The following is a 133,281-nucleotide window of genomic DNA, read 5'->3' on the forward strand; positions in this document are numbered from 1 at the left end:
TATTACTCCCTTTCTCTTCAGATCTATAAATGTTCTGTTCTTTAAATAAATAACAAATCTTCAAAAGTCTATTTTCCACCTTTTCTACCACCTGTTTTTTTTCATATGCTCAAGTCCTAAACGGCCAGCATATCACTGCTTTCTTACAAACTATCTCTGTTTGTTTGCATACTCTGGAGCTGGAAGAGACCATGTTTATGTTCAAAAAGCAATTACTCCCGCCCTCTTCGATTAGCAACTCTCTGAGAGAGACGATCGGGGGAATACAAGTAAACAAAGTGCATGCACTTTACTGATCCTTCTTCTGTCTCTGCTTTATCTAATTTTAGTCAAAAGGGCAACAGACATTCGATACATTACTAATTTTCCCTGCAATTGAACAAGGAGCCAGCCGAACCATGCCACTGCCCAAATGTTTTATTCCTGTTTGAAGGATTTTCAATATCCAGGTCATCATTGGGACTCTACATCTACTTTTGTATGCCCAATATTTCTGTACATGTACATTGTAGCAGCTTCTTGTAAACATACCAACATAACATGTAACTCTGTCATATTTTTATTCTATTTTCATTTGACTATCAATATCTAATGTATAACATAACATCTGAATGATAATATCTATCCATTCAACTCTGGTAAATATCATGTATGATCTATCATCTACCTTTCTTCACCATCCTATTTCTCCAGTCTCGTCTCTTGCAAACTGAATTTGCAAAATACATAAATCCTCTACTCAGCACATTCCAATATATGCCTATAGAAGATATTAATCTTGTATAGCCCGCTCTCTGCATGGAGACTTCACAGTTTGCTCACCCGACACTTGTTTTTAAAACCAATTTCATTGCCGCCTACATGTATCTACCTCTCTCTTCACTCTTTCTTTCTTTCTCTCTCTCTCTCTCTCTCTCTCTCTCTCTCTCTCTCTCTCTCACTCTCTCTTTCTCTCTTCCTCTCTCTCTCATTTAGTTTGTTCAACCCTCTGGGGGTAGTGACCAGCATATATCACATTGAAATCAAAATCAACAAACAAGGCCTTCTCCTCTGGGTGCACAAATTTAATTTGGGAGGTGGCATCAAATCTTTCAGAGTACTTAGGGTAGCCATTGTTGGTCAGCTTTAAATCTAAATTGAGAATGAGAGCTTAAGAATAAGAAGATGCAGAGCTAGGATGATTAGGAATGGAAAGGTCAGAAAGGAAGAGAAAGAGGTAGACATGGAAAAGAAAGTGGGGTGATGGAATGTAGGAGAAAGAAAGGGTGACATAAAAACTAGGAAGAGAAAATTAGATAAAGGGCAAGAGAAAGAGCGGCAATATATGTGTGTCAGAGAAAACGTGTACAAAAATACACAAGCAGCAATGGAGTGGCAATAACATACATGATGACTATGATATAAATACAATTATGACATGTGTACAAATAATACAATGAAAAATATGTTAACTAACAACACATGCCATTAAAGGTCATTAAATATCAGCAATTCTATAACATAGTTTCATATATAGTGTAAAAGATTTGAGGGGGGATAAGGGAGAAGTGGTATATAAAAGAAAAAGTAAGAAATGACATTCATAAATATATTGAAAAGAAATATAAATCAAGGTGAAGAAGAAGAGTTGAGCATATCCGGGGTAGTGGAAATGATAGGAAAACAGAAAGTTACTGGTAGGATCTGATGAATAAGTACGGCTTCCAAAAGTGCAAGGGGGAGAGTGAGAGGGAGAGTGAGAGGGAGAGGGAGAGTGAGAGTGAGAGAGAGGGAGAGTGAGAGTGAGAGAGAGGGCGAGTGAGAAAGAGAGAAAGAAAGAAAGAGAGAGAGAGAGGGGGTGAAGATGGGAGGGAGGGAGAGAGGGATAGAGAGAGAGAGAGAGAGAGAAATAGAGATGAGAATTTTTTTAAGAGTTGAAGAAAGCTGACCAAGAGCACCCACTCTCTTCCAATTAATATTATAACTGCAAACATAGGTCACCGGGATGATATGTACTTTAAAGGTCAGATTGTCAGAGGAAGCTGTACCGTCTTTCAAAGCCTTCACTCGCTACATGTCAGGTACCTATGGAAATATCACACAACAATCAATTTCAACGATTCCAGCAGGCCCGTTTTCAGGAAATCAAAGAATAACAGCCTCTATTCAAACTAAACATATGGTTATATAGGCTACAGCATTGCATTACCACTGTTGAACTAAAACATATGTCTAGAGCATTGCCACAGGTTTTTTCTCTGAAAAGGTGCATTGAATTTTAATATGATCTTTTCTTTTCACAGAAATAATATCAATATGAATTATATCTGAATGACAAATTCTTCTCTTCTCAGAGATATGAAATGGATGAACAGATGCTTTCAAAGAATATGAACCAAAGAATAGATGTATATGAATGGTTGAATTACTTTTCTCAGAAAGAAGTTCCACAAAAAAAATACATTGACAGAGGGATGGGATTCATTTAAATCCTTACATCATTACCCATATCATCAAAAACAGCTAAAGATACTGGGTAAACTGAAATTCTAAAATTACATAATTTGACTGTTCAGCGACAGAAGGATGATAACTCTGTGTTAAAGTATTTGAGCTAATGCCCTTCTGGCTTCAAACAAACAAGGTATTGCCAGTTTGCTGTTGAACAAGCCCAAGTTATTTGTTGCAATACATTGCCGAATAAATCTATGATCATACTGTTTCTATGGATTATAGCCATTTGATAGCTCTGTTAGAAACTTGGGTCAGGCCAGATAAGAAGCAAAATTTTACTTTTCATGTCAACTTGTTGGTCAGCTTTAATCAGTAGGGTGCTTTCGCAAACACGATGGAAGCAAAGGTGATGGGAGAATTATGGCGATACAGCTCTTCTGTCGTGTTTAGGGAATGAACGCTATCATGGCCACGTACAGTCGTGAAAATCAACAAAACAGAGAAAATTCTGGTTCGCACATGCGCAGATTGTTTTTTTTGCTCGCGTTACCGTCGTCTTTGCCTTCTGTCGTGTTTGCGAAAGCACCCTAGTCTTGGTAATGCATGGGACAGCAATGACCAAATACCTTGGAGTCAAGTAATATATATATATATCCCACTTCATTGCCACTGCACACTTGCATATGGGTACGTATAGTGCAGGTATCTGGTTGAATTGAAATTCAGTTTACTTTGCTGAACTAGATCATCATTCATTTTGATTTAAAAATTAAATATGTTGTTACACTTCACAGCGTACATGTAGGCAACTTAATACAGTGGCAGCGGTGGGATTTATAATGACATGAATGTGCACAGCTACTCACTACAGTTAAGTACATAAATAAGTAGATACTTCTTTTTATAAAAATTTATCAGGGATAGGACAATAGTATTCTTTGCAAAGCAGATGGCAATAATGAGTGCTAAGTTTTAATCTAAAAGTTGTATCTAATAGGATGGACGGGAGTTGGAAGTGTTTTAGTATTGATTTTACCAGACCTTGATGAAACCCAACAGATGGTACTACCAAAATGATGCAAGGCCATTGTGTCTTCTGATAATGTGGTATAACCATGAGCAAATATATGCTAATTATCATAATTATGTTAGTTTACAATATAGTCATCCAGACAAATATTAACATATTTATTTAAATAATGCTTACTATCTCTTGCCAAAACTTTTAATTCTTTTTCATGCATATGCAAGTAAAATTGTATAATATTAGTATTCATTTCAGCAATGCGTATCTTCTCAAGTGAAATGCTTCAATTGACAGAGAGTTTCAAGTGATAAAAAAATATCAAAAAAAATCTACTTAAAAATGTAATGAATTCACACGCAAAATAAAATAAGAGCAAATAACCTTGCCCACTGACAATGTATCAGAGAGGCAGTGGTTTCACTGTATTAAATAGGAGAAAATAAGCCAAACATATCTTGTCTTTTTATCTCCAACAAATATTTTGATACATGCAAACCCCTACTGATATGAACCCAGATTGGCTAGGCCGTCTAACGATACCCTCTTTCAAGACAGCAGAGACGAAAGAGCTGTGTCAAAGTGCAATCTGAGCTATTCCAACCATTCCAATAGGCTTAGCATGTAGAAGGGTTAGAGTTCTGGTATTGTTGCTACGGACAATCTAGCCTAAGGTCAGTTGGAAGAAGGTCAATATGATGAACCACCGAGGTTATAATCTCACCTGGACCCCGTCTTAAAAATAGTTGTGATTGATTTGGATCAATCGTAAGTTTGCAGACTCCTTTCTCTCATGTACATAATTGCAATTGATATCAATTGCAAACGAATTTGCGTTTATCATCAACTTTTTAAACAATTAAAGTTTGTAAGAATTAAGAAATGAGACCGGAGCAGAGTCTCATTTTCATAATTTGGACAAAAAAGATTATAACTGATGGTAGGTCTATACTATTACTTTCTTTAGAGACATCGGAGTCTCTGGGTAAAGCTAGATGTCAGTAGATAAGACTAATTTCTTAAATGCCATGGCTATTTTAGAAGTTTGCCAATTTCCATATGCTACTCTAGTATTTTCCCTAAAAAAAGATCTCACACGAACACAGGAGAAAGTTGTGATGAGCATGTTCTAAATCCTGCGGCATTCGACAGCTTGAATGACAACTCCAATTTATTTTCTACATCTGAGTCATATTGCATATCATTATGCCAATTGCAGAAGGTCGTTAGTACGACCCACTCCAAATTCAAGATAACTCACTTCTAAAGTAGTGACAGCTTTTTTCATGTTATACCATGATATAAATAGGACTGTTTTTTTTTTCTGCTCGATCGCCTGATAATTTATTTTGAATGGATTGCAACTACCTAATTAGTGTAGTTTTGTATCAAATAAGCAAGCATTTTTTGAATTACAGTCATTTTAATGCTAACGCCCTTCTGCTCCTGGCACAACGCACTGACCTCTTCACCCTTTCACTAGCTACATGACAATATTTCTTATATTAGCATCTTTTCCAAAGATGGAATGGCTGCGATACCCTTGTCATGGTGCCATCTAGCCTCCCATTCCTTCAACCATTTTACCCGGCTCCCTATCTCCATGCTGGAAATACATAAGCTTAAAATTAGTCATTCTTTACCCATTTTCTCTACTTTTCTCTCCAGGGTTACTTTTGAGAAATCATTGAATATCCCAGGCACGTTAGGTTGGTGATGAAATCACCCCTGACAGCGATCTTGCATGAATCCGGCCAGCTTGGCTGTTTTTCCTTCAGTGCCACACAAGGTATTATAACACCGCAATTTGAGATGGAGTTGCTGAGCAGCTCAAACCCCTTAAGTGCCATTTTTGTTGGCTTATCCGTAATATCTTGCATTTATTTATAACATGCATTTCAAGGATCGGGCAGGGTTTCTAGATTTACGAACACTGAATTCCTTTCCATTATCTAAGTTATAGCAATAAATGAATGTGTTTAGCACATCTTCTGCATACTTAATACTTAGATGTACAAGTAGTACATGCTTAACATGCAGTAATCGATAAAAGTTTATACTAATAGTAATAAGCATTGCTCTTAGTACCAAAGCTTTATTCATATCTCTTGGGATTATACAATATATCCTGCACGCGTAACAAATATAGTTCAAATAAAAATATGGAAAATCAAGAGTTGAAATAAAGATTTGCAATGTTCATATAATCTTACATTAGCATACAATTTTAAACTCATATTTCAATATTTAAAATGTAACATTTTGTATGATGATGATGGAGCAGTTTCTTGATAATTTTTAAATGATAAAGGCTGTCTTTGATCAGATAACCATAGTGATAAATGTAAAAGGCTATAAATAAAAATACAAAATAAAGAAAGGACATATTCAAACTCTGATTTGAGTAAGAGATAGGATGGATTAAGAAAAGGTCATCGCTATATGACAAAGTCAGTGCTCATATCAATCCATCTTACAGAGAGATTATACAATATTCTCTTGGTGCATTCTTGTTTTTCTGCCCCCTCCTCCCCCCCCCCCTCTCCTCTCTCTCTCTCTCTCACACACACACCCACTCACTTTTGTATTAATCACCTGGAAAGAACCATTAGGAAGTCACATCAATGGTGAGAGCTGGTGAGATAGGAAATATGTATACTTAAAAATGTATATTTTTTGGAAAATCTTATATACTTTTGTTCAGTTTTCATGAATATATAAAACTAAAAGACTAACATTTTGGTACTGTGTGAATTTTCTTGTAAGCTATAAATGATACTAAATCAGTACTAAAAGAGCACTAATGCTCAAAATTCTTAGCTAGTTCCACACCATCTTACATTAATAAACCAGTTCAGTAACTTCAGTTACCAGTTATGAAATCCAACGAGACAATGCTATCTACCTCCCTCATGAGAGCTATGAACTCATTATTCATCTATGCATAAGTATTTCATTTCATTCTGCACTGGTGGAAATATCCTTTTTTCAAAGGAAGCAAAAGCTTATCATGGAGTATCTAAGCTTAATTTGTTCAGACATGATATTCTATGCTCTAGAACTGTCAAACTGTCCCTTTCTGTCTCCTCCTTTCATCTCTCTTTCTCTCTTTCTTTTTCTCATTTTATTTCTTTTTCTCTTTCTCTACCATTCTCCTTTTGTATGAGCCTGAGAAGCCAACCTGTCCAATCTTTTCAATCTAGCATTAGTCTATCTTTTCCATTTATCTATAAATAGACTTCCCTCCTACATAAGCCACTACATCAAAGAATACCAAAGATCAAATGTACCTTAACAAACTAAATCAATACACAGTACAGCCCCATCATATCACATCAAAGAACCACTCAATTTGTTGGCCTTCATCAATTCCGGAGGCTCGTAGGGTGAAAGGGTCACTTCTGCATTTTACATGAACCCACCTGAGCTAGCTTTGAAATAAATGGAATATCAAAGTACAGAGCTTTAATTGATATTCTTAATGCATTCTTAATGACCGAGTTAATCATTGGACATCCAATGATGTCAGACTGATGAATAGAAATCATGCCAAGTGGAATCATAGCTTCAATATTCATAGCTTTATGATTTTGTATTCAAATTATTTTCCAGAAATCTAATCACTTTCATTGACTATTTGTTGCATTATGAATACTGGTGTCTATAGCTTGGACTGAAGTTATATAGCTGAATCATTTTTTGACAGTCATGATATCAACTCTGTGTAAAGTTAAAAGAATATGGCCCTTCTGGCTCTCAGGAAAATGCATGTCGCTGATTTTGAATTGATAAAAATACTTTGAAATTTGGGGCTAATCTGAGAACTTCCTGATAGAAATGTTGCTATTTTAAATCCAACTCTGATCCAATGTTATACTCCACAAGTCTTATGGTGTGCTTCATATACATATTAATTTAAAAGCATTTGTACTTTACTATTTTCAACGCTCTGAAAGTGCAAGCTTATCAAAAACATATGATTTTTTATTCTCCTTTTTATGTTGTTGTAATTCATACGATTTTCCTAATTTTGTTTAAACTAAATAACAGAAATATTAAGCATTACATAGTTGTGCGTGTGTTAAATCATGGTACAGAACTTCCAGCTTAGGCATATCATATCTACATTATTATGGAAGAACTGACGAAAGCCTCTTTAGAAAAAGAAAGCAGACATAGACAAAGATTTTAATCACAAGTGCTATGTGGGTTCTGATTTGCTATCATTGGAATCCGTAGCCCCTGGTCATTTTAATCTCTCAACACAGCTGCTGGTTTGTAATTATCTTCTTTCTAAAGAACCATTTCACTCCCTGATCAGACGACCAAAAGTAATACAAAATTGTATAGCTATACACAATTTAAAACAAATTTAGTCATGAAGTCATATTAAGAAATATTGTATAACAAATCATTGTGTAGTGAAACGCATGTTTGAGCATCAGTTTAAAAACAAACTCAATAAAAAGTCAGGATCCTTTTCTTGTCTGCTGTTGTATATTTAAAAAAAAAGTAAAACTGGGCATGCACTGATGATTGGGCCAACAGACCTCTTCAAAATTTCCGTAGTTTATTTATTCAACGTTTCTTTATACAATGATGTTATTCTAGTGTATATGCCCCTACCCCTTTACAAAGATTCTTTTTACAATGTTTTTTTTTATAGAAGAGTTTCATATAAATGTCATTTCGTCTGAACAGGATCTCAATGCCCATATGACTTGAGCAGTGCAGGACTTGAATGGTAGTCTGTTATGGAATTCATCTTCTCAATCAAAAGATGTGATTAGGGCCACCGTTATCCAAACAGATCAACCCAACTTACACAATCAACACAGCACGACTGGTTGATGAGAAAGAAGGGCAAATCATGCTCAGATGTCAAGCAGCCACATGGATATTTATAATGCAAGCTGTGAAAAAAAATTGTAAAATATTCAAGCTACAAGAAGATATAGTGACAATGAATATATCCACACAGAAATGAATGAGTGAAGTGGCAATTTCTTGTATTTAAGCTACAGATTCTGCTGAGATATTTTGGTGGATTTTGTTTTTTTACTGAGGAGTACTACATGTACATATGAGAGCAATAATGTATTTTACTCCCTATACACCTACTGGTATGTCTTTGACCTCTTTTCTGATTGACTTCCATTCTCCATTCTTGAAAAAGTGGATACCTACATGTACAGTATGATGGCCATCCATGGAATAGTACTACATAAGCTTAGTTTAGAAGACAGGTCAGATATATAATATTTCAATGAATTCATAAATGTTGTATTCATTTAATATCAAGGAGGTTAAACTTACCGTTGTTCGCTCCAGACAACTGAGCAAGTGATGATGTTGGGCTTCGTATGGACTATACTTGAGATTCATGTCATCACTGCTAACTCCACTCTGTAAAAAAAAAAACATGAAGAAGATGTGTTTATATTAACTAAACAAAGATTTTAGTAAGACAGGTTTACCCCACTGCTACGCACAGATCTACCTTGACAGTCATCCATATCTAAGATAAACACAATCGCAACAATTTGGCAATTTCAATACCCTCTCTTATGTCCCAAAGAAATCATGTTTGGATTACGCAATATGTCAGTATCATGTTCGTATTTCTATGCATCATCATTGGTCCTGCTTTAACATACTGCTTTTCACATTATTCAATTATGGAGCCAGGGGTTAAATTGAGGGTAACCATTTCTCAAACCCTAACTCTAACCCTAACCCTTATCTTAACCCTAACACCAACTCCCAATGGGGCATTATATCAAAATAAGTATGCCTGTATAGGACATGCTACTAAATTCTTAATTTGAGCATAAGTATTTCACTGGTATATATATTTAACAGGGCAATGAAACCATTATCAAAATAAACATATGATACACAAATATATTGACTTTAACTTTCCTACTACTTCATCAGAAAGCTTTAATAGTCATAATCTAAAGAAATGATTCCATACAATATTCTCCCAACCATTCTACATCAGGAACAATGACAACAAGCAATGCAACAGGTATTCGCTTATCATCACCATCAGGATCGAGCCATCACCACAAATTACAAGAAGCAAACCTGTGGACATGGCTCAATTAGCATACTTTACGACATGGAAGCTATTTTGACTATCTAAGACATCACATCAATGCTCATTCAGCATCTCACAGGCTCACTTTTCTCTTATCATGGTGACAGATGCTATAGCCTTCCATTAGCATTTACGGGCGCTGCTGCCGCATGCTAATGAACTAACGCATTATGTGACTTATTTATCATGATGTAACAAGGCTGCATGGTCATACTCGAGACCCTTTGCACACATCAACTTTGCAGCATTATAGCATGAACCTACTACGATTATAGTCAACATCCAATCTTCAGACAGAAGGAAAACTTCACTCCATTTATGGAAACGTCCAAAATTAAAATTCGGTTTGACCTGTGCTGTCAGAAACATGTAATCATGTTGAGATACCTTGAATACATGTTATATAACATTATGTATAAACATTACAATACTTTGATTAGTTTATCAGGTTACTTTCAGAGGAATATACTGGTATCTGTGCCAATATATATTTATGTTATAATAACAATTGGCAAGGAAATACATGTACACATACAGTGATCCATTTCTACATAATGTGCAGGTGGTGAACCTATCATTTGTCATTATGAAATGCTCCAGGGCAACTACCAGTTTGTACATTCCTCTCTTACATTTGCTTTTTAAAGATTCCAAAGAACAGTATGATATATATCCAAGATTTTGCACTCATATTGGGTAATATTAAAGATTGTTTTGTACAAGGAAGAATCCTTGTGATGGTATTACTGTATACACTAAATTGCCCCTTTATAAAATACTTTCACTTTCAATGATTTGTGCAAAACAAATTTTTAATAAAAACATAATATAGTCAATGTATACAAAATGACAGAGAAAAATCGTGGTAAGAAAGCACTATGCCATGTTTAACACAATGCTAATCAATTTGTTATCCATAAGTTTGACTAGACCGTAAACCTTGGTGTTTTTTCATGATGGACAAGAACAAAAGAAGCAATTTGCTATTTTAAACACATTATCACAATTCTATTATTAATAAAGGATAATTAGCACAACTGCAGACATTAATTACATTCTTGATCTAATTATTCAATTATGCAGCTGCAGATTTTTCCTCCAAAATTCTGAATGAATTAAGCGTCAATGAAAAAATCTAATCAATACATGTCATTAGAAAATGAAAACTTTTCCTTCAATGATAAGTATTAGCGTGTTATCATGGCAATTTCTGATTTAAAAAAAGAAATTTCTAATAAAACAAAACCACAAGAATTTCATGCAACAAACGTTTTCTGTCGCAAGATTCTCCACAAAAAATAATATATGAGAGGAGATTGCGTTTATCTCTTATTCCTGTGAATGACTATTCTGCACAGCTAGAAGCATCATCATCAGTAGTGTTTACAGACCATAAACATATAGCCTCAACCTGTCAAACTACAGCTGATAAATTACATATTTATGGTGCCAAATTAAAATGCCTTCTATGGAAGGCAGTAAAATTAAAAGAGGTAATGCGCAGCTAATATTTGAAAAAGTGTGACAATCATGCATGTGAGTTATGTCTATTTGTATGCAAACTTGAATAAGCAGCAGCTTTGGAGCAACGATCACTTTTTCTGGCAATCCATATTTCCAGACATTCATGATAATACACATCAAACAGGCTCGGAATGCAGCATATATAATTGATGGACACAGATCCTGAAATTATTAATGCCCTGTGTCGCACGGGAAGGATCTATCAGGAAGGGAGAGATACAAAAAAAGCGATCTTTAGCGAAGCTGTGAGGATAAAAAGGGAAGTTAGGGCCAGAGGCTATGAAGTAGGATCCATCGAGACCGTCGCATCCCTTTTGGAGCAAAAACTGCTTTGGATTTAGCTGAGATTCCCAGCAAAATGTCAATGAGTAATTTCCAGATAAAGATAGTTGCCAATCATAAGACATCCCTTCCTATCGATGAGGATGATGAGAACCCGGGAGGACTTACTATAGGTCAAATGAAACATTAGCGAGATTGATCTACAATGGCAGCCTTCTTCCAATCTAAAAATACAATTTTTAAAGGTGCTTTGTTTTTTGTTTTTGGGGGTTCAGAATGTTTGTTCATGCTGTACATCTTTACGTTCTCTATTTCATAGTGTGTTAAGTTAAAATAAAAACGATGTTCCATTTACACATCACTGACCTGGCAATTATATCTGTAGATGAGAATAACAAGCCCCCACTCCCAAATATTGCATATCCCATCCTATTTCACAAATCTCAATAAATCAAATTCAGGAAACCTCACCCCAAGAAATAACAATACTTATTACGAGAGATATATTATATTCTTGCCCATCAATCTACAAGACTTACCTCCAAAGTGTATGAGAGAGTTAAGGAAGAATAGTGTACAGTTTTTCAGCATGACATGGGCATCGCCATTTTCTTGATAACGTGACGTACTACGTTAAGCCGTTTATCAAGTAAATGTATTCAAATTTATTCATGCTTCTTTCCCAGGTGTGTGTGGTGATGAAGCATTGCAATCACCCGATAATATCCTTTGTAATTACATTGCCAGAACTCGAATAGCATAAATAAGTTGGTGCTCTCCTGGGGTAAAGGTTTTTCATTTCTTGTGAACTGCTATATTTCAGTATTTTAGTTACAATTGTTGCCCTGTTATATATATATTTTTCACCAAATCAGCTGTAATTTTCCTCATTAAAAAGCAAAGGTTTTGTTATTGATTTTAAGGGTCAACTAAAGCTTCTTAAGGAATATTGTACATCAAAGGGCAGGAATACTACACTTATTCTTTGGGGTGAGGTTTCCTTTCACAAAACACTTTAAAAAAAAATTGAAGTCACATAACCATGGTTGTAAATTATTTTTTTGTTTTCTATTTCTGTTTTGCTAACACATTTAGAAAATCAAATTTTTTCAAGGAAATTTATTCTTGTGTTTCTATTTGTCTTTACTGAGTTTTCTGCCACTTACAATATTTTGGATCAATTTTATGAAATTATGAGTCAGAGAGTTTTAAAGTCTATAAGTAGGCATACTTTCATAGTACTGTATAGTCACACAGTTATAAAAGAAACTTTTAAGATTAACAAAGCTATTTCTAATAATGTTCAATTCTCTGATGTACCCTCAGTATGAATGGCCTCGGGTATAATGTACCAATCAAATGAATTTGCAGGCACCTCCGCTGCAAAAATTAAAAAGATAAAAAGCAGAGGGGGAAAAAGACTATTTGAAGAGACAGATGTCGTGATATGAGAATAACACATGCAGAGCAGTTCACTCCATGGTGAAAAGGATATGTACATAAGTGCGTGGGTGGAAGGGAAACCAGATAATGTAGTGTGAGTCAAACACACCTACAGTACACACAATACTGATAGGAACGCAGGGTTAGAGACTCGGCTAACCTAGGAAAAACAAATGCACACAACCGTGTTCTAAGTTAAGTGAGATGAATAATCCTCTCCTGTATATTCCAAGTTCCATTTACATTTAGATATTATTGTAACGTGTCTGTTAACTTGACGTCAGAATAAAAACATGAATTGGGTATGTAATCCATTGGTTGGAGCTAGGGGTGTCGGTTTCTTAGGGGAGTGTGCAAGATGCAAACTAGATCTGGGGTTAATGTGTAAGCGTGATGAGGAATAAATATGTTCAGCTGAAGATGGAGTGTTGGATGGGGACTTGGGAGTCATGGGGGAGTATTTCGCTTGAGTAAACATAAGGGAGGAGTTTGTTCTCCAAAACATTGCTGGTCATACGTCAAGCTTTCCCCGACATGTTTGCTCTGCGGACCCTCGAGTGTAGGGACAACACGATAAAAGACTTTGTTCGATTCATCATCATCAGCTCCAGAATGATCAACATCATTATTAGCCTTCTCATTATTATCGCCATCATCATTCCACTCATTATCATTATCATCATCATCATCATCATCACTATCATCACCTTGAAGTTCATCTTCATCATGGATAGGATCACCACCATCCACTTCCCCTCCAACTCCTTCACTCCTTAATAACCATCTTCATCTTCAAAATCAACATCATCATTTTTTATGATTTTAATCATCATTATCATCATCATCATCACACTTCTCATGAGTATCTCAAAAGAATATAACGGGTTACTTACCCGCTGTAACCTATCTGCTTCTTTCTTCCGTGATACAAAGGCATTTCCGCTCGCATTTTTGGCTAATCTTATCCGTGCGAGTCTTGCTTTCTGCAGAAAACAAACAAGAAGAAAGACAAAGCTTTTGGTTAATTCCTACATACAATAGGTAATAAAATGAGTTCACACATTTCCAAAAATGATGCATGTACAAAATAATTGGTTCTTTAAAAATAATTTCATACAACAAAAATAACTTTACATTCAAATCATAATTATGATTACCTTTATTAGATAACAAAAGCACTTATAAACAAAAGGTACATAAACCATTATGTTTTTGTCACTATTATCATTATCAATAATACTTTGTAAAACATGTATGTTTTGACTGGAAAATAGAAGTAATATGTTATTGTCTTGAAAAACAATATCTCCGATTTGATTAAGATAGGCCTGAAGGCTCAAAGATAGCTTGCACTTCGACATATGGAATAAGCAATTTTTAATATGGACAAACAAAAATTAAGATACAGGAGTAAGTCCATAGTTACACACTGCATGATTCATGAATGCCAAATAAAGTTGAAGTCTACACAATGTGAAAATGGTGTAAGAAAACATAGCCGACATGTCGATGCATTATCCATACTTTTACATAATCGTTACGAAAACATGTCCTTTGTGAGCAGCTACCTAGTGGATTTATCCCATTGAACTTTACTCCAGTGGAAAAAGGGAGGAGTCCAGTACACGGATAGATCGGGATAAATCCATCACCAATTAAGAGCCAAATGAGCCAATCTATGTAGTCCCACATACTTCATTCTGTGTTTCTATAGACACAGCAGACAAGGTCAACACTGCATGTGTTTACACACGATGCATTATGCAGACAGCTAATTTAGTCAAGGAGCCCAGCGTTGAGAGAGATTATCAGTATCAGATGTGGACCTAGTGCCTTGCCGGCCGGCAGCAGATCAGGCGACTGACTCAAAATTGTATGTCTCCATCAAGGACCTTAAGCCACCAATTTGTCCTACTTCTGAGAGAATGTGTCAGGGGTGGGTTTATTTATTCATATTTTGTGTGTGTGTGATTCAGAGTGAAACACCGAGCATATATTTACAGTGTACATATTGGCCTTCTAAAATCTGTGTCACAGCATATTATTAAAGACCGAAAGTACTATGAAATGAAAAGGATGAGAAAAAAAGTTCAATCAAATTTTAGAATGCTTATAGCTTTCATGTTATACCAATTTCGATATGAACGTTGATATATATAAAGATACTATTGAACATTTTCAAGTGAAACTGTAAGTGACTGAATAACCTAACAGGTTATTTATGCCAGAGCAATGTATATTTATTCAATCATCGTTTTTTTTTTTATATTTTCACAAGGTTGAGGGGTTGTGGAAGGGGTCTTGAACATTTCTTTGGCACCATTGATGGACTGAATGACAAAGTCCCCTAACTGTTGAATGGTAGGCCTACCATTAAAACTCTCAGGTTCTATATGTATTTCATGGAAGGGAGAATTAATGCCTAAACATGTAACAGAGTTGTATGCTCAGCACCTCAGATGGCCGGGCTGTGTGAAAGCAGGGAACGAACAAACGCAGATGGCCGTTAAATTGGCATGTTGATTCGTATGTCAGGTTACAAATCAGAGCAGTAAACATTTAATAGTCCCACCGAGCCTTACTGATGAACCCTCAACCAGGCTCGGGATCAAGTTACCCTATAGCGGCTGGCTATACTTAATCATCTGTACACTCTTATCAACATGAAATATGGCCGACATGAGCTCGTACAGGCTCATAGCACCTTTCACAAGCTTTCAATCAGCTAGTTGAGTTGATATGACTCGGTAAGTTGCTCAAAAGCTAAGTCGCATACAAAATTTGGCAATGCTCATGAGGAAATGCCCTATTTGAATGCCGTACATGTACTTTCAAATTCTAATAGCCAGTAGCCTATTGAATTAATTAGTCATTTGTCCAAAATATATTGCCAACTTCTTAAATAACTTCTACACACATACGATGATTGTATCAAGTTTATAGGTCTACTTGAGCATGGATTGATCAGAAACAATATCAAGAAAAGATAATCAATAATTATCTGAAATACAAGATAATGTATGGACATAAAGTTATCAAAGACCTTATAGAATTGCCTCCATTTTTAAGGATAGCATATATGCCAGGCATTTGTACCCCACGCTTGGCAGTTTTTCTGCTGTATTTTGTTTACTGTAGCTGGAATGAAAGAAACATGTTAAAAGTGATAATATATGTGGTACCAAATGATAGAAATGTTTTGCTCAATAATATTAGTAATTCTGTTCTAATTCAAATAAACAGAGATTTGAAAATAAGTGCAAAATACAGTCATCACAGTACACAAAAAGTAATGTTAGCTTCCGGCTCCAAAAAATAATATCCACAACATCTATATTTCACTTTGCCACTTGTGAATGTCCAATCAGAGCGAACCCAGCGAAACATACCCAGGGCATGTAGGCAATCTGTGTGATTGGCAATGCATACGGTATGAGGTTGTACAACCACAATGCCTAGCGCGCTCTAGATTGAAACTCTAGATAACTCACGATATATTTTAATTAAATTTCACTTTGTGAAACACCAAGCAAAGAGCACCCCTGGTGGGTAAATAGAAAGTCCGTTCTTGAAATAAGCCCCTATACCCCTGGGAAACAAAAGGAAGACTCATGCCTACTCTTAATGTAGACTTATTGGGAATCTTAATGATGAAATGATGCCAGACAACAACAACAACAACAACAAATGAGAGAGAGAGAGAGAGATGTGGGTCGTGTTTTAACAATGTACATGTACACAGTATGCCTCTTAAATCACTCATTAATACCTACATGTACTTAATTCAATACATTTATCTCAATCGTGATAATTTGAAATCATTTTTCGAATATATTATGGGAAAGAATTCATTTTTTGAATATATTATGGGAAAGAATTTCTTTTTTGAATATATTATAGGAAAGAATCGGCCACATAACATCATTTTCAGAAATTGGAATCTAGATTCGTGCATCTGTATCAATAAATAAAAGACTTCCAGCACAGAAATATTCACACACACAAAAAAAAATTGCAAATACATCCCTCCCCCCCCCCCCCCCCCCCCCCCCCCCAAAAAAAAAAAAAACCATAGCTATCAACATAGCTATCTATTTTGTTAATATAAAACTCCTGGGAATAGTTGAGTCACAAAAAAATTGTTTGTGTATTTCTTTCAGAATTACACCAACAATATTTTTTGATTCATCAAAGAGAGCTTAACAAACTTTAACATGATAAAATGGAGAAAAACAAAGATACAAGACATTGCGATTATAATGCCTCTAGCAAATAGGTTAATGTCTATAGCTCAATCTCAGATTACTCAGAGAGAGCAATATTTCTGCTAATTTGACATGATGTGCTTCATTAATGATCATCACTGATAATCAATCATCCAGAAATTATGCATGCATTCATGATTTGCACAATTGGCAAAAAATGAAATTCACCAAGAGGTAAAATGGAAGTGGGTCATGCTCATTATCAGTTATTAACCTTAATATCTTAAAGATGATATGATGAATTGTACACATCTTAACTTCTTTTCTATTTCAAGAATTATGACGTTATGAATTGTAAATCCTAATAGGTCCTTAAATGATATACTAATATTAATTTGCAAACTTCACTTACATTCCATGCAGAGTCAAAACTTTACACTGAATTTCATATTTTTTGTCTAAACAAACTTTATTGCTGTTAAAACCATTTGCAGAGTATGGAGCTCTTTATATCTAAGGCCATCCCCATGCACCACCATTGAAAAAATAGTTTGTTTATAACAGGTTTGACTACTCAACCAACCAATCCCTAGACACACATTTGTCTTATTTGCATATAGTTTTCAGGTGAAAATCTGAGGCATAACCTTTAAAGTGAACCAGAAATTATGGAAGAAATGATGCTACGCTCTTTAGCTGTCATTTTTCATCTTGTCCAATCATCCTGTCAATGTTGATTGCAATAATATGCATTGCATTTGCCTTTTAGATGCAAACCAGCACACTGTAGGCCAAGGTCTGTTTTCTACAGTACAACTGAGTACACTCAGCAGCCATCAAACATGCACAAAGAATTGATGACCCAATCGTTACTTTGGTATCAATGACCTATTTATAGGCAATTCTCTCAAATATTCATGCTGTTGTGCACAAGAATTAATCTTTCCTTCCTCCAGGCATGCAGCTACTGTACATCAGCATGCTGTGGTATTAGCTTCACACCATACAGAATGATGCATCCAAATGACATACCAGACAAGAATTATGTTGACAGTTACAAGAACCATTGAATCTTTCTGCTGAATGAGTGAACTCTTCAAAATTTGCAACAATGAATTTATTCTGTTTTGACAAGTTTCTTTGAATTCTTGTACTGGATGAGAAAGGATTGAATATGCTCACATTTGGAAGCTTATGGTTTATAGTCACTCTATTAGGCCAAATAAAAAAAAAACATCCTATAGCGTCCTGTTTTTTTCGAAAAATAGGAAGGAGGAGGCCCTTTTTTTTTTTTTTTCTTTCAAAATGGCCGCTCGGTACATTTTCACTGACAGTCAAGCTTTTTTTCAAGATGACCACTGACATTTTTTTATTTTATTTTTTAAAATCAGAAATGGATCTATTTTAGCAGAGTTTTTCATGTTTTTTTTCTGTAAAAAAAAAAAAAAAAAATTCCCCCCCCCCCCCAAAAAGGAAGCGGGCGGGGCGCTAAACATGTATATTTTTTTTAATGGCCTTATTCATATGAACACAAATACCAAAGTAGGAGAAATCCAACTATATACATCATTTTTGTTGACAACATGAATAGGGAATAACATTTATGTCCATAATTACTCTTTGGCAGAAACACTAAAGAAAACATTAACAGCTTTCAATTTGCTTAAAGATAAAGACCAGTTATGGTCATGCGATTGCATTGTGAAAGAAACATTGTGAAATCGATCAGAAAAGGTTGATCATCTAGCATAGATGTACTGCAAGGTTCTGGAAATTTGGCCCAGTCTTCATACAGTTACAAGCACTGTACACAGAAAGATGTATATGGGACTACGCACACATGCATTTTTATCTCTCACACACCAATAGATAAACTATTTTACCAAATATATCAATTAGTAGGGGGTTTCCTGGCAATTTTTTTATCATCATGTATTATTCAAAACATATTCTTTCACATGATTGGTAATAAGAGCTTCCATTTCATTTTTTGAAATTGGGACATTTCCAATACTGGTCTTTACCTTTAAATCTTTAATATCACCAGACTACTGTACATGTATACACACAGTAGGCCTTCACAGCAGAGTGGCCTTTTGCATAAATTTCATCATCAGAAACTACTAAATTTATATTTCTCCTCTATATCAACTACACCCATATATACTAAGTGCAGTGATGAGATGCAAATTTACATATTTCCTTTTACAGAAGTACCTTTGGGACATAATAGGACAAATCAAGCAAGCATTTTATTTCACTTGTAAACATTTCTTTGTGTTTGGGCATGCAGGCTTGCAAGCAACGTGAACATGAACAGTCAAATTCTAATTTGCTTTGAATTTGTAGATTGTGATGAAAAACTAACGAAAATTGAATGGGATACATGGCTGAACAGTATGTTTGAATGCTGCTGAAGGAAGAAAAAAAGTATTTGATATCCTGAAATGCCATTTCAATTGATATCAAATATCACTTTTCATACAAGAGAGAAAAAAAAGCTTATGCAGAAGGGTTGGTAGCTCTGAGCCTAACTCTGTTTCCTGACGTTTGATAGTGTATGATGATCGTCATAGGAAGCTGCGGTTTTTCAACATTTCTATCCTGGCTTACCGATCATGAACCACAACTCTTTTTCTCCCCCTTTCATATCTACCAGCTCTTTCCAAGGCTCTTTTTTTTGTACTAAAGATTACATGCAGACCGCGCCCACAGAAATACTTGTCTGGAACTCATTAATCAGGGTATTTGGATTGCCATGTGAGTGGGTTGAGGTTAGAAAAGGCCCCCGTAAAAAGTTGACATTATCAATCATGTTGAGACAGCAATCGTGTTGATCGAAGAAAGGCTTTTGACGAAGAACCAAATTATCCATCCCATCACATTCTCAGGAGAAATCTTCGACTGAATACACTAGAGCAAAAAGAAATCTTTTATGTTGAGTGTGTTCGAGACATCACTATCTCATTTTCATGATTTGCTTGCATTGGATATTACAGCTTGTCTACAAACAAAACAATCATGATGGAATCAAATACACCTACTGTACATCAACTGATATGTCCCTGTCATCTTTGAATACCTTAACTTTGATTGCAAAAAACAAAAGACAGGATAACTATGCCCTTGCACAGGACTGCCAGCACTACATATTTTTCTCAGGATGAAAACAAAAGAACCATAGTCATGCAGAACCAATGCAAATATTATTGCCATCACCAAAATATTATTTTTAGCATGTTTTGTTAATACCTCCAGGGTCTCTACAAATAAATAAATAATAAGGCGCAAACCTGATGTGGCTGAAAACTGAGAGGGACGTCTCATCTAACAATGCACTTTAGCCTTTGTCTGAAGACACAGATCTGATCTGATTTTGATTATTGTAGCCTACTCATTGTCCGGATGCATTTACAGTAATCAACACCACCATCTAAATGGATTTGGCTCTCTATTTGCAAATCAGTCTAATGGTGTCAGTAATAAACTTACTGGCTGGGCTACATCTCCAACCACCGTACTGATAGCCATTTTAACCATCATGACCTTTCGCGAGGAAGGTTGTTCGTCGTCGGTGCAAGGATACTGCTGGTTGTGGCTGTGTTGTTATGTCTAAATGCCTCTAAACATCTGTGTCTACCATCTCCCATTTTGTGATGTTTTTCCTTTGTCTATACCGCACATGTAGTTTGCCTTTCTTTCCCTTTCTCTCATCACAGTGTATATTTATTATGTGGAGTGGGACAACATTAATCTAGTGCTTTCCAATATTGATATGTACATGTGAATCACTTAGGACCATGGCGATAGAACTTGCTTTTTAACCTCTGCAAGATTAGTTGAGAGAACCAGGCAGAAAGAATTTAATCCATTCTCTGTTCTACTGATATAAGTACTATGAAATATAAATGTCCACAAATATCAACAAATTGTATTTGCAAAATTTAGTCTGCAAATATGAAATGCAGCATATATTCATGAGAGTAAAATAATATAGGAAGTACATGTAATACTGTTCATGTAAACAAATTCCAGAAAATTGTATGGAGCAGTAAAGTGAAAGGGGTTTATAATTATTTTTTGAAGGTTTCAATATGTTGTAAAGTTCAGATAAAGCTGAGGAAAAGAATTCTATACAAAGTCAAACATACTTGACAAGCATGAGCCAATGTCATTTCACCATAGATTATTCAGTTTAGCCTTTGGTTGCTTGACTTTTGATTATCATCTGCTCTATTAATATGATACTGTTACATGAAAATGAAAATATTAATAACCCTTTGAGATCTAATAACTGTGAGATATAGAAGGGTACTGGAGTAATACATCTAAACAGATCCTTGAAATATATCAATAGGATCGAATATTTAAGCATGGGTACATAAGCAAACAATTTGAACGCCATAAATTACCTTTGAATATATAATAAAACCTTGATGATTAGAGTTGTGTGGAAGCTGGTATTAACAACCGCATGCATTATGCGATCAATAGCATACAGCACGCTACATTGGCTTCACTCTCAGCAAAGGAAATTGCGAGACCAACACGATTTCTTTGGTATCAAAAACCCTTTCTAATATTCCTTTTTGAGAGAATTTTGAAAAGAAATCTACTAATGACTTCAATTTTAATATCAAATGAATGCAATGCAAATAAATGTCAAAAGCATTAATTTTCATAAAAAAGAGACCAGATAAATGAGTACAGCTTACATGTAGTAATTACGCTAGATTAACAGTGGTGCAGTAATTTAGCTTTCCTCCTCCGAAAACTTCTTGTATACTACAATTAAATTTAAATTCACCCTTCATTTACAATACAGCTACAGCTAAATGTCACAGATAAAACCATAATTTTCATGTAGAATGTATAATATACTATGAATGGAATTTCTCTCAGAAAAGAGATTACTGTCAGTCAAAATATTTTTTTTGACTATTTAATTTCTTAAGATCAAGAAAGAAAGATGAGTATATTAAACATGTAGGCCTGCACTGGTAACTCATTTCAAAAGTCATGTATATATCTCGTTGTAGTAGAAAATATTTTAGATGCATTGATATGTACATCGTATTGGGAAATACAAAATTCATTATTCACTTAAAGTGTACCAATCACCTGAAACCTTTTTTTTGCAGAGCTAGAATGTATAAAATCAGCCTCAGAAAATTACCCCAGGGGTCTCAGTCAAATGTAAGCATGCAATGCCTGACCAAGAAAACGTGTGTAAAGGGATGTTTTTTAGATTGGACACGGTCCGCGCGGTGCTGCGTTAAGGGGTTAAAATAAGTCTGTTTTCAAGAAAAATTGTCAAAATTCTGCTGTACACAGTTAAATGGGTATTCTTCTAGATTCCGACTCTGAATTGAAAGCTGGTCAGGAAGCCGGTTGTCTATAACTTTCGGTTACGTCAGCTTGCTAATGTAAAAACACATGAACAAGCCCCTATATTTCACGTACCAGCACGTGACATGCTTGTTGACGACTAGGGTTTCAAAGAAAGAACTGATGGCTGTGCATTATATCCATTTGGAAGTGTATATGTACAGGTTGATGTTATTGCTTCTCTATTGAAATGATTTTTACATTGTGAATTTTACATCAGAAGCGCAATTTTATTCATTTTACACTGTCAACAACTTATACCCTTTTCTAACTGCACTGATTTTCATCGGATGCATCCGGACGCATCTGATGAAACGGCCAGTTAGAAAGCAACAGAGGAGAAAAAGCCGATTAAATAGCCAATGAAAAGAAGAGAAATAGGCGATTAAATTCAATCAGTATTTTCATTGGTGTGACTCCGATAGAAGCCAGTTAGAAAGCAGTATTATAATCCGTATCGTACTTCTAAAATGCTCAAGGGGTTACTATTTTACAATACTTGTTAAGGAGTACACTTTTGTGAAATACCCATTTTAGGTGTGAATTCAGGAAAAAAACAAGCGAAATCCTCATTTATGGTGTATTTTAGCTTCAGAAGAAATCCTTGTTTAGGGGATGTCTGGAAAACATGTGGTCTTGTATATGCAAATTTGTAAAAATTTGTTACCATCTAACTTTATATGTTTCTATTACCCTTGCCCAATATCATGAATTCCTACACCTCTTATTGTGTCAGCAAGATGTCACACATAAATCCCAAATGTGATTTCACAAGAGTTCTGATTAATTTTGTTGTATAAAGTGTTCATCTTGATGTAAACAGTGTCCTATTATATCTGACTTCAGAATTAATTGCCCCGTCTTGAATTTCATAAAGAAACACAAGCTTTTCTTTGTCAATTTTTTTTGTAGAAACCACATTAGATTGTGAGCTGTTAAATTCATCTGTAGCACTAAAAAGGTTAATGCAGGGTACATATATGTATAAACATGCAACTCTGCCCTTTGTATTCCCTTTCATTACCCCTTTTTCTACAATTGTTGATATGTTGTGTAACTTGTGTACATGCATTACATTTGCATTCTCTGTGTTGCATGATAGGAGTGCGTTTCCCACCTGAAGCTCTCCCCATATTCCAATGCCGAAGAGATTCTAAGCCACCATATGGTAGCTTTGTGACTACAGCCAAGCTACCCAGACGAGCTCTTGTTTCTGGGTGGTTTACCTCTATCTCTCTCAGTCTCTTTCTCTCTCTTTCTCCTTCGAGCAAGCCTGGATGGAGAAAATCTATCAATCCTACAAAACACATAGCAAAGATTTGATGAGAAATCACCGGCTAGAAACAATTACTATGATTTATTCTCTCACTCCATTTCCAAATGTTCACCACCATCTCTCTCCCTAACTCTTTCTCCTTGACTCCCTCTCTCTCTCTCTCTACATGTATATCTTGCTCTCCTCCCTCCCTTTACCTTCCCCCTTTACCTCCCCCCTTTTCTCTCTCCCCCCCCCCCCCCATCTCTCTTCTTAATCTCTCCCACTATCTCTATCTTCTTGCTCTATCTTTCTCTCTCTCTCTCTCCCTCTACCCCCTCCCTTTGTTTGTCTGTCTCTCTCTGTCTTTCTGTCTCTCTTTATCTTTCTCCCTCTCTCTCCCCCTCTCTCCTGGTGTCCTGTCTAATTGTCCCTCAACAGGCTCATGCAGTTGCCCAGCCCTGATGCCCCTTCCATACACCTGCCAAACTGTAGGGGGCCTCAAGAATTGGTTGGATTCCCGCGTGATCATACATGCACGTCTGGGGGGACCAGCTGCATAGCTACAGGCCAAAGACACTCTACGCTGCATTACGTTTTATTGCTGAATTCCATTACGAGAGTCATCCATGTACAGTGTGTATTTGTGTATGCAGAGTGTTGTTATATTGCAAGCATACCTGTGTATGAAACATATCTTGTGCAGGGACCTGACGTGTTGGAAGGAGGTTACAAATCTATTTTTATAGATGGAGAACAACAGGTTATTCATCTTAGCAGAAACTAATAGTCTTTCACAAGTCTTACAACAGCAGAAAAAGAGTAAAATTTGCCAAACTTTCCTGTATCACTGAGTTTTTCTTCATCCTTATGGTATCTGAATACCGGTAAATGAAATCTGCAGTAATTTTTTTTTAATTGTTTCATATCTTCAGTAGAAGGGAGTCAAACTGAAGAGATTAAAACACTATTTGAATCATGTAGAAATAAATTATAAAATAATTTTCTGACCAATATGCAAAGCACTACATGTGCTAATTTTTCATTTCTTAGCCTCGTCATCAAAACAATCATTGTAAGAACTTTATATTTAGAATTGCATATAAAGAATATCAATTAAATCCATATATAGGATGAGTATTCTACGGTCTAAGATGGGAGGAATTGACGAACTACCAACAGTATTCTTGGTAGGAAGGAGTTGGCAGTGTCTATATTACGTCACATTAAAACACATACAATGGGGGTGATAACACCACCATACAGCACCATAATCTCAGAGGAATTCCCATTTACACACATGACAACTCAACATCCACACATGCAACATTCAGAATACCAAAGGTCACCGCCTCATGGACGCTCCAACATGGGGAGGGAGGGTTCAATTATCAGATGCCTTGTGAAACCTTAACCCTTGTCTTATAAAGCGTCTTGATATCAACTGTAATTACAGGGCAGCTAATCCCAGCCAGTCTAAAGGAAGATGGTTAATGAGTACTAAATAAAGGTGACACTTTTTAATGGAATTGATGCTATAGCTGGAGTAATTAAAGATGGGAGAAGGGAAGTCATCGTCCCGTTAGGTGGCTCAGGGTTTGAGAGCTTGCCTGAGAGAGAATTTGCTTTTCTTGGGCAATTATGTCAGGCCCTTAAGACATTAGGCATGATTCATGGCCCTCAAAATATTTTTTTTTTAATATTAGGATGAGGAGAATAAGGTGGTAAAAGTCAACATGATAAAGTATCTCCTTGGCAATCTGAATGAGAAATTAATATGCTTCAAATGTCCAATCACATTTCAATTCCAAAACAAGGAATTGGATATGACACGTACTCTGCTAAGAGCTCCGCACATTGTAAAAGGGCAGTAACTCTTTGTAAAGTGATTAGTTAATGCCGTTCTGGCTCTAAACCGACTATGAATCAAATAAACTACAAACCCCATCTACATTTATGCATCATTGCATTTTATATGGTACTCAATGCCAAAACTAGCTAAATGAATTTGGTTTCTTAGGGGCACATCAGGAGGAGGATAATTAATGCGTACTACTATAAATTTGAAAGATGTCAGTTGGTCTAGTGATCTGCTCTCAAGTCTGCCTCAATAATGGCCCATGTTCAATCATGATTTGCATCTTTTACTTTGTGATGTTAAAGGTACTTTGTCTATCTAGACATAGCACTCCAAACCATCAAATAGTTAAAAAGAAAATTGTGTGCAACAACAAAGACATTTTGACTTGTTAATGCATTTTTAGCATACTCACATACTTTATAGAGTATTTTTTTCATCTTAGACAATAAGAGCATATTTTCCATGTGCCCTCTGTTTGCATTACCTGTGATAGTCAATGCATAGCCTGATAGCTTTCATTCCAATGAATGAAAGCTATAGGGTCATCAGAGCAAATATAGAATCAGCAGTGATCGATTTAATCAATAATCTGATATATTCAGTTTGGTCTATTTCAAACAATTTTAGGTCAAGGTATTATACACAACTATGATCATGTGAGCAGTGCAAATAACGAGTACACTCATAAACGCTAGCAATCCGTGTGATCGATGTGATTGTGTACTTTATGTTATCAATGACTGAACTGTCTACAAAGTGAGTTAGAGAACAAGGCTTGTGTACACAAATGTGCCACTCAAAGCTATGATATGCACGTGCCTTCATAAACTACAAAGGCCTTTACACTTTTATACGTCAGTCACACTAAGAGACCAGCACGAGACTGACAACATTACCGGTACGTCAAGGGCCAAGAATTGGTCGGTTTGGCATCAGTTTAAAGATAGTTTAACAGTGTGACTGAGGTTTTACCTCATTAGGAAACTGACTGGAATTACACCCACATTCTGGCCAACGCTCGATCACATTTATGTAAGCACTTGATCACAAACTCAAACACATAGTCCCACGCAAAGCAAATACAATGGCTGCAAGTTACTTGTACCATTGGCAGGCAGGAAGATTTTTCCACCAGTAATTTGAAGATGATCCCTTAAGCATAACGTTCATATCCATGTCAGTTTAAATAAACAGGGGAAGGAGAGTAATACATAGATATGGACATACACACTCTCTCCTTTTCTCACTGTCACTCAAACCTCCCCCTTGTGCTAAGAACCTGCAGACATACATCCACTCACATAGATCTACCCTGCCTGGCATACACACATTGGAACACAGCTAGGCATATAACGGAATAAACAACCTTTCTTTTCTTCTGTGATACTTAGCTGGAATGATATTATGTCAGATGGTGCACATCATCCAAACTCGTCCCTTTGAGAGATCACAGAATATAGGCCTATCAATATTGAATCTTGTATCAATACAATGTTCCCTAGTCAACAAGAGTTTGATTTAACATAGTAATAAAAGGAATCAGGAGGGAAAGTAACAAAGAGGAGGAGATATTTAGGTGATAGATCAATGCACAATTCTGAAATTGTTAAGACCATTAAAAAATCTGGTCAACTGCAATTGAGCAGAGTGGTACGTTATAATAATAACAACAATAAGAAGAATAACAATATTGGATATTTATATAGCGCACATATCTGCCACACAAGGTGCTTAAAGTGCTCCACTATTACCCAATATTACTGGTACTAATTTAATACCTGGATGGAGCATGGCAAATGTACATTAACATATTGCCAAAAAGACATTAGTGCCACAGCGGGACTCCACAGCGAAACGGCTGATCTACAATCCGATGACGTATACACCAGACCACAACACCTTTACATTATTGCATATTAAATTAGTAAAGGAGTTGAGCTGCCATAATGTTCTAAGATGATACGTCTGCGTATTCAGCCCCTGGTTTTTTATTAAAATAATTATTCTGTGTTTTTCTGTAGAATGTAAATTTTCCCTTTTTCAAAGAAACTACCTTTCACAATTTGTCTTAATCAGACACAAGCACATTTCACACTTTATTTCCTTTTCAATTGTGATTCCTGCTATCAAAGCAGGCATTCATGATGTATCTAGGCAGCCAAAAGCTCTGCAGATCATGTGCAAGTTGTATTGATTTTTTCCCTGGGCCTTCAAACAGGGGAGGAGGGCTACAAGACTTTCAGCCTGTGCTGGATATTCTTCTAATTCATCACCATGACATATTATTAGATGAACATATAAATAGTTGTCTTGGAATAACTTACTCTTTGGGCTTTCCTTTTATCTGCTCTTTGACTCTGATGGTAGATTCGGCTAAAATTGGAGACGATAACAGGAACTGGCAACGCTATTACAAGAACCCCGGACAGTGCGCAAACTCCACCTACAATTTTACCTATGATGGACTGCGGCACGATGTCACCATATCTGCATGGAAAAAAGAAAGAAAAAGAGAACTTGATTAATTCATTAATTGGAGATAATGGTGCAAATCTTGACTCAGCCAACACTAAATAATAGTTAAACATGGCACATGTGCATTTGAACTAAAATGCAGGGTCAATATTTTTACAATAGACCTTTTTGCTAATTTATTTCATTGTTTGAATGTTTTTCTTGAGAACCCTTGAAGATGAGCTATGTGTATTCAATTCACCTGTGTTGTAAAAAGTACATGTATGGATAGAATAAAACTTGCAGACATGAAATGTTTTGGAAGCATTCAATGTATCAACAGCTCGTTATTATTAAAGCTCGTGTTGTTAAAGCAGCATGTGTTTGATTGACTTCTTTTGGAAGTCTACCCTTCATTGTATGTTATTTGTGCACAAAACTTTTTCTGACAAAGTTTATAGTGAAAGCACTTGCAGGATGTTTTGCTTGATAAAAACATTGACCTGGGGTGTAGAAAAGTGTACATGTAGACCCTGACAGAAAAGATAATTCATAACTTCATAAGACTTGCATTTTTCCATAACCATTTCATTATCTATGAATATCTAGCCCTGCACATTAGCAATTTTTTTCAGGGAGAGAGGGGTTGTTCTAGTCAGGACATTTTTCTTTGGGAGAGCTCTGTTCACTTTAATTTCCTCCATTGTAGCATGCAAGGGCCTCATGGTATTACTCGTTGGTCTCTTGTAAATGCCAATGCCATTATCTGGGCAATTTACCATGCTCAATTTGAGCAGGGTAATATCAACTATATTGATGGATATATAGCCCCATGATGTTGAATCTGTTTGAGAAACTTAGAGAATAATGTGCAATTGGCATCGTCCAAGAGATCATAAACATTCTATTTTCAGCCAAGCATTCAAACACAGTGCTCCATGTCATTTCTAAGATGAGTTTTTTTTTAGATCATCTTTTTAAAGTTTCAATGAAAGACTGTCATAGTTATGTTACTAAAGAAGATACCTCTTGTTTGTGAAAAAAATTACTTTTTTTCCATTATACATCTTAATGTTGATAGTGCTAATAAAACGTTTTGAAGTATACTATAACACTAAGGGGAAGAGGGAGGGGGATTCAAGCTTGTCTACAAAGAGTAAAGTCTATGGCCTGAGGCCTCAAATGTTGATAGCCATTTGTTTTTGTTTTTTTTGGCTCAAGCAAATTTTGTTCAATTGTACCAACTTTTTAATGCAAACTTTATACTGAGTAGTCAATCAAACAGCAGGGGATGAGACAAGTCATGAAAAGCATGCTACCATGATTGTTTGATGACATTATGTATCCCTTTTTATTGCACATCCTGTTTTCTTAACATTCTTTTGTAATACTTGTTTTTATTCAATTGCACAACAGGTGACATGAAAGAAAGGTTTATTTTGAGTGAAACTGTGAAGGTCGACTGATGAATTAACCCTGTGTCCACACGCAAAAAATTCACCGTATACACCTGTAGCTATCCTGAAACAGTATAGCTATACCGTTTCGGGATAGCCATACAATGAAATTATGTGTATACGCTTACCAACGATACGTCGTATAAAGAAACGTCGTATAATGAAACGCGGGTCTGGGCATCATTTCAAACTAGACCTCGATAAAGAATCACAGAATGTTTGGTGTGTGGACGTATGGGCTTAACCTGACCGTCCACGAAAGGAGACCTGGGCCCGTCTTACAAAGAGTTGATATTGATCCGAATCAATATCAAGTCCTTCAATCAATCACAAGTCTGTAGTCTCCCATCTCTTATGTACATAGTTGTGATTGACATCAATCACAAATAAGTTGCGATTGATATCAACTCTTTGTAATACAAGGCCCTAACCTCTCATTTCCGCTTCTGTTTCATGACCGTGGCACAGCACAGTAGCAAACTGCGCACCCTTACACGTTTCGCTGTAGAGTTTCGGGATTACTTTTTCTTGTGTGTGGACGCCCTGTTCACTATACGATGATTCTTTATCAACGTTTATTGTGTGTGGACGCCCTGTTCACTATACGATGATTCTTAATGCAATGTTTCTTTATAGAGTTTCAGGATAATTTTATTTGTGTGTGGACACACTGCAAGTCTCTTGAAAGATGCATGTACAGTACATGTATATATGCTTCAATTAAGATTTTATAAGATTGATAATTGATATATAGACAAATTTCCCTAAAAATAACACACACCCACACACACACACATAAAATAATATTATGGAGGAATAACAATTCTTGCCATACTAGATAATTAACACAGTCTCAAACAGTATATTAAAATAAACAGCTATGCCATTTTACATTGAAATGAAATTCAAAAAATATGATCAACTTCGATCTACTGTAACTTGGGGAAGAAATGACTACGCAAATACTTAATTGCAATTCCTTCCCGCCAGTACACTTAAATTATCTATGTACATGTAAGAGGAGCGTTATCGTAACGTGAATTGTATTTATATGAGATGAGAGTTAGAGAATCATGTCTATCCATGCATGGGGGAGAGCACCTCATGCAGTGCATTTTCGTCAGCAGTTCTGCTCTGTTGCCTCAGTTTTCAATCCATATACTTGAGGATGATATTATTGGGTCTGGCAGCCTTAGCTGTCTTTTCTTTTGATGACTGAACCCCTCTTGTTGCCTATCCCGTTCCCCCTCCTTTTCCTATCATTTTCATTCATACTGATAATTGTGAGAATTTTGAAGTTTGAAGAAAGTACAAATCATTGCTACATGTAGAAAATTTGTATAATCTAAAAGGTTTGGTAATGCAATAATTGTATCATAAATAAATATTAAAAACAAACCTTAACCTACATGTAAATCCAAGAATAAACCATGATATTCTAAAGCATTACATTATTAGCCAATATCTCTCATTTTCAATTGATATGGTATAGTGAATATGTAATAAATATAGCTAGTAACTGTCAGCGAATTCAAGCATTTTGCCAAAACATTCTAAAGATGAATAAAAAGATCTCCCTAAACGTGTCCATCACGTGAAAGGAACATTTCATGTCAATACTATGTTTTGCAGACACAGATCTACTGCAAATAGTCACACAGGAGAATGCTCCAGGTCCTCAAACAGAAAAATGGCAAACATTTCCACACACAAAGGAGATACAGAATTACATGTACAACGGAAGTAATATTCATAATATTCTTTTGGAGATTCCACCTCCTAACAAATATAACATGCAAACATAATTTTGAATATATCTTATCTTTTCTCATATCAAATATGTAAAGCTATTTGCTACTGAAGCAGTGTATAATGAAGAACTACAAAATATCAGTTACTTAATTGTTTTAAGTAGCATACATTTTCTCTCTATCCCCCTTCTCCTCTCTCTCTCATTATCCTTCTAGCTCTGTTTCCCTGCCTTGACTATCTCTGAGGGGTGTCCCAACACATCTCTTCTGCCATCCCCCATCTATGTGCCTCTTGCCCCAGGTGATGAATATGACGCTAAGTGACACCACTCTATTGAGCAATATGATATGAGTATATAGCAGGCATAGGCATGATTGGGTAGGTGGCTGAGAAATGACTTACGGGAAAAGAGGAAATTAAATGTCAATTTCCACGCTTCTACATCACAGTGTTTTTAGGAGCTGTTTCTTTGAGAATGTCTTGAGCAGTAAATCGATTTGAGAATTGTTATGTAAGCAAAGTAGCAGAGATAGGAAGACTGAAGGTTCTCAGATTCAATATCACATTTCGATATTTTGGTTAAGTCAAAAAATCTGTATAATGTGTAAAGTCATAATCAAACATATAATAGAAGTAATTTAAAAAAAATAAAAATAAAATTATGTTCCAAGTATTTATTTCTTTTACTGATTTATTCATTCCTAAATTGTCTTTTTTCTGCATTACAGCTCAATAAATAATAAATAAATATGTAACAAATGAAATTGTTTCTGAACTGCAAACTCATAGACAAGGTTTTATAAATATTTGACAAACTAAAGCCCCCACCACACCAAACTACATGTAGTTCTCACTACGTTCTGGAAGCATCTTAGTCTTGGTCGGGGCAGAATGTGTAAAAAATGTCTATAATACGATCCTTGTTCGTTCATAAACAGTCCTCAATATGTTCATCTCGTCTGTATCCCGTCCAGTCAGTTCATATCAAGTTCAGATTGGGTAAATTTGCCATTTCCAGGCAGTCAAAGCCAGTCCGTAGTCAGTTTAAACCCATTATTAACTAGTTCTACCTCGTTCCCAGTACATGTACGTCCAAACCCATTCTAACTAGTTTGGCACTTTTTCTAACTAGTTTTTACCCCACCACCCAGTTCAGAGACAGTTCAACTCGTCCTCATCTCTTCTTAGTGCGTTCTCGTCCTGGCTATAAAAACCCAGCGCGTTCTCGCCATTTCTTATTCCCGTTTAACTTCAACGCTTCAAGCTTTTCAGATCAAGACATTCAAGTCAAGCCCCCATCACACCAAACTAGTTCTCACTACATTCTAGAAAATGTTGCCAAACAGGCTCCAACTGTGTTCGAACGGAGTGAACGTATTAGCAACTATTTACAATCTTTTTAAGAACTTAATGGACGGGTTTGGACTGGCTTGGACGGGAAGGGTGCTCTAGAACTTTGAGCCTGTACAAAATTGTCCCTGTCCTGCAATTAGGCGGAGTGACAACGTACTTAAAACAAGATGGACGTACTTCAAACAGATTTGCTGGAGATGAACGGAATTGCCGTACTTCGATCCTACTAGGAACGTGTTACAACGTGATGTGGTCGAGCATCAATTAGGAAAAACGCGCTGGGTTTTTATAGCACTCCAACCAGGATGGGAATGCACAGAACAAGATGAGGAGGTTGAACTGTCTCTGAACAGGGTGGTTGGGTTATAAACTAGTTAGAAGAAGTTCTGAACTAGTAAAAATGGTTTGGACTGCTTGAAAATGTCAAATTTACCCGATCTGAACTAGATATGAACTGACTGTGGACGGGTACAGACGAGTTGGATGTATTATGGACTGTTAATGAACAAACTAGGATAGTATAAGAGACATTAGTCCAGTCCGAGCCCGTCCATGAAGTCCTTAAACAGATCGTAAACAGTTGCTATTACATTCAACTCCATTGCAACATTTTTGAGAACGTAGTGAGAACTACATGTAGTTTGGTGTGATGGGGGCTTTTCCCATGGAATATAAGAGCATTTTTTTTATTTAAAAAAAAGAGATTTATCCAGTTAGAAAACTAACCCTAAAAAGCTGTTGCTCTATTGCAGCTTTCAAAGCTAGGTGATGCAAACCAATAAATGATTTAGTCTTACACCAATTACATTGTAAATGCAACAAAAAAATGTATATTCAGAAGTCCATGAATTTAATCTTGAAACAACGGTTATTACCTAACTCCTATTAAAGGTTTCAAGCTTTAACATTTTTCAAGAGCAAACATGTAGAACAATAACCACAAGAGAGAATAATTTTGTTTCCCAAAAGCATAGATAGATATCTGTTTATATTACTGAGCTATTACTATAGAAATACTCTCCATATGGACGAAAAATTCAATGTTTATATCCCTGTCAGTAAAGGTATACATTCATCATAACTTCAAGCCAAATATTGCGCAGTTTATTATACCCAGTGAATAAAATACACATTTAAGACCTTGTTAGCATTTCTACCTGTAGACTCCCATTGATTACCGTGAATAATAGAAAGCTGATTGGGTACAGTATAGTGACTCACACGCTACACATTCTTGTACTTAGTCAATTAAACCACCAAATACACACCCACAGTTTACCGATACACACACACAAATATACACTCACACCCACCACACACAATAACATGTCTGCGCTTTTGTTTGCCTGATCAATTTGAATAAGAATGGGAGTGAACGCGTTGATACTCTCTCCCATCCACACAACATTCCGGTACGCGATTCTATCTTCTTGCAAGGAAGAAAGAGAAAAAAATATCAATAATATTGATTAGACCTAGCTTGTGGTTCGGTGGCAATATACATTGTTTGTGTTCAAATGTGGACAACTTGGCCAGCCTCAATGACTGCTACAATGACTGCTACAAATTGCTGGCAGCGCATCAAGTGGGCATTTGGGTGTTCGTTATAATAATGCAACTGTACTACTGTCTATGGAATCACATGTGCATGTGTATAGACAGAGACACAAGCGCTTCATTTCATCTCGTATTGACCTTGCCGTATTCAATAACAAAGTACCCAAAGAAAACATGAGAAGTACCAGCTGAAAAGAGTCCACAATGGCTTATTATTTATCATAAAGAGTATGATATACAATATCATACTCTAACCAAGGTCACTATCCTTAACCATCAAGAAGTGACCCCAAAGTTTTAGGGTTCATACAGGTGTCGTACTTACCTACTGAAAAAGCCCTGTAGATGCAATTGATATATAAACAATGGAAGCATTGGCTTGATTAATTATCGTCTTCCTGCTGTGTTCTTTAATACAAACATGTATCAAAAAATAGATTCCCCCAGAAATAATGCCCCACTACAGCGTATCTTCATCAGAAAATCTCCAATAATATAAATGGATCTATTACACACGTAAAATGTCTCTTTAATTCTTAATATTGGAGTGATAACATAGTAAAGTATGTTATTCATAATTATATTGAAATGAAGAAAGTAATTCCTTTAATCAACCAGTGCTCTACAAAACCACTAATAAATTATTCTTGTGTCAACTGCATGAAAGTATGAAATAAATTGGACCTGAATATTCTGGGTAGTACTACACTTTCAAGGTTTAAAACGCTTTGTTGTAAATCTATTGTTGACAAGAATATAGTACATACTGGCCGAGTTACCTTTGTTTAGATTTGTTTACACGGCTGATAGATTCTTACCTTCAGCACTTCGTGGTCATGGTCATGTTTTGACTACGGAATGTTGAACTACAGTATATGGCTTCATCAGCATTTATAATTTTATATACAATTCTCCTTCTTCTCTTGTTCTTGTTGTTCTTCTTCTTCTTTTTCTTCTTTCCATCTACATGTAGCTGTGTGTGTGTGTGTGTGTGTGTGTACCTATGTGTCTTGATGATTGAATATTGGAATTATTATAAGATTTATTTTATGTACTGGGGTACGTATCATAAAATTTGCTCAAGGGGCCCTTTGAACAAGATTTTGCTTCTTTTGGGCTCCTAACCTATATTACTTTGTATATGATTATATTTTATGTAGGATTTTTAAATGGTTGAATAAATAAAATCAAACCAAATCAAATCAAATGAAATGAAATGCAATATCTTTGAAAAATACAATTCAATCTAGATAATACTTCTACACATGTACAGGGCAAGTGAAGATACTTAACAATGTCTTACAATATACAAACTCATCATGTAAAATATAAATTTGTGTACATATGGAGACTATGTAGGGACTATTTTCCCAATTTTGTAATTTCCTCTTATGCAAATACGTATCAAATATATAATTTGAAAAATCGAACTTTCTTGGTTTTCACGAAGCTCACATCTATTTATCATACCACAGATAGATAACATTTAATTCTTGTGACTGCATTCAAGCAAAGAATATTACATCCATAAAATTGTCGGCCCCTGGGAGAACTTTCATACTTGTGAATCATGACACTGACAAGATCATGATTGATGGTTGGTTTGAGACAGTAGGTCCGACCGTTAGAAATCATACTCGACTGTAAATGACCCTGGTTGAAATTATCTTCCTTACCAGGCCTCCAGGCAATCTATTCCATTTTTGAATTATTATTTCGCTTTCCTCCCCATGGCATACATGAACATTCACAGCACATGACTATTTCTGATAAATTAGGAATAAATGTTAACCCTCTTGCACCCCAAACTCTACACAGGTCTTCACGGTAGCTTGCCTGCCATTTCTTGTGGATATATATATTTACAATGGTAAATCATCACTTCGTCTAAAGAGCTGGTCACATTTCACAGATAACAACAACTAAAATATCAGTCTATGCAGAAAGGGTTATGAATCTGAGAAAATAGGTGCTGGGGGATCATAATCATAAATGGGAGAGCAACACCAATTTCCAACTATTTTTGACACAAAGAATAACAGTAGTTGGTACATGTACTATCATCATTACTGGTCATGTGACAGGGCTTTAAGATTCAGTCTCTTCAGGATTAAACGTCAGTACATGCTTTAATTATAATGATACTAGCAGGACCCGTGGAAAATCCACGGGATTCTAGGGGAGGGGGCCAAATAGATAGATAGATAGAGGCCTATGTGCTATCCAAAAAAAATTTAGATTATCTTTATATAGAGAATTTTTATAATATATGCTGTTTGACCATGAATGGCGCATCGTAAAACAAACTATGTCAGATAGGATCTCGATAATTACTATTTATTTGCATTATTATTGTTGTGATTTCAATGTAGTTTCATGAAAAGACTACATATGCAGAGGCTTGGATTATGATTATGTTGGCATTGTTCACAAAATGTGTATAATTATTTTCAAAGTAAAGATTTTACGCGAAAAATTGGACGGTTTGTGCACAAATTGACTCGACTGTGTGTGGGACTGTGAGCGTAGAATCCAGTGAAAGATTTTTTTTTTTTTTCGGGGACTCGATCTATATCAAATTTTGGGAAAATTTTTGGGGGCTACTTTTTTTTATCTTTCGGGGGCTCATTTTTCTTGGGCTAATTTTTCATTAATTCATTTAAAGATGCAGTTTGTTTAGTTTAGTAGCGTAGTGTTACGTAAAAAAAGGCGTACTTTCTGCGTCAAGTTTCTACGCCGAAAGTACGTGAATTTTGTTAAACATATTAAATTGTTTGCGTCCATCTTGCGTACTTTTTTGCATCCCTCAGGGTATAGTAACGTAGGCCAGCGTACTCTCAGCTCAGCGTAGTTGGTACGCAACTCTACTATGGACCCCACGCCAATTAGTGATCGACCTGCCAGTGTCACAAATAAGGCATTAAAAATATGCTCATCTGACCGTAATTAAATGCCTAAAACCCCTGAGCTTTCGGGGGTTCAGCCCTTTGTACACGTGGACACCACGCCTGCACTCAAATCGCTTTGAGTTACCTGACCCCCCCCCCCCATACTTTAAAAAATGATTTGATGCAAGAACTTTATCATACTAAAAGTATTATCATGTTTTTAAACGACCATGACGACCGTCTGATTTTCTTGTGAAAATTTTACTTTGAAAAATGATTGTCGAAATTCAGTATACAACTATACATGGCCAGAATAATCACAATCCAAGCCCAGGTTTCATACATCTATTCACGAAACTATATTGAAATCGGGGCAATAATAGCAATTTCAAAGTGTTGTTTAGACTCTCCTCACACCACGGACAGACCTGGCTACTCCGGTCACCGCTACTCCACGCTCACACACTCAGCTCCGACAGCACCCCCGACAACAGCGCTCAGCTGCCGTGGCAATACACTGTGGACTCAAGGCAGTTTGCAACTGAACTGTCATGTGAAGGCGTACTATCACAGATCTATTTGCGCTATTCTTGTTGTGATTTCGATGTAGTTTTCATGAAAAGACCAATAAAACAGAAGGTTGGACTATGATTATGTTGGCATAGATCACAGAATTTGTATAATTATTTTCAGAGTAAAGATTTTACGTGAAAATAGGTCCATGGTTTGCGCCAGTTGTCGCAATCGCCTCGACTCGAATCGACTGTGGTGTGTGCATGTGTGTGACCTGAGAGCGTGTAATCAGAGCTGCCAACCTCCAGAACAGAAAATCAGTAATCACAAGGCTCAAAATCAGTAATTTGGGGTATAAATCAGTAATTTCTTATGCGGCGCTATGAATCTAAAAAAACGGCACGCCAACACTGCGCGGACGCATGATTATCTGAAATATTTGGTGATTTTACTCACACAAAGATGTTAAATATTGAATTTCAGGTCATCACAACACAGTTTATCTTGAAAAATGGCTTCTATTCACAGCACTCGCTACGATAAATCATATTTAATTTATTTATAAAAAAAAAATTATTAAAAAAAAAAAAAAAAATTAAAAATTAAAAAAAAAAAAAAAAAAAAAAAAAAAAAAAAAAAAAAAAATCATTTTTTTTAAAAAATCCGTAATTTGAGACAACATTCCGTAATGGTCGTTAATTTCCGTACCAATTACGGGAAATCCGTACTAGTTGGCAGCTCTGTGTAATACACGTACACTGTGGGCGCCTGGCCTACAAAGCATATCCTATAGAAAGACGCATAATACGGGTACGCTCAACCCGTTGAGCGTACATATTGGCTACATCCCATCACCTGAGTGAGTCATCTGTTAATGTGTATTTCTCTTACATGCTACAAAGCGTATCCTATAGCAAGAGGTCTAATTCGGGGACGCCGCACACCCTTTACAATAGGATTTGCTACACCCGTTGACGCGAGTGGATTCTCGTCCATCGTGTGTCTCTTCGTCTCTTTGATAATTAGACAGAGGGCGGGTGCACGCCTTGTCGACTTGCTCTCGCGGGTTCGTCGCCTCCTCGCAATCCACGACGCCCGCCGTGCTCTCGCCCGCCCGTCCTCCCCGGCACCCCGAAACCGCGTTTAACGGCGTGGACGTCGATCGCAGGGTCGACGTGGCACGCGGGTTACGGGAGACAGGCCTCGTGGAATTGTGCCGCCCTCCCCGCGCCACGGCGGAGGCGGGCGGGGTCGGGGAAAGACGTTTTTGAGGAACCGTTTTGGCCCGTGTTGGACCCCCCGCGGCGATTTTGCGTATTAGTAATATAGATTGCTCGTTTCATTTATGTTTAGTGAGTGGACTGCTATGAATAGGGTGTTCCACACCACAAGATGTAAATTTTAAAATAGCATTTAATGATTTGCATCAACATTTACTGCAAGAGGGAGCCATAGTTTCAACTTTCAAACAATAAACAAATAATAATCTGGAATGTAATAAAAAGATAAAAACCAAATCCAATTCTTTGAAATGTAAAAATGCCAAACAAACCAAGCTTTTGCTTTAAAAAAAACAAGCATATGCTCCTCTTTCAAAATAAATGATGGGATTCTCATTGGAGAATATACATGAAAGTGTAACAGGCTATTGATAAGTTGTGGTTTCTAGAAAAATGAAGAGCAAAAGGCTTAACAAACAGTAATTTAAAAAGATTTTATTTCCTTGCTCTTTCATTAAGCAGAGAATTTAAAATAGGTTTCCTGTTCTGTGTAATATCTTGAATGAGAGATTGGACCATTTTATGTGGACTTCAAGTATTAATTTTATAATGACATGCAATGATTAAACATATAATTCATACTCCTGAAGAAATGGTATCTTTGCATTATCTCTCCTCAATGAAAATGTATAATGTACAGTGTACATGGTATATATCCAATAAGTTAACATCAGCAGAAGATAACACAACAGTAAGTTTGTAAAACTTTGATTATCACACACATCCTTTTTAAAGTGGACTGTTGGCAAAACACTGAAAATATGTGCTAAAATGGAAGGGGTTTGTGCAAACACATATGCGTGCATACCATTCTGACAAGGGATGATATTGTCTGTGTATAGAGCCAGAAGGGCGTTAATTCTGTGTTGAATCGATGCCTTTCTGGCACCAAAGAGGACCCTGTTCATGATAATTATCAATCAACTTATCATCAGAGTATCATGATTACCTGTTTCAAACAAAACAAATACACTATTATCACTTACATCAACACACCATGACCAAACTGATTTCAAATTTGACACCAACGCTTTTTATTAACACGGCAGCTGCTGCCCCATCTTAAGATTGCACGGTCAGAAAAATAATTTAAGTGAGATTAGCTATTTTAGGCAGGCGATAATGAATGAACTTGCCATCTCCGAAGACTTGGATTATAAACTTGACTCCCGGCCACAAGACTGATTAGATGTGCTAGCTAGCCATCGAATCAATTCAGGTCCGTTAAATGCAGCTCATGAATAAAGGATTGCAATCAAGTTGACCTGACTCACAAACTGATAACTTTATAAGCTACTAGGGAGATTCTTAAGAGTTGAGGTTTAAACACCTCAATGCTATAAATACTTTCTTACCATCTTATAGGAGTGTCTCAATAATCCATAGATGGTTTTTACCAAAAAAAATCTGCAATGTTAAATGATATCCAGGACCCCACTGAATTTGAGTCAAATGGCTACCTGTGTAGGAGTTATAAGGTTTAATATTCTCTTCATACTGTAGGTATATCCAATTTTTCAGTTTTTACGTGTTTGATAACTAATTACTAAAAAGCTATATCATGAAGAATTAAAATTACCTGATGTCTTTATGGGCATGTATTTTGCATGCATTAGTAAGCTTTATACAACACCTACGTGGATCCTTGTCATTTGATTGGACGATTGTTGGTCACATGATATTCAATAGATGGTATATTGCACGGTCGTGCATTTTTGGTTATATGCGCCGTGCATTTTTGGTTATATGCAGACTGCGTACCTCTCTGCTGCATGTGCGCGTATCCCTGCGTGTATCTGACGCGAAGGAAATCTGCATGTAACCGACAAGGCTTGACTCGAACTTTAATTTATCTTTATAAGGAGTAAAGCATAATTTGTTGATTATCGTTCTATTAGGTCTCCTTCGATGTTGTATAAAACAAATAACGAATGTTTTTCATTCGTTTAATAGTGCAAATATTTTCATTCGTTGAAAGATTAACGTTAATTCTATTCAACTCGGCTGACGCCTCGTTGAATAGAATGTTAATCTTTCAACTCATGAACATATTCGCACTATTGAACTCATAACCATTCATTATTTGTATATTATGAATATAAAGAACCCTGCAGTTAGGATGGATAAACATAATACAGTGAAGTGCTTTAAGTCTATGATAGTAATTAAGTTCTGTCTAACTTTACAGTTTCTTCCAAAATGGTGGTCATTGTCACAGAGCCAGCTTTGGCATACAAATTCTTTCCCAATAAGTGTCCCAAATATCAAATAGATAATACTGCTTTAACAGCACACATAATCCTGAAAACAGATACAACTAGTATTTCATTTAGTAACCTCTAAATGGTGAGCTTACTGTACAGTGTAGGTCCATAACAAAAGATTGTCATTTTAAACAGAGAATGTTTATACTGGTATGTAAATAGCTCTTCAGGTGTTTGCAAACACTGTACACCAGGTAGATCAATAGGTGTACATATCTAACAGAGACTCAATCAACTTGGTATAAAGGGGAAAGAAACCCTTTGAATTTTTAAACAAACATTAAATCTCTGGCAGTATTTATTCAATCTCTGTAACCAATTCATGTTTGACCTTCTAGAGTAAATCAGTGATTTATTTTAAAAAACAGTGCTCGGCACTCACAAACTTATCAAGATATCCATTATTAGCCACATACATTTACATGGACTGTACATTGTACATGTATTGAGGTTGAAGCTCCCTGTTCATAATCTTTCAACCATGTTTTTACTAAGACATACATTTATTTTAATATTACGCATTGAAAAGAACCACCGGAACACTATGAAACACTATTAAAAAATGATGTATATACAAATTTGTTTGTAATAACAAATCAGAGATTTTTAGTTTGTCTGGTACATGTTGTGGTTTTTTTACTAGGTAAACACTATTTCCTTAATATTGAGGTTCAAACTTTATATGATATACATATAGATAGGACAGCTGGTGGTAGGGTACATGTAATGTAAATGAATGGAGAGTGTGGTGGGTTGGCTAGCAAAGGTACTATTATGCTTGTACAGATGGTGTGTGTCTTACACTGCACGGTATGTTAAACTGCTTAGAACTCTTTTAATGTTTTCAACTAAGTGTAAGAAAATAGGATAAAATTTTCATCTTTACTTCCAATGATGCACATTAAAAGGGATAATTATTTGCATTTTAGCGGTGTACAATGCATATGATACAGGAAGACATGACTTGTGAGGCAACTCATGCTTTTTGTACTACCAATAACACTTTCAGGCTAGGATGTTACCTCGATCCTAGCAAGCTGTCAGGATGTAAATGGATAATTTACCCTAACACGCCACTTGGAGGGTAAGAGCTAACCCACCATAAATCTAATCATATTTCCACTGCAATTGGATATGTTTCATATGTCGGCTTTACAAATTTGAACCCCGGGCGCAACTGACATCGTCCATCCTTGTTCATTACCCAATTATTGACTTGTCATATGTGCTGCTGGAGCAGAGGGAGTATGACGGCCACATGCCTAGCTAGGCTTGGTAGTACTTGTATTAGACGAACAAGCCTATTGGGATGCATGTGATGCTGTTGTAGCCAAGGAATCTATGCATACTGACAAGGGGCCCTAGCCACAGGAGAAGGGGCATTTGCCACTGGGTGGAGGTTTACTTGGTTGGTAATGCTGTAGCCATGAAGAAAAGGGGGTTGGTTTGTACAGAAATGGCTGATGAATTATGAGGTAATATTGTAAGAAGAAGGCCGCCTCTCAGGCTCTCAGCACCAGGGAAACGATCTAATCTATATTCATAAATTTGTGCTTCTGCATATGATTTGCCAATAAAATTAACTGCATGAGTCCTACTCCTTCATTAAAATGTTGTCAACATGTAGGCTGGATGCCAATTCAGTCTTTGGAGAGAATCAAATATTCATGGATCATTGTAATAAATGGATCTATTTCCTTATCTGGAGAGAGGGAATCTGACAATGGTGACAATGGTGACAGTACTGGACAGTACTTTCTACTTTCAGAAAGGATAGGAAAGCATACGAATTGATAATGAAAACCCCTTTACAATACAGAAATAAGCCACAGATTACCATATCAAACTTGTCACTAAATTAGACCACTGCAAACCAAGTTTGTACATTTTTAGCAAAAGTGTGCATATCTACATCTCAATATAGTATTTGACTCTTTTAGAATCGGAATGAAATTAATTGAAACAGAACATGGAATAAAACAATGACATACTATTTAACTACCAGTACAATGACTGTACCCAGAACTTTAACAAAATTAGGAAAAGGAATACATCACATGTTTAAAGTTGTACATGTAAGACATAACATTTTCTGAGAAGTATAGTAAATTAGTAATATGTTCATTCAAAAAATGTAAATAATCATTTATAAGCCCTCGTCAAAAAGACTATTTTCTTCAACCTAAAGTAAGACTTTATGTACTTCTTTACTTTTATAATTAATTAAATGTTGCTGGAGCAAAGAAATGGAGCCAACTACATGTACAGTAGATGTACCCACTTCTAAAAAATCAAGTTCAACACTTTCCTGTTATAAAAAGCTTTGTTGCAAATACCGATTTTTGAAAACTTGTAACCATACAGTGTTTAGTTTAGAAAATCTAATGTTTAATGTTGATTACTTTGTACAAACGCTTTCATGTAGATATGTTAAATGTAGTATTTTGTATGTGTTTCTGTTTTGTGTGTGTGGTTATGGTGACTGAATCATATTTAATTAAATTTGTTTTATGTGGGGGCCTTACCGTATTTCAAGCCATTTGCTTTTTTGTGGCCCTGACCATACATTTGCTTTGTATTTTGTATGTTTTATGTATTTTATTCTTCTTTTATATATTTTGCTTTAACATGAATATGGTTCAATAAATTCAATTCAACTTTTTTGCAGTCTGCTATTCTAGTAGTCCTTTAAGAACTAGTGATCCATGCAAACAGCTAGAGCTGCCATCAAAGACTCATTACTATTAAGCTCTTGACTTCTCATAAGTATGAAAACATGATCATGAACTATGTGATGACATTTGAAGATGGAACCCCTCACAGAGTCCATACAATTAGTCAACGTGGCTAGCTCCGTGTCTCAAACTATAATTAGACTAGATCCAACTGGAGCTTCATGTACTTTAAATATCATTTTCTCATCCAGTTCTGAATTTTGATATGTTTGGCTTTGTTTTTCTTGAAATCAAAAATGTATTTTGTGGATTTTTCAGAGGTATATATTGCATAGAAAAACATGTACAGTATATTTAATAATGCTTCTAAACGCAAAGAAATTAATGTGAAAGTATATGGTAAATCATATGTATTCATACCAGATTACATGTATAACATGTTTTTTCTTCTCAAAAGGCCATGCGATAACAAAATTACCAGAATCTATTAAAGGGAGTGTAGCCTGACAAGACTACATGTACATGTCTTTCCCGTGGCCTGACTCGGGGCCAATCTGGTAATACAACTACGGACGAAGCAATCATCACACACAGTACATGTGCAGTACATTTTTTCGGCCCCAAAAATAGGGGTGTGTCTTATACCATGAACCTAATAATCTATTAGGTTCATGCTTATACACAGAGATTTACGGTATATCATATGGCCCTGATTGGTTTTAAAAAAGTGAATTAAAAACACAAAGTGGTATCCCTCAAATAGTATTTGCAGACTTGTTAACAATCTCTCTCCAAATAAATTTGACATCCTTCAACTTTACAATGTGGAAACTTCAGTCTAATACTCTAATTCAAGATCGAACTTTTGATCTACATGTACATTGTACATGTATTAAGGGCCCTGTCTTACATACAGTTGCGATTTATCCAAATCAATTGCAAGTCCTCTTATCAAACGCAAGTTTGCAGTCTCCTACAGTGTGTCTCTTATGTACATAAATATCTCTCATCTCTTATGCACTATACAGCTTCAGGGTGTATACATGTATCAATTGCAAATAAGATGTGATTAATATCAACTCTTTGTATGACAGGGCCCAAAATTAAGTGTTCAATTTATTACACACACACTAAGTACATTGCAACTAGAAGCCTAACAATAATATCTGCATTGATCGGTATCAGAGTGCAATGATGCAGAAATGCTTGTGTTTATGCAGAACCCAATATGATTGCCCAATGAGCTTCCCATGTAAAAAATGCCAGTTCATTTCATCAATCATTCATGAGTTTACACATGATTAATTAAACAAAACCATGTTCATATTTACAAATCAAGAATTTACATTATAAAAAAAGTTGCAAATGCTTCAAATACTATAACTTCTACTGGCTCAAGATACACACACTCACACACATACACAAACACACACACAGTAGCTAACATTTAATTATTAATCTATAAAAGATCATTTTAGAAACTTACTCATACTTTGCATTATACATGTACATACAGACTGAACGAGATCTGCACATTTTCAAAACATTGAATCAATGTATATTCTGAAGGACAAAAAGTCATGCAAAAGAAGGATGTTGGAAAATACATTCATGAATGAATTATGACATGCTTTATAAACGTCTGAGAACCTCCAGAAAGTTGATGTGTGAGACAAAATATTTCAGAGGTAAAGATTAAATGTAAAATTTAAATACAACTGAGACATCCTGAAGGTCAATCCTAGGACTGTTCTTTAACAAACTAGAATGTAAAACTCCTTTGAAAAAATTATGAAATTGGTGTGTATGCAAAGTTGCAAACATTACTGTTGAAATATCACAAGGAGGACCATTCAGAAATTTCACAGATTTCACAAAAATTTGTGTTGCAACATTTTCGACTGCATGCAGTCGAAAATGATGTCTCCGCCATGAAGCGATTTCACAAACCAAAACAGAAGCAATTTTTAACATTCAAGTTTGATTGTAATCCATTAACAGGTTCTCAGAATATTGTGATTACAAGCTATTTTTCATGTACATGTATGACCCTTTGTTTGTACCCAAGTTTGGCGAGAATCCATTAATCGTTTCTTGAGATCACAAGCTATTTTTGCATACATAATGAGCCCTGTGACCCCAAAATCTTATCAATTCATTGGCTCTGCAAGAGACATACATGACCCAAGTTTGGCGGTAATCCATCAATCGGTTCATGAGATAATGCGATCACAATCTATTTTTGCATACATAATGAGCCCTGTGACCTTTGACCTTATAAACTCAAAATCTCATCAGTTCAACGGCTCTGCAAGATACATGACCCAAGTTTGGCAGGAATTCCCCCATCAGTTCTTGAGATAACGGGATTACGGACGGACGGACGGATAACCTAAAAAAATAATGCCTCCGGCTACACGTTTTTACTTTGTAGCTGATGCATAAAAATAAAATTCTAGTGACCTACATGCCTGCCTACATGTGCATGTATATTTATGAGAAGTGTTTGTTATAAAGTACATCAGGATCAGGTCAATAAATGCATGAACTGTCAAGTAGAGTAATACCATTCTGAAACAAGCATTTTTTTTAAATAGCTATCGTAATTCAACAGTGCATGTATTCAACAATGCAAAATTCATAGGCCAAAATGTATTAGATTATTTGCATCAAAGTGGAAACAAATATATTCTTAGGGAGAAGATCAAATTGCTTTTCAGGCCCACATGCCATTCATGTTGGTGCAATCTGCAGAGTAACCTGCAGGTTATGAGAGCCATTGATAATGCATGCTTTGCACTCAAGAGACGTAGCGTCCATGCAGCATGTACAGAATAATGATTTGTATGCATGCACATATATGCCAGCATGCATGAGATTGTTACACAGGATGAAATTACACAATGGAACCTCGAAATGTGGTTACAATATGTACATGTAATATATGATTGTGTGGTTATATGCCCAGCCAATATCACATTGTACGGTAGTTATATTTATCATATAGTGGTGTATTGACGGATAATGATTGTGGTTATATGTACAGGGTATATAACACTGTAGTTGTTTTGTATCACATTATGGTTATACAATGTGATATTACCTCCAAACATTACCACAATCGGATAGTAGGTCTACTATCCGATTGTGGTAATGTTTGGAGGTAATATCACGTTGTAGTTATATGTATGGGTTAAACTTTATGTACGGGTGATAACACATTGTGTTTATATGCACATGTTGTATCACATCTTCCGTTATATCACATTGTGGTTATATAGGTAATATCACATTGTGGTTACGTGTACATGTACAGGTGTACAATTGTACATGTATGTAATATCTGATTGTGGTAGATGTACAGGTAATATATGATTGTGGTAGATGTACAGGTAATATCTGATTGTGGTAGATGTACAGGTAATATCTGATTGTGGTAGATGTACAAGTAATATCTGATTGTGGTAGATGTACAGGTAATATATGATTGTGGTAGATGTACAGGTAATATCTGATTGTGATAGGTGTACAGGTAATATCTGATTGTGGTAGATGTACAAGTAATATCTGATTGTGGTAGATGTACAGGTAATATCTGATTGTGGTAGATGTACAGGTAATATCTGATTGTGATAGGTGTACAGGTAATATCTGATTGTGGTAGATGTACAGGTAATATCTGATTGTGGTAGATGTACAGGTAATATCTGATTGTGGTAGATGTACAAGTAATATCTGATTGTGGTAGATGTACAGGTAATATCTGATTGTGGTAGATGTACAAGTAATATCTGATTGTGGTAGATGTACAGGTAATATCTGATTGTGATAGATGTACAGGTAATATCGGATTGTGGTGAAAAATGAATTTAAATCCATGTACCGCATAACAGTTTCATATTTCTGAATACATAGTACATGTAGCTGCCAAATTGATTTTTTTATGGATGATTTAAGTTTATCTTCCTGTCTTGGACTGTATGCACATGAATCCTGAATTGACAATTCTGTGAAATTTATATAGATTGTATAAAAGATTTTTTTTTAAAGTGCGGGTTCATAGAATATTACAAAAATGGCATATATCGTATTACTAGAACTGGTATGTTAACAGATGGCCATCATGCAAGTTTTAGGTTAACTACATATCGGGTGATTTATAAAAATACAAATAAAACAACCTCCATAGCGTCTGGGATATGCGAGAGATTCGCCGGAAAATAACGATGTTTTAATGCCGTCACAACTTGAACCAACACTGCCCAAGCAGACGACATCCCATAAAGAATGAACATAATTGCAATGCTTTTATTTCTCAAATTATAATGAGTTTAGTGTATATACATGTGATGGAATTTTACACCATTCAAAAAGGGATATGACCCCCATTTCTGATAACTAAATTATTTTGTTTGTAAATACACAGGATAGGAGTTAATGAACAATCAAAGAAACCACACTTTCAAATTAAAAAAACCTCCGGAATGATAGCATGGACGTCATTTGTTCCCTCTTGAAACGCCGAACATGCCGCGGTGTATGCAGCTGAAAATACAATGGCGTCATTTTGTTTACAAGCGACGGATTCTTTTTTTTGTTGTTAATCCTAGCATTTTTCATCAAAATAATACCATGCACGGGTTTAGAGTGAGGCAATAGATTAAACATTTCGCCTGAGGGCATTGAAGTAAGAGAAATTACTGAAGAAAAGATGACAAAACAAATGTAAATGTTAATAATTATTACTTCGAATGTTTCCAAGCATTGGCTTTTGATAACCTTGGCCAATCAAAGTGTCACCTTTGCAATAATGACATTAAAGTTAGTTTTTTAAATCAATGAACCTTCTCTTTAAATACACTAGAACTACTAGAACTGATATATTATATACTCATATTACCCTGAAGATAATAAACAGGTAAAGAGAAAATGTTGGCTTCCTTTAATAAATAATAAGGAATACTATCTTTCATTTGTATCATTCTAAAGAAATACAAGAACCTCACCTTTTTAAGAATACATGTAGATGGAGCAGTTCAAATGATGAAAGTGACATTTTCAAAATGCACAGTACTGGTAAATAACATTTTCAAGTCGTTGTGTTACTACCCCCCCCCCCCCCCCCCCCCCCCCCCCCCCCAAAAAAAAATTAACAAAAAAACAAAGGGGACAATAATCACTTTTGTCCTAAACAGAGAGACAGACTGAGAAACTAAAAATCAATATGAACTGCTTTTCAAAATGAAATGTAGAACACATTTTAAAGTATTTGCGTGAAATACTGAAAACAAAAAATTCCAAAAATAATTGTTATTCTAAGCAGAAAGAAGTGGTAGCATTTCAAAATGCAGACTTAGTTCCATAAATGTCAGACAATCTTTTAATTTTCAGGAAGAAAAGGAAATATCAATAACATTTACATTTTCTGCACAGAAATAGATTCCATTTCATAATATTGAGTTGCTTTCCTAGACATATGTTTACAAAAATCCACTGTTGACATTTAAGTGTAAAATTCCATTAAGCATGCACAATTGATTTGGGCATGTACATGTACATGTATGGCAGCCCTATACCCTGCCTGTCACAGTGTGCAGAAGCGGTGGTGTTTATATGAAAGCCATGAATTTTTAATGAGCTTGTGTTCGAAAGTCATCAAAAAATCTATAGATCCAATATGGTGGATGTACTGTATTGTGATCTGGGTTACTCTGTACGAGGTTACTGTAAGTGAACCTTCTTCTTTGTACATCACTGCATTATATAATGTATGTTTATGTCTTACATGTATATATATATATACACCTCTTAATTTCCATTGAAATCATAATTTTTAATTACTATAAATAATTATTCTGCTGTTACTTTAACTTCACTTTTCTCCAAAGTACAGTATCTAATACTTCACTCTACAACAAAGTGATGGGTCTCTCATCATCTTTGTATTTCAAAAGTTATATCAGAATACTGTGAAAGGTGAGCAGTACTGAGCACTCCATAGTGATTTGTTTTATTCAAGGTTGTACGTTTGTCCTGATGGTAAAGGCGTTATTTATGGAATGGTCAGCAGGGCTCAAATTAATTGTTTGTCCACGGGGGTTCTTCCCCCCCAAAAAAAAAACAAGAGCCCCTGTGAGCCTTCTCACGGGGGCTCTTTTTTATACAAATATCCATTGAATTGGTACCTAATTACCTATGATACTCCTCAATTATTTGCTATTTCATCATTATCATTTCAATCAGCATTTTCCCTCTTACAAATTTACAAGATACATAGCTGTTACTGGCCTGTGTATATAATATATACGCATACAACACTGATCTTTATGATGTCTTTAACGTGACATATCATCTTCTCCCCTTGCAAACGAAAAAGAAAACAAGGTCATTAAAAGGGATTAAGCGACAAATAATGATTGTGATTCAAATTGATGCAAATATTTGTTTGAATAAGCACTGCTATTCACCCGAATCTTCTTTATAAAAACAACTTTTACAAATCTCAGCCATGCTTACTGAGTTGAGACGTTCCATTCAATTTAAAATACCCATTACATAATACACTTCTCAGAATCTCAAAGTGATCTTACAGCACAGTGGCAGAATTGCATGGCTGAGATTTGTAAAAGTCGTTTTTACAAAGAAGATTCTAGTGAAAAGCATTGCTTATTCAAAAAAATCCTTGCATCAATTTGAATCACAATGATTATTTGTCGCATGGTCCTTTTATTAAATAACCTTGTTTTCTGTTTTGTTTGCAGAGGGAGAAGAAGCTATGTCACGTTAAGAAATCATAAAGATCAGTTGTATTATGCGTATATATTATGATACCAGAACAAATGTTGATTATCAGAATGTCATTTTGGAATACCTCATACAAATACCACATTGTCTTTAGCCCGTATCAGTATTAGCATGATCCAATATAAAGCTATTATTCTTTATTTAATTCAGTATAATGCTTTTCCTCAAAAATAGTTTTGCTATATTTTTAGGGTTGAGACGCTAAGAAATGGTTTCAAATGCACATTACACGAACCCTGAACCATTGCAAAATGATGGTGGTTCTCTCTCTCTCTCTCTCTTTATTTTAATCATGCATTATCAACTACATATGAGGCAGCAACCAAAAACTTAGGGTTATCTGAGATAGGTGAAAGTAAGAGTTAAAAAGAAAGTCATGCTAAAACGGCGCTTCACTTCCCCTCGCCCCCTGAAAAAAATAAAATAGATTAGTAGTCCTCCTCTCCAGCATCCCCCTCCCCCCCCCCCCCCCCCCGCTTTAATATCACATTTTCACTTGGCAGCCCAAGGGGGCCGGGGGGGGGGGCAGGGAGGAGGGGGTTAAACCCCCTAACCCCCCCCCCCCCCCCCCCCGTAGATCTGCCCATGTTACCGTATCATTCCACGACATTTTGGTCTTCCTCTTCTCCTCGAAAGGGACTTGTAGATTTGCGTGGACGTGGACGTGTTACGTCCTTTTAAGGCACTGGCAGTCACATGTGACGTCCTTTTAAGCACTGGCAGTGCCTTAAAAGGAGGTCACACGTTGCAGTCCACGTTCTCATCGTGCAAATCTAAAAGTCCCTAATATTGATTTACTAATCGAGGTTCATTATTTGCTGACAACGAAAAACTTCTCCAGGCCCTGACCATGTATCTGCCCTTGCGCAATCGCCTCTAGCTCCAGCAGACATGGCGCGGCAGCGTGCACACGCACCGCTAGTAACGGTGCAGTAGGCCTATAACCACTGCTGACGGCGGCACTGCACTGCGAGCTGAATCGGTAATAATAGGCCTACTCATAAAACGAGAAATCTTGCACGCTAATCTTAGTTTCATTTCATTGGATTAAAGGTTTGAAAATTGAAACTCAATATTGTGTTAAAGTTATAACAGAAAAGATAATCTTTATTCTATAATTCCACCGGGGCGATTTTTAATTTTGCAATCGCCCCCGTGAGCAACCTGACGGGGGCGATTAGGTAGCTCACGGGGGTGAATCGCTCACCGCCCCCGTGTATTTTGAGCGCTGATGGTCAGTGTAATTCCTTTTTTGTCATCAGTGACTACATTTTAAAACACATTGTGTGCTGATCTACAGTGTACATGCATGTTTCCTAATGTGTGATTCTCCATTTTAAACGTGTGACAAGTTTTAAAACCAAAACAAATGACATTTCAGTCTCGTTTTGGTAAATCAGGAATTTGTGTGGAACTATTGAATGATACATATGGTTATTGAATAGTTTTTCAAAATATCTAAACATGCTTGAGATGGATTTACTTTCTTTACTTTACTTTAATACACGATGTTGTAGGTCTAAGCCTGTTCATCGATCCAGGATTCTTCCATGATTGTATGTATTTGCTCATTAACAATCTCAAATGTGAAAGGCCTGAGATTTGTTTTTAAGGTTTTTTGTCAAAAACTATATTTTTGACAATACATATATGTAGACAAATTTATTATAATGATATATAACTTAATATATACATATGTACATGTAATTGTTACTACTAAATTCAGGACTATGGAACAGGTAATGCATACATGTATGCACATGTTCATGTATGTGCTTCAGAAAAGCATTTTTAGTTGGCATCATAACACAGTTTAACATCTTTTCATCTCTTCTTGGTCTCACTTTGTCTCTTCTTCTACTTTTTATATGCATCGGATTCTACAATTTATATTAATTTACATTCTGCTATCCATTTGTTATACAGAATTATTGTAATGCATTTTGCAGTACATACAAATGTGTTGGTGTATTATCTTTGTTGAAATAATACCCAAGTCTCTTAATGTTATCATCAACATGTGTTTAGTGAGATTAAAAGTAATTTAACCATGCCAATAACACTTTATCAACTTTGTGCAGGATGCAATTATTTAATCATCTAAAATATTTCAGCTCATCATTCCATGAATTAATACATTTAATTGTTAAAGCAAATAAAGATAAAAAAAGAGAAAGTACAAATGGAACAAACTATTATTCATAATACAATATATTCATTATTAGTAAATGTACATTTTAATTTCATAAAATACACAAAATGAGAAAAGGGAGATGTATTTATTTAAAGTGGTTTGAAAGTACATAAACCATTGTTTTTTTTAAAGAGGGATATCTTGCAATTCTTTAAAAGGTTGAAAGATGACGTTCAAATAATGGATTGGTCAGAGGGGTCAGGTCAAAGTAGGTCACTTACCCTAGCGTGGTCATGGTGACAATTGTATACCAGAAAGCTGCAGGAATGCAGTAAAACTTGGTGTTCTTTGAGTATTTTTCAGCATAGAACATGATGGTGGCAAATATAATAATCGCCATGGACATAGAGAAGAGTAAGAATCCTAGTTCACTAGCACAACTCTTTAGTGTATATCCCAATATGCGTAATCCTTGTGAATGCCGCGAGAACTTGAAAATTCTGAAGACACGAAATACTCTGAGTGTGACGAACATGCCACTGAGGCTATCGTCTTTGAAGAACAAGCCGATGTAGTAGGGCAGAATGGCCACTACATCTATAACGGACATCACACTCCGGGCAAATTTCAATCTGCTGGGAGCTGCATATAGTCTGAGTAGATATTCCACAGTGAAGATCATGACACAGGCTGTGTCGAGGCAAAAGAAGGACCGTTCATAGCGTACACCGCAAGCTAACATAGTCACAGTACCAGGTAGAGGAGAACATGGAACAGTCTCTACAATGTTTGCTATGACGGACACGGCAATGAAGAAACCTGTCACATAATAAAAAACAGTAGCGGGTGTTCCGGTTGTGGGGTTTTCAAATCCTCTCCACATTTTCTCTCGGAGGTTAGCGAGAGGTTCATTGTCCGTCATCTCCGAGATCCTCTCGTCCATTAGTCTTTCTTGGTTGTCACGCTTCTTGTCACGATAATCTTCATAACAACAATCACCTATGATTTCGGGCATGAGTCCGAAAAATGCCAATTCCTCATCGAATGCTGCAATGCATTCTTCCCTTGGGAAGTGCATAGTACCTGTGCGATAGAAAGTCAAGATATGGCGGAACAGGTCTGGGTCCCTGTCAAAGAAATACTGGTTTGATTCCTCATCGTAGAAATATTCCTTTTCACTGCTTCCTAATAATGTATCAGGGTATTTGTCGAGCATGTGCCTCCATGTTTCGAACTTCCTACCACTGATATTGATACACACACGTCCGAAGTGTTCATTGCGGCGCCGCTCGGGGAGAACCGGCATTGGGTTGGGGGCTACCGGTACCCACCCGATAGCCGCCGCCCGAGCAAATGGCAACCAAGCTGCGGCCATTTTGACTCAGTTTTACACCAGAATCAATCACCTATGGAAATAATAAGACATTTCGGTCGAATCAGCTGGAACTTTGTCAAAGCTTCGTGCAAACATATTGCAAAGATCAAGCTGGATGATTTTAATATCATACTCGGCTGTCAAGAACCGCCGCGCACCACAGCTAGCTAACCCGGCCCTCACTTCCCGAGCAAATAACAGATGACAAGCCCATGTTGGAGACCAAAAGCTGTAATTCAACAACGAGAAACACAGCTTTTAATCATTTCATGCACCTCAACGGTAGAAATCGCGAAAATCTGAAGGTTGCACACGCTTGTTATATCCAAATAAACCCACAAATGCCAAGAATATGTAACTTCTTGTAGAAGCGGATCAGGCTTACGACGCCATAAATGCTACAATGCGTCGCGACCATTGTACACGGCGGATGGAAAGTGGTATTGGCTTCATTTGTCTCCGATGTATACAACAGTTAACCATAATGCATTTGGGAGAATTAGAGAAGTGATCAGGATTTTAGATGAAAACAGCGTGCAATGCATGTTACGGACGGCCGACGGCTTCTACCAATGCCACGCCATATTATACCATTTCACTCTTACTTTACTAAAAAGCTCTGGATTTTGATGTATTTTAACTAAGGAAGCGCATGTGAAGAATGAACCAGCATTGTTTAAAGCATTCTGTTTGAAATATGGTATTTTATGACTTGTTTGGCTTGACTTGTCGGCCAATGGTATGCAAATTACGACAGCTCATTTACATACGAGATCCTGTCCATAAACGTCGGCTGACCTAGCTTACCCGAAAGAGGCGCCCTTGCTCTATGTTTACGGATAGTATGAAACTATCGTCACTTCGTGAAAATAGGGACGAAATGTATAAACATGTACGATCTGAGATTTTGCTATGTTCATTGTAATTCATGAAATGTTTTTGTATCGTACGTAGATTTTTGTATTACATACTGTGATAATTTTTTTTGTAATGTGAATTTTATGAGGAAGGAAATTTCCGGAACAGGTTGCAGGATGGTAATATGTAACTTTAAACCTTCCTCTAATGTTATTTTGATTATACAATGTCATACATGCAAGAATGTTTTCTTCTTTTTCTTTCTCTATGTTCATTGATTGATGTATTTCATGAAGTGTCTTATATCAATGATCTTGTTTTATATTGCTTATTTTGATAATTTCTTGTTATGTGAATTTCGTGTTACGTGAAATTATGAGGAAGAAAATAAAATATCATTTAAAACAAAAAAAAAATGAAACAATTCACATCACCACCTTCCTTCTTCTAAATTCACACCAATACATGGTATTTCATACAGTTGGTATTGAGGCATTTATTATGTACATATTATTTGTTTAGTATGTTTTTTCTTCCATACATCAGAAAAACAGCCATAGATTTAAAAGTGTAAAAATGTATACATTTTCTATTTCCGGGCCTCTAAAAATCGTATTTCTTCACACCAGCATCCAAGTAAGAATGATAGTAATATGTTTTTGTGTAGATGCACAAATGTTTTTTCCAGTTAATTCATGAAATATGTGGATTTTGATAAACTATATATAACAATCAATAATTATGAATATACAATATTCAGAATATAGTATCAATCCTTCAAATTTCATACAAGATTTTGTGAAATGTCATGCACGCAATATGATACAAATCATATAACCTGGGCAAAGGTATGAGGGAATCAAGTTTTGGGGGATAAAAAAGGAAATTAATGGGATTAAACTATATAAAGCAATTGATAAAATGTTTGGACATGACGTCACAAACTGATAACCAAATTGGCGATTCGTGTAGTGATTTTCATTGCTCCATAGTTTTACATATTTTTTTCAAAAATTCATAACTTTCTTATTGGGTATCCGATTTTGCTCAAACTTTTTTTGATTTTTCTGCTTCTATTGAAAGTAAGTTATTTTAGTGTGGACTTTTACTTTAAAGGGACGTTCTTGCTGGAGTGCCTGCTCATTTATCTGAATAAACACCTTTTTCCCCTTCATTTTATTTCAGATATTAACCCTATTATATTTGGAAGTATTATGACAAAATGAAGCTAAAACACATTATATTTACAGAAACAATTTGTTTTCCAGTTACAGTTGCAATTCATGAATTATATATTATCAACATAATATAAAAATGTATTTGTCTATCAATGTATTCTTTTAAATTTTATTTAATTACTTTTCAAAATGTTATGTCGTTCAATAGTTGAATACACATTTGACTAATTTAATTAAATGATAGATATAAATATACATGTACAGTATATATAAATATATATTTATATCGTATTTTATCTTATATTTCTTTGTACAGAAGTGAGATCGTCAAGGAAAAATGATTATAGCCTGGACTAAGAATACTTTGTTATATAGTTGCCAAAGATATATTAGACCAAATGTATATGGTATTCCTTTTTATGCATGATGAAATGATTGGCAGTGTAAAATGCATAGAGTAAAAACTTTAATTTTTGTTTTTAATGGACAGAGTATCTTTAACTTTGTGAAAATTTCTGTAAACATACTAAAAACCTGGAGATTCATTTGTTTAGATGCCAATCACAAAATAACTATTTCTGTTGGGAGTAAATCAATCTATATATATCCATTTAACTAAACCCTATCCACTGAAAGTCACTTACAAATTCGTAATAACTCTGAGTTTATAGAACATCGTCGGCTTTGCTAATGAGCAGAACGTTTTGTAAGAGAATTTCTATTATTTTTGAGTTTTTAAGAGCAATGTCTCTGATAGTTCACTCACAGGCGAATTCCTAAATGTTTAACTTTTGACCCCCCCCCTCCCTTGCCAGTTCAATAATTAAATACTTGCATTTAAGCATACTTGACGCCCCCTTCCCCCTACGGTTCTCGTATATAGGCAGTGGGGTTAACTGATATTCACTACAGACAGAACAATATCCGCATTAAATTAAAATTCGTCTACACAGAATATTTAAAGCTTTCACGCAGTTTTCTGCAAGCCCTATTGGGAATAACAATAGACTCTAGAAAAGAATCACTGCGCTCTATATTATACTCTGTAGTTTAGAAAGGTTTATCTGGATTTAACTCCTGGAGCTAGCCAAGGATACATCTGGGTTCTTATTTTGTTTTCATTTCAAGGAGGGTTTATGAAGGCATAGTGACATACAGATACTCACTTTTGTACATAGTACTAAAACTAGAGAGATAGTTTCAAAGCTGTTTAAATGTATAGTAAAAAAAAAAAACGTTGTAAGCTGTCGTGCTCATGCTACTTATGTGATATCATTGTTTTCTCTATAAGCATTGCCAAGAAACAAATGCATTCTCAATTTTTTTTTCTTGTCTAGTATAAATTAACATTAACAAAACGGTAACAAATAACAATACTTATAGAACTATACATTTTGGACTGAATTCAATGATACTAACGAAATAAAAGAGAATTGTCCGAATCTTTAGTTTCAGTTTGGTTAATTGATTATACTATTGGTGGATTAAAGACTCACGAATTACCATTGTTTTTGTGTTGTTATTCGTTCTTTGTGAGTATAAGGACAGATTGAAAGTTTCATAAAATGTCATTTGTTAGGCACCTAGCTCTAGTAAAGACAAAATAAAGAAAATGTAAAATATTTAATTGCAATCTAAGTGCATAGTAAGGAGAACAGGCTCTCCAAAATTTGCAGTTTCTTTGCTAAACATTTTTCTAAGAGAGTCGACATTTTAATTTAAATTTGGATAGATTTGTCCCTTTATCTATAATATAGTAATACAAAATTTCAATTCAATTTCAATTTATTCATGTTTCCAACAAAACATTACAAATCAATTATAAGCATTTAAAACAAATGTAAGAAATACATGTTGGAAACAGAGGGGTCCACTAAAAAGCAATGCTTGTACAAGTGTGAACTTTTCAAAGGATACTTAGGAATAATGAGTGATTAAATTAACTAATCCGTAACTACAAAAGGAACTGGAGAAAGAAAAAGGGAATGCCAACAGAGACGAGAAAGGGACAAGACAATGCTTTACACGACAAAGATAGAAGAACACGGTCAAAATACAAAGAGTAGACAATGACAAAAAGAAGTGGGAGATCGGGGATACAGAAAATAATACAAAATCATGAGCTGCATTTGGGGTTGAGAAGGAGATAAAGAGTAATTTCAAGATATTTGTAAGTGACAGACAGTTTTTAATAAGATTATCAGCTAATGTTTGTTGGGTTTCATATTCAACGATAGAAACAATGTGGACGGGGTCCTCAATTTTAGGATTTATTTCCTTTCGCACACGGGATATGCATCACTGTACCTTTTTGAGTGCCTCTCCCTTTTCCTTCAGTATCATTGCTCCGTTGATCTTTCCTTTTTATTCTAGGAGAGGAGTGGGTGTGGGAGCGATGGCCCAATGAGGAATTTGTGCTTTGTGTTTGCCGAGGACGCGAGTGTAGTGTAATATTTTTTTCTAAATGAAGTTTCGATTCGTTAATTTTGTTGGTGCGGGTTTTGGCTTTGGAGAGACTCGCAAGGTGCATTGCAGCCCCCCCCCCCCTACTCCGAGAACGGACGGACCCCATGCGTGTTACCAAAATGTCCGGTAAAGGGGTACTTTTCGTGCGACAAAGTACGGCCCGAGAATTGTAAAAAAAAAGGGGTGTATTAACTTTTCACCTGGAGATTTCTTTAAAAAGGGGGTGTTTTTTCTTTTTTTTCTCTCATCTCTTTGGACTCCTGAGAAATTATTCCGAATTTAGGGGGGTACAGTGAGCATTTTTCGTGATTTAGGGGGGTCTCCAAGGCAGGAAAAGCCCGCGAAAAGCCCACGAAAGGGGGGTTCGGAAATGTTGGCAGTCCTCAGATATTGGGGGTGCTTTCAAAAAGAGGGAACAAGCATAATGCGTATACCCTAAATAACACTGAGTGGGGGGGGGGGGGGCGGGATTGCAGGGCTACCATTCTGCGCTTATTATAGTCAGATTTTAATAGTAAGCCTTTTAATAGTAAGCCTGTTCTTGCTAACACTGTTTTCATTGTAAATGTACTATTCTTGGTATATCATATTTTCCCACATGTCCAATAGATTGTTTCCTGTTATCATTTCTAGGTAGGTGTGTGTCCTTATGATCGCTACCTGGTGCATATGATGTTGACTGGGTACTGTACAGATTATGAGAACCACTATTTACATCCATGGCGTCGCGAGGCCCCGTAATGGAGCCATAAAACACGACTTAGAAGCACCGGTGGAAATTGATGGAGTTAAATTGAATCGACTTTTACGAGACGAATGGGCTGTGTGACACATCTCTTCACTACGTACATTTAAGTGCGAAGCAGGGGGGGGGGGTCCTAGTGAATTTGCAGAAATGTTAACAGGAATTATAATAAATGTACAATGCCCTAGAGAATAACTGTAATAAACCACTGCCTATGAAACCCTGGGTAAAAATGAATAAATACGTGAACAGATAAATAAATAAATACGAGATGTTTTCATGCATCTGAAAATAAAGTAAAAAACAAAGGCATTGCCCCGCCTCCTCCTGGCTACGGCAGAGTTCTCTATATACCCACTTCTATTGTCAATATGCGATCTAGTAAAACTCATTACATTATTCAAAGCGTTGTTTACAGTGATTCACTCTGTGTTCAATGTATTTATCATTCGTGCAGTTCCCTAGTATGACTTCATTATATTCACATTGTACTCGCATGTCATACTTTACTCGTCGATAAAAATGCGTGCAAAATCTGTGTTAGATTTCATTTCCTGATTAAGTGTCTCAAGGTGACATTAGTTGCAAATAAGTATTGAATCATATCGACCAATGAGTACTAGGAGTTAAACATGAAACATTGATAAATTGAACCCAATAATTGGATGACTTTGGCGTGCTGAAATTTTGCTTTCATTTGTTAAACATTTTATAACTCAACTCTTATACAAGATATATGTACAAGTACCTCTATTTTTAGATGACATCAAGAAATATTATTTTGATCACATTTTTTGACGAGTAAATCATTATTTTTATTAAAGAAACAGAGAAGGAGAGGGGGAAGATAGAGAGATGGGAGGGTTGGGAAGATAGATAGAAAAATTGATAGATAGATAGAAATTAAAAAAAAAGAAAAAGAGAAAGAGATACGAGAGAGAGAGAAAGAAAGAAAGCGAGAGAGAGAGGGAACTAAGGATAGAAGGTTGCTGTTCCCGATTAACAGCGCCTATTGATTTCAACGGCGAATAACAGTCGTTGGGTCTTTATCTATTATCTCATTGCAGAGAAAATACTAAAAGAGAGCGGTTAGAAAGTGATGTGCTCCATGAGACGCAATCATACACAGAAATATATATATGCCACCTGAAAGCTGAGCTTTACAGTCATCTATTCCACGTCATCAGGATGGTAGATTTATAATCATCAAGATCATCATCATTCTCGAAAGATCAAACAATGCCATACACGTCAGAATACGCAAAATCTGTATCTGTATCAAAAACTGAATTCTATGCAAATGTCCTTGATATGCGATTGCCCCTACATATTTTATTAAAAATGAGGAACCTCTTAATATGACCAATGAATAATGGGACTTTCTGGTATCACTGCTATTAGTTATAATCATATCGAGAGATTTTTCATTGGTGGATGAAATGCATGGATGACTGTAGTAGAGGACACATCCCCAGGAATCACCCTTGTGTACATTATATTTAGGGTGCGTTTATATTACATTTTTTGTGTGCCTAGAATGAGCGTTTTCAAACGTCTTTCAGGCAAATTTTAAAGTGATAAACGCAAAGCCTTTTTCAAACGTCTTTAGATATGGGTATATTGAAACGCCGAAAAAAGGTGCGTTTTGAATGTGACATATTAGTCTATGGGCGCGTTTATTGGGTCTTGCCACTAGATATGTACATATCGTACCCCACTATCATACCCCACTATCGAACCCCACTATACGAAAGTGATTTGCGGGATGTCGCGTTTATCGTCTCTTCACGATTCAAAATAAATGTGTCTGCGCAGCTGTTTTGACCCGGGAAGCAGACAGTTTCTCGGAGGTCAACTACACACACATGCTTGTACACAACACATGGCGCGCGCTAGCCTCCGAACCCTTAACCTGGGTGGTCCGATTTGTATGTGGGGTTCAAAACTGTATGTCACATTCAAAACACACCTTTTTGCGTCTTTTCGATATGCCCATATCTATAAAGACCTTTAAAAAAGGCTTTGCGTTTATCACCTTCTAAATTTGCCTGAATGGCGTTTGAGAAACCTGATTCTAGCCAAAAATTTGGTCAATAAACGCAACCTATGATACTATATCTGACAAGGTGGTTCATCCTATCCAATCCGAAATAATTTTGAGATTTTCATGTAATGTTAAGAAGAGACAAGGCTAGTTCTATTTCTTTTATTTTTTACACACCCTTGTTTTCCTTTGAGTGCAGTAACAGCAGTATCAGAAAGATAGACATCTATCTCTACCCCCCCTCTCTCTCTCTCTCTCTCTCTCTCTCTCTCTCTCTCTTTATACATAGATATATATCACACTCACAATATTCTAAAGGGACCAGAGTTCACACAATATTATTAGTGTTAACTATAGTATGTTGTAAACTAGTAAAGGAAATATAGGGTTCCAATCATATAGGATGCACATTCAGGACATTAGAGGAGCATTGTTTTAACTTCAACAGCACTTACGATTTTATTTCTTCAGTTTAAGTGAGCATTTCAATATTCTTACATGAGTGTAAGCAAAGTAAAACCGTAATATTCAGATGAGGGTAAGGTTTTCCAGGTTGTCCTATTTCATGACATAAGTAGTCACAGTCGACTTCCTCCTTACACTACTAAATCTAACATCAAGATGTTCCTCATTTGAATATTAGCATATTACACCTGAAGGGATTGTTCGAACCATCCTCCTCTTGTGTCTCCTATATGATGTTGTGATGTTTGTGTTTACTTTCCTTTTCTCTATCTTTATCCCTCTATATCCCTCCCTCAACTTCTCTCTTTGGCTATCTTTTCCCACCCCCTCGATGTGACTTCAAATTACCTTTGACCTTAACATATCATCCTTGACAGTACCATAGTGTGAAGGTCTCCAAAGTGCATCTCTGACCCAAATTTGGTCATGATAGGACAAATGGTTATTTAAAATTTTTGACAGAAGAAAGACGAACACCATTTGGATCCTTTAATCTCCACTCCACCTTTCGTTGGCGAGACAAAAACTGGACATATAAGAAACACACAAGCTCCCATATCTCTCACACACTCACAACCATTATTTTCAGATTTGTTCTTATGCTTTAAGTAGAATCATTAGCATAAGAACTGTAACTGTAACGTTATTGGTAGATACCACCCATTCTCACAGTACTCATTCATATCTAAAACGCAAGAAGAAAGCATCATATTCCAATGTGTATCAATCTGGTGATGCATAATGAATTTACTCAAACTAATGCAATAACAATGTACTTTTCAATGATATGACTATAATATTCTCATTGCAATGTACCACAACAGAACTAATGATAATAAACAGCATGAAAGGGTCACATACAATTAAATGATTCCAACATGGTTTGGGGTACATTTAAGGGTGTTATTTTTTAACCATTATTATTCATTATCATAATTTCATTTGTTGTTATATATATATATATATATATATATATATATATATTTTTTTTTTTTGGGGGGGGGGGGGAGGGAGGTAGGGGAAGAGGAGGAGGTGATTTTAAACAAAACATCTTCATGTACATATCCTGTGCATGACTAATTTTAGTGGACTCGAGTCAAAAATATAATCCTTGAAGTCATACTAATACAATAATACTCCTTTCATTATTTTGTTGTCAAATATTAATTATGTGATGTGAGTGGTGTACCTCAACCCTATATGTTTTGTACAAGTTTTTTAGTAAAAAATAATCATATATTAATTCATGCACTGATCACCCAAATTATTTTATTCGACCCCTCCAGAAATCTGTAACACAATGGTTAAGTAACACGCCGCTCATATCAGCATAAGACATACTGGATATTTGTCTTAAGATTATATCCACTACATATGTATGAAGTAATAAACTCATCACCTCACAAACATGCTTCACTTCTGTATGCCTTCTATAATGATAGTATATATCTATACAACTGATACTGGTACTGATAATGTCTAGTACAATGGTTTATACATATCCTCTCTGTTTAATGTATAATAAATAAGTATCCAAAATAGGCTGTCTAGTTTACATTTAAGCAAGATAAAACTGAACAATAACACTACAGTTTTACATCTATCTATGGCAAGACACATTGCAAGTTACTTCATTTTCCTACTTTCATCTATTTTACTACTGTTTATTAAACCAAGGAAATTATAGCTTGCTGGCTTGAACATAATCATGAATGTGACTCTATTATTAGTAGTACTACAAATGTGTGCTATATTTCAGAATTTACAGCTTTTCTATAAACGCAATGCATTCTTGTGTAAATAATAATAATGGCTCACTAGGAATTCATGTGACAATTATTTTCTGTTTCTTTCTCCAATCAGGAAGTATAAATAAATATGTCAAAAAAGCATACTATTGTATAATGAAATTGAAATATCAATCAAATATGGCTATAGCTCTACCAAATTCTACATACAAGTACATTGCATCTATATAGTAATACTAATTCATTTCATACCATGACTGAATAACAATCTATATATATATATATATATATATATGTATCATCTGTTGAGAGCCAGAAGGGTGTTAATCCAGTATAAATACACAAGCCATGACCCTTATGTCTCTCAATGGTCAATATCTGTTTATATACCTCAACTATCATACACCAGATTGGAATGCAATATACAATATATATCATCTGAAATTATTTGGTGGTATGAATAAACTTTATAACTTTACATAATAGGTGATATCTATCATATACAAATAATGAATACCTTTTACCTCCATGAACATGATATAGTATAGACATTACATATATTTATGTTTATTCATTCATTTATTTTTCACATTTGAATATCACATTGCTAAGGGAAGCACATTTACACATTTACCTCCGCTTTCAAGTCTTGCTTATTACTTCTTGTGCAGCTAGCTTTGCATACAGGTAACATGGGCCTTCGAAAGTCACATTATGAGTTTAAATACCACTTTAAATTGCAAATATCGGTGCAGTGATGGAATATCTTGCATGAGATACGATTTGGCTAGGTATGTTTATGGTTCAGGAAGAAAAACCAACTATCTTCGCTTCGACCATGTTAAATGGCAGTTCAAAATCATGGAACCATGATTTCTGAGTCTGCTCAAAAATCTGATTTGCTTGCCTACAGAAACAGTTCTGTTAGTCTAGGTGTGTACATTTGACAAAACATTAAAATGAATCCATGTGCATGTGCTCATTTGTGTGTATATATGTAGCTTGTGTGTTTTAACAAATTTTGTCAATCAGATCTGGCTTTTTACTCTGAGGACCAACCTTAACATGAGCTTTCTTTTAATGTATTTATTCCATAAAGAAGAAAACTTGATATGACCAGAGGCAAATTATTGTTCCTTCTGTTATTATCATCATTCATCAAAAGTTGTAACAAGTTGGGTTTTTTTCTTTTCATTTTTCACATGAAAGAAATACGTGGTATGGGAGACGTTTCACAGAATTTGCCCAACATCACCACCTGCAAGACGAGACTGGGACTAAAACTCTGGGTCATACAGGCGAACCAATAAGTTTATCACTAGACCAACTCACATTAACCCATTCTTGCTACACTGTGTTAAATGCAGGATGTTCGTATTACGTTATGCTACGTTTACACTATGTTCCCGGCGGCCACGGCAACCACATTTCAGGACAACGTGGACGAAACGGGATGAACGTGAGACAACGTGGGGGACCGTATGAGCAAACGTGACAAGCCGTGATTGCCGTGGATGCCGGGCCAGATTTTTAAACTGTCAAAAAATTTGCCACGGCAGTCGCGGTAGGAATGAGAAACCTAGTAGGCCGTAGGTAAACGGGGTGAGCGCAACAAAACGTGACAGAACGTAACAGGCCGTAACAGAACTTGGAGGTGGTCCGTAGTGGGACGGTTTAAAGCACCCGGCACGCTACGTCGCGTTACGTTCTACTACGGTCTGACACAACACGAGATCTCAGGATACCATGATTGCTATTGCTTGGGAGACCTTCTTTTTATACCGCCGGCACAATCGTGCTCCAAAGCTGCCCTGCGTCCACGTTTCATCCGTACAAAGCATTGACAGAACGTGAGAAACGTGAGGGACCCCAACAGAACGTGACGGACCGGGAGGGAACATACTGGCGTCTGTGTTAGACCGCGAGCGAACCGTAGTGCGCCTTGGAGCCTCCGGGACAGCAGCCCCTTTCCCTTTCACGGCCCGTCACGGAAACCGTGATAGACCGTGAGAAAACTTGGCAAGACCTAACAAAACTTGAACACAGAGGGGGGAAAGGGCCAAAATCCCACGGCGCACTACGTTTCGCGCAAACGGGGCTGCCGTGGCCGCCGGGAACATAGTGTAAACGTAGCATTACACATTGAGCAGCCTTATCTACATACAATAGACATTATGTACATCTCAACATTATGCCTTAAAACTCTGTGTCATTGATGTACATATAATTATTGCAGTTTGTTTCTAATCACTGGAAAAGCTATTGAATTTTTGTCAAGGAAATATCAATTCTACACTGGAGCTGAGGAACTTGATTATTGCCATATCAAAAATTGGGAAAACATGACAGGCAAAATAGTGCCCTGCAAGTTAAATCAAAGCTAACATCACATTAACATGTAATTGAACTGATTTACAGGGAGGGAAAGACATAAACATTTAAGACATATTTTAGCAAACATTTTTCCCTCATGCAAGTCATACATGCTTGGATCAATAAAACAAGATGAAACAAAGGCAGGGCAAAGGCTGCATGCAATGAAAGAGATGTCACAGAAGTTATCAACATTATTGGAATGCTATGTCACACAAGATTAAGAAATTAAAGCTTGAATTAATACAAAAATTCATAAAACATGAAGCGATACCTGTATCCTATCATTATTTACACTAAATATCTTCTTTTTTCTTTTCAGAGAGAAATTTGAATTGCCAGTAGAATTTTTCAATACCCTCTACATTTATCCATATCAATTTCTTATTATTTCTTAGAGCTCAGGTTTTACTTTTTCATCACAAATTTGAAGATGCGTTAAGTGCTATTGCAGTGAAACGTGGTTAAGATTAGGAATAAAATATGCTGAAAACAGTTTTAAATTCATGAAATTGCCTGATTAATCACAGATTATTTGCCCGGCAAGGCAAATAAATAAGCCTATGTGTCTGAAATGTCTCACATAAAAAAAGTTAATTGCTCTTTTGTATGTTTACCAGCTGACAAGAAGTATGTGGCAAGCTTTATAAAAAACAAGGAAAAGCATTGGCACTTCCTAAACTTTGATATTTTTTTAGCTGAAATGCATTTTCTCTTTAATAGCATGCATGTAACACATCGGCAGTAGAAGATCATCTCTGGAAGGAGTTGTATATTAGGTTTGTGATGGATGAGACAGTTCATTCCACACATCTCAAGAACTGTAAACCAGCAAGCATGTATTCCTACCTCAAATTGCTAATAACTGTGCAACAATCTCCATAATTGTCTCTTTGGAGCCACTAAAGTGTGTTAACTCTGTGTCAAATGATATGAATTAATACTCTTCTGCCTCCAAACAGACAATATTTTGATTTAAAAAAAAATGTCAACATGACAAGAACCTCAACCACAGCCAGCCATCTGCTATGAGGATGGTACCGGCTGTGATGATGATGACGATGGCGGTGATGATGATACCGGCCGCGATGATGATGACGACGGTGATGCTGATGATGCGGTTGCCATGGAGGTTGCTCCTCCAGGAAGTTTACCCTGATGTTCCTCTACTGGTGATGGAGTACCTGATTGAGATGATCCTACCAGCTTGCTCAGCCTCACTACCTCACTCGATAGCATCTCAATATCCTGCAGGAGATAAAAACCAAATACAAAGAAACTTTCATGAAAGTAATAGATTGACATAGTCTAAGGGCCTCATTTTGTAAAAGATGAAGGGTGAGGGCTAGGGTTGCAAAAGAGTTATAATATCAGGGTTTGGGGGTATAGTTAGGGTTAGGATTAGGGATAAGGATATGTTTGGGTTTGGGTTAAGGTTCCGATGGGGGTTAGGTGTTCTATTGGGTCTAGAGCCCCGTCTTAATTGAACTTTTTTTATCTCACCCGAGCGATATGTGGATGAGAAACAGTGGGGGGTCTGAACGTAAAACACGGGGTGAGCTTTTGGACACCGTCTTAATCGGCCATCCGCAAAAACCTCACCCGGGTAGGTTACCATAACAACCGCCACCTGTCTAATGGCAATCAGCTGGCGCACGCTGTGTACAGGGATACATTTATTCACGGCGATGACATAATTTACCCGGGTAACATTCCACAAGTGTATTAATAGGCCGTCTATCAGGATGTTGTCCTGACGACGTCCGGATGACACCTCGATACAACCCTGGCTCGACTAGGGTGAGATTTACCTCGATATTGTCCGGACGTTACCCCGATTGACGCATCTTAATTGGAAGTGGGTAAATGTCATCCGGACGACGTCCGGACGTCACTGCGACTTTATTTTCCAATTAAGAGAGGGTTTAGGAATGAAGTTCAGAATTTGGCTTGTGTAGAATATTGACCACAGAGCATTTTTTGCTAGAACATGTATCATACAACTGAGGGAAATGTGGAGATTACAAAATCTACAAATAATAATAGTGTTGATATTGGATATTTAATATTGCACATATCCACCATGCAAGGTTCTCAAGGCATTCAAATATTATCCTGGCTCTGGCTTGGTTAGGTATTTCAGTGATCACAGCATTCAAGGAATTCCTGTGTACCAATACCCATTTAACACCGGGGTAGAGAGTGGCAAATTGACACTAGTAGTGCTTTACAAACCTGTTGTAGGTGCATGTTTTTAGTGATGGTCTCCTCCAGCATGATTTGTAGCTTCTGATTCATCTCTCTCTGACTCTCCTCCTCTACGTCCCTTGATGACCTCATCAATTCTCTCATCTTACGTAATGATGGTCCCTTGGTCTCTTGCTTACCATCGCCTGGAGATGAGTTCACCTTAGCTGGGTCTAATCATAACAAAAACTATCTTTAGCGTCACAAGTACATGTACGTAATTTCTATTGCAGTACAAATGTGGTTTATATTGCTACATTGTGGCTATTCCATTAGACTGGATCTAAATATAACTCATACGTTTCGTATCAAGATTCAAGAATACAAGTTCTGAATTCCCTTGATGACCTAATTAACTCTCTCATCTTATGCAATGCTTCTCATACTATAATAATGAGTTGGCCTTAGGTCAGTCCAAATAATATAGATATATGATTGTAGACATTCTACAAATACACTCGGAAATGAGTTGAATCTTGGCTGGGTCTACATATCAAACACAATTTTGGTTTCACGTTCATGTAAGTTTCTGCATTCTCTGATGGTCTCATTAACTCTCTCATCTTACGCAGCGATGGACCCTGGGGTTTCTTGCTTCCCACTCCCCCCCCTCCCCCCAAAAAAAGAAAAGATGTGATGACCTAATAGCTGGCTCCAAACAAGAACACACTGAAAGTTGTTCACATATGCCACAGTAGACTGCAGCTGGTTTGAAGTGTACTAAAGCATATTGTATTTCTTATAACACAAAAATCAATTATTATAACCACAGCATTGCCAGGTACCCACTTAAAAGAAATCACTTGAGTCGAGAGGGACAAATGTGGGCAAGATATCTTGTACCTTGTCCACAGAGGGAAGCATCAAGTGCTGATCAAACCCTGTACCTCCAAAATGAGAATGGTGAATCTTCACTAATAGACCATGGTGAAGGAAGGCTTGGAGTTATGATTGTAGGTGGATTAATATCTGCTTCTATAACTTCCATTACATTTTCTTCACTTTCATGTCTCTCTCTTTAAAAAAACAATCAATGACACCGACTCAAACTCACCAATGATTTTGCGTTCCATGACATGAGCTTCAATGATTGCACTTTTTCTCAGGATATCTTCAGCCATGCATCCATTGCTTTCTTCAAGGTGACGTACCTATTTCAGCAACACATGTCAAAAATCACAGTCCATGATTATGTAATCATTTAATCAGCTGAGAAGTCACATGTCTCTTCATTTCAATAATAGCATCATACCATTAAGAGCATTGAAGATTATATTCAAATGCAAAGGTTAAAATAAATTTGAACTACCGGTATGAATCTGAAATAGGAATGAATGACATAATATATTTGTTTTTTATGAAAATTAAAACCACTCCTGTATCCACACAACAACACATGTTATACATATCACTGAAGCTACATTTTACTTTTACAACTAAAGGGTCTAACATGGTATGGATACCACTCAAAGACTTCAAAATAAAATTATATTAAACAAATTATAATAATAATACAAATATTTAAAAATGTAAAAATCAATACAAATTATAATCTCTAATCATGAAAACTATCCATCAGTATTTTTATACAATTTGATTTTTATACGATTGTCTTAAATTTACCCTGTATCCATAATATAGGAAGATTAAACTAAAACAAACTTTTAGATTACCTTTTCTTCTAGTTGCCAGTTTTCTTGCTGGATCTGTGTAAGTTTGGATATTAGCTCTGTTGTCTCCTCACTAAGAGCAGCAGTCATGGAATCATTAGGAGACTGTAATGAAGCAGAACAAAAAGTGAGACTCATTCATAAAAATTCTTCAGAAATCATGACAAACGTTGGAGCAGATCCTGGTGTGGCCGTCTACTGGAGGAGTCAGCCAACTTTAAGTGTAGTTCATTTGGTGTATTTTATGAAGTGAAACTATTGTTTTATAATATCTTGCATTTTCTGTTCAGAAAGGTATTTCTTCATATGCAAAACAAACTGACAATCTAGTGTTGTCCTTTACCTACAAAATACTGGACAAGAAGGTTAAGAAATAAAATGAAATTCATCACCCCTTAAGTTACGATGTGATGGATAAGAAATACAAAAATTAACTTACAGGTGCAAAGTCACTGTAGTCTCTACCAGTCCCGCTATTGCTGAGAGAAGAAACGCTACTGTAGGTTATGAAAGAAAGACAAAAATATTAGCAATATTTACTGCAAACTTAGTTGCGATAAAAGTTCACTGTAAGAAAATTTCTTAATTTTGTTGTTTGCGAAGTGCTACCGAAATGTAAAATGTATGCTCTAGATACCACTGACTGTAAATTTCACATTGTCCATTGCACATTCCTTCTTGTTTACCAATTTCGACAGAATAGTTTCCTAGTTAATATCATGTAAGTTTCTCCATTATGAAATCAACAATCAAAGCATAGCATTAGTCTTGTTCAGACGGAGGCAATTTACCTTGGGGTAAAGGTCATGTTAAGAGCTAGTCGGGTAAATATGGTGAGGTAGATGCAAAGGTCGTGGTAGTGACCGTCTGAACGATGATCGTGTTAGCTGCGCCTACCTTTACTCTGACCTATTTACTCCTGGAAAAATCCAGGAGTAACTCGCTAACACGATAAGAGGGTAGCGTAAGTTGACCGTGTGGATGCTCTCACTTACACTTTCACGAGCCATCTATACACAGAGTTTGGCCAACTTGGTTTCACATCACAACATTGAGTATATTCTTTTGTTTTGTGCTTGCCCAACAAAGCAGTAGTTGCCATATTGTGTCCAACTCGAACCGGGTTGGCCAAAGTCTGTGTAGATGTGTATAGATGGCTCTGCGTAATTAACGCTGGTCGGTGGAAGTCGTGTTAACTTAATCGTGGCAAGTTGGTCCAAGTAAGAACATGTAAGAACTAATGGTGTTAAGTGATATATACACGAGTTATTTACTGCTGCAGGGATTAACTTATGCCACTAGCAAAACCCCATCTGAACATGACTATTGTCAAGCACCTGGGGGTGTATTATTCTATTTTGGTATTTCCTGTGTAAACTACTATCTTGGTAATTCCTGTGTAAACTACTATCTTGGTATTTCCTGTGTAAACTACTATCTTGGTATTTCCTGTGTAAACTACTATCTTGGTATTTCCTGTGTAAACTACTATCTTGGTATTTCCTGTGTAAACTACTATCTTGGTATTTCCTGTGTAAACTACAAGGTGCCACTCAAAAGCTTCTGACAAGGTTAATGACCTCAATGAACTCATCTTTGACAAGCAAATGCTCATTGAGGTTGGTACAGGTACATGCTAAAATCAGTTGCTCAATAACATACACCTTTAGCAAGTCTCAGTCAGTTTACATTTCTAGTTGCCTTATAAAAATAACAACAACAAAAACTTTTACAAATGCAGCAGTAGCCTTTAATGTATTATATGTATGTTATAACAATGTGACAACATGCACTGTTGAGATTTGAATGAAACATCAAAATAAATCAGAATGATAAATTGAAATGCAACTATGTATTCAAGCAACTGAATAAAATTATATACCTAAAAGTAAAATCCTTATTCAGCGTTCTGAGATGATCGCAGTAGCAAATTGAGAGATGAATGTTCAGATGCCCTGGCAACAATCGCTCCAGGCTTTATGTCATCAAATGTATAGGGTTAGGGTTGTAATTAGGGTTTAACCCTATTTAGCCCGGGGGGGGGCTTGAGAAGCCCCCCCCTCGACATTTTTCGCGATAATTTTTTAACGCAAGAAAATCTTGCACTGAAATTTTGTGACTTTTTTCTTTCGAGTCTTGCGCATCTTTTGAAAGAAATTTTTCGAAAATCGGACCTACCATTACGAAGTCACGTGTCCTTTTGTCTTTGCATGTCAGCCCGAAAATCGCTCATTTTTGTGATTTGTGTACAAAACATATGTAAATCTCATTTTTCAAATAAAGAGATAAAACATTGGTTATTTGGTCTTGTTTATAGTTTAGGTGTTTATTTTTGGGTCAAAATAGTTGAATTATAGTTGGAAATGAAATAAAACAACAAAAACAATAAAATACATAACTTAAAAAAAACAAAGAAATACATAAGAAATTATCAAAACAATAGATAACATAAGGAATAACCCTGGTTTTTCAATTTTTTGTGTTGTATTATTATTCCAAATGGTCTAACAAATATATGTAGTGAGAAAGAATGCTTAAATATGAATAATGTCTGATTTATGGGCAAAAATGTGAATTTTATGACCTTATTTGCATAAATTACCATAAATATGCAAATGAGTGAATTTTTCAAAAAATTGAAATTACCATAGTATTCTATACACTTCACTTGACATGTATGCAAATTTTCGCGGCGATCGGGCGTTTCACGGCCGAGATCATAGGGGGGGGGCCTGAGAAGCCCCCCCCTGGGCTATGCAGTTTCAAAATAGCCCGGGCTAAATAGGGTTAAGTTAGAATTAGGGTTAGGGTAAGGATTAGAGTTAAGGTAAGGTATAGTTTTTTTGTCTAGGGTTAAAGTTAAGAATTCAATTAATGTAGGAATTTGAACATGAGACATTATCGCAAGGGTTTTGTCTTAGATCTTCAAATCATAGGTATGATGTATGAAGAGTGCATCTAGACCTTGTGGTCTTTGACTACCCTGTGTGGTTAGGTCTAGGTACAGTGTAGGAAAGTGATATGGAGCAAATGAGCATGTTTGTAGAGCCAGAGATGATAGTTACCTGGTATCATGTTTAGTCCTATCAACGTAGGTATGATGTGAGAAGAGTGCATCTAGACCCTGAGGTCCTTGGCTACTCTGTGTTAAGACCTCTTGAAGTCTCTCCTGTAGTTTACCCGCTCTCTTCTTCTCTTGTCTTAATTGCCTCTGAAGATCCTTCAGCTGTGGAGGAAAGAATGAGAGTTGCATTGAGTGGATTCAATGTTCACTGCTGTCCTATTTACTATTTTTTGATGAACAGTGTCTGTAACTTATTCCCACATCAAATATGATAATTTTGTTCACCCAAAATATATTCTTTGGGGTTGGGTATTCATTCCCATCTTCCAGTAAATAAGGACCATTCAATTCTAATATCATGTTAAAGCTGAGAATCCCCCTTTTTTTAATCTAGCCTAAACTTTAAATCATGCATGCTGACTTGTTTTGTTTTTTTAATTTGTGATTTAGGGCTGCATCTACATCAGGCTTCTCAGCAAGAATGTGTTACAAGGGCGTAGTTTGTAAAGGCTAGAATGATTTGGAGCATTCAATGTATACATTGACAGTTATTGAGCTTGTATCGTGGTATTTTTTTGTCATAAGTTCCCTGTGCTTGGTTTTAGCACCAGAAAATGTCAAACACCGATAATAACAATAATACATATGATTTATAAGGCGCCAAATCCACTTGACAGTCAAATGCTCAAGGCGCAGCTTGTGCAAGAGATGAAATACATACATGATACATTTATACAAAGTGCGATAGGAAAGGTACAGACATGAAAGGTTATGGTAATCAATTATAAGCTAAATTAAACAGATATTTCTTAAGATTGTCTTAAGATTGAGAACCCTTCATATAGTACTCACCATGCCTGCTCTTTTCTTCTCACTGAGTTTATGATCTACTATAGAATCCTTGGCATCCTGTTGCATTTTCTCAATGGTGGCTTGACGCCCATCTATCTCTTCTTTAGCCTTCTCCATAGCTTCATCTCTCTCAGCTAGCTCCTCTCGTAGATCCTAAGAATAATTATAAATGGTATTGCATGTCAACACAACAATAAGGCCTTATCCTCATCATAAACATTCCTTCCATGACATTTTCATCTATAAAGTACATGATAAAACAATATGGCGATTATCAAACACAATCAAAATTAATGTTCACATTAAACAAATAGTAAATTCAGGTGCTACATGTATTTCTCTTCAAGTAGCTTCAAATAACACCTACAGTAGACATAACAAATGTAAGAATATAACACAAAGATATTAATACACTGTGTTGATCTGATTCTGCAACATAAGACTTGCGATAAAGTTGTCTATTTCATCCAGAGTTTAGACAAACAATGGGCTATGTTATTGCTATTTAGAATGGAGGGAGCCTACTTACCAATATTTCTTGTTGATGCTTGGCTTCTAGATCTTTGATATCTTCTATATGTTTTTCTTTGGTCCCTTCTAGTTCCTCCTACATAAGATGATTTAAAACACAGTCATGAATTTCATATACTAATTCTTGATTGCTAATAAATGATGTCAACAATTTAGGACCTTATCATTTTTATCTATACACAAAGAGGGGTTATCGTCAATTAAAACATATAAGAGCTTTAAAAAAAAAAAACTTCAGAGCTTTGACAAATTATTTTCTTGTCAATCAATATCAACATCCTCATTCAGTGCTTTTTTTTAAATGAGAGAACACATCCATGGGAAATGCATGTGTAGGGAAAAGGTATAAATCTCCACAAGGGAAAATTTCAACAAAATTGGCAAATTACATTTGAAGATGGGTTGAATAAAGGAGAGTGAGACAGCAATGGTGACATAGAGCAGGAAACAGGAATACCATTCCCCCACCACTCAAAAGGAAAAGAAAAGAAAATGAAGGGAACAAAGATGAAACAAAACACAATGGAAAACAAAATGGGGAAAATAATTTGTGATGTTAGAAGGCAAGAGAGAAAAGGAGAAAGGGGGGGGGGGGAGAGAGAGAGAGAGGGAGAGAAGGAAGAGGAAGGAAAAAAATAGCAAAGGAACAACAAAACATTGGGGGAATGGAGGGGAGAAATAGACAGACAGACTTTGACAGAGACTGAAAAAGAAATAGAAAGAGAGACAGAAAGAGACAGAGAAAAAAATAGAAGAAAGAGAAAGAGAGAGAGAGAGAGAGGGGAGGGGGGGGGGGGTGGGAGAAGGGTAATGGTAGATGGAACAGGAAGGAAGTGTTTTGTTTATTTACCTCTAATTCTTTCATTCTCCTTTCAAACCATCCCTTAGCATTCTCCAGTGATTCAATCTGTGCCTCTTGCTGTACAACCTGCTCCTTCAGAGGCTCCAGTTCTTTCCTCTTTTGCTGAAATACAAAGGTGCAATAATTAGATTCAAAATCTCCTCGCAAATATGACCAATATAGATTTATACTAAGAAAGTTTCTTTTGCAACGATACTTTCATTTCCCCTGTGAACTTTAATCTTTCAGATGAGGGTTTTTATTTTATTTTTTATATCTAAATGTTTATAACATAAACTACCTTTAACAATTTTAAAGTAGACAATACTAAAATTAATCTGAATGCCATGTGAGGGACAGTGCTCAACTGACAAATTAGAGAATTTTGAAGAAATGTACTACTATAGACAGATTCTACATAGAAGATATCTTTTAGAAATAAGATAGTCGATTACAGAAGGGTGAAGCAAGGGATTACCTTTTCATCTTGAAGTTGTTGTTTAATGTCATCTAGAGCTTTCTGCAAACAAGAAATGATTAACAAAGAACAGACAAATAATGGTATTATATTGTTGCTGTAAGAGTGAACAATATTTTAAAGAAAAAATAAGTAAAGAAGAATAACTAGAAAGAAATAATAAAAATTAAAGCTAATCATGAGCTCTGGTATGGGCATTGTATGTCGAGAGAACATGGCTACAATTCATTCTGGATCGTTTATCCTGCAGTAAGCAGTATATTGTTTGAGCCAATAAAATAAAAACAACCTCACAAAAAACTTGTTGTGACCTGTGTTAAGTACATGGAGTTGGGCCTATACTTACCCCGATTTCCTTATCTTTCTATGCTCATTACTCAGCCCCAATACATTTTCTACCAAAATCGTATTTGTAATCTTGAACATTCAGTGCAAGTTTTGTTGGATTCTGTGAGAATTTATTTTCTATCATTACTAGAACTCAAGCTCATCTTTAAGTATACCTGATGACTAGATGTCATATTAGCCACTTCTTCTTTATGTTGCTCTCTGATAGTTTGCGTCTGGATGGCCATCTCATCCAACATGCTTTTCCTCTTATCAGCTATCTTGCTTGTTTCCTAATAACAAAAGTAAATGAAAATTATTAAATACGTTTTATTAACACAAACGCGACAAAGAAAAATTAAGGTCAGATCTACATTATGAAAGCAATACGTTTGACACACAACACATAACAGGAGCATTGTAAATCCTACATAAATTCTACATAAATTCTACATAAAATCCACTAAACCGCTGTAAAACAAGAAACTTGCATGCATGAATAAGATATTTAAGGTTACTGTTTGCACATTCTCATCACCGATAGCTTTTATTTGCTATTCTGCATGGACAAAAATATCCATACTAGACGGACCAACTCGTAAAACTATACAAAATGGTTTGAAAAGTGAATAATGGATAAATTAGCATGAACTTTCTGGTTCTAGTCTTGACAGAAGTGTTCTACCTGTAATTCTTTCTGCAGAGTATCCCTCTCTTTCTCTGTTGCTCTGAGTTGGTCTCCTAGGGTAGCGTTGGCTGTTAGGCATTCAGTGAACTGACCCTGTAGTTCATCTCTCTCACTGCTTAGTTTACTCTGCGCTAGCTGTAGCTCCTCTAACTCACGCTGGGTACACTCAAGCTGGTTCTTTGTGGTGATTGATGCAGTCTGTCCATTGGGATTACAACAAATCGTACACTGTAACCCTCATGTTACCAATACTTTATAATCATGCCATTAATATGGAAATTCTTCTGACAATATCGCCAGGGAAATTACACTTGAGGACCAATTATTCACTCTAACTTGCATGGGGTATTAGACTTAAGCTGATTCTTAGTGGGAGTTGATACATTTTGTTATTTTCTTTATATTAGCAAAATGTAATGACTCTAGCCTTATACTTGGTATTTCTTTCTAGTGCAGTGGAAAGGTAAGAGAACTATTAACTCCGGGATTTATTGCAACCCACCATTTCTTTACAGTTTACATGACATGTACGCAATATGAAATAAATCCTCTTCTGAAATAATTTTGGCCCAGTTTAAACAAATAAATAAAAAACAGATGTAATAAACATTCTTCATAGTAACAGCAAGTATGAATGTATGTTTATTACTTAGTACAAATGACTGTAATCTGATCGTCATGTTCAAATATAAATGAATATCAAAGTCTTCTTTCTTCATCATTCAGAGAGACTATCATGTCAATTAAAACCCCAAAGCTTTTACAGGTTTTAGTTGTAGATTTCTTTCATCATATCTAATATTAATTCAGGGTAAAAGATTGTAATAATTGATAAACTATATGTCTAGCAACATTAAAAACATTTGCACTTTGATAAATACAAGGATTAAGATGCTAATCATAAAAAATAATATCCTCTTGGTACAAACCTGCAATCTGTTGGCTTCTTCTGATGTAGATGTATAGGCCTAGCAAAGAAAAAAAAAGCAAATTATAGATGAAATATGAAAGTTAATGGATCAAACAGAGCTCTATGTATCTATATATCCACAAATTGACAACACTAGGATCTGCAATGTCAGATTCATTATTTTGAAATTCTCTCCCATATTAAAATGTAAATCAATTTTTAAATTGGACTAACCAGCATAACAAAAATGCTGCCTTTAATAGGGCTTTTAATGGCAAAATTATATTATATGAAGGAAAATGTAATGGGAAGGAAAGCAGGAAAAGGAATAAGTTGACATAATGTGCTTTACCTGTCTGATGGTGGCAAGTTCTTTGTTTAACATAGATTTATCCTCTTCTAATCTTGTTACTTCTTCACGGTTTGCTGTCTGCAAATGAAACAATAGCACACATGCACACACTGTGTTAAGTATCTTCTTATCTCATTTATCATATCAAAGAAAAAAAATTAATAGATTTATAGAAAAAAGATTGCTACGCTTGAATGGTAATTGGGATATGTATTGGCAAATAAAATACTAAATTTATTACAGGGGGAAGAGATTGAGCATGGGAACTTTGTGCCGAATTTCAGTGATTTGTGTGGCATTGTGTTTGATGAGACTCTCTCTTTTAGACTGAATTTTTTATAATTAAAAAAAGAAACAACTAGGTAATAATGTAAACTTCATGTGGTAAGAAAATTATCAAAACAATATATCTAAACCAAAATATAACACATTCGAGTCAAGTCCTCAGTAGTAGTATTTTTGTTTCCTATCCTACATGTAAATAAGTATCAGGATGCTGTAATCTCATGTTTTTCAACAATACAGCTTATCAAGATAGTGTTAAGTCAACAATACCAAGCAACCCCTTTATGAACATACTAAGAAACATTCAAGATAGTTCCAATGGAGTAGGCCTGTTATGATACATGAGTTATAATGAAAAGAATAATTTACCTGTTGTCTCAGTTCTTCTATGGTGTTCTCAAGCTGTTTTACTTGCTGCTTGGAGCTTTCTAGGGCCTCCATTCGATTCTATGGAATTTACAAAATCATTCAATCTTATCATGTTGTCCATGATTTACAGTATGACGAGATGTAAATATGTTTGATGTGGTGGATACAAGACTATGAAGAGATTCAACATGGTGTCTACTATTAAAATTTCAGCATAATTTTCATGATTTTATTTTTTTCTCTACTATTTGTAGAAGAAAGAGAACCTGAGAATACAGGCCAGGAGTATATCCATAAGAACAGTACAGTTAAACTATGAAAGGAAATAACAATTCTACTGAAAATCAAAAGAATTACGTTATACAAGAAATAAGGGGCAATCACTGATTTCTTCTGAACCGCTATCTTTGTCAAGATATTAATACTTTTCATACCTGTTTATTCCTGTTCAATGCTGCTTTCAAGTCACTGTTTTCTTTTTTCAAAGCCTGCAAAGATGTATTGAAGTTTGAGTGTGCTTATTCAAATTCAGTTGCATTACACATATCTAATATATAGACAAAATACATTGTTATCAATATAAATATAAATATATGTCTTAATCACAGCAGAGTAGAGTTTATATGTATCATGTTACCGGTTACATTTCTCTGGAATTCCAGCAAAATACACAATGCTGGCACCATCTCTTCTACCTTTCACACATTCTCTGAGCTCTAAACATATATCCGTTCAATTGATACACAACATCATTTTCCTTCTCAGGGGATCTCAAAGGTTAAACATATTTTAAACCAAATAAAAAATATAAAAAATGTCCATAAAAAATAAAGGTAAACAGTAGATATGTATTGATATATTAAAAAAAATACAATTCCTGCTGTTAATTTGCACACTAGTAATTCCTAAATTCATTTCCCCTTTTTTATGAGCTTGTAGCACTTACCTCAACTTCCTTGTCCACAGATCCATGTAACTCTTCAACGTTTTGTCTGGAACAGAAAGATACAATACTACGATCAAGAGTGGGTCTATGTAATCTAGTGTATATAGCTTTCACTTAATAATGCTTGTCTAATGCAAGATTAAGTGACTTGACTACTGGAATCCATATAATGACGATACTCAATTTTAGAAGTTGTCACTGACTTGCAAATGTTAAATGAATTATAGTTTCATACGCAAATTGATTATTCTGTGTCTCTGATTTCCGATTTTGATACTTTTTAGCCTTCTCAAAGTTGCACAGATATTTTACAAGGTCCATGTCCTAAAGACATAGTTCTATTTCCATAAAATAAAGCTACAAATCAATCGATAATCAAGTTACACATGTAAAGATGTATGATAGGGTAATAATAGAAGGCCAGGTGAGCTGTATGACCCCTACTTAAACATCACCTTCTATGTCATAAGGAGATTATGACTTTACTGTAGCACCAATGTGAAGTCAGGAATGTGGGATTCAGTCTGATACAACAGACCTCTGCATAACCTGAACATCTGTTCTGGTGCATATTTAACTTTAAGGACATATGTACATATCTTGAAAATTAAGTATGCTGCAATGATATAAAGATTAACAACTCACCTGTTTTGGGTGAATAATTCCTCTTTCTCATTCTGTAATTGCAATAAGCTGAAAAGAAAGAAAAAATATAACATGAAAATAAATTGTTAAATCATTGTTTATTGCATGGAAATCTATTTGAAAATTCCTTTGTTTATCAAATATCTTTATTTAGCAAAATATATTCCTTACGTGGCATTAATCGGCACACATATCAATCATAGAATAAATATATTTTTAACAAATCAATTATTTATCTGTGTATGGCACTTAGGGACATTGTGGAAGTATTAAATGCTTAATGAATTTTGAATATGATCACTAAGAATAGATTGAATCAAAGCATTAATATCCCAATCATATTGTCCATCATGAAGCATTAATAATATTGACAAACAGACATGACAAGAAACTTACCTTTCCTGTTTCTTTTTGGCCTTTTCTGACAATTTTTGTAGCTCTTCTTGCAGGGTTAAAATCTCTGCTTTGTATGATTGCTGTGCAAAAATAAAGTGTTTGAAAAATGTCAGTTCATTATAATTAATTTGAAAATAGCAGGACGTTATAATTAGTTTAAAGAATATGTGGTAGTGGGAAATAATTAGGCAGATATTTGTGTTGTACATCTAAAATAGTAAGATAAAAGTAAAAATATTTCTGTCAAATATAAATAAATTTTAAAATATGAGCACTTCCCCATTTTACACCTGGGATGTAATTTAAGAATACATGCCTCAGTCAGTTAATTATTACTCCATTTGTTCTTGAATTCTTTGAACAAGAAATGAAAGTTTATTTTCTTATTCTCAATGCTAAATAGAAGTTTACAAAATTGAGGACAGTACTGCTTAAATCTAACACATACCCTGACATTAATATAGAAACCTGTGCAAATGAATGACACATTAGAAATTCTTATATTCCTCCCTCTGCCATAACAATATTTCAGGTTCTAACAACCTAAGTGAATAATGGTCAATTTCTATTTGACACCTGATATCATTATAAAGAAAGCATTAATATTGAACAAAAGTGGAAAATGAAAAAAGGATACAATTGTTTAATACCTCACTGTCTTGGAGTTGTTGTTTTAATATTTTGTTTTCTTCTTGCTCTGTATCTACTCTCAGCTGTAAATCTGGTGGAAAATGGAATTTATTTTAACAACATTAATTGGTTTCAAGGAATAGACAGCTAGTGTAGAGAACAAGTCAATTCTTGCCACCATTGCTGAAAGTCAGAGTATGATTCCTGCAGCAACTGTTGAAAAGGTAAAGCAGCTTTCAATCTCTAAAGAATAATACATTGATAAATTACAATATTACAATATATAATACTATTACATATTATTTTGTTATCCACTACAAAAATATATCAAATTCAACAGTTATCATTAAAAATATATAAGTACATTTGATTATTATTAGAAAAAAACTAAATTCACACTTTATTAGAAACAATCATCAAGATTTTATGTAAATAATCATCCTAAAGACGATAGGTACACCTATCAAAATGTCGAAATAAAGCATGAGTGGGCCCTTCTCAGGATCAACTAATCCTGTGGTAATAATATGTGGTGTTACTGCAAACTTTGCCCAAAAGTGTATATTTGTTCAAATGAAAGTAAAATTATGCACTATGCTGCGAAATATAAGGAGACTGCGTGAATGAAAGAAAAAACAGTTCAGGTTGAATGTGTATTTCTTAAAACTTACCATTTATTTCTCTCATGTGTTCATCTATTTTGGACATGTTCAGATCACATTGCTTGAAAAGAAAGATAGATTACATCAAATGATATCACAACCTTAATATATCTGGTTTCCTTTTACATTCATTCCTTTCCTCCTTCTGAGATAAATTTCTCATGAGATAGTTGTTTCATGTTTCACGGAAAAGTTCACAAGTAAACATGTATGACCAAGAAGATTTTTTTTTCTTTCTGTTTACACATTAACATAATTTTTGTTCTGGTTTTTGTTATCATCAATATCATCATCATCATCATATGCCAGTATATAATCTCTATCTGGTAAAACCTAGAGTGGATAAGAATCAAACATTACAAATATTTAGTTAAGCAGAGAAGTGGCTGATTAAAAAAAAAGAAGTGACATGTTCCTCAATAAGGGAGTAAATGCGAGAATGAGAGAATGTGAGAATTCATAAAAGCATGACTTCATGACAGAAGAGATAAGAGAATGCAATCTTACTGGTTCATTTGGGTCTGCAAATGAATTTCCTCTGCTCATTCTTCCCTCTTCTGTAATAACAACCATCAAAATACAGAGAAAAGAAAACATAAATTTCTGCAGTATCAAAATGTTGTACCACAAAACCCATTGGATGACAAGTTCAAGCCGGCTTAGGCCTTAAAGAAATAAGATGTTGTATTGCCCTTTAGGTGCCATTACCTGGGTCGGTCGGTCAATTTTGCTGTTGTTGGTGCTTTGTTTTCCTGTTTGGGCTGATATTTTTCAGTTTTTAATGCTTAAATACATATTTTTTTTTATTCATTAAACATTTCCCCCCAAAAACTGTTTTAAAAAAAAATCTGATAAAAAGCCGACCGTAGATTTTAAGATTTTTGGGTCGGTCGCAAAGGGCAATGCAACAACTTTTTTTTTTTAAGCCTTATAATTGAAGGACAGAGTTTACCATCCATTAAGAAAATGGTAAATTATATTGATGTACGCAGAATACCTTTTTTGTTTTCATATCACATAACACACAAGATTAGTAAGTACTCTTAGGGACCTTTGTCGCACACAGCTAACTTTATATTTATTAATGTTCTTTGTTATCTCTATCCGCCATTTATTTACACATGTTTGTTTTTTACCTCATGTTTTCATATGTAGGTGTTTTTTTTTCTTCCTATCAAGTGTAAACAAGGCTTTGTGACTACAGCCTTATTGCAGCAGCAGATAATAGTCTACTACCACCACAATCCATCTTAGAATTGTTTTAAAGTCTGCTTTCTTGTTGCATAAAGCTACAGTCCCATATACGTCCCGGACCGTCCCGGACCATCCCGGACCCCATCCGGGGTGATCCGGGATTCGGTCCGTGTTGACACCGTGTTGGCACCGGGGTGGTCCTGGATGGTCCTGGATGGTCCTGGATGGTCCTGGATGGTCCTGGGCGGTCCGGGAGTCGACCCCGGATGTTTTTGACGGTCAAAAACTGCCGGGGTGGTCCGGGACGGTCCGGGACAATAGTTTGATCCGGGGTGATCCGTGTAGCCACCGTGCTGGGTCCGGGGTCATCCGTAGTGGCGCCGGGGCGGTCCGTGTTGATCCGTGGCAGTCCGGGAGTGAGTTATTGACCGCCCAGGACCATCCAGGACCATCCAGGACCACCCCGGTGCCAACACGGTGTCAACACGGACCGAATCCCGGATCACCCCGGATGGGGTCCGGGATGGTCCGGGACGGTCCGGGACGTATATGGGACTGTAGCTTTAAAAGCATCACACTTTTTTTAACAAAACATCCCGGACCATCCCGGATCACCCCAGACCATGGTCCGGGATGGTCCGGAGTGGTCCGTGCTCGTCCGTGCTGGTCCGGCTTTATATGGGACTGGGGCTTTAGCAACAGTTTTGAATGAACTATACAAAATCTAAGGATTCCCTACGTTTTGTCTCCTTTTAAAACATTTTTGGAAATCTCTTATATTGCCTGACATTACGACCAATAACAATAATAATCATAATCATAGTAATTATTTAAAAAAACAATAATAATAATAAAATTAGTATATGAAAGTTGTAAGGAACAAATCCACTTAAAAACAAATGCCAGGAGCACTTGTAATTTTTTTTCCATTTTTAAAACAAACCCAAATTGATCTGCTAGTATAAATCTCTCGAGGGAGAGCATTCCACAGCGAAGTCCTTGCACAAGCAAAGCAAAATGTCCGCTTTAGTATGCAACTTCTGTTATCACTTCCATTCCCTTCTCAGAGAATTTTTTTGTCTTTCTCTACAGAAATCCTTAACCAAGAGAAGAAAGGCACTTACCTTTTGAGACCATCTTGACAAAGCTCTCCATGTTTCTAACCAATGCTCCACTCACTCTCTTCTTCAGCTGCTTGGCATGTCCTTGTAGTACTGTCATAGGATCTACATCAAATAATATCCAAATACAAACATATCATTCATCTGAAAACTTTTGTATGATTCATATGACAAACAATATTGCTTGCAAGTGCAATGGTACATTCTAAGATATGAAAATGGCTAAATGCAATCTGTTAACCTAGTGAGAAATTACATTTAGAAATGCCTTATACTTCAATTTGATCTTTTAATACATACCGGAATGTATCAAAACACTGAAAAAGATAGAATAACCTCATTACATTTCAATATTGGTCATAATCTTTGTAGTGAGTTTCAAAAAGTAACCAACCAGATCTTGTAACACAACCGATCTCAATTCGTACATCAGAAATGCTGGTATATCAATGTTTATGGTGGCTTATCTTTGATGTGGCTAACTTCTACATTTAGATTCAAACAATAGTAACTGCATATTAAACACCTCAGTCAAATGTCATGTAATAATTCCCAAACCACAGCATATGAAAGAGAGAATATATATATGTAATTCAAAAGAGGCTTTCCTTGTTGATATGTAAAAATGTAATAAAGACTACCACAAACTACTCCAAATACAGTTGCTGGTTTCTACAATTCGATCTCACAGTCTCACTATAAATCCAACACAATAAAGAGCAATTACATTTTTTTAGACTTCAAACTAACCATGTACAGAATAATTTTTTCTTCAGAATACAAATCATGCTCAAATAATTTTTCAGTGCAAATTACAATAAAAGAAAATAGAGTGTCATGACAACAACATTGAATGCAATTCACACGGGCAGAACATATAAGTGAGACATATATAATGCAGATGAAAAGTCAATACTGATACATGTAATTATAATGCATGAAACACCCATAAAACTTGCTCATTTATAATAATAAGACCCTGTTGTATCAGTATAATTAACTTAACTATTCAACAGTATATGAATGTCATGCAAGAAAATTTACAAAACTTAGGTCATGATCAATAATTTTATCACATCTAATTAGATTATTACCCGTATCCTAATAAGGTGTGAAAGAGGAAGAGAGAAGAAAAATTCCATCCACTTAAAATATGAAGTATTTATCAACCCAAATCACAGAAATCTGAGAAAATATAATTAGGGTTGCTTTAATACACAAAATATGCATGGGCTGAAGATGTTTGAGCAAAGGAAACAGACAGATACAAACCTTTTTCTTCAATATCATCATCAAAGTCACTTGTAACAGCTGAAAGCTTCAGGTCCTCAATAAAGGCTTCAAATTCATCATTCAATAAGTGGTTTAATTCTGTATACACAACACAAATACAAAAACTAAAATAGGGTACATGCATATAGTGTATAAAACTTTAACATGTGCAGATTTCGTGCAAATAAAGAAAATCATTGCTTGAGAAATTTTTACTATTAAGGCACTACCGGTAACTTAAATCATAAAATTGAGGACACGGCCACATTATAAATACATTTTGCTGGATTCAAATTAATGGAATAAATGTAACTTTTTTTAAAACCATACTCCATAGACATTATTTCATCATGCGCTTTGCAAAAATTTGGAAACAAATTATAACAAATATCAACAAACAAGCTCTGAAGAGATATATTATAAACCACAGCACATTTAAAAGAGCAAAACGGGTAAAGATAGTCCTTCTTAAATATCACAATACAATTTTATCATGACAGACCTCCATAACAACCATCAAGCCACAATTGCATTCAGCACTAGTTTGATAATGGAAAAGCTTGACATGGAAAGCGATCACTTTTTTGAACTTGCTCCATCAAAAGAAATTGACATGATACTATTTCAGAGCAAAGACATAGTTGAATAACATTTTTAAAAAATATTAAAAAACAATGAGCCACACTGAATACAAAGGGATGAAAAATGTGAAAGAATGGACATCTGACCTGCTTCCAGGGGTGACTGTTGATCAGATGCGGTCCCATCAGGAGTTGAGATGGGTATCTCTTCCATCTGTTCCCCTTCCGGCTGATCTCCTGATGCACCTGTTGGAGTGGGGCGCTCTCCTAACAGCCTGGTGTAGCGTTCCTCAGCATCCGCACATGCTTGAGTCAACATGCTAGAAGGTACAGAAAACAGGGATGGTGATGAAATGTTAGAATCTTACACTGCATTCATGCTATAGGTTTTGGTTGGATAATGTCAGAATGTTTGCATATTCTAATCTTTTTTTCTTTTTTTGTGTAAAACTTATTTTTAAAGAATATGTCCTAATGTTTATTCTATGAATAACTGACCTACAATGATATAGAAGAAAAAAAAGTGTAACAGAATACAAATTTTCCACTATTCAAACAACAAATTTGAGCATTTATTTTTAAAGTCTGAACAATTCGCCAATTAAGTATTTACAAAAATAATAAATGAAGAAGGAAAAATTTAAATCATCGTGTAGGACAACTGTTCATCAGTACTCACTTTACGTTTTGTCTCATTCCATTGAGTTCATCATTATATCTCTGTTGAGTACCTACAATTTCAATGAAAAAAATGAAAATGTTAAATGTAATGCCACACTGTCTTCATAAAGGATAGAAAAATGAGAGTACCTACTATAAATAATCATAAGGCACCAGCTCCTCATGAATAATGTGCTCAGGCCCAAAAGAAAAGTAGGAACATGGAAATACACAAAAGGGTAGTAGATCTACTGGAAAGCATTTTAGAAAAGATGAGTTTTTAGGGCAATTTCAAAACAATCTACAGTTGAAATATTATGAACACCTTCTGGCCACTGATTCCATTGGTAAGGTTCGGCATGAGCAAATGACGGATCCTCAAATTTGTTACATTTTACATTTGAAATACCTTGGGTTCAGGACCTACATGTACATGTTTGTTAGCGTACCTGTGTTTGGGTAAGTAGGACATCCATCCTACAAAAAAAAAGACCCTGGATAAGACTGAAACCATAGGTCATTTCCTGCTTCCTTACAAGCTTATAAAGACTTTCTTAAAATTAGGGTTAAATCAACTATCCATCCATCCAACATAATAAAATGTTACTTTACTTACTGGCAAGGTTTTTCTGAAGAGCTGCATTTTCTGCTTGAAGTCTCCTGATGTCACTTTGTGACCCCGATGAGGGGCTTCCATTGACCTCGTCTTTGGCACTATGACCCTTCTTCAACGTACTGACTTCCTTCTCTAGCTCTTCATTTGCTGTACACAGCTGCAACATTAAAAGCAAAAGATAATCATAGTGAGCCTACAGTGCTTACTGCCCTACAAAGATTTGAATTTCATGTTGTGTTTGTAATTTTGAGGTATAATCAGAAATACATTTTGTTATTCTCCTGATAGTAACAAAGTACCTGGATATTGGTATGAAATTATCATCATGACTTGATACAAAGCACCAGGGTTGTGGAACAAATCCTGTAAACCTGCATTCATAGAACAAACTCCATTAAACCTACATTTACTGGTACTCCAATGATTGATGAAGCACTAAGAGTCATTCTACAAACTACTGTTGTTCCATAACAAATGAATAGATGAAATTTGTATAGTTATGAAATGAATATGAACATGTCAATAAATTCTAGCCATTCAATGGAGTTACAATTTGGAATAAAGTTAGCATGATTTTTAATATAAGCACATGTATGATGTACCAGACCAACAAGTACAAAGGGCCTATCCCATACGACAACTATAACTATAAATCAATCAATCGTTCCCATATTGGTGTCCTCAAGTTTGATGGGAATGGCAATGGACAACTTGAATAAATTGGGACATTCAGCACCTATTTTCTCAGATGGGAGGCATATTCATATCTTTCCCCCATAAACTTCAGGAAAAAGATTTGAGAATGATTATAGTAAAGAGTTATTGTTTTTGCTCAAAGAAGACCAGCTCTTAAGTTCATTGTATGAATTTAAAGTCTCTTTAAAATGCATTCAAACTCAACTGATCATGCAAAGCGGATGAGAAAAGTTATACAGTCAAACCTGCTTTAGTGACCACCTGTCTACAACAAGCACATTTTTTGTTTCCCTTGAAAATGGTTTCTCATTGAAACATGTACTAAAGAAACCTTTCTACAAAGACCACCTGTCTACAAAGACCACTTTTTGTGTTTCCCTTGGGCGGTCGCTGTAGACAGGTTTGACTATAATGGCTTATCCTGACCTTTGAGAGTTCTTCCATGAGAGTGGAGTTCTGGAGACGGAAGTCATCCTCCTGGCTCTGGAGCTTGAGCTGGAGGCCATCATTCTCCGCAAACAGAGCTTCAACATCCTATCAAGGAAACAGTGAAGGATTTCATCAATGGGAGAAGTCTATTTCTTATTGTCTATCAACATGTTTAAGGTTTATGTATCAATGAGCTTGAGAACATTGAGGAATATCACAAAAATGTCTTTGTATCATAAAAAATAGAAAAGAAAAAGAATATATCATGCATTTAAATCATTTTAATCTTCATCAATGATAACATACATGTATATTACATGTAAAAGAACAGATAGAAGGCATGATCTTCATCATTGATTGAAACTATTATAAACAAAGATGTCAGTATGAGTATGAATAAAATATTAATAAACTTAAATTTGATGAAAGAAACAAAGACAAGTTACATATGATCTTTATCAGTGATTCAAACTATTTTAAGCAAAAATATAAAATATGAGTATCAATAATTACTGCTAAACGTACCTTTGCCTTTTTGCTCTTGGTAATAACCTGTAACACAAAGATGGAGCAATGTTATGAATGTATCAAATTGTTCACTCAATGTACATATACGAAAGTATTAGAATGGTCATTGTACTTCTCAAGTCAATATATTTCAATCTCACTACCGGTATATCAGAGAGAGGAGACAAAAAGAATTAAAAAAACCTCAAGATGAAATGTGGCACTCTCAACAGTGAATTAAGCCTTCCCTTTTCAAATTATGTGCGACATGTACATGTAGCCTATGATTACCGTCTGAATTAAAATTTGGAAGTCACCCATAAATAATAAGAAAATATAATGAAAAATGAAGAAGAAAAAAAATCCTTAAATTGTAGTTAACAAGTCATGCTATTTTTACAATTAAATAATACATTACCTTGTTAGCTTTTTCAAGCTCTTTTTCATTTGCAGCAGATGTTTGTTTCAATCGGCTCAACTCTGTGGAATGAAATTAGATATTATAATAAGTATTTAGTGACAGGAAGCATAGTGTAATACCGGAGTTCTTAAAAAGACAACCAACCTAAATTAAGCCCCATTGTAAGGGCAATAATGAATAAGAAAGGATAGTGTAAATAATTTGCTGTATGAAACACTATCATATTTACTTTTCTAGTTTCCAGGTGTAAAATCCAAAGATATAAACATTAAATTATTCAACCACCCCTCCCCTCCCCCCACAAGAAATTGATTTTGAATGCTTACCATTTTCTAACTTCTTTGAGTGGTCTTTAAATTGATAGTTCGCTGTTCTGAGTTCCAGCAATTGATTCTAATTGGGAGAAAAATAACATCAAAAAGGAATTCAATATCATTTGTATCACAATTGCATTACGGTAAACAGGCAAAATTTGTACAATATAATAAAGGAGAAGTAAATGACCAACTTAGAAATCGGGCTGACTGGGGATTGCATTAATTCAGTGCTTTGATTTGAATATACTTTCTGTTTGCCGAATACTAGATTCCACACCCTTCTTTACATCAAGAAAAATTAGCAGGAATTTTCCTTGCTGTTACTCTCATACTGATAGGTGCACTATAGATACAACTGGTTTTATGGGTTCCAAGAAGAAGACACATTTTGGGCCATATTCTGAAAATGATGTTAATTGGCATAACAATATAAAAATGCACAGAACTAACACTTACATGTACTATGGGTGATTGCTTATGCTATGGTCACAAAGGTTCGTACGAACGATAATTTTGTACGAATCTCCGTTTTTCCATTGTCTTCCCGAATTTCCATTGTCTGAAAATCGTTCGTACGGCGTTCGTAGCAGTTCGTAATGGCATTTGTGACCAAGGCATAAGGTTTCTCTTTTGATTTTAAGGGAGCATAGCCAGCTTTGCGCTGATATTAACCAATGGCATGTCCTAATTTTGATTTGTTATGACATTTAACATTGTTCTGCTAACATGATTTTCAGAATACCATCCCTGGAGACAATAATTTTTCGAGTGTCATGCCTTCTTTACTTTAGCAACTCCAATACTACTGGGCCCCATCTCACAAACCATCAAGTGATACGTTTGTGGACATCCCCTTTACATACCGGTATGCATAGGGTAATTAGGGTTCATTTTTAAACACGCTCCCATTGGATGCAACAAGTATCGGTTTCAAGAGATGGATTCCTTGATCTTAGCAAATGGATAGCGAAAAATTATTTTTGTAACTGTAGAAAATTAATTAGACTTCTTAGGTTCTAGATCAAACTGTTATGTGTAAATAACCTTGGAGCTTAAAGATAAACTCCAGTTCTGGTAAAAAAAAGAAAATTAATTCTCACAGAATCAAACGAAACTTACACTGAATGTTAAAGATTACTGTAAATAAATGACATGTGCCAAATAATTTTGGAAGAAAATGTATACTGGCTGAGTAACGAGCATAGAAAGACAAGGAAATCAAGGTATGTAGTACTAGCCCCGACACCATGTGTGTTGTCCCATATATAGCTTTCTGTGTACAGTGCTTGTTACTTTACCAAGACTCGGCCAAATTTATGATGATTTTGATGACTCCAGAACATGGCAGTGCACACCAATACTTACATGCTACATGATCAACTGTTTCTGATCCATTCCACACCTTTTCTTTCACAATGCAATCGCATTACCAGAACTGGAGTTTATCTTTAATAATATTTAGAAAATACTGCATTATTCTTTAATCTACCAATCCATGGACATGTCATGACATGATGATTGATGATGCTGAGTGATGATGGAGATGGATGGGTGACAAACCTATGTGTGATTAATCTTCAATTACATTTATACTAGTGTCAACTAAAAAGTAAAAGGATAACATTCCCTTTAAACCCCTTTGTAGAAGTGATCACATCCCTGACACCCTGGCATATTCTCACAGATTTTCTGCAGAGAACTATCTGAACAAATGCTTGTATACCCAGACGTTGTGTGCCCACACAGCTTGTGAATCCGGACAGTTGATTTAAAACAGCAATTTGATTGAAGAAGTTTACAACATATTAAATACAACTTTACAAGCAATGAACATTTCATAAATCTTCCAAGACTTAATAGACTAGGACTAGGTCTAATATGTTATCATATCATAGTCATACAGGACAAATTATTCATGATGGTCAGTGCTAGTTGATGAACAGTTTTCACTAAATCTGAAGGCAAAAGAGGCTTTATTATAAGAGAGTCATAACACATAACCCCAATCAGCTGATCAAACCATTCATGCCATGGCACCATACCGTACATGTACGGCCTACAGCGCCTCGCCTGGCATAGACTAGCCTGCTCCTATGCCATAGGCCTGCCGTGGCTTCGCCTCTTCAAAAACAATCAATCAGTCAGTCAATCCTACAAGGCTACAAATTCAGTCGGTTCGCCCAGTAATCTAAACATGAACTTCCTGGTATCTTTTGCACATTCCACTTTTTACGTTTTAATAACTGATAGACACAGTAAAAAGCAAAATATTACTATATTTACCTGCATTCGCTGGAACTCATCATCCGACAAGGACTGCGCCATCTTTGCCCAATATCGATAATCTCGGTATCCCCAGCTAGGTATAGCGCGATCATACAATGGCCTTTGCATTTGGAGTATTGGGAAAACAAAATGCACCAATTTCATTCACCATACTGCTGTATATGTATCCCATCGTTTTTCAAAATTCTCTGGTCGGTGGTACGTACCTAAAAATGTATTTTAAAAAAAAATCTATATCTCTGAAATGATCAACAACAAAAAAAAATTTGAGAAGGAGGAGAAGAGGGAGAATAATATACTCCTAAAACTTGATAATAATAATAATAATAATAATGATAATAATAATGATAATGATAATAAAAAGTAAGAGAGAGAGAAGAAGGAGAAGAAGAAGAAAAAGGAGGAGAAGAAGAAGAAGGAAAAAGAGGAGGAGAAGAAGAAGAAGAAGATCAGCAGGGAGGATGAATAAGGGCAGAAAAGTAGAAGAAGATTCTAATATTTATTCACGTTCAAAAGAATAAGCAAAACAAAACATAATCAAGACTTGGTCGAGGGCACACACACTTAAAAGTTTCTGCATACTTTTTTAATTATTTGTTAACATTTTGTTTTGTAGGGGGCATGTGCCACCATGTCCTCCCCATCCCACGGTTCCAGCAAGTAGGCTTTAAACAAAAAAGTTGTTGTATTGCCCTTTGCGACCGACCCAAATTTTTTAATATCTATGGTCGGCTTTTTATTAATTTTGTTGTTTACGTTAAAAAAATAAAATGTTTAATGAATCAAAAAATATGTATTCAAAACTTTAAAATATCAGCCTAAAGAGGAGAAGGAAAAAAACCGACCGACCGACCCAGGTGCTGGCACCTTAAGGGAAATACAACATCTTTTTTGTATAGGCCTCCGTATATCTTCATATTTACACTGCAATTCTGAGACCCTATAATGGCGGGGGGGGGGGGGCACAAATAAGTCGGGAAGCTAGGGGCACAAACTTTACCTGCTAAAAATTACTTGTAAGGCATGTGCTCACCGTACCCTGACAAGATAATGCAAAACCCCATGAGATCATTTTGTTTTTAAATGTTATGCCTGTTGGTAACGGATTCTGGATCTGGCCGCATGAGAGACGGATCAATGGACCCGATAGACGTTTCAAAGAACTTAAAGATATCTACAAACTGGCAACGGCAAATTTCTGATTTCTCGTACATGCAAGTGCTTTTTTTAGGGGGCGCGGGACAATACAAAATAAAGATAAAAGAAATTCTCTCCCTTGAGATGCCAGGGTTTAAGTCACACATTTATAAATTTATTCTACATCTTTAGAGTTTCCTTTCATTTTCAAGGGTTTAAAAATGTAAAACGACAATTCACCCAACAATGGAAACAGTCGCCTTTGAAAAGAATTTCATCGCTAAGTAAGAAATTGAGTTTTGAAGAGCGCCAGCTATATTATTACGGATAATTACATCCATTTTTTAAAGTATTTGTGGCATAATAATGGACCCGAGTATTGTTGAGATTTTGATCTCTTCATTACTAGGAATATATTAATATAGGGAATATATAACTAAAAATCCTGATAACACTGCCACCATTGCAGTGCCATCTGATCTAACCCAGGCTAATGTAGTGATTCAAATTATCGTTGGAGATTATGGATTACTTTATATACCAATGATTACAGAGATGAGAACGACTACATTAACCGGAGAGGGACTGTTGAATATTATTATGAAGTTGAGAATATTGACATACAGACATGATAAATACTCTTTATTCAAGATAAAATATAAAATCGTGGCACAAACATTATTGTGCCACGGAGATGTCTACCCGTTCTATCCCCAAAACCAACCTTATTTTTGAATCTTTCATGAATATTGCGTCATCAAAATATAAAGACATTTTTAAATTATAAATAGATTTGTTTAATGGAATATAATTCGACATCGCAAAGTTTGAGGGAAGTCATAATAAAGGGCCCATATCCTTAATATAGCAGCGGCCACAACTTTTATAATCATAATTTTTTTTCCTAATTATTATTGATGTTCTCGGTGTTTCTTTTCTTTTTATACAGCAAGATTAATGGTATTGTCTCCATAGAGACCTAGTCATCTCATACAATTCGGGCTTTGCAGTATACCTTTTCTTCGTCCCTCTCTGCCATTCCCTTACAGAATGGTAAAGAGACGATACAGTGGAGGTAATACTATAATGATTGCCACATTTATGGCAGACAATAATATCATTCAGTTTATATCGGTATGCCAATATACATTAGATATCATCAACATCGCTAGATTTTTTTTATTTTCTTTTTTAAAATTAATTAATTAATTTATTTATTATTATTATTTTTTTATTTTTATTTATTTATTTTTTTTTTTGGGGGGGGGGGGAGGGGGAGGGCGGGTGACGGGTTATCTATATAGTGTCTACATATTTACAGGCTATATTCTGGAGAAAGAAAGTTAACGTAGGCAAAAAAACTCTCATATATTATATATACTTACATAGTATATGACATGTTAAACATTATGCATTAAATAGTATACATTTGTATTATATATTTGTATTATATTGTATATTATATTCATTAAATTTAGTGAGGGAGTTATTATTAACATATAGGATCACTGGCGTACTGGTGGGGGGGGGGGGGCGCCAGCCCCCCCCCCCATGACTTATTTTCAACCATTGAACCATGACTTATTTTCAATTCCATATATACAAATGGAGTATAAATGTTCGTGATATCACATGATTTTCAACAAAATGCGCTTTACTCCATTATGTTGCAAACTGACACATTCCCAAATGGCCAGGAAGAGCATATACTTTTTTTTTTATAGTCACTAAGGGCCGTTGCCACTAACAGTAACACTAGTAAAAAAAAATCCTTTCCAGAAGCAACTGTGACAAGCACTGCCGGGCGTTCAATACTTACATCATGTAACACTGCACATGTACCGTTAAGGGGCCCAGTGGGGAAATTGAATTCAGACAAGATTAAGAGTAGTGAACGGTACAACGAATCGTCTTCTTTCTCCAATAATTTAATGAAACGGCAAAGCTTCCGCGCTTCGGGAGGGGGGGGGCAACTGAATTCAGACTAGGATTAAGAGGCGAGAACGGTACAACGAATCGTCTTCCTTCTTTAATAATTTAATGAAGTGTCAAAGCTTCCGCGCTTTGCGCGGGAACTGAATTCAGACAAGAACACGATACACCGAATCGTCTTCTTTCTCTGATAATTTAATGAAACGTGAAAGCTTCCGCGCTTCATGCGGGGTGGGCGAATATGAATTCAGACAAGGATTAAGAGTAATAATTTATTGAAACGTTAAAGCTTCCGCGCTTCGCACGAGATGGGCGAAAATTAAATCAGACAAGGATTAAGAGTCGGAACCGGTACAATGAATCGTCTTCTTTCTCTAATAATTTAATGAAGTGTCAAAGCTTCCGCCCTTTGCACGGGAGGGAGGGGGAACTGAATTCAGACAAGAACACGATACCACGAATCGTATTCTTTCTCTAATAATTTAATGAAACGTGAAAGCTTCCGCGCTTCGCGCGGGATGGGCGAAAATGAATTCAGACAAGGATTAGGAGTAATAATTTATTGAAACGTTAAAGCTTCCGCGCTTCGTGCGAGATGGGCGAAAATGAAATCAGACAAGAATTAAGAGTAATAGTTTAATGAAACGTCAGAGTTTCCGCGCTTCACGCGAGATGGGCGAACATGAATTCAGACAAGGATTAGGAGACGGAACCTATACAATGAATCGTCTTCTTTCTCTAATAATAATAAGTGTCAAAGCTTTCGCGCTTTGCGCGGGAGGGGGAAAACTGAATTCAGACAAGAACACGATACAACGCTTCGTCTTCTTTCTCTAATATTTTAATGAAACTTGAAAGCTTCCGCGCTTCGCGCGGGATGGGCGAAATTGAATTCAGACAAGGATTAGGAGTAATAATTTATTGAAACGTTAAAGCTTCCGCGCTTCGCGCGAGATGGGCAAAAATGAAATGAGACAAGGATCAAGAGTAATAGTTTAATGAAACGTCAGAGTTTCCGCGCTTCACGCGAGATGGGCGACCATGAATTCAGACAAGGATTAAGAGATGGAACCGGTACAATGAATCGTCTTCTTTCTCTAATAATTTAATGAAGTGTCAAAGCTTCCGCGCTTTGCGCGGGAGGGGGAAACTGAATTCAAACAAGAACACGATACAACGAATCGTATTCTTTCTCTAATAATGTAATGAAACGTGAAAGCTTCCGCGCTTCGCGCGGGATGGACGAAAATGAATTCAGACAAGGATTAGGAGTAATAATTTATTGAAACGTTAAAGCTTCCGCGCTTCGTGCGAGATGGGCGAAAATGAAATCAGACAAGAATTAAGAGTAATAGTTTAATGAAACGTCAGAGTTTCCGCGCTTCACGCGAGATGGGCGAACATGAATTCAGACAAGGATTAGGAGACGGAACCTATACAATGAATCGTCTTCTTTCTCTAATAATTTAATGAAGTGTCAAAGCTTTCGCGCTTTGCGCGGGAGGGGGAAAACTGAATTCAGACAAGAACACGATACAACGCTTCGTCTTCTTTCTCTAATATTTTAATGAAACTTGAAAGCTTCCGCGCTTCGCGCGGGATGGGCGAAATTGAATTCAGACAAGGATTAGGAGTAATAATTTATTGAAACGTTAAAGCTTCCGCGCTTCGCGCGAGATGGGCAAAAATGAAATGAGACAAGGATCAAGAGTAATAGTTTAATGAAACGTCAGAGTTTCCGCGCTTCACGCGAGATGGGCGACCATGAATTCAGACAAGGATTAAGAGATGGAACCGGTACAATGAATCGTCTTCTTTCTCTAATAATTTAATGAAGTGTCAAAGCTTCCGCGCTTTGCGCGGGAGGGGGAAACTGAATTCAAACAAGAACACGATACAACGAATCGTATTCTTTCTCTAATAATGTAATGAAACGTGAAAGCTTCCGCGCTTCGCGCGGGATGGACGAAAATGAATTCAGACAAGGATTAAGAGTAATGATTTATTGAAACGTCAAAGTCTCCGCGCTTCGCGCGAGATGGACGAAAATAAATTCAGTCAAAGGATTAGGAGTAATAATTTAATGAATCGTCAAAGCTGCCTCGCTTCGCGCGGGATGGGCGAAAATGAATTCAGACAAGGATTAAGAGTAATAATTTATTAAAACGTAAAAACTGCCGTGCCGTGCTTCGCGCGGGAGGGGGGGGGGGGGGGAGAACCGGATCCAAACAAGAATTGAGAGTCGAGAATGGTACAACTGATCGTTTTCTTTCTCTAATAACTTAGTTCCTGACCCCGGGATTATAGGGTTAAATTTGTAGACAATTGGACATTGGCATTAATATATTTGTCGGTAATTGGTTGTTCGTTTTGTCGGTAATCGGTGGCCTCTACACCCTCCCCACTCCCCCACTGACAAAGATCTAGCGACGCCCGTGATAACGACACAGTTTATACACTCGAGAAACATTTTGCAAGTACTACTGATGAAGTACCGGACCACCGTCTTTGTGCATTGTGCAGCATCAAAGCATATACAACGTCTCAAGACGTGACAGATCACTTTTCTCTAACTTTTAACCAATCAGAAGGCCTCGTTTTTTTTTCCAGGAAGTGCCGGAAATTAATGCGCCAAATGTGGTTCTCAAATTGCAAAAGATCCCTACTCTTGGAAGGGGTAGGAGAAAGCAATTATTTTTACATCATATTACTCCAGGAAGTGCCTGAAAATGCGACTAATTTGGTTCTAAAATTGCAAACGCTTCTTATTCTGGGAGGGGGTCAGAACCCCCTCCCAGACCAACCCACGCTTGGTCGCTCCGCTCCCTCGCCGCTAAAGCCTCGTTCTGTCGCTTCATCGTTTTACATATATTTAACCCCATGCCATTTTGTGCCCCCCCCCCGTAAGAAATTCCTGGATCCGCCACTGATGCCTACACCCCTTGAGCTTCGGGGGCTCCACCCCTTGACCCCTGCCGGGGCTTTGCCCCTAGACCCCACTTTGCGAAACGTTCAGCGGGGCCTGCATGTTAGAGTGGGGTGCTGCGGATTTTTTTTGTCAGCTCCCCCAAACGTTTTTGCTCATTACGCCACTGTATAGGATGGGCGATATAGGAAAGTCTATAAATTCAGTTTTCATAGAAACTCGTATAAGCAGAAGAAAATCAATTTCTAATGTTCGAGTTTAAAAAAGACTCCTAAAAAACAACTTTATTTCATTTCATAAATGAATATAATTTATGAAATGAATTTTATTTTTTATTTTTTCTGAGCCTTGTTTCAAACTTTACCATTTGAAATTGATTCTCGTTTCCGATTTTCATAATGTAAAGTTTATTTTTTATTTTTTAATCGGTCTTAAAGAGGGATGTAGATTTCATCATGCAAACTTTAGTATGATCACTTTGTATGATCACACTTTACCAGATGTTTAAAGCATACAGTATACTACAAATTAAAGTTCACAACATGTGAATTTCCAACGATGAATTTTGAAAAATGGGGTCCAAACGGCAAACTCGCCTGAGCTGAATTTCCATACGCCAATGTGTAAAACGTCATGATAATAATTAGTAAAGCACACATTAATTATGTCCCATAAGACGAGAATTCCCTAGAATGAACTACTGCTGCAGCGAACATGTCTGCATAAAGAAAGGTAGCAATTAAGGCCATTGTAGTGTATTTTTTGGCAGAAAAGAAGTAGGCCTGAAAATGATCTAGTAGCGAGTGAAATGCGATCATCGTGTGCATGATAAAGAAATGACAAAATGGCTTATATCCTTAGTATACCAGCGACCACAATTTCAATAATTATAATTTCTTTTATTATTATTATTATATGATGAAAAAATGACAAAAACTGATTTAAAAAATATGCTCTTTATTATGAGCATGTATCATATCATCAGAATTATAATTTTTATCTTATATAATTATTATTGAATTCATTGAGAGGAATGCTTATTAACATAACTATATATTACTAAGAAGGTCGATAGATGTAAAGGCCTATAAATAGAATTTTCATAGAAATACGTAAGCAGAAGAAAACCTATTTCTAATGTTCTAGTTTGAAACAAGGCTCATATTACAAATTTGAAATTAATTTCATTAGGGCCTGTATCCTGTATAGCAGCGACCATAACTTTAAAATCATACTTCTTATTAACATTTGCAATATGTCATGTTATTACAAAAAGATAAAAAGAGTGTTTCTGCTGGATATAATTTTCCTTCTGTTTTGCTATAAACATTGCATTGTAAATTGATTTATACAGTATATATGTTTACAAACAGAATGTTGATTTGTTACAATACATTGTAAATTGAATTATATAATATATATATGTTTCCAAAGAGAATATTGATTATTTTGTTACATTACATTGTAAATTGATGTATATGTTTATAAACACAATATTGATGTACATCAATGAAGTTTAATAAATACAATACAATACAATACATGTGTAGAAATGACAAAAGCCGAGAAAAAATATATTCTTTATCATGAACATTACGCAGTATAATGTAAAATAATGTAAAAGTAAGGTAGGTTAAGGATCATTTCGTTTGGAATAGAAATCAACGCTAAAAAATGAAATCCACACTTAAAAGAATAATGTAGAAGTGATTTCCACTCTACCACAAAGTGATCCCTAAAAATAATGACTCCTCAAAAAAGTGGATACTCCTCTCCATTAAGAATCTATACTGGGTCACTTTGTCCTAATCTTGTAACCAATAGGTGGAGGCCCTTTCAAATATCACTACTGATTAATCCCCATCAATTAAAGAATCACGTCAGAGTTTCGATAGTGACATCACTGATATACTTTCCGATTAGTGCGTTGTCATGGCAACACTATTGTGAAAATCATAGATTGAGCATACATGTCTTGACATTAACGCGCGACTAATGAATCACCACTATTATCACTGCTAGGCCTATATTGCATGGTGCCCGTGGCAATGCTCATTTCCATTTTTGTGGATCGACATTACGCACTTCCGCAGATAACTTGCATTTTCGTCTCCTCTTCTTCTGGTTTCGAACCCGCAGAATTATGCACAGGCTTTGTGATAAGAATAAACGGATTAAAGATACAAATTGACGCAAACCCATCATTTAGGATAAATCGGGTTAAAACAGGCATCGGATTCTAAACGCGTAACTTTTTAAAAACTATTTTATGTGGATTTTCACTATAGGAGGAGGTTTATGACAAAAACAAGATCAAAGCAGCTATTCCTCAATGGGTTGGCTGATTTGTTGCTTTTTCGGAAATGTTTTGATGGCCGGGCAGCGATTTATTTTTGTCCCAAAAGACGTCATCTGATAGCGCTCTGAGAGAGAATATGGCGATAATTTGTTAAAACAAGGCTATCTGGCGGTCTATTTTTAGGGGTTATGGTGTATTATGAGCAACGAATGAGGGAAGGGTTCGGGAAAAATAAGATGAAGCAGCGACATGTAGTCATGTATAAAATAAAATATGCAAGAAAGAGCAGGAGAAAGAGAGAAAAACAGAGAAGCAAATACAAAGAGGCGAAAGAGAAAAAGAGAAACACGGAGAGATTTATTAGTTTATTGAAGCTGAGGGGCAGAGAAAAAAAAGAGAGAGAGAGAGAGAGAGAGAGAGAGAGAGAAGGGGGGTGTGGGGGTTACAAAAGGATCGAGGAGAGAGGGGAAATGGGATCAGAAAGGCAAAACCGAGAAAGTGAGATAGAGAGAGACAGAGAGAGGGAGACAGAGGGAGCCATAGAACGAGGATGTAGGAACAATATTGAAAGAGGCAAGTGGTATAAGAGAGGGAGAAAGGTAATGAGAAAGAGAGAAAGAAGATAGACAGATAGATAGAGAGAGAGAAGAAGAGAGAGAGAAAGAGAGAGCATTATTGTGCAAACAACTGTGATTTGATTTGCTTATGACGTATTTCATACCATGTGTGCGTGCATGCGACCTTCCTTGTGTGTGAGAGAGCCTGCGGTGTGGGTGAGTGTGTGCGATGGTAATCTACTACAGATCTCGCTCTCGTCTACTGATGATAGCAAATGACTGGACTCAATTTATCGGTCGGGGAGTGGCCAGATCATTTTCAGTGGAGGGGATGAAGGTGTCAGACAGAAATGGTTTACAATAATTGTCGAAATTTCACAACGACAAAGCAAGAGCTTAAACGAAAATTGGTTTCAAGTTATTTATTAATGACAATGCAATTTTGTTCATGATTGACAATGATTTCTCTTCGACTAAAGAAGCAATAGTCTAATTATATTATTTGATGGACGGGTTTATGTTTTGGTCATTTTCGGATGCAAGTGGGGACATGAATTGATTAATATACCAGGAATCTGAAGTCGATGAAAGCAAGCGGAAGGATAGAGTTTGAATTTCTATCGAATAGATACAAATTATTGTCATGGTTGATATTTTTATTCAAATGAATCTCATTTTGACACGATCTGGTAAGAATGCATGCAGTTAGTACAAATTTTGTACAAATAAAACTAAGATGTCACCATTTTCCGTTTTCACTCAAATTTTCAGATTATCTTTAATTGTACATCTAGCATCGAAGTCACTATACCTTAGCACCACTACCTCGCATCTGAACAATGTTACAAAGTCCCTTTAATGCAAAGAGACAGACTGTTGACTGCCGTCTGAGTTATATGTTAAGGTCATCCGTTTCCTATAACAAAATAATATATTGTTATCATATTTTTACAAAATTACAAAAATATATCAGTTGCGATTCTTCTATCAAAAAGGATAAGATTGCAAATAAGGAATTAGTGGATGAACCTAGTAAAAAGGCAAGACTGTAGGGTATAGGTTCCCACGGGTGTCGATTTACATCCTTGGATAGAGATTCAAAATGAATGGAATAAATATTTACGTAGTTTTATTCAAAGTTCCTTCGTTTCGAGGCTGATATTGGTTGTTTTTCTATTATGTGCAAAACAGGTGTACATACGCCAACCTCAGGCTTATACGGGATTCGATTAATAGGTTCTTTATTTTCTCTTATAAAAACTGAAATGTTAAATGAGAATTCTGATTAGAAGTGCCACATTGTTTATAAATGTGTGTATGGTGGGTGGATGAAGTTGTTTTCACAACCCTTTCTTGTTTTACTTAATCGGGCGTGTTGATTGATATTTACATTTCCCTTTCGTTTCGGAGAAAATGTGTCGATGTTGATGATCCAATTTTGGGAACAAATTTGTAACGGAAGGCGAATTCAATCTGTTAACGATATCTACCGACGTCTACTTTTTGTTTCAAATAGGAAAGAGGAAAACAAATTGCAATGGAAAGGGATACTCTTTCAATTCACTTAAAAAAATTGGGAGGCCTTGGAAGGTTTTGTGTGATATAAGTATACTTGAAAGAAGCAACTTCCTAGCCCTTAAAACCAGCAGTATTTATTTGCTTTGTGTTTGTTGTTGTTTTTGTTTTGGTTTGTTTTGTTTTGTTTTGTTTTTTTGTTTTTGTTTTTTGTTCTTTTTAAAAACCTTTATCTCTCTCTCTCTCTCTTTGAGGAGTTTTTTTCTCTTTTCAGAAGTAGTATTATTTTCATGTGCAAGCATTTATCTATTTTGTTTATTTCAAGAGATAAAGCGATTTTGAAAGAAAACAAAATGAACATGAAATTACTAAGTATTTTTTAATTATATTTATTATTATATCATGCATCCAAAATTTATTGGTTTTTGATTGGTTAAGAGCTCGTCTTGTGACCAGAAATATTTCAACTATTTTAAGGTTAAGTTTAAAGTACTATATGAGAGTACTATTTTGGATTAGAAGTACTATTTGGGAGTACTATTTGGAAGTTCAACAAAAATGTGAATTTGTTTTCCTTCTTCAAATCTTAATTTAATGAAAACAAGATATTCTTTTTTTGTTGTTGATGAAAGTTGACATTTTTTTAAAATTCTAAATTGTTTTCTTTCCCAATAATGGTAATTAAAAAAAAATTGTTGATGCAGGATATAAAACAAATAAACCATGCCTTCTATTCGAGGTACTGGTTAAATCTATGGGCCTCGGAGACTCCAAAAGTACCATTTGCTTCGGAGCTGTGCTCCTCAGCAAAATAGTACTATTGGAGTCACCACTTTGCGCATAGTTTTAACCGGAACCTCTCAAGACAGTGTATAATTGTATACTATTATTGTTTTAAACGAATAAAGAAATGTATGAAAGAGTTGTTGTGTTTAGCAATTGATGTTATTTAAGAATTATACTTTTGTATTGTATTTTGATTATTCTGAATGTGATGTCAAGTCAGTATGAAATAAATTGCATGATTTTTATAATATTAAGTACCTGTGATATTGAGAAAATATATAAAACACATCATTAACAAAAATTGAAAGAGAATTGAAAATACTGAGAGGTATAATCTTGGTGGGAAACGCAGAAAACAAGTTTGGAGAGAGAGAGATATAGGGAAGATAGATAGATAGATAGAGAGAGAGAGAGAGAGAGAGAGAGAGAGGGGGGGGGGGGGGGGGGGGGATATATTGGACAATACAATGTGCTTAAAGTCTGAGAATTTTTAAAACTGTTTGAGGACCAAGAGTGAAAACAATCAGTTGCAAGATTCTATTGTCGTGTTATGGACGATGGCTAAATGACGGGAATTGATAGCCCCCGTCCCTTCAAATTAGATGAAATGGAAAAGAGAGAGGGTGAGAGACAGATAGACAGAGAGAGAGAGAGAGAGAGAGAGAGAGAGAAAGAGAGAGAAAGAGAGCGAGAGATAGAGAGAGAGAGAGAGAGAGAGAGAAAGGAGAGAGGGGAAAGAAAAGAAAAAGGTAATTAAGGAGCTTATCAAATATTAAAACCATGTCATTTCTCGCCTGCCTCGCACTTTGCCCACTTATTAATTCCATTGATCCAACCCCCCCCCCCCCCCTCCCGAAAAAGAAGGCTAGCGCGGATATGCACATCGACTAGGTACATTGATAAGTTTGTGCAAGTTAACTATTGACAATCCTGCCTGGTATCATAGCCTACTTTAAAAACTCGAGCAACAGTTCAATGAATGACGCGATGATGACGCAAATGCAATCACAAATTGCCGAATATATTTATCCTAATGATACTTTCGATGTCGTATTTTTAATAATATTTTGTTCCACCATCTTTTTTTAAATCTGTCTTTTGGTGTTTTAAAAAGGGGGAGACGGATATGTGAATTTCGAAATCTTTATTTGAAGAATACCAATCAAATCCCGTCGTGCTCGAGATAAACAGCCTGTACATCGATTTCAGCTGTATTTTTTTTTTTTTATGGTCAGTTTTTATTCTTTTCTCTCTTGAAACAAATTATAATCATAGTACAAATTACAATCATCATTGGTATTGTTATTTTAAATCGATTTGATAAACGGAAATACGACGAATGGATTAAGAGGCTTATCCTATATAGGAGAAAGGGGCACGTGCCTCAGTTGGTGCTTGATGGGGGCCCCAAAGAGCAAAGACGAAAACAGGAAAGAAAAGAAAGGAAATTGAAAGGAATTAAAAAAACAATAAATACTGATATAATATTTGCAATCGTACCCCTTTGTGTCATCGTTTAAAACAAAATGTCCTCAAAATGATAGCCCCTCTTTACAGAGATTTTTGCGAAAATGTGTCCGTTTAAAAATTATGTGGTGCCGCCCCTGGATCCGAAGTTAGCTATTGCCCTAGGAGTTATTTTTTCACATCTACACGCCAGTGTATCATTATGGTGGAACTTTCTTTTAAAAAAAAACTTAATATTATATACAAAAGGTATACAGCATTGGGTTCCTGGATACGGTATCGTTTTGGAATCCCTTTAAGACCCGTACTAACAAGGAAATCTCATGACAATCCAAAGTTGTTTTTCTCGTCTACCTTTAGTGAAAACTGATATCAAAAGACGGTGATCTGATTTTGAAACAAGACGAAAAACATGATTGAGATGCAATAACATATTTTCAATCCATATAATTATATTTAAAAGAAAAAGCCTTGGCATTCTTGTATTTTTCGAAAAACATTACTCACGTTATCATGAAGAGATCTGATCAGAATCGAGAACGTGACCATATCGATAATGCTTTATGACTTTAAGGTTTCTTTTGAATTCATTTCGACTCCTAATTTTCATGTTTTTATATCAAGTGTTGTTTTGTTCAGTATCATGATGTCGCTTTTCAAAGGCATTGTTTGATCTTCTTATGATCCTCCATACAAAACTATGGTTTGAAGCAGAAAAATCGGGAAAAAATAGATCGGTGAAGGTAAAATTAAGAAAAGGTAATAATAGAGAATAAGCGATAATTATGTGATTTTAAAAACTGAAATTAATAATTAAATGGGAACATCTCTATCTCTCTTTTGTTTTGTACCAATTTCACTATAAAATTATCCCGCTTCTCAGTCCCCGTGACGGAAATGACATTCAAAAAGGGGGAGCATGATTCTGATTTTTTTGTGTGTGCACAGTATTGTGGAAAAAAGTTCTCGGATTGTTTAATTGAATTGAATAATAATATTACCCGCTTTACTAGCAATTTAAAATTTCAAAAATTCATCCCTTTCTTTTCGTCTGTTCGATATATTTGTAAAACCCTCAGTAGTATTGTGAATTGTATTATTTTATTTTTCCCCACTAAGACCAGGTCTCTACGAAGAGTCAATACCCTTCAGATGCACTTGGTATTGTTTGGTAATTATGACGTTAAAAATATTATATTTATCCATCGTGTATGTGTGTGTGTGTTTGTAAGAGAGAAAATAGAGAGAGGGAGAAAGCAAGCGAGAGAGAGGAGAGACAAATCAATATGACAGAGAAAACAAGAGAAAGAATTATATAAGAGAGAGAAAGAGGGGTGAGACACACAGGGAGATGAGACAGATAAGGTGAGATAAGAATGAGTGAGAGGGAGGAAGAGAGAGAGAGAGAGAGAGAGAGAGAGAGAGAGAGAGAGAGAGCGGACAAGATCACTTCTTCCTGTCAACTGTCCACCCATGAGTCCCTGGATCAAGCCCCTCCCTCGTACCACCGGAAATTTAGATTTGTAATAATTCTCGTCGCGTCCGGTTCGCAATAAAGTCTGCTCATCTACATCGACTAGCTTAAAACACCTTTACTAATATATCTTAACGATATAATCCATAGTCCAAGATTTAAATTATTGATGAAATTCTCGTCGCCCAGAATATGAGCAAACGAAAATTTTAACACATGGTCATTTTTCCACGCCATCCTAATTGTTTTATTGCCCTTTATTCAGTCTTTCCCCAAATAGCAAAAAGAAGCATGTAGGCATTAAAGAGATCTGAAATGGCATATGTTTTTCTTGGCGAGAGTGGGGTAGGGGGTGGATCATTTTTGCCAATAATCAAAATTCAAAAAAGAATATATGCATAGAAGACATGGAAACTTGTCAGAGGTAAACATGTCATAGTTTAAAACGCCACACGTAACATTCCTACGAGTAAACAAGTTGCAAATGGATTCTGGGCATTTCCCGCACGGTAAACCAACCGACGTCTTAATTCACCAGCGTCTGCATTTTGTTGCCCTGAAGATTGGGAGGGGGGAGGAGGCATCATAATCACCACATTTCAGAGGCCTATATACCTATCTCAAAGGAACTCATTGATGATAATGTCTCAGGTATATTAAAGACTATATTGCTATAATATTCCTGATGTGGCATTTTACAATATTCACAATGACATTCCCACGCCAGTACAGGAAACCTAAATGGACCAGGGTAACGGCCGCTGATGTAGAGATATATATAAAGAGGAAAACTTTTTACCGTTGTCGGGTCTGTATCCGATTCCAAATCTCTTTTCATTGTCTTCGTAGTTCTTAATTATAACTTCAGGAACCGCAAGGAGTGAAGTTGTGATTAAAAAAGAATGAAAGCATTAAAGAGCTAGTGAGAGGGGTAGTGAGAGACAGACAGAGACACAAACGGAGGGAAGGACAGATAGAGAGAGAGAGAGAGAGAGAGAGAGAGGGGGGGGGGGGGAGAAAGAAAATAGTGAGAGAGAGAGAGAGAGAGAGAGGGGGGAGGGGAGCAAAAGCCCTATAGAGGAAGAATAAACGTTGAGAAGAAAGGGAATGGTATCGGTAAAAAACTTTTCGAAAGGACAAAATGATGGCAATGTGGCAATTTTGGGAAGACTTTGATGGTTCTGGAATGAGATAAAAGCCATTAAGAAAAAGGGATATGACGTATAGGCCAACACATATTCATACGGTGCCATCTTGTTTTTTTTCTTTTAAGAATAAAACAAAATAAAAATAAAAAAACTAGTTTCCAAAATTTATTTATACAAAACTTAAGTAAAATTCATCCAGCTGAAGAGTGTGTTTTTAATATTATGATGATCTTCTTGAAATGATAATGTAATTTCTACTTCGGTACATACACATAGGTACGATGATTATAACAAAATGAAGAGAGAGAAAGAAAGAGAGAGAGAGAGAGAGAGAGAGAGAGAGAGAGAGAGAGAGGTGCGAAAGAGAGGGAGGTAGAGACACCAGTACAGGTTGAGGTACAGATAGAATATAAAAAAGTTGTCAGGGAGTTGTCAATCATTAATTTTTAAGAGAAGAAAAGGCATTTAGCACTTTTCGTTTCGGATATTTGATTGCCACATGTCCGGGGCATTCGGCTTCCGCCCGGCTAGGCGTTACCTAGTCTTGGTTTCCGGGCTAACAACCATTTCAATTTTTTAGCACGCATATTTCAAAAAGTGATAAACATGTAGCATTAACCCCAGGCTATGAATTTAGTTTCTATCATTTCATCCATTCAATCCGTGTTTACTGCAGATTAGCAATTTCTTAGTATCTAATTTGGGAACAAAGTGCACACATGGTCACAGACGGACTGTTAATACTTTTAATCCTATTTTCTATTTCAATTATGACGATATCTTGTTAAAAAATTATAATTAAATAAACAAAAAGCTGATCATCATTGATGTTTGTGTTGGTTTGCTTCATAAACGTTGATTAGGAATATTAAGCCTACAGAAAATGCCAGTCAGACAGTGGTGTATATCTAGAAACCGATAAAACGTCCTTGTGCTGTAAAGCAAGCGGGATGCGGAATCATTAGGACATGTTCCATCTTATATTTGCTAATTTTATCGTATTCCCTGAAATCTGAAACACCAATTGCTTCTAGATATATATATATATATCCTTGGTGTATAGTTTTATTACATATATATATATATATATATATATATATATACATTTTTTTCTGAGCCTGTAAATTGATAGGAGGATATGAATGCCAGCTCCGCCTTATGCTAGATGGGCCACTGTGGAAAGTCACGCAAAGATAATTATTATGCGCATTATCCCATTACAAGCCGGACACAAACCAAACTGATACCTCGTGAATAGTCACGTTTCCTGTAAGGCTCTAATTAATCTTGTAATTAATTGATCATCATTTTCAATCTAACTTCATTTTCTAATATTCCCTCTCTCAGACAACAGTATGAGCAAATAAACAGAGAGTACATTACTACATCGAAAAAAAGCATTAGAAGAACCAATTCTGAAATTACGATTAAAATTATTTTTCATCTATTTTGCTTCTTAATTTTGTTATGAGTAAATATTTTTTCGCAAGTTCCAGAAATGCGAGAAAAAAAAAAGATGTTGAGACAATTTTCTTCGTGGTAGCACGTACAAGTAACTTTTATTTCATAATTTCTAGCACAAAGTTAATCTTCAACAAGGTCCTAATTATCTCGTCTTGATTACTATTTGTGCATCCTGACAAGATCGCAATTAAAGATGCACTTTTGAAAACAAAAATGACGTAGCCTTTCGAATTGTATGATTTCGTTTGTTAGTTGCCTTATTCAAGCATACATTCGTTTTCCCATCCCTTAAGTTAGTTTTGGACTTTAGAATATTTTTATTTACTTCTGCCATTCGATTGGGGGAGCTTTTGCCATCCCCGTGCGCCCCCGCTCCCGTAGCTTCCAGACTTCCTTATTTAAAGAGCCCTAACTATATCAATCTTGTCTTTTGAAATTAATAACTATTTATACTGATCAAAAGAATTCTAGTTCAGGAATACTAAGAGTAAGAACGCTGGTCATGTAGATACATAATAAAAGAAGATAAACCTGATTTTAAAAAAATGGCCAGCCTATAGTATTAGTAATACCGATACCACGATTGCTCTTGAAAATAGAATATAAAAGTATGATGGTAATAATGTAACTCCCTCTTTCCCCTAGGTGGTTTGCCTGCGTGAATAATATAGCATTGATGGCATCAAATTTCTATTTTGTTTTGTCGTGGGAGCAGGGAAAAGGCGTATCAAGTTAATATGATAAACCAGATTGAGTCCGAATGCTGAGTGCTTCCAGCAGTTTAGGGAGTATAGCATGATAAGTGCTATACTTTATTCTGTTTCGCCTAAAGAGGACATGTTAAAAGAGGTTAAAAGGTTCTTAACACGTTTTCTATCACAATCTTTTAGTCCATTGCATACACGACTGACCAAAATATTGGTCATTAAAGGGTATCGAATCACAGTGGGAACTTTTCCAATACAAAATAATGTCGTTCACTCTTGAAAACTGTAGCCGGAATTTGAAGACAAAAAAAAAAATAAAGTAAAATGATAAACCAGTGCAGGTAGGAGATATTTCAGTACGAATTGATCTAATTTCAAAATTTAGATATTTTGTTTTCCTTCTGTGTATTTTTTTCGCCGAATAACATCGGTAAGACGGGAATTAAGTTATTACAAAAAATAATAAAGAAGAAAAGTATCAGGGGAAAATCGCTCAATTCCTACAACTTATTCAGGGAGTCATGTCTAGAGAACAAAGGCAAAGTTTTTTTTCCAAACTGATTCACTCTTGGAAAAAATGCGAACACTCATGCAGGAGAAGGAGAAGAGCGTGTCATACTACTCGCCCCTGCGAGCCGGGTAATAAAGAGGGACCTGGTATCGAAAGAAATAACTTACATGCTTTGAATGCCCTCTAATCGTATTTTTCTGTTTGTTTTTTGGTTTGTCGTTTTTGCTTGACTGACTATTGGGGGTAAGTCCAGAGTTGCAGAAAATGGGGCGAAAGGTTTGCTTACTGAAGATGGGGGTTATGCTTTTAAATGGATTTCGCTAGAGGCAAGAAAAGATTCTCTCTAAAAAAGCTTCCATTCTTTTTCAAGGGAGGGAGGGGGCTATGGTACCTTGGATACGACTATAAAGCTGTAAAGCTATTTTCTTAAATTTTCATATCCTCAAGAATGATTATTATCATTATTAATATTATGGTAATTATTATAATCATCATTATTAATATAAATATTATCATTATTGTTATAATAAAAATTATTGTTTAATAGTATTATTGTTATTGAACAGCTCATACCGGATTTTACGATACAGGCAAGCTTAAAATAAACTATAGGCTAGCAATAATTACAGATAGAATGATAATGTAACTCTGTAGATCTTTTTTTAAAGACATTGACTAATGAGTGATGACCATCCATCTGTGGACCCAGTATGTAACGTCCGCTTGACTTTAGAACATTTTATACAAAAATATACATGTCTATCAACCTATGAAAAGTTTCACTATTTATCGATGTATACACAGTACTCGTGGCGGATCCAGGATTGGAAACGAAAATTAAAGCTCACACTTTGTATACATTTTGGAGATAAAAGAGATCGCCAAAATAGCCGCTGCTTTTTGTACACGAATAATAATATTCATGCCACGCTGACGTCATCACCTACGCACGAACGCCATTCTATTTATAGGGTGTTTCCCCGAACGTACTTCCGGTTTCTCGTAAAAACGGAATAGTCTACTACGCCGTTATACGTTTTTTTTTTAAACAACGATCAGTCGTTCGGGTAATTTATGAAAAGGACATAATGGGTAATTCGAGCTTTATTTAGTAAAAAGAACTTCAATTCTAATAACCTAAACAAAGATAGAGCTTGATTTTTATTTGTTATTCATTAAATTATAATCCGTGCATTCACTGTTTTGGGATCTGGGTCTGATAATGAAAGAAGTGCTGTGCGTTCTGTGTACGTTCGGTTTTTTCTCACACAATCCGATCGCACACAGAAACACACCGCACACAGCTCAGCGTATCCGCGACACACGCTCTGTCGCGACTGACTTACCACTGGCTACTAATCGTGACTGCGTTTTTGCAGGCTTACTCATTCATTCACTCACTCACAAACCAGCTGCGAGAAAAGACGTGGATACATTATACTATCATGAGCATTACCAGACTATCAAACCTATCATTTGGAAAACATTAAAACTATCACACGGAAATCATCTAAATTATCATCCACATCCACCCTTCCAGTTCATCGAAGGTGAGTTCCAGTTGATTGAAATCATATTCTGCGCATCAAAGTTTTGCTGGTATCGCAAATGCGGAAACCGATCTGGATAAAACGACTATATAGGTTGGTGGTGTTGGTATAAATGATAATATGGTGTGGAAAAGTTATCGACGGGATGATTGATGTGTATCATGTGTTTATTGTTATATTACCACCAACCCGATGTTGTTAATGTTGAAATGGTCTACATGGACTTTGTGTTGTGTTGACAGAATAGTATTAGTATTTTGTAGATGTTTAATTGTTTATGTTATTCAAATGGCAAAAGCGATCTTTATTTCGAAGCGAATATTTCCCGAATGGTGTTTGTTATTTTCTCTCAAACGGAGTGGGAGAGAGAGAGTTCTTCCACACATTATCAACTGATGTTACGACGCATACAAAATTTTATTTTGCTCAGACAACTCAGAACACACGGAAAATAATCAATAGAGATAAGTTAATTATATTATCTGGTTATGATGGCTAAAGAGCCTATAATTTAGGTTCGGACTTGAGGTTTAATCAGATGGTTTAGGTTTAGGATGCACATCTTAATAATTTGCAGGCTTAATCATATTTATCCTCCAATAACAAAGGTGAGCTGATAACCTTTGTACCTATTGAAGATTATTAGGTCGCTCCGGATTGCTCTCTGAACTTAAACTTGAAAAAATCCTAAGATAAAGACAATTCTGTCTTAAGCTAATATAGCTTCATCAGTTTTGGTTTTCAAATCATTGTGTTTCATAATATAGGTGCATGGTAATGTAAACCGATGGCTATATTAGTAATGGATTTTGTGGTAAATGATTATTAGGAAGTGACACAATCTGTTATAAATTTATTACTTAATTTTTTTTAAATGTTTAACATGTGCGAAATTGGACTTGCAGCCACTGTTTTATACCCTTTTATTTGGGTCAAGAGCGTTGACAATGATGTACAGCCTCCTTAGTACCTAGACCAGACTGAGTGGGTGGATGTAATGATGATGCATGGTGAGTTCTCGATCTTGAAATTCGAGACGTTCCTCTGCAGCTCTGTGGCGCTTTTCGAGGTATTTTGCCACCTCAACCCCTCTCGATCCCATCCCTCCTTAATAATTTTAGATATAGTACTCCAGACATTTCTTTAGCAACGCGTATCCTTTTCTTGAGCTACGATAAAAGATTCCTGGGAAATCGTAGGTATATTTCATCGTAACAATATTGGTTAAGAATAATTGTCAAATTATATTGTCTTTATATTCTCTGTAAGTCGTGAATAGAATTAAATTGGTATGGTTCCGGAGAGGCTCAAATATGGAATGCGTGCACTGCAACAAAAATATTCATGATGAGATGATGTTGGATCAATAACTCGTTTCGTTTTCTGAATCTTCTCGTTACAGTCATGTTGTTAATCATTTTCAGTATAGCGTGAGTGCATGCAAGGGCTAAGTTTTCTCTTCCAAATTCATTAAATGCGGATGATGTCTGGATGTTAATTGCTTTCATCTAGTCTCGCAACCATTTAAACGTCAGCACCAAGTATATTGAATAGTATGAGGAACAGATTTATACCAGAAAAGATTTCGCTTCAACATTGAAAAGTTCGCCCCTTGTTTTAAATTACTGTACATTTTCATAATGATGATACTCTGACAATCCTGCTACGTTAATAGTTATTTTATTGGCTTAACTAACTCGTCTTTAACTAAATATATACCATAGCCTAATACAACATTGTCCAGAGTTTCTTTGACAAGAAGTCAGGCATACCGCTTGAAGTACGTGTTACTACCATGCTGAGTCACACCAATTCAACAGACAATGGAGGGGGGGGGGGGGTGCCGAGGGAACCTGTGGAATGTGCACCGTTTGTATTGACATATTCTTTTATACTCACGCTCCGTTTGGGGTAAAAAAGATTGTTTGATTTATAATGCTAAATCCAAGTTGGGTTCTTTTATATACAATCGCGTCGTATGCCCATTATATTCAGTGATTTTCCCTGAACGAGTTTCGGTTCTGGACGGAGGAAAAGTCTTTAGTTTTCTATTGGTGGTGATATACAGTTATGAACGGGGGATTGGCAATGCATTGCGTGTATTGTATACAACACCGATGCATGCAAGGCGCAATCATTGTGCAATTGAGAGGAAATAAAAATGAAACAATGTCTGTTTGAGACGTGTGAGATTTATCAGGGAAGTTTTTGTGAGCGAACCTGTTCTCATTCTGTGGTTATTCCACCACTGAAGGTAGTGTTTTCAAAATAATGTCACCACTGCCAATATAATATAGACACAATCATGTCGGAACTCCGACTTAATTACGGAGACATCATGAAGATTTCCTTTAAATTACTTTAAAACGTTGGTTAGTCCAAGGAGATGCAAGTTATTACATGAGTATAGCTTGAATTGTTTTCGTCTAATTCGTATTTTATTCGTGGGGAGTTCGTAGTTTGCAGATAAAAATCCCCAATGTTAATGTATTCACTTGTATATTATAGCTTTTATCAGTTCCAAAGTGCACGTAGTACCACGGTACTTACTTGTGAATATTATTAAACTCTAAAGAAAACGTATACATAGAATGAAGTATCAGTTTCACATTACACGGTATATAGGCCTATGCCATTAGTGTTGTGTGTGTGTGAGTGCGTGTGTGTATAGAGAATAGGGTATATTCAATTTAATTTGTTATATCAAGGTCCATAGAGCAACGCTATGGATATTGAATTTTTAGTTCCGGGACTAGCAAGATTTCCCATGAATACCAAACAAGCTGTTTTACGCCATTGTATAAAAACGTTTCTAGTTTCCGCCTATGACACAATGCAAACATACTGTGTAAATTGTATTCTAGTGTATGTATTACCATGACATGAAGGCCTATAGGACTAATTTCTATTAAAGACTATAAGATTTCATTCTGCTCGTGAGGAATTTCCAAACAATGGACGCTCATTATTTCCGGGTAAACTTTGTAAGCACTTCTTAACCGGATAGACATCAGTATATATAGAAAGACCCTCTGGTACTTGATTTTGTTGTTGTTGTAAACCGTATAGATAGTTTGATCGTCCAGGATTATCCCGCGCCAAATATCATGCCCATCCACCCTCCATGGCAGTGTTAAAGAGGAAGTTGAGTTCTGGGAAGAGGTGAAAATAATTTGTGGGCGTTATCATTGCAGTTTTGCAAGTGTGGAAGAACATCAGATAAAAAATGTTCCCTGAAAAGCATGGCTCTTCAAATGCCTTAATATTCTAAATATGGCATGTAACATCATAAAAATCGGGACGGATTTTTATGCCACATGTTCGTGTAGACCCATATACATCTTTCTGTGTACAGTGTTTGTAACTTTACCAAGACTGGGCCAAATTTCTTATCATTTTGATGATTCTAGAACCTTGCAGTACACACCAATACTATTATGCTAGATGATCCACCTTTTCTGATCGATTCCACAACGTTTCTTTCATAATGCAATCGCATGACCAGAACTCAACTTTATCTTTAATTCACTTACTTAAAATTATGTTCTGACTATATAAATACGCCACATGATAATAGAACGAGACGGGGATGTTTTAGCAAATTTACAGTCTTATCCTAATTGAAGGTATATCATTAAACTTTAACGGTAATTAACATATTTAAAAAAAGCTTCGTTAGTATTAAAGTTATAACGAATAGACACACGCATTTTGTCTCGTTACTATGATACACCGAATGGGACGCAGTGAAATACGGCCTATGAGCATGAATCATGGTTTCCCTTTTCAAGGTGATGGGTTGAAGGCTTATCTATATATTGCGAAGTCGATATGTGCAAGATATTCTGCTTAGGTACTTGAGATTAAGTTGTATGTCTCTCGACGTTTAATTATAAACTTGAAAATTAATGATTCGGTATTGACTTTTTTTTTGTCTGAGTTCATCATGGCCCACAGCAGGTGGTACCCCGGGCCTTTCGTATCCGGGTCAAAGGGAGAATTGAGAAATGTGGTTTCGAAATTGAGTTCCAGACAGTAACCCGAGTTGCATGATGCGAAACAAAAATCTTACTTCAAGATGAAATGATGACACGAATTATGATGATTGATGATACCTAGAAGTCGAGTCAATTTAGTTCCGGATTTAGGCGGGATCTGGATAATGATTCTTGACTCTGCACGAGTAACAGCCAGATAAATGTAGCATATAAATATATACTAGTTGTAATGTATACGATTTTTTTTAAAAATCGGCTGATACACAAAGGGTAAAAATCAGCCCTCTTTGAAACAAACATAACGATGAATAATATAATGTAATCTCCAATTCGTTATGTTCCTCGGGAATCGTGGACCTCCACACAATCTTGACCATTACTCCTTTACCTAGATACACCACTTCTACTAGTAACGAGGGCAGAACAATATGATTTTATTTAAACTTGCGCAATTAGAGGTCAGTAGTAAAATGCCATCTCGTTAGGTATATACACGCGTTTCTGGTAGTGTTCATTGTGTTTAAATCATAGAACTATAAACTACTAATTAATATATATATCTCTATGGTTTAAATGAATCTCAAAATAACTATAAGCTACCCGTGTGACGTCCAAAATAATAACAACTCTTCCAGTAAGAATAACAGTTCTTAAATGATTTATCGTTGTTGTTGTGATTTTGAAATTTCTCGATGGAAACGAATCGGGTAAACCATTTCTTCCTCGTCCTCAAAATAGAATAAAACCAAACAAGGAATTTATAACCTGACTTAAAAATAGCTCAAGGGCTTAACGCCGTGTAGGGGTAAGTTTGCGACTCCGTGCTGCGTCGCAAAGTACCGTGTAATTAATAGGGGACGCCAAATCGAACCTAGTGAGCGAATGGTGACTGGTATGACGTCATAAGCAGCTATGACAGCAACGGCTTGAGAAGGCTGTCGATGGGTTCACAATTAAAATGAATGAGAAGGAGAAAATAATATCAAGAAACATTACCTGTACACGTAAGTGTTTCTTTATGTAGATCATAATTGACGGGAATGACTTTATTGCCGAGAAAGAGATGGTGTCAAGATTTGTGTGCGTCATTATGATCGAAATGACGCTATGCAGATTAAGCATTTTCAATTCTATAGAGATAGTGGATTCTCAGCAGTCAGGAAGCAATACATGCTCTACAAAATTATATCAAATCCAAGGTTATAATGCCTGTCTTTATCTCAAAGACTCATTATTTACTTAGAATATTGGTCACTAGAATACTATGAGTTTTTAATAATAATACATGATTATCCGACTGCCATGACATTGTGATACAGGAAAGGGACATACCGTATATTATGTCAATTTGTTGAATAATGACAATCAAAGCATGGACCATGGTCAAAGACTGTTGTGTATTAATTTTGAAGCTGAAGGCCTATTTACCTACTGACACCAAGTTAAATCATAAATAGGCTATATGCTACTCGGATTCAACTTCGATGACGTATTTTATAACAATTTCCTTGCAACATTTACTCAAATGAATGGTTATGTCTGCAAACTTTATATTGCACTTCTCGCTGTCCCGAGTGGCATGAAATTGGACACCGAAAACTGCTGAGGAGATATCGAGTGAGCCGAACTCTCGAACCCGAAGCTGCAGTTGACACTAGCTCAACGGGCTGACCTAACCTTTGTGCGGGGGGCAAGGGATAAAAGTGCACGCACATTCCATTCCCATAAGTGGTGCCCCCCCTAAAAAGAGGGCACAAGAAGGAGACCGAAATGCAAATTTCGATGGGCTCACAAGTACATTTTCACAAGAGATGTTTTGTATGGAGATAATGAATGACTAAAGATCTTTGTGAGGAAGATGTTTCACTTGCCTTTCAGTAGAGACCCGAGTCTGGTTTAAACGTCAGTATTACAATATAAAAACTGTAATGTATAGGGCTGATTTAATCATATGATTTAGTCATGTAAATGTTTACTGGGTATAGGCTGAACAATACAGGCTTCCAAGGGCTTACCTGGGGATCTATTATATTCATCAGATACTATTTCATAATCAACCTCATTTATTAATAATTAGTCTGGAACTAAACGGATATGTATATGACTTATATATACTAATTTGAAATACCGAATATTTTCTACTTTAAATTTCTACCTCTATCTCCTGTTTCCCCCAGTATACTATAGAGATTATTCTTTTCATTATAGCTTCTCAGAAGACACAGTAAAGAAAACATGTAGCATTAATGAATAGCAAAATATACATGATGGAAATGTTTAAAAAATTATTTAATCAATATGTTTACGTACGTTTTGCTGTAGTCTAAATGGCGGAATAATAAACATTGTATACTATGATGCGAAACACAGCTTGATTTTTATGACCACGTCCAGGTTCAATTTCATTTTTATGTTTCCAAATATAATTATGACTGAACTTGAACCCTGGATCCATGTCGAGTTTCCTTATCGGTCCCACCTATAGAGGTCAATGTAGGGTTGGTTTGGTTTGGTATTTACCCAGGTGCTCAACACATGTATACCCACCCATTATTTCCCGAGCCATTTTAATCACTGCTTCATTAAATTATCCAGGCATGTGGTTTACAATACCATTTACAGTCCTTTAAATTTATGTAGCCCCCCCCCCCTTTTTTCCCCCTCTCTTTTTCTTGTTGTACCTGAACATGTGAATCGGACAGTTTGGATTTGTTTACCACGAGGCCTATACCTACCTTCAACACCTTTAAAAGCACTGCTCTGAAATTATTAATTTTATTAGTACATGGAATGCTACTTGCACTACAGCTCATAATATTCTTTTCATCCCATATTCATTTATTTATTCGCCCAATCCATTCATGTCTATAGAGGTTTGTAACCATTTCTTCCATGCAGAGTGACCAATCTATAGAGATACATATTCTTTACAGAGTCTTCTCAATAACTACCACTGGGATTGAAGGAAATCTATATCACCATAGTCCAAACTGCGCATGTCTGTCTATCCCTCGTACGTCTCTTTCTAATCCCAGGGTAACTATAATCATTGATAATAGACGATTTAGATCATGATGTCATTGCGCTGACGTGAATTTCCTCCCCGCTCGCGAAATGTGGCGACTTACTCTCCTTTCAAGTTTGTTTCCGTCTTGCTTTCTCCTCATGCAGGAGTACACATCCTCTTTCTTTTATGAGTTCATTGACGAAATCAACCTTCTTCTATTTTTCTCCGCTCAATAGACGTTGATAAAAGGGGTGGGCTGACGTACGTACATCACTTGTCGCCCGTCAATCGCCTCACGTGCGTCGGTTCCGATGCGCGTTCCCATGATTATGGCAAGCGGATGGGAATCGTGACTATCCCCCACCCCTTTTAATTGGAAAATATGATCACGTGCATGCAAGTGGCCTTCCGTACTCATTGAAGTTAGGGTGAGAGGTTATTTATAGGCACGAGGCATTAATTGCAGCTCACGATGACAAAGATATGAGCCCGAAATTGACTCAACTCATTATTGGGAAAGCATTGAGGATGACTACGATATTATACAGAGTTTTACACACACCTTTCCTCGATAATATTTTGCTGCTTCGCATAATGTGGTTCCCAATTAAATAAATTCTCTCGATTTCAAGGTTGGAATTGTTCAAAGGTATCCCACGGTTTGGAACTTGCATTAGGTGCACGAATCATTATAAAAAAAATCCAACTGAAATAATTAAGAAACGATTAAATAAAAATGGTGTTGGCAAAGGGCATAATGAGTGCAGGACGGGATTCGAACCCCAATTTGATTGAAAGCCTCTCGTAATATGGCCCTTGTACATGGGGCTTTTTTTCACAATTTAGTAGCGAAAAGACGCAGGCCTTCTCGAGTGCCCCTAAATCCTAACGTCCATGGGCAGTGCCCTGCGAATGCGGGGAGATGATACACCCTGGGGGATTAAGTTCCACCCTTACACGTAATCCCACTCACGCCCTTCCCCTGTCCGTGACTCGATAGACCCACAATGGAAGTCGGAAAACCCTCACCCTCTCCCTCTCCCACTTAACAACGTTTGTGCACGGGGACTATCACAAATTTTTGTTTTTATGATACCCCTTGGTAATGATGATATACATATCATGTTGGGACTTACAGTCAGCTCTATGTCATTGTGAAGTTCGAAAGTTTACTACTTCCCAAAAGAACTCTCAAAGTTCAATAATGATAAAAATACATTAACAAAAAATTAAAGATGTAATGTTCTATTTGATAGTACACCATGTCATACTAGAATGTGTCGAAGATATTATCCTCCATATAATATGTGCCAATATCATTTGCTAAATTGAAGATTCTCGTATGCCATCATTACTCTTTGAAAAATGTTAGCAATACTGTGTTCACCCAAACCTCCGAAAACATAAAATAAATGTTAATAATTATCATGTGTATTGCCACAAAATCCTTCCAATATTATCCAAATCTGTTAGCATTGACTACGCTATCATATTAGCTGGCCACACCGCTAATTCGTTAATTTCGGCGGAAATCTGATTCCATTTTACAATATTCTGCACTGCGACCATACCCTGAACTGTAGCTCGATATTTCTAATGACGATCTTAAAAACCTTCATTTTTTAGCCTTTGTACTGTTTGTTATTAATTCGTTGAAATTAGCTGAGCAAGGTGACGCCACGAAAGCTAGTAGCTTCCTTCATCAAATGATTTTATAGCTGCTCGGATTATTATGTAAATTATTGGCTAGCATTCTCTTTAGTTGCATCAATTTTATTTTACACGATGCAATATAATTGCTCCAAACTTTATTAAAGGCCTGCGTGTATAGTCTAATGTTCATATTTCACCTCAATTTTTTTTTTTTTTTTTTTTTTTACTTCTGTTATGTACGAAAGCTAATTTATTAGCTATATTATCTCACTAGAATTCTGGTGCATTTGGGTTGCTGCTTCACTACTTCTACTACTACTACTACTACTACTACTACTACTACTACTACCATTACACTACTACATGTACTACTGCTACTACTACATGTACTACAACTACTACTAGTACTACTACTACTTTAACTAGTACTACCGGTGTTACTACGGTACTAATGCTACTACTATTACTACTGCTACTACTATTACTACTGCTAATACTAATACTACAACAACTAATACTAATACTACTATTGCTATTAATGCTTTGCTACTACTACCACTACACTAACACTAAACAAATAGTACCTTAAGCAATGATACTGTTGAAATGACTGGTAATGATGGTATGTGATTGAAAAACTTATACGAATACAAATATATAACTTAGCCACTGATTTTACTAGTTCATAATGCTGAGGTTTCCTTTTACTGGTACACACGTATATGATTTCTGTGAAAGTGAAGCGACATGACGGATATCATGTGCCGTTTTTTCGGTTCCTGTATATACGAGCTGAAAGCAGTGACTAATCGGTTGCTTAGTCACATGACAGTAACCTCAGAACTCTGCTGGTAGCTATTATACGGCGTATATTCATAATTGCACGAACCCATTATAGAATATAGATATGATAGAGCGGAGTAAGCTAACTGCCTACAGGGTATAATTTTACCCGCAATAATATACACAGGAATTGTTATATAGGTAAGTAACCTGGGTTAATAAACAGCACGGATGAAAGGTAGACATCAATTACGTGCTCTATATTTATAGGCAGAAATGTATAATCAGGAGTCTTCAGGACATAATATAATTTTTGTCACAATTTAGATCCTACACATCATATACCTTCATTTCTCTCGCTCTCCGGACCCCCATAATATATCATTCTGTCTCTCTCATACACACCCACACACACATACGCACACGCACACAATCATGCGCATCCACCTTACTATCCCCCTCTCGTTGTATCCACATGTCTCTATTTTTTCTATTACACTCCTTCGCCCGACATCTCTATACCTTCCATGGCCATCATGGTATAATCGTCGAAAGTGTCTGAGGTATATTATCATGACAAGGATGAGACGTGAAGATATCGACAACACTTTCAACCACTCCCGAGAGCCCCAAGTGTGCTCTCTTGTTCGCAGTCAGTTTTCCACCCAGACCCCATGAATGTCTCATTGGGTGACCGTGTATACACGGATAATACCACGTGTCTTATTATATAATATATACCACACATTATTTCGAGTTTGCATACTTTTCGGATTTATCATAAATTATTGTGGTCAGGGAAGGACCCGGGATTCTGTTTAAAACAAAACAACAACAAATTGAAAACTTGCTCACAAGCAATACAAATTAAAAATAAGGAAAGTGTAACAGAATTAAATACAAAATGAGCACCACATTTTTTGTTTGTTTTGGGAATTAAAGGTATGCAAGATCTGGTTTTGAAACGGTCATGAACTGGTTGTTCACCCTCCCATCCACTACTGATGAGGGGCATTCTATAGACTCGATATGATTTATCGATGAAAATATTATAACCAGTAAACAGTTTATTAATCTCGTCTTGTACTAGTACCCTCCGTTATAACCACGTTTTTGTATTTTATTTCTGTAAAGTAACTCTTGCCAACTTTCACTTTCCTGAAGTTTGTGAATTAATTAGGAAATCAGTTGGTTTCAAAACCCTGGAAAATAGGTTTTTGTAACCTTCTGTGAAAAACAACAAATGCATATCCCATGTAGCCAAACATGACTGTAATCGAAGCTCCTTCCGGCTACATTTTAAAATGTTCAAGTGGTTTTTTGATGGGGAAAATGTATGATTTTCTACAATCTCTTAATGAGGAAATGTTATCTGATAGGAACATATAAATAGACTGTATGTCTTGAAGTTAAAGAGTTTATTCCGCCCGACATCATTGGTTTCACTGTTTGTTGTTTTTCTCCTCTTTCTTATTTCCTCTCTCTTAGAACAGAACTTGATAGCTGTTTTGCGCGAGTGAAAACAACTCTTCATTTCAGAGAGCGTGACGTACTTGAACAAAGCAGACAACTTGACTAACAGGCAACTAGTGGTCACAGAATCATCACAATGTCGGAAGCGCAAGCATCGTCGAGAACACCGCCGCTGCCACCCCTGATTAAGCTCGAGCCCGGTACTATTCAGACTTCTTCGATCGCGTCATCGACCTCGTATGAGACGGCCATCGCTGCACACAACATAGGTGAGTTGAGGGACCTTTCTTTGAGGGAGGGGAAAGGGCGGCCGCTTAAAAAAATATCATTTCACTGTATCACCGCCGCAGGAGTTTTGATGAAAATAGGAAGGATATCAGCTTCAGAATGATGAATTACAGTAACATATGTAATACAATGACACATAGGGACCATATTTTCTGTCTTCCACCCACTTCTCATCCCCCCAGGTAATAAATGATATATTTACGGGTTTTAAGGAAATTATGTTGTCCTTCCGTTTGATGAAGTTTTATTTGAAATAATCAAGGTAATCAAGGTCATTACAAAAAAAATGTCCATTGCTTGTTCAGTGCATTGTACTTGAGAAATGATGTCAAAGGCTAGTCAACTCACAATTATGGTTTTAATGGAAGAAGGTGTATGGGACATTCCATTTCGTAACCCTTGCACCCTCATCCTCATCCTCATCACAAAAATTAACTTATGCCTATTATAACCATGCATAGTTGGATATTTTCCGACTGCTGTTGAGCACTACAGATGCCAACATAATCAAACACAATTTAAATGACGTAATGGATTTTTTTTCTATAGCAGCATATTGTAATGCCCCTTTTTAAACTCCAAACACGGAAACTAAGAGACCTTATTTCTCACAATGTTGGAGGGAATTCGAAGGGAAATCTATCTCTACTTTCCGAAGCTATTATACACTTCCGCGTCCAATAACAATATAAATATATTAAAGAGAAACTTTGGATATGTAATTAAGTTTGATGAACTAAAACACATTGTCATGTGACTATGATGTACTATAAAGTGATTTAGCATTAAAATTGAAAAGTGCGAAAATGAAATGAAAGTTGTTCATGATATTCTATGGCATGGCATGTTGGTAAAGTATATTGACATAACGATATTTATAACGATGTATATTTGAATGAAATCCGTGTTGGTTGCGATACACCACAATAGGGATGCGGTTTTTCCACTTAACTAGAATATACCTGTAGACAGAACCATTAAGATAATTCTAAAACCGAGACAATCCGAAGATTGGAAGTTCCTCTGATGAAAATGTGAGCGCATGCCTACTTATAGAGGATCATCATTATGATTTTTCTTTCTTAGATGACGAGTGTGTCAATATCCGGACCGTTTGCGATGAAACTTTTCAGAATCACAACGGTCAAAACGTACGACCAGCATAGCGACTCATCTTGCTTACTATTCTTAATTACTTACACATTAATTAGTATAAACGCATTTAAAATCTAGGGGAAAAGTTCACATCCGATGTACAGAATCGTTATCATTTATGTTTCCATGTAAAGATTGAACGGGGATTGAACACTTTTTCTTTGAAGGACGTGTTTTTGCTTACGGTAAGAACAAACAGGTGCATCTTTGTTCCGTAAAACAAACAAGGGGTGTGCATTGCGTGTATTCCAGCATCAGTTTAAGACGAACTGCTTTTGTGGGGTGTTCGTTCAATGAACCTTCTCAACTGCGTCATACCAACGTCAATATTCTTGATATATATTTATAGAAGAATTATCACATTGGCTCATCGGTTGTCTCTTTCAAAATACAACCACAAAGCTTGGCCGGCTTGACTCACTTTCCCCTCCTCTTCTTTTATCAGCTAAACAAAGTTGATACTGCGTTTGTAAGGGCACAAAGCGCATTTGTATTTTGGAAAAAAAAGGCATGAAACAGTTATGAGTGAAGTAGATTATGGACGAAAAATGGAAAACGAACTGTGGCAGCAAATTCAAGACCAAAAAGAGCAGTGACAAATGTAAAGAGAAAAAGAGAGAGAGAAAAGATGCAGGAAGAAAACAACTCGATAGGATTAGTTTAAAAAAAAAAAAACTTGAAAATGGACCCCATTCTTAATAACTTAATTAGCTGCACGCTTGAATCGAGTAACCATTTTGCGGATCTCTTATTTATATTGTGTTTAAAATGAACCGGAATTAGGTCATTCAGAAAGAAACCGGACGTCGTCTTCTCTTTTCCAATCAGGATATCAACAAAATTGTTAAGGCGCTATATAATATATATGCGCATCCGTATTTTTTTTTTCTTCTTTTTTCATAAATCACAATCTCGTAGTGAAACTCTGGTCAGTATTAATATCAACTTTTCTTAGTTACCAATAAAATGCTGTGATATGAGCAAGCAGAAATAATAACAAATGTGCCATTAAAATGATAGAGGAAGACGGAAATGGGATATCAGGCGTTTTTCTACGACGTTTTTCGGGAAATTCCCTTTATTCAGACATAAGGGCATGTTCTTAAATAATTATGAGCACTCACTTCTTCATGAAAATTTTAAGTTTACGATGTTGTGTAAGTGTCGAAAGTAACCTAGAAATGGTAGTTTATATTAAAGAATGTAGAATTATTGCCATAATTGGTACTGGTTGAGGGCTATCCAGTATCTGCCAAACATTTTTTCTACGACACAATGATCATGACAATGGTCCGGCGATTATTGCTTCATTGTCAATTTCTTGTACGCTAACCGAATCCCTAGTTCAACACTCGACATAACCTGACCCTAAACCTCAATATAACCTGTACTTCGACCCTAGAACTAACACGAGACCTAACCATAAACCTCACCTAAACCCAACTAAACCCAATCACCTAACCCTAATGACGAAATGAATCGCGGGCTACTTAATGTCTGTCCACGAAAAGTTAGGGAGGAGAGATGTGTCTCTGTGTGTGTGCGTGTGTGTGTGCGCGCGTGTGAGGTGGTGATAATTATGATCGGCACAAATTTGAGAGCTCGCATTAAAAAGTCCCCTATCAAAGTAATTAGCTATATTTGATAAATACAGACAAAGAGCACGAAGGGCCACATCAAATGAGTTTGCATGTACACACCACACTAAATCAAAACAGGATGCTATCGTAATAACAGCGTGATTTTGTTCCACAGTAATGTTCCAGACGGTGGCGCCAAAAGCTTTCTATTTTCTTTCTGATCCTCTGCTTGTTTGACTGCAACAATTTTACACGGTTCTATCGGTTTCTCTTTATCATCCTTTCATTTTAATCGATAGATTTACCCATCAATAGTAAGAGAACCTGTATCTCACCTCTCACAGTAAGCCCAGATAGCATACCACCATCGATGCACTTTCTGCAGTTCGTCACAGTGATATTAAGCATTAAAACACAATTAACATGGAATATGCCCTTAATCGTCAGGAATGAGTTATAATCACTTTTAATCGCGGAAGGATATAAATACCACGACGCGTGTCTCATGATCTTAGGCATGGGAAGAGAGAGGGAGAAAGAAAGTGCAATCGGGGTTATTTCTCCTTTTTTTTAACCATTTGTTTTGACTTGATATCTAATTTGATGTTTCACCACATGATTTTTTTTCTTTCTAGCGATGCCAAATTGAGTTTGAGAAGGCAGGCTAAGGTGTAGAGTTACGGCCACCGACAACAGGAAAAGCGGGATTTAGTTTTTAATTCTGGTTCCGCTGCGACCACGCCTCATGCGCAAAATAAGGAGACTTTATTTGGATATGAATTATTTTAGCTCTGTATGTTGTGTGTGTTTTGGAAAAGTTTACGGGGAGGTCATCGTTATTGATAGCACAGTATGTGGAACAAGACACTTTCCGTCTTTGCCCTCCAACTTTGCGAGTTTGGGTATAGTGATAAAACGAGGGGCTCGAAAGCTGTGTTCTTATTGGACGGAAGTTCCCGTTGCGGATCACGAGTGCAAATTTAGACTCGCATCCACGCTTAAATCTCATCTATATTATCTTCCTAACGATTTAAAAATTTATTTTGGTGCTCATTCACAAGCTGAGTATACGTCTTTGCCACTTATGCGTAGCAAAATTAAAGCTCATCATCTTTTTCAATAAATGAAAGCTGAATTTGATAGATGGATGGTTTCATGGAGCTTAGTATACGGAAGGATATTAAGACGTGCACTGACTCGACAAGAAATCGGCTCGTGACAAGCCATCTTCGAGTGCCAATTTTAGACCAGGTTGAAAATACAGGTGTTCGCATATGAAGGTAAAACGGAAAGACCTCCTTCCTTAGGGCAATAATCAGGCGGGGGAAATGACATCCTGCATGGTTACACGTAATGCAGGATATTTTTGGTACTTACCGCGGACGGTCTTCGTTTCTCTTTTTCAAGAAGATGGATATGTGTATGGGCTAAGGTTAATGAATGTGAATTATGTTCAACAAAATGATGGGTATGAATTTTTAAGAAAGACTGATACGGCGCGTTACTTTGGGACAAACGTCAGAATAGTTATGAGTTAACTCCCTTCTAACTCTTATATCGTAAGAAGATGTTAAAGTCTTATTTCAGTTTGAGGCAGAGTCGAGAGGAAGAATCGTCAAGAATGATTGAGGAAGAAATAAGAGATAGAGAGGGGAAGGGAATAAGTATAGGAGTAAAGGAGGAGGGATGGAAGAAAATGAAAGGAAGAGGACAGACGTTCGGATCACTTGTAGACGAACTAAGATCATTAGATATCAAGAATTCATTTTAATCCCGGGGTTAGCAACAGACACGTGCGAAAGGGGGACCCTGAGGGATACAACCGGGCAATGATGATGGGGAGGAGGGGGTATAATAAGTAACAGAGCTGTGGGAATACATGACTAGGCGCGGTTAAAAATATCACCTTGATATAGATGCTCGTATCCAATTTGACGTCATAAAGGTGAACCAACAGTTACAAGTCTCTCGCCTCATAATAATTTAGAGACGACATGGTCGCAAATGCTGGGCACCGAGCCAGTGATTACGCGGGAAGGTTAAGTCCGACAATTTATTCAATGTAAATCTACATGCACTCTGTATTTTTGTAAAGGTTCATCTGTACTTGGAAGTCAGCATAGGTTTGATGTCTGATCTTCATTGCCAAAATTATGGGATACACCTATACAGAAAAAAAAAGGAAAAATATTGAATTACATTTTCGTCTGGTATACCTTTAGGCTGTGCAGACTTCTTATTGTACGCTATCATATTGACTATTGACTCTTTAACTTTGAAGGGTAACGTAATGACAAAGATATACTTATAACACAAAAATGCGTTTGCAAATAATTTGTTTAAACAGAAATAATTATTTTGTTTGAACCGAAATGTACATGTGTTACATAAAGCTGTTACGCCCTCACACATACACACATACTCGCCCCGTCTTTCTTTCTCTCTCTATTTTCACAATGTGCAAATTATTTTGCTTCTACATAATTATATTATTACGATAATGATGACTCTATAATTATAAGGGAAGAATGCCAATGCAAGTTTCTCAAAATGCTCAAGTAGATATCAGTTGAATGCTGTAAGTTGTTTGAGGTGAACAAACAGCAAGTATAAAGAATTACCATCATTATAATTATACATAATACCTAGACTTTATTTGACGGTATAAGCTACTTTCTCGCACAATATCAGCATTTTGATCGTGAATAAGATGTCCCTGTTTGCTCCCGATAGCCAATGAGTTTAGCTTCAGAAGGGCGCTGCATCCATAATAAATACGTATGAAGCGACCTTCTGACTTTCACTCGCCTAAAATTACCAGGAACGTGGAATTGAGAATCTTTTCATTAGTCAGCTATGCGGTAAAACGGGCAGAGCATAACCATTTTGACGAAGCTGAAAGGCTTATTCACTACTCCCAGGCCAGCATAATGATTCTTTGAGTAATCAAAGTTATAGAGAAGTAAGTTGTCGTGGTTGCTCCCGCCCCCGCCACTCCCGCGCGTTCTCATTTCTCTGTTCGAAACCTTATGACGGCGGTAAGGTAAAGAAAAGAAGGTTGTCATGAAAGCAGAAACAAGTAAAACCAACTCTCAAATCCTGATTTCAACCCAGAAAGACGAAACGTTCTTCTTAGTTTTGCCTTGTATCGTTCATTCTTGCTTCTGACTCTCGTTGGTTGTGTTAACCGGTTTATTTCTCGCAAGTTATTAAAATCGAGGTAAAATTTTCGTCATCAGAATATTCTTGGTAGTATAGTAAGTCTCGTGGTACTTCTTGCTATTCCTTTTCGAAGATTCATCATCTCGTTCTGTCTTAGATTTACATTAATTAGTGGAGGAAGGTCAGGATAGGTGTGATAGTGATACACAGAATGGGTTGAGAGGGGGAGGGGGTTGAAATTGGGATGAAAGGAATTAGTCGTATACTGTTACGTAACGCGCAACTCTTTCCCGTCACGTCTGTGGGGAGGTTGAAGAGAAATTACCTGTGTTCATCATTTTTGGATTTGAAAAAACAGTTGCTCGTAAAGTCATTACGATTTTGTTATATCATTATATCTTCTTTTGTCTTTTCAGAAGCTACCAGCATGGATATCTCTCATTCAGACGTGAAACCGAACATTCAGATGCAGCACATCAAACCGAAAGGTGAGATTCATTCCGCATTACAGTTTTGTTTTTTATTTGTTACTAGGCCCTTTGCGTTATCGCCATTTGAATCCCCCTACCATCATAGTTATCTTTGATTCTCTTCCACACAGTATGACTTATATAGACCCTCTCCTCTCATCCACCTCCTTCATGTCCCCCTCTTCTTATTCTCGCTTTTCTTTATAACATGCCTCTTCCCATCTCTTTCACACTCTTCATTACTCCTACTTGTATGTTTAGCAGTTAGTATCCTCTTTCTTTAAGGTTGTAATTGAATTCTTATGATTGCTTCATTTAGTGTAATGCAGTCTCCATTATACAGAAGCCTATATACCCGGTAATGATTTTCACCATCAAAATAATTCACGTCACTCACGATTACCGTCAGTATTCAGCTAACACATTTTAAACAATAACTGTAGGCCTGTACATGTACGATCAATTACATACCATCGAATCCCTCAATGGTTTACACAACGAGCTATTTAGGAATATTAATGGAGGATCGGACTAAGTTGAGACGAAAGGATTCAAAAGGGATAACTTTTTCTTTCGCTGGAAACTGGTGACGTAGAGGAAAAGCACAGGATTTGTATCTTTGACGCAAGTGACTATCTGTCCCGATCGTTCCCTGCGATAACACGTGTATTCTTGAGGAAAAGCACGGTTTAGGATTGTCTCTCAGTCCCACGTATTCCCTATTCTGCAGTAAAGATAAACATAAATTCCCCATGTAGGGTCCAATTTTGATCCTGAGCGTTTATAAAGTTAAATTGGTATGATTACTCCAAGTATAGATACCAATGCATTTGAAAGTTCATGGCATATCGAAACTTCATTTTAATACAGTCCATTGTATCCATGGACAATGCTCGAGGAATATTTTCTACTCGGGACAGGAAATCAAGAAGATTTCCCACTTGAACTTAGTGTTTTATTGGTATCATGTATAAAAGCAACAAAGCTTTCCTGTGTGGTATTTTCTCTGTTAGTGAAAACTATAGCTCGTATCCTTGTTAAATTCCGATTCAAAACCATGACCGTGAGGCAGTGAAAGTAATCTAGTTGATCTCTGTCGTAGACTAGATAAACAGGAGTATTATTGTTGAAAGAACAATCTTGATTTTTTAATATGGGATTTACCATTATTCAGGCTAAAATTTGAGCGGAAAACTTTTGATAATCCCTGCAGCTTATACATCTGGAAGGGGTGAACAGAAACGTTTATTAGTCTTACCATATTTCGCCACGTGATCGAAGTGCAGTTTCAAATATTTGTGTATACACATGGGGATTTGATGTTCATCTTGTGATGATGATCGATAATGAAATTAATACATCACACATTTTTACAGACATTTTATTTCATCAACATACCACTAAACCGTAATTTCGATTATGTTAGAAAACTCAACCGAGAGAAAGACCGAACCAAGCCCGAGAGTTGAATATTAATTTCCATTTTGTCTGAAATATACCAATTGAAATATTGAGGGATTTTATGATAATTAAATATGAATCGTAACTACCATTTGCGTCTGCACGCTGATGTCTGCCATTAAAATAGCGCCTATCGTAATCTCTTCAAATCTATATTAATTTTATGATCCTTCTAAATATAGTACGAAAATAGATGGACTTCCGAAAGATGTTTTTTTTATCAGCTTGCGAGTTCATGTGTTTTCTGGGTTTGTTGAATAGTGTACAATGAAATACTACCTACTACCGCATCTTGTCCTGAAAACTGTTGCTAAGGTTCAAACTTGGTACCCAGACGCTCACCATTCTCAGTGCGTGGGAGTAAGCTACCATATTTATAAAGACATCTACGCACGCTGTGACTTGCGTCATCAACTTGTTGTGTATCTTTTTTTTTCTTTCTTCATTCTCTCTCAGACCTGTATGGTTTCAGAATTAGATTCAAGAGACTGGTTTAAACGTCTAGGGTTCCTCCATCTATGTACAGCAGGGAAACGCTAGAGTCCATTGCGCCTCAATGCTCCTCTCTCTTCCTTCCGTCTTGTTCGCGTCCTTCTAATGACGAATAACAAAGACACTTTGAAATACGAAGCTAAAACATCCACCACAGTTTCATTCAAATTTCACGCAAAGTCTTCAGTTGCTTATTCAAGAGAGCGATACGCATTATTTCTCGAGCCAAAGTGAATAACAAACCAGCCACAGTCATTAAGCCATAAAGCTCTAAACAACCCACAATTTCGTGTAATGAATAGACTCAAACAGGTCTGGAGATCTCTACCACTCGGAACTATCCATCTTAATAAGATTATTAACGTTATTGAGCGTGCAGTGTTAATGATAGTCAGGTTTATTAAAGTGTTCTGGGTATACATCCTCAATCCTTACGGATTACGAAACATGAAAATTACAGATCCTCTATACTTTAATTACATACCTCCTCATATCTTGCGATGAGAAATAGGAGGCCTAGTTCAAAATATGTATTCGAGCTTCTTTTTTAAAGGAAGGTCACGTATTGCATAATTTCATCATGTTCAGGGATCGACTAAGGTTATTCAAACCATCGATTACCGATCCACCAAAAACAGTTGATTTCAAACTGACATTCAAGGACGATTTTATAAAAATTTGTTTTTCAAGGAGTTACGTCAACCAGGAAGTAGATTTTTTGGGTTAATTCTAAACTTGTCATACTCATTATATGTCTCGAAAATGTTCATTAGTGAAGATAATGACATGCTCTTGTATGGTTTCTCGATACTAAAATTAAGGAAGTAAGTAGGGTTTCACTTTAAGAATAGCGAAGGGTATTATTTCAATGACGCAAACAAATTACATGAAGAAAAAAAATGAAGTTAGAATTAGAATGAAACAATACAGCATGTGTGTTTAACTTTGATTATGATAGGCGATGAACGGAATATTTGTCCTTCTTATACTCCCTCTTGTCAAGTTTTCTTGCCAGTCCCTATCTTTCATTCTGTGAGTTTAATGTTATTTATGATCTAATCTCGATCTGACAATGATGGATCTTGTCTTTCTCGTTAAGTGCATTCATTAACCTACCATCATTATTTGTTCATATTTGAGTCCTGAGATCTTAATGTAGATGAAGAACCTGAAGAACCTGAAGTCCTACTAGAAGGACCAAGTTTATAATGATTCCTTGACATAACTATACCAAACCAAGGCTTGAAATTCCTTACAACTTCAAGTGGTTGGTTATTAACCATAAAAAAAGCCTCATCATCAAAGCGACATGCACCATACGCTTGTTTTTTTTTTTTTGTTTTTTTTTATTCGTTGACATCGAATTGAACATACCAAAGTATATTGATTTCGTTGCCAGTATTTATGAGGTTTATATTCATTTCTTAAATGGTTCTTTATCTCCTTTATTTTTGCTTTAGGTTTGGAGACCAACATCACTCTCTGGCAATTTCTTCTGGAGCTGCTGATGGACAAAGCCCGCCAGCACCTGATCACCTGGACGGGAAACGAGGGAGAGTTCAAGCTCCTCAACGCCGAAGAGGTTGCTAGACTGTGGGGCCTACGGAAAAACAAGACCAACATGAACTACGACAAGCTTAGTCGTGCCCTCCGATACTACTACGACAAGAATATCATCAAGAAAGTTATGGGGCAGAAATTTGTCTACAAGTTCGTCTCATTCCCCGAGATCGTCAAGACGGAGAACAAGATTCCATTCCGGGTGAAGATGGAGAGCATGGATGTACCAGCTACGAGCCAGCGCCCTCGCAGCTATCCCAGCGTCAGCAGAAGCAATAGCCCCAATGTCAGCACCAGCGATGAGAAAGACAAAGGAAGAGCCACACCAGTTAAGAGTCCGCAAAGATTACTCCACACTCCAAGTCCAGTACCTAGGTCACCACGCCCATCTTCGGCGGAGCTCAGGATGCTAGCGAAGCAAGTAGATCGTGAGAAATTCCAGTGGACGACGTCCTTACGCAGAGAAGGCGATGAGATGTTCTCAAGACCACCCGTGACAGTGAATGTTCAGGAGGTCTACATCACAGAAGCCAGGTTAAATGGCGAAACCAAGTTGGTCAGCACTGGTGGTCGGCCGATTCCGTGCAGCACGTACACAACTGCCAGTAGCGACGGACGCACTGGTCATCTAAGAGCAAAGTCCCCATTGGTCACTGGTTCAAGCTTGGGCAACAAACCAAAGCCCCTACAGCTTTCAGTTCCATCAACTATCAAGGGTTCTGAGTCATCGACGTCATCACTGGGGAAACCTGGAAGCAGTCCGTCATACTTGCACGCGGGTGCCTTATCCGCTGCTTACGGCCACTCACCACTCCCCGGCACACCCATCATG

At 36.2% G+C, this 133,281-nt stretch overlaps 3 protein-coding genes across 5 annotated transcripts in view; 1 reads left to right on the top strand and 2 right to left on the bottom strand.

The window, feature by feature from the left end:
- Positions 1 to 7,490: 7,490 nt before the first annotated feature.
- On the bottom strand, positions 7,491 to 54,714 carry LOC582202 (potassium voltage-gated channel protein Shal). Its single transcript, XM_031000454.1, has 4 exons — positions 52,931 to 54,714; positions 27,843 to 28,005; positions 13,703 to 13,792; positions 7,491 to 8,863 (listed from the first exon to the last, which is right to left on the bottom strand). Exons 1-4 carry the CDS (start codon positions 54,022 to 54,024, stop codon positions 8,705 to 8,707), a joined length of 1,506 nt encoding a protein of 501 aa, XP_030856314.1. The 5' UTR covers positions 54,025 to 54,714; the 3' UTR covers positions 7,491 to 8,704.
- Positions 54,715 to 65,666: 10,952 nt separating this feature from the next.
- LOC582243 (GRIP1-associated protein 1) lies at positions 65,667 to 92,025 on the bottom strand. Its single transcript, XM_030971962.1, has 32 exons — positions 91,892 to 92,025; positions 89,618 to 89,684; positions 89,289 to 89,350; positions 88,889 to 88,915; positions 88,361 to 88,468; positions 87,239 to 87,395; positions 86,642 to 86,693; positions 86,110 to 86,282; positions 85,382 to 85,480; positions 84,113 to 84,214; positions 82,302 to 82,351; positions 81,804 to 81,855; positions 81,153 to 81,223; positions 80,503 to 80,582; positions 80,107 to 80,154; positions 79,462 to 79,507; positions 78,950 to 79,003; positions 78,516 to 78,593; positions 77,862 to 77,939; positions 77,529 to 77,567; positions 76,597 to 76,797; positions 76,088 to 76,204; positions 75,585 to 75,626; positions 75,116 to 75,229; positions 74,264 to 74,341; positions 73,735 to 73,887; positions 72,884 to 73,044; positions 70,258 to 70,315; positions 69,822 to 69,923; positions 69,203 to 69,299; positions 68,137 to 68,321; positions 65,667 to 67,149 (listed from the first exon to the last, which is right to left on the bottom strand). The coding sequence occupies exons 1-32, from the start codon at positions 92,000 to 92,002 to the stop codon at positions 66,928 to 66,930; spliced, it is 3,084 nt and encodes a 1,027-aa protein (XP_030827822.1). The 5' UTR covers positions 92,003 to 92,025; the 3' UTR covers positions 65,667 to 66,927.
- A 19,067-nt stretch (positions 92,026 to 111,092) lies between these two features.
- Positions 111,093 to 133,281, top strand: part of Elk (transcription factor Elk) — a 25,231-nt gene continuing 3,042 nt past the window's right edge. The window contains exons 1-4 of one of the 3 annotated variants that reach the window (XM_011683820.2): positions 111,093 to 111,460; positions 122,297 to 122,550; positions 128,883 to 128,954; positions 132,350 to 133,281. The exon at positions 132,350 to 133,281 is cut by the window's right edge and continues 3,042 nt beyond it. In XM_011683820.2, coding sequence (XP_011682122.1) covers positions 122,418 to 122,550; positions 128,883 to 128,954; positions 132,350 to 133,281 — 1,137 coding nt within the window. In that variant the 5' untranslated portion in view covers positions 111,093 to 111,460; positions 122,297 to 122,417. 3 annotated transcript variants of the gene reach the window in all.

This window comes from Strongylocentrotus purpuratus, unplaced genomic scaffold (assembly GCF_000002235.5).
Source record: "Strongylocentrotus purpuratus isolate Spur 01 unplaced genomic scaffold, Spur_5.0 spur5_scaffold_6, whole genome shotgun sequence".
NCBI lineage: Eukaryota > Metazoa > Echinodermata > Echinoidea > Camarodonta > Strongylocentrotidae > Strongylocentrotus > Strongylocentrotus purpuratus.

What these genes read in the sequence shown, in the direction of transcription:
- LOC582202 (XM_031000454.1), bottom strand. Translation starts at nt 54,024, where the DNA reads ATGGCCGCAGCTTGGTTGCCATTTGCTCGGGCGGCGGCTATCGGGTGG. An exon ending in ATAAAAGGAAAGCCCAAAGA is followed by an intron (nt 13,793 to 27,842) that starts GTAAGTTATTCC and finishes TGTTTTCTGCAG; the next exon opens with AAAGCAAGACTCGCACGGAT. An exon ending in AAGCAGATAGGTTACAGCGG is followed by an intron (nt 8,864 to 13,702) that starts GTAAGTAACCCG and finishes TTTTTTTTACAG; the next exon opens with AGTGGAGTTAGCAGTGATGA.
- LOC582243 (XM_030971962.1), bottom strand. Translation starts at nt 92,002, where the DNA reads ATGCAAAGGCCATTGTATGATCGCGCTATACCTAGCTGGGGATACCGA. An exon ending in TGATGATATTGAAGAAAAAG is followed by an intron (nt 84,215 to 85,381) that starts GTTTGTATCTGT and finishes TATTTGATGTAG; the next exon opens with ATCCTATGACAGTACTACAA. An exon ending in TAGAAGAACTGAGACAACAG is followed by an intron (nt 77,940 to 78,515) that starts GTAAATTATTCT and finishes TTTCATTTGCAG; the next exon opens with ACAGCAAACCGTGAAGAAGT.